General features: G+C 40.5%; 1 protein-coding gene across 2 annotated transcripts; it reads left to right on the top strand.

Annotated features, from left to right (window-relative positions):
• Window positions 1-23,692: 23,692 nt before the first annotated feature.
• Window positions 23,693-92,383, top strand: LOC148040999 (DNAJ heat shock N-terminal domain-containing protein). Of its 2 annotated transcripts, XM_087675485.1 has the most exons (11): window positions 23,693-24,213; window positions 24,595-24,953; window positions 55,456-55,533; window positions 55,635-55,737; window positions 55,842-55,930; window positions 89,374-89,485; window positions 89,675-89,728; window positions 89,982-90,030; window positions 91,090-91,181; window positions 91,572-91,687; window positions 91,797-92,383. In XM_087675485.1, exons 1-11 carry the CDS (start codon window positions 23,821-23,823, stop codon window positions 92,140-92,142), a joined length of 1,791 nt encoding a protein of 596 aa, XP_087531611.1. In that variant the 5' UTR covers window positions 23,693-23,820; the 3' UTR covers window positions 92,143-92,383. The 2 variants fall into 2 exon arrangements, with proteins under 2 accessions (XP_087531611.1, XP_087531621.1); XM_087675495.1 differs by lacking the exon at window positions 23,693-24,213 and having other exon boundaries at window positions 24,589-24,953.
• Window positions 92,384-144,179: the final 51,796 nt, after the last annotated feature.

Below are 144,179 nucleotides of genomic sequence, written 5' to 3'. Positions count from 1 at the left end.
CCACTGCTTCCTGCCTCGTGGATTCAATAGAGGACATCTTAATCTCCTTCTGTGAGATCCATTGCACTAAAGTCGACAACTTGTAAATTGCCCTATGTATTTCTGAAGTAAGGCATCCTGCGATCACGATTGGTAGTACAAACTGCCACAAATGAGAAAGCATTATGAACAATAACTACACTCCAAATAGCAAAATACGCAGGCCACTTACAATCCATTCATAGTATAAACTTGACATATCTTATGCCAATCATGAGATTTTAGCCCTAATAATTAATCATCTTTAGAAAATGCAGACCTGAGAGAACGCATCATATAGGTCGGAGTGTGGATAGACTTGACTATTTGCTTCACAATGCGCTCTTCTTTAGTGGACAAAACCCAAGGAGCACGAGGTAGCTGCACACGACCATCAACACTCGACTGCGGCCAAAGCGCCTCCATCTTGCCTATCTCCTTCAAATCCATTCGTGCTTCTATAGTGTCTCTCTTTCCTGTGATGTGGTCCCATAGCAAGCTGCCCACGTTCTTGAAAATATGCATGGGATCCAACAAGTGGTTAATCTGTAACTCGGTCCAATATGGCAACTCGTAGAAAACTGAGAACCGTTGCATTTCGTTTGGATGTAACTCTGTGTGGACAATTTTTAGCTTGTACCAGCTTTGGGCATTCATACGTGTTGGAGGTCGTCCAAGAAAACCCTCCTTGAGTTCATGACCCTATGGCAAGAAAGCGGCATGTCCTTGATATACCATCTTCTTCATGGTTCGTAACCTTTGGGAGTCTAACTGTGGCCCGTACAACAGACATGCATGATAACCTGAGGTAATCAGACATGTCTCAATACCTCTATCCAGTAAATATAAACTTGAACGAGCTATGATAGATATTACCAACGAGAACGGAAGCTTATTTACCTCAGGACTCTTCGAATCTCAAAAAGTTATGCATCGTCCATATAAGAATGGCTCGAATATTGGCGGACCGTCGACCATCATGCTTGCTCATATCTTGCACGGTGACCCCCTCCTCCCACAAAATCTTAAGCTCATTAACTAATGGAGGAAGATACACATCCATATTTTTTACTTTGTAACGGCCGGGGATGAGTAAGCTAAGGATGAGATGTCATTTCTTCGTAGAAAGCCATGGAGAGATATTGTAGTTGACATGGACTATAGGCCACACACTGTAAGAAGTTGAGCGCAGACCGAATGGGTTCACGCCATCCCTTGTAAGACCGAGCCGAAGATTCCTTGACTCTTGGGCAAAGCTTGGGAAGGTAGAGTCAATGTGGCTCCATGCGCGTGAATCCGCTGATATTCGTTGAACTCCATTTGTGGACCTATTTTGTGCATGCCACATTGTCAAGCTCGCCATGCCGGATGTACGAAACATGTGGTTTATGCGAGGGATAAGAGAAAAGTGTCTAAGAACTTTTTGAGGGATGGTTTTCCCTTGCAAGTCCTGTCGATACCCTGTGAGAATCACACTTTGAACATGTCTCCATAATCTCGTATTCTCCTCGAAACAGTATGCAATCATTGATATATGCATGGATGCTGTTGTAGGCCATGCCAAGCTTTCGTAAAACATGTCATGCATCATCACGAGAGTCAGGCATAGTATTTACAAGTGGTAATATATAATACTTCACTAACCTTTAAAAAATCATAAAACACCTTGAAAAAGATAAATATTTTTAATGATAGTACCGAAAAGAAATCAACAAAGTGTACATACAAGGTACCTGATCAACTCAGTCACACTCCATCGCTCCACCTATATTTTGCTTGCACACTTAGGAGTGCAAGCAATGTCTTCAGACGAGATACCCGGCATCCATCATATAATGATATGGATGCATCCTCTCTAAGCGGATCAGAAATCTCGACATCCATGGGAATCAATGCATCGATCATTGCCTCCATCTCAGGCTCCAAGATTGTAGGTAAGTCTCGAAGGATGTCTGTCTCCTTTGGTATTGATGGTATAGATTGGGTAGTACCTTCCAAGTGGTGGATTGGCTCAAGCACTCCATCCATCGCACACCCATGAACTCTTCTAATTGGCCGCAAAAGGTGCACTCCTCCTTGGAACGAGACGTCACCTCCCTGGATAGAAAATTTGCCAGCCACACCCAATCTTTTTGTATATGGTATTCAATTAGCTTGCGAGTACAATGTATGATTGATATTAACTTTTCTTACCGTTTGCTAAAAATCCAAGGTCGCCTGATCAATGATCTCAGATTGAAACTCGCCGAAGTGTCATACGTGTTCTATAGACAATCGACGTTTTCGTCTAATTACCAGCTTACATTAAGAGCAAGGATATGGGACACGCTGATTAAGATACGCCTCGTGATCTTGAATATCAAGACCATCATTTTCCATTTTGTCTACGTTACGACAAACAATTTGTTTTTGTTATCATTCTTTTTTTCTTTCTTAAATTGTTTGAGAAGGGATTTCTTCTCTTGTAACTCAGTAAAAATTAATGTATGTAAAGTCTCCATGCACCCACCCACAAATTAACGTATGTCGAAGTGTTTCCCGTCTCGTGGTGTTACACCGGACCTCGCCACCACTCTCTCTTTGTTTTTTATCCATTCATTATCTCCTCTCCTTCCATGCCTCTCTTTTTTTCTATTTCTTTATTATGCTGTATGTTATTCCCTCTCTCTCATTCATTCTTCCTTTTTCTCTTCCTCCCCCTCTCTCATTTTCTTTAACAAAACATATCTCTCTCTCTACAACAACAACAACAACAACAACTACTACTACTACTACTACTACTAACAAAAAAAGAAGAAAAAACTACTACTACTACTACTACAACAACAAAACTGAAAACTAGACAACAATAAATAAGAAAATAAAAAAAAACTATTACTATAATAACAACAACAACAATCAAGAAAACCACTACTACTACTACAACCACGACTACGACTATGACCACGACCACGACCATGACCACGATTATGACCACAACCACGACCACGACTACCACTACCACTACCACTACCACTATAATAAACAAGAAAAGAAGAAAAAACAACAACAACAACTACTACTACTACTACTACAATAACAAACAAGAAAATTACTATTACTAGTACTAGTACTAGTACTACAATCACGACTACGACGACTAGAACCACCACAACAACTCTCTCTCTATCACTACCACTACAATAAACAAGAATAGAAGAAAGATCAACAACAATAACTACTACTACTACTACTACTACTACTACAACAAATAAGAAAACCACTACTACTACTATAACCACGACTATGACTACCACTACAATAAACAAGAAAATAAGAAAAAACAATAACAACAACAACTACTACTACTACTATAATAACAACAAACAAGAAAAGAAGAAAAAACTACTACTACTACTACTACAACAAATAAGAAAACTAAACAACAATAAACAAGAAAAGAAAAAAACTACTACTACTACTACTACAAACAAGAAAACTAATATTACTACTACTAGTACTACTACTATAATCACGACTATGACTACCACAACAACAACAAACTATAAGATAAGAAATTAAACAACAACTACTACTATCACTACTACTACCACTACCACTACCACTACCACTACTACGATAACCACAAAAACAACAAACAAGAAAATAAGAAATTAATCTCCAACTACCGCTACCACTACCACTACCACTACCACTACCACTACCACTACCATGACTACCACAACAGCAACAAACAATAAAAAAAGAAAAGAAGAAACAAAACAACAACAACCTCTCCCTCCTTCTCTCTCTCTCACTCCCTCTCCCTCTCCCTCTCCCTCTCCCTCTCTTTCTCTCTTTTCCTATTATATTTAATGTTTTCTCCCCCTCTCTCTCTCTCGTTCTTTATTTCTTTTTCTCTCTTCCTCTCCCTCTCTCATTTCCTCTCCCTCCCTCTCCCTCTCCCTCTCTTTCTCTCTTTTCCCTATTATGTTTAGTGTTTTTTCCCTCTCTCTCTCGTTCATTCTTTCCTTTTCTCTCTTCCTCTCCCTCTCTCATTTCCTCTCCTCCCTCTCCCTCTCCCTCTCTTTCTCCCTTTCCCTATTATGTTAGATGTTTTTTCCTTCTCTCTCTCGTTCCTTCTTTCCTTTTCTCTCTTCCTCTCCCTCTCTCATTTCCTCTCCCTCCCTCTCCCTCTCCCTCTCTTTCTCTCTCATTTCCTCTCCCTCTCTCAATACACATGAATTTTAACAAAAACAAGTAAAAGAGAAAGAGAAAACACAAAAACAAAGCAAGAAGGAACAATGCAATCACCGTAAAGGCTTGAAGATGGATTCGGCGTCTTCTCTTCGTGATGGCAGCTCCTCTTCTGCGCCCTGCGTACACTTCCTCTTCTTCGCGAACGGTGAAAAGCTTTCCTTGTCCCTCCCTCTCTTTCTCTCCCTCTTCCTCTCCCTCTCCCTCTCCCTCTCCCTCTCAAATGCAAGATGTTCGCTCTCCCTTTTGCTCTCTCTTTTGTGTATGCGCAGAAAATAGCGCTCTCAGGTTTTGGCCTGCGTTTTTTTCATCTAAGCACCGTCGCTATTAGCGTCACATTTGCGACACAAATAGCGATGCCGCTATTTTGCATCGAAAAGCGCCATCACTATACCTCCATATCCTTGTAGTGTCTTAGCATTAATAATTCGTTAATAGTTATTTGTTGATTGTTGATGATTTGTTATTATGTTTCACTATTATTAAAGTTATTATTTCATTGATACTTAATAACTAATAACTATTTAGTTCTTTAATTAGTTAATTAATTAATTAATAATTAGTTGATAGGTGATTAGTTGATATTATTTAGTTATTATTATTATTATTAACATTGATAATTAGTTAATAGTTATTTGTTGATGTTGGTGTTGATTTGATTGTTGATGATGTTGATAATTAATTATTATTTGGTTATTTAATTAATTGATAGTTAAAGTTGATGATGATGATTGATTATTAGTTATTAATTGATTAATTAATAATTAATATTAATATTAATTAATATAATATAATAAATTAATGTGATAGTAAATTAAACAAATAAACATAATAGATATTAGTATTGAATTGATTAGTATATTAGTATTAGTATATGAATTTTTATTATTTATTAATATTGATAATTTATCATATTAATTAAATCATAATTAGTGGTTGATTAGTTATTAATTATTAATATGAATCATTGGTTATTGATATAATATTAATTGTTAATAGTTATAATTATTATAATTTTAATATATACATATATATATATATATATATATATCATTAGTGTTAGTATTAGTATTAGTGATAGTAAAGTAATTAATTTAATAATAATAATTAATTGTTATTAAAGCATAGTTATTAATACTTAGTGGTTGATTAGTAATAGTAATTAACATTGATAAGTATTAATAATTAAATCATAGTTATTAATATTTAGTGATTAATTGGTTATTATTAATATATTAATTAAATATTATTTAATGATTATTGATTATGAATTAAATATATAATTAATTATAGAATCATTATTATTAGTTATTAGTTATTTTATTGATAGTTAGTGGATTAGTTGATGATTGATATTAATTGGCATTAGTTAAAGTTAATTAATATTACTTAATTATTATTATTATATAGTTATATGGTTATGTAACTATATAACCATATAATAATGATATAATATAATATAATATATATAATGTAATAGTAGTTAATTAAAATTGATTAATTGACCTATTAGGTGAATAATAAAGATTTGTTGATATTCCTCCACTCTTAATTGTTTTTTTCATATTTTTATGTGCCTATATATAATATTTTTAAATTCATATGCATATATAGTTATAATTGCTTATATTTGTGCTTTTGATTAAGGCTTTGGTTTATGTTGCTCTTTTTGGTGTTTTGGTTACATGTTTGTGAGCAGGCGAGTATTTTTTACAGTCGTTAATCTTTCGGGTGATTTTTTTGCGGTTGTTGCTCAGGTTGGTGGTCTCTCTCCTTCAATATTGGTTTGTGTTATTGGTAGAGAGAGAGAGAGAGAGAGAGAGAGAGAGAGAGAGAGAGAGAGAGAGAGAGAGAGAGAGAGAGAGAGAGAGAGAGAGAGAGAGAGAGAGAGATCCCCAACTTTTGTTTGTGTTAGTGTTGGCCTAGCCTCTCCAACTTTCGTTTGTGTTGGTATTGGTTTTGTAGTGGGTGGGTTAGTTGGTTGGAGAGAGAGAGAGAGAGAGAGAGAGAGAGAGAGAGAGAGAGAGAGAGAGAGAGAGAGAGAGAGAGAGAGAGAGAGAGAGAGAGAGAGAGAGAGAGAGAGAGAGAGAGCGAGCTAATAAGTTGGTTGATGTCAATCGGTTTTGTTAGTGGGTTGGTTGGTTACATAAAGGGAGAGGAAGAGGAAGGGAGAGGGAGAGATAATGAGAAATTATTAATTGATTATTAATCAATTATTAGTTTTGTTGATTGTTGCTTGGTTGTGGACTTTCTTTTGACATAGGTGTGGGGGTAGAGAGAGAGGTGAGATATAGATATTAATTAATTAGTGTTTATATAATATTAATAATTAATATTGATATAATTGGTTTTGAGGTAACATGGGTGAAGATTATTAATCAATCAAATATGGGAGAGAAGGGGAGGGAGCGAGAGAAAAGTTGATTGATTGATTAATCACAGATGCGCACATACTCTCTCTCTATCTATCTATCTTTTAAGTTCGTAGGTTAGTTATTGGTAGGGTGGTAGGTTAGTTTTGTTTGTGTTGCTGATAAGTTATGAAGTAGGTTAGTTTTGTTAGTAGGTTGGTTGGTTAGAGAGAGAGAGAGAGAGAGAGAGAGAGAGAGAGAGAGAGAGAGAGAGAGAGAGAGAGAGAGAGAGAGAGAGAGAGAGAGAGAGGAGAGTACATCTTTGTCTCTCTCTTGCTCTCTAATAGATAAGTCATAGTGTATGAGACATCTCTCTCTCTCTCTCTCTCTCTCTCTCTCTCTCTCTCTCTCTCTCTCTCTCTCTCTCTCTCTCTCTCTCTCTCTCTCTCTCTCTCTCTCTCTCTCTCTCTCTCTCTTTAATAAATATGTCATAGTGTATGAGACACATTTGTGTGTGTGCTTTTGAAGTTGTGGGATTTTAGATTAATGTTGGATTTGTATAGAGAATACCCACCCACACACTTTAAAATATGAGGATCTACATTGGATTGGAATAAACATTTTAAGATATGCGTTTTAAGACATGCAGTGGGAGATATCTTTTACGTTGATTTTTAAACATGGAGTGGAAGATTCTGTAGAAAGTTTAAGATATGTATTATATTGTCAACCCCTAAAGATACGAGAGTGGAGCTAAATTATAATACTATTTATTTATTCATGACTTTCATTATTGAGAGATAGAACTATCCTTTGCCTCACTCATTGCAATTCGTGGGGCTGGCATGCATATAATAATACTTAATAACATTAAAAATCTATTATTGATGTTTTTAAACTTAGGAAGTTGTTTAGTGTGTGAGTTATAGTTTTATTGGTAGAAGTGGGATGTTACATCATCCTAGGGCATGATTTTCTAGGAAAGGATGTTGTATGGTGTGCACCATACAACATTAGGTACACCGATTTAAAAACCAACTCCTTGGTCATTGTAACATTGGGTTCGCCAAAAGATCCATCCTCGAATTTGCTCATTGTAATTCATGAGTGGGTATAACTATAAGGACCTTTGAATTTGTTCACGAGTTGTGAATAAAGACAAATTGCTAAACTTAAGACTGAGAGGGGGATTTCACATCATGATGGATGTATTCATAGGGATGTTGAAATGGATACATCCATTGTGACAAAAACTCTAATCTCTCACTTGGGGAGCCATGGGAATTTGCTTGAAATAATCCAAATGCACCTTGAAGACCCACTTGAGTCCTATGTGTGGGATAAACAAATTGAAACCTCGCTCCAGATGCTACTTGCTATAGCAAATCTTATTGTAATCGCTCATATGGTCTAATGCACGTGTGTTTTAAATTTAATGCATTGGAAGTTAATCTAATGCCATCTAGGATTTTTCACTATTTCTAAATTATAAGATAAGATAAGAATAGTTTATATGCACCTCAATGTTGATGCATGTGTTTTGTGCAACATGGAGGCTTTTGTAGCAAACAAAAATGTGTGCACCAAATGTTGTGCAATGCACTCCCAGCATGCAAATGAATATGCACAAAGTGAAAGAGATTACAAGTAAGAAGGCAGTTCGTTGTGCACTCGCATGCTGGAGGGTGTGAAAGTTCTATTGGTTTCTTGGGAGTCATTTATTGCTTGGATGGGCTTGAGAAGCAAATAAAGGCACTATTTCGATGTCAAAAGGCTTCAATTTCTCTTAGTAAGAGCATTGGTACAGAGGATTGAGAGAATATTGGAGGAGGAATACAAAGGGAACCTTTGTGATGGGGTGAGGATACATGACGATTTGGAAGAAATCAAGGGTTACATAGGGGAGGTATATAACCATGTCCAAAAATATTGGCCATGTACTGGATCCTTGGATGATCATAATGAGGAGATGAAAGATCTTATTGACAATGCACATCATATAGAGGATGGCGTATGTGAGTTAATTGCTCACAAGAATGAGACCTTGGTCACACCAGAGTGTTGGGGTAAAGGCGCCTCCGCCGTGCCGCCCCGTGTATTACTACACTGACAATACCTGCCACTGCACACTGCAGGTGGCGGGCACCCGTCACGTCACTTTTTTCTCTACATTCATTTTTAGTGACTAGTAAATAAAGGAAGGCCCGGTCACACATTGTGACTGTTGGAGTTCCCATTTCTTGTCTCTCTCTTTCTTGCTTTTGCTCTCCCGCCATAGCTCACGTGCAAGCTTCGATCCTTCTCACCTTTCAACTGGTATCAGAGCTTGGCTTCCTCTTGCTCGAGCTCGACTCAATGCTTCTCTACCTTCACATCGACTCCCTTCACGCATTGGATCTCCATCCCGGCAGCCATATCCGATCTCCCCGAGCTCCCGTCACTCCCCGGCTTCCCAAGCACCTTCCCGGCCTATTGAGGCACCTTCAAGGCATTGGTACTGAGGTATTTGATCATTCTTTCAGGGTTTTATTTCAGTCTATAGGTTGCAAACAGCAAGGGCAGCCATGGCTTCAAACCCTTGAAGCTTATTCCCCTCATATTGTGCCTTACACCTATCAAGGCTTAAAGAGGCTTGTCATAGGCCTTTGATAGGCCCTTCTTGAGCCCCCCATTACCCCCTTTTCAGCCCATGTGGAGCAACAGCAAGTTTAGCACCAACATGGCAGATTGCACCATTTTTTTTCAGGCTGTTAGCACTCGTCTACTTCAGCTCCACACTTGGCCATTGCTTCTTGCTCTCTACCTTGATCAAGAGGGCTATTAGACTTCATGTTTGATGTCATTCAAGCTTTGGGCATTGGTCTTGATCATTCGGGGCTGCTTTCTTCAGATTTGGGACTGTCATAAACTGTAATAACAAGCTGAAAACAGGGCAGCAACATTGGCATTAGCATTTGTTGCTTACGCTCCATTCCGGTTGTGCTATTTGATGCCCATATGCGGTCTACTTGATGCCCGAATGTCTTGGGAATGTATGCACATGATTATGCCATGATTTTGGCCTGAAATATTGGCTGATTTGGGAGTGTCATTTACTGTTATACAGTGCTGGAAACAGGGCAGCCACACTTGGCATTGGCATTTGATGCTTATACTCTACTCCGGTTACCTTATTTGATGCCCGTATGCGGTCTACATGATGCCTAATGTCTTAGGAATGTATGCATTCAATTTGCCCATGATTTGGCATTGTTTTTGGGCTGGAAATTGACAGTTTTGGACTGTTTAGAGCTGCTGTACATGAGCGGGCTGAAGCTCATTTGTCACATGTATTGCTTCTCTATCGATACCGGATGTATGCTATGGGTTATGTCATGATGTATTACACTTTGGGGATCGACTTCAAACTCATGATCGTGATTCCGGAATGCTTTTGAGCATCGCATTTGCTCCGTTGTTATTGGTTTGTCATTGGCAGTTTGGTCGACTTAACTGGCATTTGGGCCGCTTATGCCTATTGTCTGTACTTGATGGATAAGCTCTATGCATTACATGCTTTGGTCCGTGGTTGATGCCTCTTAGTTCGTCCATGCTTGATAGATATTTTGGAGCTCCGATTTGGATGTTTTCCGACTCACAGGGATATTGACTTTGGCTTGCTACTGGATGTATTGACTTGACAGAGATCTTGCCATTGGGATTATGTCTTGCTTAGTGGTTGCTACATCAGTTGCTTCATGTATGTCATGCTCTTGGGAAGCGTATGACGCATTGACTTGGTCACTTGTCACTGGTACTTTGTCTTGGGTTGCTTGAGCCCTTAACTCGATTGTACGCCTTTTGTGCCAGTGGGAGCATCTTACATGCTTACTTGACCTTGAGCAGGGATTACATGTTATTGGAGCAATCTATGTCATTGAGCAGTTATAGATGTATTGAGACTTTGGGATTATACTCCGACAATTGGATGTTGCATTGAGTATATGTCTTGGTTCACACGATGCTTATGAGCTAAGTCTCAATTTTGGATCCGCTTTCTTTTGAGCAGACACCTATTTGTGTCAGGTTTTGGCAGTTGGTTCTACATTTTGCCTAGATTGTCTAGGGTGTGCCTCTTACTAGCAGATGCTATTTGACATCTCTCGATGTTATGCTCATGTATTTTCACTGTCATTTGGCTTTTCTTTGTCCTCTTTATGCCGGCTTTGGACCTAGCATTGTTTAGTTGACATTAGATCCAGTTTTGGGACAGTTTGCTCTCATTATTGCAATTCTGAAATTTATTACAGCAAGCATTTATTGGTGGACTGAGCAGTATTTTTTATGCTGAAATATCCTGATTTGGTGTATCGCACCTAGTACTAAGTGGGCAGCATCTTTTGGCACACTTTTCTCGCCATTTGGAGCTCATTTCAGTGGATTTTGGGCATTTTCTACAGTAAAACAGCCAGCAGTTTTACATTGTCTGTGCATTTCCAGCCTGCATTATGGCGTCCTCTTCGACTGATAATGCCATATTTAACATCACAAACTACTCTTATTGGAAGAGTCAAATTTGGCAGGTCTTGATGCAGAAATCTCAAATTAAGCCACTTCGGTTGAGTGGGGAGCAGCCTGAAACTATGGACAATGACGACTGGCTTGAACTTGATGAGCTATGCAAGTCCACGATTGTATTGTCTCTCACTGAACAGGTACATTATAATGTATTTGAGGAAGCACAGAGTGCATGGGATCTATGGAATAAGATCAAGAATCTTTATGATAAGAAAAGTCCGGTGAGTCAGATGTACTGGTTGAAGCAGCTTATGGATCTGCGCATGAAGGATAATGCGACTATGTCTGCTCACTTGAGCCAGTTCCATGCTATACTGAAGAATCTGACTTCACAGGATATCACCTTTGGAGAGGAAGTAACTCCTCTTTTCTTGCTTGGGACTCTGAATGAGTCATGGGATGTATTCCGCACTGCCCTATGTGCCTCTAGTGCTACTCTGAAACTAAATGATGTTGAGAGTGCTCTTCTGCAGGAAGAGGTTAATCACAAAAACTTGGATGCCTCTCTGTTTCACATGCTTTGACAGTTAGAGGCAGGAATGACAGGAATGAACGTGGGAATGGCCGTGACCGTGACTCTCAGAAGGGTCGGTCTAAATCTTGTGGAAAGTCGCGTAGTAAGTCGCGTGGTCGCAACGCTAATGTCACTTGTCATCATTGTGGAAAAAAGGGCCATATCAGACCATAGTGTCATGAGTTGCGCAATGAGAAGCGCAAGGATAAGGGGAAAGAGAAAGTGCAGGAGAAGTCCTCTGATCGCAGCATAGTACCTACGAAGTCCAGCGTCAAGATTGAAGAAATTAATTTCACGCAAACCGAGGATTCCGATGGTAGTGATGAGTTCATACTTGCAGCTAGTTCTTCTGATGCCTCACACTTGACTGAGATACCTAGTATGTATGCACAGTGCTGGTTATTGGATTCAGGTGCGTCCTTCCATGTGACACCTTATCGTGAGTGGTTTCCCTCTTACCGTACTGTATCTGGATCAGTCAAACTTGGAGATGACAGGTCTCTTGATATTGTGGGCTATGGAGATATTCAGTTGTAGTTTTCCACTGGCAGTTCCTTTTTGCTCAGGGACGTACGTCATGTACCTGCGCTTACGCGCAGTCTTATGTCTGCAGGACAGTTGGATGATGCAGGGTTTCATGTCTGTTTTGGGGATTCTGCCTGGAAGATTACCATAGGCAGACTTGTGCTTGCTAGAGGCGCCAAGGCTGGCAGCCTCTATCCTCTTGTTGTATCTGGGTCTTCTGTAGACCATGTTTTGGCAGTGGGTTCTATCCCACATGTATCACTTTGGCATGCCCGTTTGGGGCATATGTCTTTGAAGGGAATGAAAATGTTATCTGGTTTGCAGTATCTTCCGCCTTTGGACTATGCACGTTTTGACTCGTGTGATCATTGTCTTTATGGTAAGCAGAATAGGTCTATGCATAAGAAATCGGGTAGGCCATGCATGAGTGAGCCCTTGGATTTGGTGCATTTAGATGTTTGTGGACCCATGCCGTGTATGTCTATGGGTGGCGTGAAGTACTTTGTTACCTTCATTGATGATTTTTCTAGGAAAGTGTGGGCTTATCCCATAAAGCAAAAGTCCGATGTCTTGGCAGTCTTTCAGCGTTGGCTTGCTCTTGTTGAGAACCAGACTGGGTATAGACTAAAATGCCTTAGGACTGACAATGGGGGAGAATATGTCTCACGTGCTTTTGAGCAGTTTTGTGATGACAGGGGTATTAAGCGTCAGTTGACCGCCTCTTACACCCCCGCCCAGAATGGTTTGGCTGAGCTCATGAACAGGACTATTCAGGAGCGTGTCCACTCTATGCTTAGCCATGCAGGCCTACCACAGAGCTTTTGGGCTGAGGCAGTTAGTATGGCAGTGCATGTCATAAACCGATCGCCTTCTAGTGGATTGGATTTCCAGGTTGCAGAGGAAGTTTGGGCTGGTAGCCACCCTCTTATGCACATCTCCGTGTCTTTGGATGTGAGGCATTCTGCCATGTGCCCAAGGACAAGAGGAGTAAGTTGGATCCAAAGAGCATTAAATGCATCTTTCTTGGTTATGGTGATTCAGGAGAGATGGGCTATCGCCTATGGGATCCGCAGGCGCGAAAAATAGTACGCAACCATGATGTAGTCTTCCATGAAGACAAGATGCACAGGCAGCCTGAGAAAGTGGTTGAGATCCGCATAGTGATCTTTCAGGAGGAGCCTAGAACTCCTGCATAGCCAGTCGGATAGCCTACAGCTGCAGTAGATGCTCATGGTCAGGGTATTGGACAGGCAGCTGGGCAGGTAGCAGAGCCTGCAGTGAGATGGTCTGCTAGAGACAGACGTCCACCTGATAGATTTCAGCCCTCTATGCATTATATTTTGGTTACAGATGCAGGAGAGCCTTTCACTTATGATGAGGCTATGCGCAGGGGTGACAGTCACTCCTGGGAGAGGGCTATGCAGTATGAGATTGACTCCTTGCATAAAAATGAGACTTGGGATTTGGTTGCCTTGCCTAAGGGCAAGAAGGCTTTGCCATGCAAGTGGGTGTGCAAGCTGAAAAGTACCCCTGGACACCCCAAGCCGGCATACAAGGCTAGATTGGTAGCAAAGGGTTTTAAGCAGGAACATGGTGTAGACTTTGATGAGGTCTTTTCTCCTGTGGTTAAGATGACCACCCTGCGCTTGGTCTTGGCTTTGGTTGCTCAGCTTGACTTAGATCTATATTAGATGGATGTCAAGACGGCTTTCTTAAATGGGGACTTGCATGATGAGATCTATATGGAGCAACCTAAGGGCTTTGCAGAACCTGGCAGGGAGCACCTAGTGTGTAAGTTGAAGAAAAGTCTTTATGGCTTGAAGCAGGCACCTAGGGAATGGTATCATAAGTTTGATGCCTTTATGCAGTCACAGGGCTACAGCAGGAGTGCTATGGATCCGTGTCTTTACACGAAGAAAGCCCGTGATGGTTCATTGCTTATTTTGGTACTCTATGTGGATGATATGCTAATAGCAGGGAAAGCTCATGATGAGCTAGATGCTCTTAAATCTCAGCTGAAGAAGAGCTTTGAGATGAAGGATTTGGGACAGGCCTCTCACATACTTGGTATGCGCATTAGACACGACAGGCATCAGGGACTCCTCTACTTGTCACAGAGGGAGTATATTCATAAAGTCCTTGCGCATGCAGGACGTAAAGCCTATTGGTTGTCCATTACCTTCTTATGTGAAGGTATCACAGGCCGATTGTCCGCAGACAAATGAGCAAAGGGCCGAGATGGCCCAGATCCCTTATGCTTCAGCCGTGGGCAGTTTGATGTATGCCATGATAGCCACTCGTCCAGATATTGCCTTTGCAGTTGGTGTTGTGGCACGCTTTATGGCTACACCTGGTAGGAAACATTGAGATGCCGTGAAGGGTATCATGAGGTACCTGAAGGGCACAACAAATATGTGTATTTGCTATGGCAGCCAGGATACAGGGGTCGTGGGGTACACTGACTCCGATTATGCAGGACATGCAGATAGTAGGAAGTCCACTTCTGGCTATGTATTCACCTATGCTGGAGGTGTTGTCTCTTGGATGTCCAGGGTTCAGAAGTGTACGGCTTTGTCTACCACTGAGACCGAGTATGTTGCAGCCACTAAGGCTTGCAAGGAGACCATATGGCTAGGCCGTCTAGTTTTGCTGACCTTGGGATTGATGCTATACCTGCACTGCATTCGGATTCTATGAGTGCCATTCAGTTGGCTAAGAATCCGGTCTTCCATGCGAAGACGAAACACATTGAGGTAGTCTGTTGACCTTGTCAAGATCTCCACTGACGAGAATCCTGCAGATCTGCTCACGAAAAGCCTCACTACTGAGCGCTTTGCCTTCCTCAGGAGATTGATGGGCGTTGGATGAGATGTTGCCTTTCCTCATCCCTTGTACCTATGTACAGTTGTACTGTCTTTTTCTTTTCTTTTCTCTCTCACTGGGGCAGATTCGCCTTTAAGTGGGAGGTTGTTGGGGTAAAGGCGCCTCCGCCGTGTCGCCTCGTGTATTACTACACTGACAGTATTCGCCACTGCACACTGCAGGTGGCGGGCGCCCGTCACGTCACTTTATTCTTTACATTCATTTTTAGTGACTAGTAAATAAAGGAAGGCCCGGTCACACATTGTGACTGTTGGAGTTCCCATTTCTTGTCTCTCTCTTTCTTGCTCTTGCTCTCCCGCCATAGCTCGCGTGCAAGCTTCGATCCTTCTCACCTTTCACAGAGAACATTTCCCTTAATGTGCAACTTACTTCTTTGAAAGTTTGTCTTAATAGGTTTTCTACAATGTTGATCCAGATGAATCACCATGTAGGGTCATCCCGTTACACTGGAGAACATTGACCTTGATGTGCAACTTCGTTCTTTCAAAGTTTATCTTGATAGGTTTTTGGCAATGTTAACTTGGATGAATCCCTACATAAGCACATCCTCAAATCCATGCTTTACTTGATATATATAACCTTTGCAAGACTTCTTAAATGAGTTTATTGTATTTGATTCAATTGATGAAAATCTCCATTTTGAAAAACATTTTCTATCTCTTCCAAAGCATAAAAATTTTGTAAAACCATTTTAATAGTTTATTTTTTCATATTTCGCCTTGGTATTCGTTCACTTTCAAGCCTCGAACACCTTTGAATCTTCAATGCATTTGAGCCTTTGGCAAGACATATATATAAATGTAGGCAAACGAACATCCATTAGCAAGGCCTAGAGAGAGAGAGAGAGAGAGAGAGAGAGAGAGAGAGAGAGAGAGAGAGGGCATGGGAGGGGAGAGGAGGGAGGCTAGGCAATACTTAGCTAGCCTTTGTTGATCGATGTGTGTGCATGTGCTCACACATGGCCATATATGCATTTGGTTATACGTGTTGGGCCTAATGCGTGTGCATTCTTTCACTTTTGAGTCTAGGATACCCTCAAGACTAGCATATCTTCAAGTTTGAGTGATGCTTGTTGGGCCTTTGGCGAGTGTCATGTGCACATGTGGATGAATGGACATCCATTAGAAAGGGGAATCATTAATCGGCCTTTGGCAAGCACTGTGTATGCATCTACTCATGCATGGCTGTTTACGCATGTGTACATACATGACTAGTCTTTTATCTTTGAGTCCAAGACACCTTCGATTTAGGGTTTTCAGTTGCAAATGTGTTTATCGATTGTGTCTTCAATGGCTTTGAGACTTCTCTATTAGGACTCTTATGCTCTTTTGAAAGTTTTGTGTAGTCATAATGGAACAAAGCAAAGCCATGGACGATGTTCTAAACATAGTGCATTTGACTCCATTGAATGCAATTGATTCGGTGGAATTAAAGAGAATAGCCACAACATTGTCTCTTTAACACTTGCCTGCTTGGAGCCATTCGCATGGGTATGGGAGATAGTTGTTCTAATTGTATTTGCGTCAAGGTAATGTATACTTTTTGGGGAGATAGTCATTTGTGTATTTTGTTGCAATCAAAATGTGGAGTTTAATAGAGTGAATAAAGTTAATGTGCAAAAGATGAAAGAACTGGTAAGGCAATGGGGAAGACATGTTACTAAATCTATCAGGACTGCAAGGATTTGAAGAAACATAGAGGCTACTTCAAGTTCTTCAGAGTTTAAATGCTTCGAAACCAAGATGAATGAGTTGGCGGAATTATAGATGAGTTTATCCACACGTGTCGATTATGTACTTGCTATTTACTTTGCAAAGTTGCATGAATAGCTAAAGGTTTATATGGTGTGGTGTGCGAGACAAAGTACACCCAGAGTGTTCTTCAACAAGTCTTGAGTGGTTTGGGTGGTGAAGTAAGGGAACTTTCGGCAATTGTCTATGAGACAAGCAAGTTGATGAATTTGTTGGTGAATGATATATGGGCATTGTTATGGGGGCTTGAGATAACCGCGAGCCTTTCATTTGCTAGAGGGGTTGTCGACTATCGTTCTTGCAATTTCAAACGAATGTTAACGTGATGTGATGCCACTTTCTTGAGGTTTGATCTATACAAATAATTATCATGTCTTGCAATGTGGATATAAATTTATTGATTTTTGCAATGTAATGCATGCGAGAGTAATATTCTCCATTGTATGGTCTAATTGTAATGTTTGAATATTCACTCTCTCTCTCTCTCTCTTCCTCTCTCTCTCTCTCTCTCTCTCCCCAACATTTGGTTCAATTTATAGGGACTTGAATTAGATTAGAATAATAATATGCATTTTTCTCTTTTTTAATGAGAGTTTGTAAACATTGATTACAGTTATAATTTTGTGTATGTATCCATTGCCTCTTTCTTAAGGTTTGATCTATAAAAAGACTTATTATGTATTGCAATCTAGAGAGAAAACTTAATTGATTTTTGCAATGTAATACGTATGAGAGAGAGAGTAATATTCTTTGTACAATACTTGGATATGGATAGCTCTCTCTCTCTCTCTCTCTCTCTCTCTCTCTCTCTCTCATATTTGTTTCAATGTCTAGGGGCTTGCATTGGATTGGAATAATGTGCATTTTTTCTCTTCTTAAGAGTTTGTAAATATTAAATACATTTTTCTTTTTAAGTATATGTTTGTTGGGTAAACATGAGTGTTTGTAAGTTGAATATCCTATTGCAGCATTGAGCCATTTCGACTAAACTCATTGAGTGGAAACTAACTCTCTCTCTCTCTCTCTCTCTCTCTCTCTCTCTCTCTCTCTCTCTCTCTCTCTCTCTCTCTCTCTCTCTCTCTCTCTCTCTCTCTCTCTCTCTCTCTCTCTCTCTCTCTCTCTCTCTTGCAATTGCAATTTTTTTGGGCCTTTTTTTATTTGGGTTTGGGTTAACTTTGATTTTGACCACTAGCATTTTAAAGTGCATCGACATGTGCTTTTTGTAATGTTGTGTGCTTTCTTTTTATGAACTTGCATTTCATGTGAAGAAATGACTCTATTATTGCAATTGTTGAATCTTCATCAAGTCTCCTATAAGTATTGGCATAATTTGTGTGTGTGTGTGTGTGTGTGTGTGTGTGTGTGTGTGTGTGTGTGTGTGTGTGTGTGTGTGTGTGTGTGTGTGTGTGTGTCCATTACATTTATAAAAGTATTTGATGATGAAAAAACCTTTGAGGGTTATTTAGATGTCCATTTTGTACTTGAAGAATTGTGTTTGCATTTGCATGTAGATCATGTGCAGAGAATTTAATGATAAATGATATAAAATTCATGTGCCTTCGTTTGGATCTCTCTCTCTCTCTCTCTCTCTCTCTCTCTCTCTCTCTCTCTCTCTAACTCTTGGTGACACCCATCTATGACATTCAAGGAAGTTATTAGTGTTGGAAATAATTTAAGAATCCTAATGTTTTAGGTATATTGCGCATTCATGTTGAAAAGTGATATGTTTGGGTTTGAGTTATAGGCTTTGGGGGATCGCTTGCTGGTTAGATATAATTTTTTTCATCTGTCTTTGGATTAGATATATAATTTTATAGAATATAAACATATATGATTCTGATTTTGGTTGCTAGCGTTCCTTGCACATAGGAGCATTGTGCTGATTTAAATTGTTGCTGTGTTTTGGATTATGTGATTCTAGATTGATTCTACTTTTTAAGTCTTTTTGAAAATACTAATCCCAATCAAATCTCTCCTTGAAAGAATGCATGGTCTCTCTTAACGCGCAAGCTTTGTGAGAATCCAATCAATATGGGATTTTCACATTGGACAACTAGCAGGGATTATGTATTACGTATTCATAGGCATAGACTCAACTCTACGCGACATAGACAACGACATGTTGCTAGGCTTAGGGCTCAAATGGCAAAACATGACCAGAGGGGGCACAAAGAGATGTGTTCTACTATAGTTGAGTGCTAGAACATTTTGCAGGGAGGGGCTCTAAATCATGGTAGCTTGATTCATGAGGGAGTTCACAGCTTGATGCATAGTATGCAAAATATGCTTTCTCACGTGGGAATTTTAAGTGGAGATGGTGAATCGATTGAGCAACAATTTGCTATGGATTATAATTGTGATATTGGAAATCACCAAGATCTAGGAAATCCTGTGATTAATGAGTCGCATGTCAATAATTCTCTAACCTTTAGCCCTTGAAATTGAGGTTTTTACTCCATTTTACATGCTTTGCCTGCAGTGGATATTCATCCTGCAACTACAATATTGCTATTTCAAGACCCGATTATGCATTCCATGGGGAGTCTTTCTTAGATGTGTGAGTGATGTTTGGCTAAATTGTGAAGATGTGAGGCTCAAGTGCAAGTATCGGTTTTGTTTGGTAAACATTGTTGTCAAAATGGAAAAGTAATGTTACCACCATTGCAACATCCACCACAGCTATTGCATGATTTGTTGCATGGTATGCATCCTCAAAGTAGAGCATTTAAAAATAATATATGGGCATATAATAATGCTCTTGCATTTGTGTCACTTGGTACCAATGTTGATGAGTTTTTATATGTTTTGGAGAATTCTTATACCTTTAGAGTACATGGCTCCATTTATCATTGTATAGGCCCTTTGATTCATAATATGCAACCACAGGAAAGGCCAAGATTTGCACAACTTAATGTTTATGATACTGAGTATGAGTTATCTAATCAGTTGGATGTTATGCGTAATTTGTTGCCAAATTTGCTTGGGGAGCTTCAGTGTATGATGCATCAACACAATGTATATGCACAAGCTTTTAGATCCGTGGGTATGCAATTGCAAAACAATCCCTTCCATGATTTAAGAATGACTATTTTTAGGGTTCAACGAGCTAATAAACAGTACTCAGCTCCAGTGGCAACTGATGTTGTGGCTGTCATGCCAAGACAAGGCGATGAGAATACTCTTGATCATCGAGACATACATGTTTATAGTCGAGGTGGATGATGTATTGCTATTTCAAACTTGCATAGGGCATATATCCCAATGCTATATGTTCTTCTTTTTCCTATGGGCATGTAAAGGTACCTTATAGTGGTGTTAATATTCCAATTAATATACACGGATTGTCTAATAAGAAATGTGCTACTCAGATGCAATTTTATGCATTTCAGCTACAAGTGCGTAAGGACACTGAGGTGTGCATGTTGTGGGGTGGTCGATTGTTGCAACAATTTATTGTTGTGATGCTTGCTGTAGTATAGAGCAATGTAGGTTGTCTTGTCGTCATCAAATTCAATCAATTTTACGCTCGAAATTTTATAAGGGCTTGGCAGATATGATGGGAGTGATGGATGATGGGCCAGTGGAAAATATTGGTGCCTCTGTTGGTAAAAGGGTGGTTTTGCCATCCTCTTTTACTAGTGGGCCAAGGCACATGTATCAATTGTATCAGGATGCCATGGCTATAGTGCGGAGTAAGGGAAAACATGATCTCTTTATAATAATGACATGTAATCCAAAGTGGTTGGAGATAACTAATGCTTTGTTGCATGGACAGACTGCTTATGATTGTCCTGATTTGACTACTCGAGTCTTTCATAAAAAACATACTAATACGATGCATACATTGCTGAAAAGGAATCTATTTGGGAATGTTGCAGGCTATGTTAGTGTGAATGAGTTTCAAAAGCGGGGGCTACCGCATTCTCATACTTTGCTAATTTTGAAGCACCCTTTTAAACCCTCTGAAGCATGCCATTATGATAGATTTGTTTGTGTTGAGTTTCCTGATAAAGCAAAGTTTTTAGCTTTGTTTGAAACTATCTCAAAATGCAATGTCCATGGTCCTTGCGGTGCAATGAATCCCAAGAGCCCTTGCATGAGCAATGGTCAATGTACTAAAAAGTTTCCTTAAAGGTTTGTGAATGTAACAACTGTTGATAGCTCTGGCTATCTTGATTATAGAAGACGAGATGATGGAAAGATGGTCACAATAAAGTGTAATACTATTGATAATTGATGGATTGTTCCATACAATCCTTACTTGAGTAAAAAATACAATGCACATATAAATGTTGAGGTATGCTCAACGGTGGTAGCTATTAAGTATTTATATAAGTATATATACAAGGGACATGATCGTGCAACCATTAAAACTTAGGGTTGAATGGTATGAGTATCCCTGAAGTGGATGAGATCGAGAGTTATTTAGATGCACGATATATTTTTGCTTCATAAACGTGTTGGCAAATATATGACTATGCATTGCACAATGAGAATTGTGCAGTGTTGCACACTGACTATGTTTTTGCTTCATAAACATGTTGCAGGTGCACTTGCTTGATGAGAATTGTGTGGTGTTTCAAGATACATACAATATATCAAATGTTATGTAGAATGAAGATATCATGAAAACTACTCTTATGAAATGGTTTGTGTGCAATCATATTCATCTAGAGGCTCGAGTTATTTGCTATCAAGACTTCCCGGTGTATTGGGTGTGGAATGCTATACTTTGTGCCACACGCATCTGGTGAGCATTATTACTTGCGAATGCTCTTGACAATGTCTCGAGGATGTATGTCTTTTGATGATTTGTGTACTATTGGCAATGTGATGTACAACACTTTTAAGGAAGCATGCATTGCAAAGGACGTGTTAGAGGGTGATAATAAGTGTGTTGTGTGCTTGGAAGAAGCTGCCTCTATACAAATTGGTGCCCAGTTGCATGCTTTGTTTGCTGCAATTTTGGTCTTTTGTGAGCCTGCGCAACTTGATCAGCTTTGGGATAGGTTTATGTCACCAATGGTAGAGGATATTCTGTATAAGTTACAACTAGAGCATGTGCGTATATCTTCTACAGTTCTACAACAAGAGGCATCAAACACGGCTTTATTGCATCTTCAAGATATTTTACGATAACATGGGTGAAGGTTGTCTGACTTTGATGGATTGCTAGAACCTCGTTGAATAGATTCTCAGATGTGTGCTAACCCTCTCTTAGAACATGAATATGCATATGATATACTAGAGTAGTGTAGATTTTGTGTTTCTATGGAGGCAATGTTGAATGATGGACAGAGAGTTGCATATAATGTAGTTATAGATGCTATTGGTGCAAACTCTGGGGATGTTTTTTTTTTGGATGGTCCCCATGGGTCTGGGAAGACATTTCTTTACAAGTGTTTACTTGTTAGGCTACGCAATGATTGGCATATAGCATTAGCAATAACATCATCTGGCATTGCTGCTTTGCTTTTGTAGGGCCGCCATACTACTCACTCGGGGTTTAAAATTCCATTGGATCTATGTAATCAATCCACCTATAATATTCCTATTCAGAGTGATCTTGCTCAACCGTTGAGACAATCGAGCCTTATTTTGTGGGATGAGGCTCCCATGATGCACAAGTTTGCATTTGAAGGAGTTGACAGAACTTTAAGAGAGATTATGAGTTGCGACCATTTTGTGGAAAGGTCACTTTACTTGGAGGTGATTTTAGACAGATCCTGCCCGTTGTAATGAAGGACTCCCATGAAGATATTGTTAATGCGGCACTAGGTTACTCTCATTTATGGTAGTATGTTAAGGTGCTAAGGTTGTCTAGGAATATGCAGATGTCAACCGTTGGTGGTATAATGGATAATCGACTTATTAGTTGGATTCAAGGGATAGGGGATGGAGTGGGTATTATAGAGTATCACTAGGACGAAGAGTAGCGATGGGGCTTTCGCCCAGCCATGCAGTATTGGCGAATGGAAAAATTCCCAGTGATTTCTCAAAGAAAATAAAGTTTCATTTTGGTTAGACCCCACGGGAAGTTTCAAAATTTTTGTAACATTTGGATGTAGATGCATAGGCACAATCAAGGAGTGACACTTTGTGGTTTGTTGATACTTGAATTTGTGGTGCAAAGGTATTGGCACAGTCTCTAGAACAAACTTTGGTTTTGGGCTTTGCTTCACCTGTGTGGGTTATTAATACTGAGAGTTTGTATGTAATGCTTGGATACACTTAAACTTTGTGGTGTGGTTCGTGTATATTTCATTTATGGTTTGTTTCAGCGTAGCAATGTTTTTTCTCATTGTAACATCCAAGGATCATGTAGAGCTACTTCTAACTATTGTGTAGAGTAAGTATGGATACAAGTTTACAAGTTTCAGTGTCATTGTATATATATATGAGTCTAGGTACTCCTAGATGGAAATGCATATATGACCTTTTATACATGAGTGTATGAGAGAGAGAGAGAGAGAGAGAGAGAGTGTGTGTGTGTGTGTGTGTGTGTGCATGTGTGTGTGTGAACATAGAGGGGGGAGGTGTAAAAGGGGTAAGAGATAGAGGGGTTGTGAGTAGAGAAGAGTAAAGCATGTGATGTTTTTATGCTCAAGGGTGGCAAAGCTACTGTGCGACAAGGAAGTGAAGCTACCATGTGATAGGATTAGCATGAGATAGTGAAGCATGTGATATTTTTATGCTCAAGGTTGACAAAGCTAATGTGCGATAGGGAAGTGAAGCTGCTTGGGATAATGCTAGTATTTAATTAATACAGAATCCTATCAAATCAAAACGACATTCAAGTAATCAACAAAGTGCGCAAGGAACACGACTTCATTCAATTAATACAAAAAGCTTTCGACTCTAAAAACTATAGACGACCATAATCGGAATCGTCGGCATTTTGCAGTAGAGGAGCTAGCAACTGCCTACCTAGATGATACAAATCGATCAGAACATATTGCCGATCCAAGTCTTGTGAATAACTAGCATGGGATCGAAGAAGAAATACTCGAGCTTGGAAGAACCCCCCAGCACAAAAGGAGAGAAGAAGCACAGGAAGCGTCGGTACTCTAGCTCTGAGGAAGATGAAGAAGAAGAAAGTGCCGATGATGTGTCATCTTCCAGCAGCAGCAGCAAAGAAGATAGGAGCCGCAAACGACGTAGCAGAGATCATTCACGGAGAGCTCAGCACAAGGAGAAACGCCGCAAGAAGGAAGACAAGAGAGAGAAAAGGAAGGAACACAGAAGAAAACATGGCAGCAGCAGGAAGAAAAGCAAGGAAAGGAAGTATACTGACTCGGAAAATGAGTTGCCCCGTCCCAGCGAAGTTGTGTCCACCATCCTCAGGAAATTCCCAGAAGTAGCACATGACTTAGAAAAGGTAATACTGTCCTCGCTGAATTGTCTGATCGCAGTCATTACTCCAACTGACAATTTACACAGTTTGCTTTGGATTTAGATTATTGGCACATAGTGGTGTGCTTGCTGAGTTTGATGGCATTCATCACATCAACTGATTAAGGTTGTCAATCTGCATAGCTTGCTGAGGATTTGGATGGGATATATAATTTGCACTAGCTCCTGAGTTCTGTTGCAATTTCTTTAGCCATATATGCCGTTTAATTTTCTTATATGTCCCAGCTTTCTATCATTGTTAATATGATTTTTAGTTTGCAAACCCTGACAATCTTAATCGCAACTTTAAGTAGTTACAATAGATTGTGATTAGAATTTTCAGTTTTCACTCTTGCTTTTCATGCAGCTGCTGGAGATGATCGATGATGGGCAGGCTGTGGATATCAGTGGGCTTACAAACAAGCATGTTGCAGCTTACCTGAGAGAATTGTTCCGCTCTCTCCGTTTACATCGAACACCTAATGGGCTTTTTTTACTTCCTGAGAATGCTGCTCAGAAAACAATGGACATTCTCCAACCAACACTAAAGGCTTATTTTTGTGCTCTATCTAACAATGTGACAACTTCAAGTGAACCTCAAGAACAAGTGAGAGACAAGGACTCTATGGATTTCAAACAAGATGACAAGTTGGTAAAAAGAAGTGATGAAAACAGAGAAATCAACATCAGTGAGGAGACTTGTGGCCCTAGTGAGCAAAAGCGAAGGTGAGTGCCCAAGGAGCGATAGACATTGAACAAGGTCATGGTGTACACTCTATTCCATTTGCTTGTGACATACCCTTGTAATCATATGGTGAAAGATCACACACACATACATTTCTTTCTGTGCATGGAAAAATATTGTATTTGGTAAGGCTCAAAATGGCCGAACACTTTCAATTGCAGCCAAGAAAGCTCTAAAGCACTTTTAAAAAGATCATACTAATCTCTTTAAGTGATCAGGCTCTGTAAGAGACAGTGATTGATGCAAAAATCTTCTAAAAGTGGCTACTAGGATGAAAATGAATATTCTTGGATGCCCTTTTTGAACGCTAGATGTTTCACGCACTGTCTTGCACAAACAATGGTAGAAGTCACTGTCTTGTATGAACAATGATAGTAGTCAGTCAAAAACTTGAAGGCTCTTTTTGAACTCAAAATGCTTTATGCACTGTATTGCATGAACAGTGATAGATGTCTCATAGGTGACCGAGAAGTTGTAAGGAAATGCTAAGGCAAACAGAGAAACAGAGAGTGTAGGACATACAGAGTAACACAATTTGATGAAATGGGTGACTGAGAAGTTGTAAGGAAATGCTAGGGCAAACAAATAAATGTAGTGTATGGCATGCACAAAAAACACAATTTGAGGATTGGTCAATGAAAGGAGAGTGTATGGAAATGAAGAGTGATATGTAAGGGGCCTTTGGTCTCCAGGTCTTGAGGACAAGGAATGTGAGCTCATGAGGGAGTTGGAGATGCTGGAAACAGCTCCACAGGTTTGTTGTAACTGAGATAGATCCTACTTGCAGCAGTAGGAGTCCACCAATGTGAACATGACAGCCTGCCAAGGTTCGCAAATCTAGCAGCAGGCCTCCTGGAGTGAAAACACAGGTATAGCAGACCTTTGGAGGGGCAGCAGAAGCAGCAGCACCTCAGGCGGTGATGGGAGCAGCAGGTCATAGGCTACAAGACAGACGGCTATTCGACCTTGAATAGCAGCACACAGTTCCAATTTTGTGGTGTCATGACCAACAACAATTTGAAGGGCAGCAGGTCCTCCTGGTGATGAATAGGCTGATTGCAGCGAGGCCAAGGTGTTGGCCACGGCTGGACATGACAAAACTGCAGCGAGAGGGTGGTGATGTTTGCAAGGTAGGCAAAAGGTGATGATGGTGATGACAAAAATATGGTGCTGGGATGAGGATGAATGCCCATGACTGCCATTTCTTTTTAAGCCTTTTGTCCTACCACATTAGATCGTATTTTTCTTCTTCAAATAAATCTTTTTGGGGCTGCTTTTAGAAGCTAATTTAGGCCAGCACATTATACTAATTTGAGATCTAACTCAAGCCTTAATTTGACTTGCTCAACACCTCCTCTTAGGCCAAAAAAAGTGCCTATGGGAAGAGAAAGCATAATTCTGTCCTCATTTATGGTCACAAAGGTGATGGATATCTTCTGTTTTGGGTAGCCCCAGTAAATGGTTTTTGTTTTGTCTTTTTTGCTGGATTTCTATGGCTCTTTAGTTCCATAAAGGATAGTCAAAGTGCAATGCATCGAGAACAAAGGAATGAAGAGGTAATGCTACGATGTGAATGAAGAGGTTTTGGTTTTCCCACATTCCCTATTTTACAAAACACAATGCCATGCAAGGGGTATTGCAACTAGGGAAACATGCAGGTTGAATAATTCCCTTGTAGGGGAATTGTTCACATACTCAAGCACTCATTTACAATGATGATCAACTTGATACAAACAAAAAGTGATAAAAGGAGATGGTGAAATAACTACAATGATTTGGAAATAACTACAATGACCAAATCATTGTAAACACCAAGAAGGAAAACCACCCCCCCAATCATCAAAACGTGGAAGGAGAAGCTATGGGGCCCCAACCCCTGTCTTGTTGATGCCGAAGGGGAGAGTGGACCGAAATCAATCCAGCGGCAAAGGTGCTCTTGGATTTGTTGATTGATTGGTCTTCTAAGCATGTTAGCATGTTTGTGTAAAGAAAGGCTAGGGCACACAAAAAGAAACACAAAAAGTAAGACAATTGTGAGGCGAATATGGTGGATCCAAGTTGACCACTTTGACAAGGGAAAAGTGTCAGTGTACCTTTGTTAGTCACGTCAGCCTGTCATCTCTTGCTTGTGAGCTCTTGTTAGAGTTTGATAGAGAGGTGCATTTTCTTTATTTGTTAGCTACTTGTGTACATTCTTAGGCCAATTTTTGCTTTCCACAATTTGCCTACACTTGTCAGATATTGTCATTGTCATGTGGGATTTTTTTCGGGGTCTCCCCTAATTTTCAGGCATTTTTCTCTTCAGTGACCAGCATTTATTGCTGGTTGGCCAACATTTTATGAGTCTTCAGTCTTCCATTTGTAGGTGCACACTTCGACGCTCTGACTCTTTTGTGCTTGGTGTTGCCATTGTCATCAGCTTGATTTGGTGCCCTCATTGACGCTTTGGGCTGCATGCAGGGACTGATCAGTCCATCTCCATTGTATCAGCATTCTTCTTCAATCAATGCAATATTCTTCCTTCATCTTTTGCTTCCTTTGTTTCTCTCTCTCTCTCTCTCTCTTTGCTTCTCTCTGTGTTCGTGTTTCTCTTCCGTTGTGCACTCTCACATGGTATCATTGCCTAAGTGAGGACACAGTCTGTAGATTTCTTGTAGAAGAGTAGGTTTTCATCACGAAGGAGCAGCCCATGTTAGAGATCATAGCCTGTTTGGGCAGGCAGGCCTGCACAGTCGGACCAGCAGGCTGCTGCACAGTCGGACTGTGCAGTCGGACTGCCACGTGGCAGTCCGACTGCCTGCAGCCGACTTACTCCAGGCTGCGCCCTATTTCTGGCGCCCCATTTCAGGCAGTTTTTCGGCTATATATTGCCGACGTTTCCAGCAGTCTGTCCATTCTTCTCTGTCGCAGATTATAGACCGGTGCCGTGCAGATTTCTGTCTCTGTTCACAGATTTCAGACAGCAGACAGTGCAGACTGCAGCAGACTTCGAGGTGGACAGCAGGTCGCATCGTCGAGGTGGAGACACGCAGTCCAGCGCACTGCGCCCGTGTATATCTTTGTACTCAGCATTCTTTATACAGCAGATCTTCATTGAACACTGTCTCTTTCTCTCCCTTTTCTCTCTGCGTTCTCTCTCTCTCAGTCCTACGCTTCCGCATCGCTGCACTCTGACATGGTATCAGAGCAGTGTTTGAGGGCTGACTGAGCGCAGAATCAACCTGAAGAGGAGTTTCCATCGCGACACAAATTTGTGTTTTTTGCGTTTAAGGGCAGACAGGAGGGCTGCGCCTTGGAACAAGGCTGAAACGAGTGTGGGCGCACAGGAAAGGAGTACAGGTGGTGGATTTGCTGCTGTTTGACGCGGAGGAAGTTTGAGTTTTCAACCTAAAAGTGCAGGTTTTGCTTTTTCATCGCCTCCGGCGGGTGAAGAAGCTTCGGGACACGGAAGAGCCTTAGCAGGCTGAGTTTACCCAGTCAGAGGGGGCTGCTTTTGCGTTTGAGAAGGCATTGCAGGTGAAGATGTCTACAGAGATGGACTTGGAGTTCCAGGCGATTATGGACCGGAAGGTGCCTGTCCTACCGGCTCTTCCTACAGATCAGAAGCTCGACGGCGACAACTACCGCATTTGGCGCGTTATGATGTTGGCCATCCTTGAGTCCTATGATTTGGCGGAGTTGGTCCAGGAAGATATTGACCGGCCTTCGGTAAGAGATGAGTCCAAACTCTCTTCCGATGCTCGTGCGGAGTTGGCCAGGGCCCAGTCTCATTGGGACAAACTGAATGCCAGGATTCAATCCTTTCTCTTTCTATCATGCACTACAGCCGTGATCGCTCACATCGAGCACTTGACGGTGGCTCGTGAGATATGGCTGGAGCTTGATCAAATGTACAATCGGATGACCCTGATGAAGAGGGTTTCTTTGGAGGTACAGATGCGGACCTTGTCCGTCAATAAGTCTTCTTCGCTAAGGGAACACATTAACAAGCTAAGGCAGCTACAAATGCAGGTTCAGAATGCGGAGAAGCCGATTTCCTCCGAAGACATGGCGATCACACTCTTGTCCCAGTTGCCGCCACGATTCGGTACATTTTACTCTGCCCTTATTGCTTCGGGGCGAGAGTCTACTCTTCGGTGGGAAGAGTTGGTTCCTATGGTCTTGGACCAAGAGGAACAGTTAAAGGGACAGAATGCTTCCAAGACGGAGGCGTTGACAGGTCAAGCCTCTCAGAAGAAGGGGAAGGACCAAAAGAAGAAGAAGGGGGATAACAAGTCCAAGAAGGACAAGGAGAAGGACAAGGACAAAGACTCCACATGTCATATTTGTGGAAAGACTGGCCATTGGAAGAAGGATTGCCCTGACAAAGACTCGAAGGACACCAAGAAGAAGGAAACCAAGGATTCTGGAGCGGTGGCTGCACCCTCATCAGCCGCATTTCTACATTTAGTTGTCATTGAAGACGCTTCACCGAATGCTTCTGATGCTGCGATGGCGGCTCCCCAAGCTCGAGAGTGGATTGTTGACAGTGGTGCCTCACGGCACATGACTCCTTTATCAGATGGTGTTGCCCAGCTGCGACCTTCGCGTGGGCAGGTTCTCATTGGAGACAGCTCTTCAGTTTCTATTGCAGGTCGGGGTAAGATGCAGCTTATTCCGGATGGACGAGGTGGCACCCATACCTCAGAGGTTTTGCATGTACCGGGATTAGGATACCATCTCCTTTCAGTTCATAAGATTTGCTCCCTTGGTCTTCTGGTGGAATTTGACAGTTCTACTGTGCGAGTCCTTGATCGTGAATCGAGGAAGGTTCTATCATCTGGATATGAGGAGAACGGCATTTACAAACTGAAGTCTTCCACTGCCCTCTCTTCTCTTCTTCTCACCTCACAGTCACAGTTTGAGTTATGGCATGCTCGGTTTGGTCACCTGAACTATGACTATCTTCGGAGGGCGTCACGTGGACAGCTTGTTCGAGGGTTGCCGGATATAGTGGTGAGCCAGCAGCCATGTGTCTCTTGCATACGGGGGAAGCAGCATAGAGATGCCATTCCCCACACCGCTTCGCGGCGGTCTACTTCACCGATGGAGTTAGTATCTACGGATCTATGTGGCCCTATGAGAAATGAGTCCCTGCGTGGGAGCTCGTACTTCATGCTGATCGTGGATGACTACAGCAGGATGACATGGGCCTACTTTTTGGCACTAAAGTCAGAAGCTTTCTCGCACTTCAAGGATTGGCTTCTCTTTGAGGAGAACCGATCAGGCCGGAAGTTGAAGACCTTGCGATCCGACAAGGGAGGTGAATTTGTGTCTAATGAATTTGCTCGGTTTTGTGCAGATAGAGGAATTCACCAGGAGTTTGCCAATACCAATACTCCTCAAGAAAATGGTATTCTAGAACGGAAGAACCGTAGTGTGATCGAGATGGCGCGCACCATGATGGAGCACCGACAGTCCCCACAGGTTCTGTGGGCCGAGGCTGTGGCTACTGCAGTCCACATCCTTAATCGATCCCCTACTTCAGCCGTGGAAGGGATGACTCCATTTGAGGCTTATTTTGGGACGAAGCCAGATGTTTCTTACTTTCGGGTCTTTGGGTGTGATGCCTACGTTCACATTCCCAAGGCTCACCGTGATAAATTTGAAGCGGCTTCCCGAAAACAGGTATTTGTTGGCTACAGCTCCCAGTCCCAAGGCTACCGACTGTATGATCCCGTCAAGCGGGATGTATATACTAGCCGTGATGTGCGGTTTGTGGAGGTTCCGGCTTCTTCAACGGGTGAGGAGCACCCCGTTCTTGGAGATCCAGGGGAGAGTTTGGCTCCTTCTACAGTTTCACTGGAGCCTGTGCCTTTTGAGTATGATTCTGTTTCTGACACAGAGTCTATTGTTCCACCGGACCCTTCTGAGGAGTTACCACTGGTGGATATTCCAGAGTCTTCTACTGATGGAGAACGACGAGGGGAGGTTCGGCCTCCTCCTCGCTGGGCCCGTGACACACTCCGTGATTCAGGGATCGAGGGGGTTCCTGAGGAGTGGGGACCGCAGGATGGTCCGCGGCGGTCACGGAGGCACCAGGCGCATTCTTCGGAGCTTGTTTGCTCCAATTATTGTTTGATGTCCCGTGTTATGCAGGATCGAGAGCCCACCTCCGTGAAGGAGGCTTTACAGTCCGCCCCATGGAAGAAAGCTATGGAAGCTGAGTTGGAGGCTATTGAGAGGAATGGCACTTGGTCACTTGTGCCACGCCCCCCGAAGAAGAAGGTGATTGGAGTCAAGTGGGTCTTCAAGACCAAATATCTCAGTGATGGTACTTTGGATAAGCACAAGGCTCGCCTTGTTGCTAAGGGTTTTGCCCAGCGCCCAGGGATTGACTGTCATGACACCTTTGCCCCCACAGCTCGTATGGCAACCATTAGAGCTGTTCTTGCTTTGGCTGGCCATAGGAGATGGCCTGTTTATCAGTTGGATGTGAAGTCGGCCTTCCTGAATGGTGATTTGAAGGAGGAGATCTACGTTGAGCAGCCTCCTGGCTTTGGTTCTTCAGATGGGAAAGTCTACAGGTTGAAGAAGGCCCTGTATGGTCTCAAGCAGGCCCCGCGGGCTTGGAACGAGAAGATTGATTCGTTCCTCCAGACTCAGTTGGGATATCGGCGGTCCAAGGCCGATCCGCAGCTGTATGTTCACACTTCCGAGGATGGTTGTGTGCTGTTTGTATTATATGTTGATGATTTGATTGTCACAGGTGATGATGCACAGCAGGTCCAGGAGACAAAGTCAGCTTTACATCGGACGTTCGAGATGACGGATTTGGGGCTACTCCATTTCTTTTTAGGCCATGAGATTTATCAGTCTCAGAGGGGGATCTTTCTCTCCCAACAGAGATATGTACAGGAGCTCTTGGTGTCTTTTGAGATGGAAGATTGTCGGGCCCTCTCTACTCCTATGGATCCGAACTGGAAGGCCACTTCCCATTCAGCTTCTCCTTTGGCGGATGCGTCCCGCTATCGACAGTTGATAGGGTCCTTGATTTGGCTTCTCAACACTAGGGTTGATCTATGTTTTGCTGTTGGGCTCTTGGCAGGGTTCATGAGTGAACCTAAGACGGTGCATTGGCAGGCTGCTCAGAGGATACTTCGGCATCTGAGGGGGACGTCTGATTTGGGGATTCATTACCCCGCAGGGACAGATGGGTCAGATCTTGTACTTGCAGGTTGGAGCGACTCGGATTGGGCCGGTGATGTGGACCACAGGTGGTCTACAACAGGTTACTGCTTTACTTTGGGTGCAGGTGTTATTTCATGGAGTAGCAAGAAGCAGCCCACGGTAGCCCTTTCGTCTACTGAGGCGGAGTATCGGGCCGCGTCTTCCACCACATGCGAGGTTGTGTGGCTTCGGAGATTGTTGGAGGAGCTTGGGTGCCCCCAGACTCGTCCTACATTGCTGCGATGTGACAATGAGAGTTGCATTGCCTTGGCGAGGAACCCTGTTTTTCATGCTCGGACGAAGCACATTGAGATTCAGTATCATTTCATCCGAGAAAAGCTTCTGGATGAGACCATCACTGTGGAGTATTGCAAGATGGAGGATAATCTTGCGGATTTGTTTACAAAGGCGCTTCCTCAGGCTCTCCTTCGGCAACATTCCAGATCCCTCAGGCTTCTGCCCTGCCCAGGCTCTGAGAGGGGGTGTTAGAGATCATAGCCTGTTTGGGCAGGCAGGCCTGCACAGTCGGACCAGCAGGCTGCTGCACAGTCGGACTGCCACGTGGCAGTCCGACTGCCTGCAGCCGACTTACTCCAGGCTGCGCCCTATTTCTGGCGCCCCATTTCAGGCAGTTTTTCGGCTATATATTGCCGACGTTTCCAACAGTCTGTCCATTCTTCTCTGTCGCAGATTACAGACCGGTGCCGTGCAGATTTCTGTCTCTGTTCACAGATTTCAGACAGTAGACAGTGCAGACTGCAGCAGACTTCGAGGTGGACAGCAGGTCGCATCGTCGAGGTGGAGACACGCAGTCCAGCGCACTGCGCCCGTGTATATCTTTGTATTCAGCATTCTTTATACAGCAGATCTTCATTGTACACTGTCTCTTTCTCTCCCTTTTCTCTCTGCGTTCTCTCTCTCTCAGTCCTACGCTTCCGCACCGCTGCACTCTGACAGCCCAGATTTATTAAATGCAGAGTTTCAGCCTGCATTTGCTGCATTTAGTGCCCGTATAGGTGGTCCAGTGCCCAATTGACCCTTCTAGAGACCAGGCGACATTATCCAGAACTTGAGGACCTTGTTCAGACATTAGGCAGCTCTAGTTTTTTGTGTTTTGAAGCAAACACAAATTTGCATTTTGCCCTTCTAGTGGCAGACGACATCCTTTCTTTGATAAACACAGCTTTTTGGGTGATTTGCAAGATCAAAGACGTCTTACCTATTCACACACTTTGATGACTTAGAGGAGGAGCCTCTTTCCAGACACCCTTTTGAACGGAGACGTGATTATTGCGATTATAGTTGGCGAGAGGAGTTCCTTGTTCGCACCCCCTTCTATTTATCTATTATAGAAGGCTCCGTCCTCAGTGAAGATGCCATTCTTGATACCCTCGGTGCCGGTGCTTGTCTTATCTTCATTACCCAAAGAAGACAAACTCAAGGGTTCCAACTATTCGTTGTGGTTGTGTAAGGTGGAGTGCATACTCGATACCTTTGATCTTTGGGATTTTGTTTTTGATTCCATCCCTCTCCTAAGGAGGATCTAATAGATAGGACTTCTGTGGATCGAGCAGCATTGTGGGATTGGCTCAACTCTCAAGCCCAATCCTTTCTCTTTATGAGTTTGTAGGATTTTGTCCTTGCGTATGTTCGTAGGTTGAAGACAGTGGTGGAATTATGGCAGAAGCTTGCGTCTTTCTATCAGCATAAGACGTTTATCTACAAGATTTCCCTTGAGAAGAAGTTGTGGATGCTTAATCTTGACGACGACTCCTCTTTAAAGGAGCTCATCACGAAGATGGAGGACATGAGGGGTTAGCTTGCCTCTTTTGGTCGGATGATATCCTGCGAAGACATGGCTATGATTTTCTTGATTGAGTTGCCATCTCCTCGGTTCGATGTCTTCTACACTAGCCTTATCACATTGAGGACTTGCAAGACATTCTTATAGGAGCTTTCATTGCTTGTGTTGGAGGATGATGAGTGACTCAGAGAGGTTGGGGCTAGTGGTTCTAGCTTCACCAAGCCATTTACTGCAGGTACAAGTGGAGGGAAGAAGGTGCAAGCCAAGGAAAGGATAAGAAGAAGGAGAAGTGACCCAAGTGCCCACACTGTGGGAAGGGCATTTATCCCAAGGAGAAGTATTGGCAAAAGTATTCCCATTTGAAGCCAAAGGAGAAGGATTTGAAGGATATGAAGGTTGTCCTCGCAACGACAGAGTCTGTCCTTGTGCATGTATTTGCTGAGGAGGATACAACTTTTGCTTTTGCTTCTTCTGCTCAAGAGAAGCATTGGCTCGTTGATAGTGGGGCACTTCTCACATGACCTATAGACAGGATTGGCTTCAGGACTTGAGTGCTAGAGGGGGCACAGTTACCATTGGTGACAACTCTACCGTTCTCGTTGGAGGAGTGGGAACTATTCCTTTATTGCCAGATTGAGAGCCTTCTTTGCTAAAGTTTTTTATGTACCGGATTTAGGTTTTAACCTATTGTCTATTCATGGTCTTACACGGCTTGGTACTCGTGTGATCTTTACAAAGGATGCAATGACAATGGAGGATGAGTCTACAGGTGCCATTCTTTGGACAAGATCGTAGGAGGGTGGGCTTTAGACGGTCACAGCCTTAGCCGCAAGGTCTTCCCACGAGCTTGGACTGCTTTGGCATGCTCGTTATGGTCATCTCAACTTTGATGCTATCGACAGGACTCTCGGATGAAGATGGTGGAGGGACTTTTTGATTTTCCTCCTATTCATACTTTGTACCCTAGCGGTTTCAAGGGCAAGTAGCATAGTGAGCCACATCCCCAGGTTGCCACTAGGAGGGCTTTTAATATGCTTGAGTTGGTTCACACTGATCTTTGCGGAGCTATGAGCACGGCCTCCCTTGGGAAGGCCAAGTATTTGGTGTTGATTATAGATGATGAAACCAGCCTTCCTTCTTGGAATGGGTGGTGATAACCTGATTTAAGAGTTAATTACAGCAATAAATAAATGCACATTAAATGAAATACCCACTTTACCATAACATTCTTGGACAGTAGACACCCTGTTGGCCCCAAAATTGGTGCCCCTTGCGGTATTTCTTTAGCTTTCATTCAATTGGAAGGAGTACAACTTGAGATTCTTCAATCTCCTCTTTCTAACCAATTGCTCTTTCTATCATAAATGACCAGCAAGCCTTTTGGGTCATTTGCCCCTTGATTCACCCAGGACTTCTTTTCCAATTTGACCTTTGGCTTGCCAAATGCTGCCCCAAATCAATTTGGGATGGGCTGGCTCCTGAAATCCCTTGATAATCTTCAATTATCAGCTGTTGATTTCAGTCCCTTGAGCCTTCAATCTTTGGCACGGATCCCAAGGTGGCTGCTAAACCCTAATTTTTGCTGTAAATTAGGGTTTCCTGCTGAGATTACAGATCAGCCCACCAAAAATGGCCGAGATCTCCTCCGAATGGCTGAGAATTGTTGAGAATGGCTGAACATAGGCTGAAGGAGATGAAAGAATGCTGTGTAGAGAGAAAATTCTGAGATTTGTCGCGAAGAACTGATCAAAATCAGCTGCTGCCCTGCTATACCAGCCTCAAACAGATGCACCAACAACAATAGGAGTATCAGAGACTGTGATCTTCAGGAGAAAGTGCATCAACAGCAATTGCCAGCTTCCCAAGGTCAAGAATATGCAATCTCCATCACCAAAATGGTCTCCAATGGCTGGGAAATGGCCCCAAAAGCGCCAGCAATAGTCCAATACCTCTTCCCAATAGCTCCAAAATGAAAAAATGAGATTTCCCTCTCCCTTTAGCCCTATTTAGCATTTACCCCACTTGCATGGGAAAGTTTTGCCAAGTGGCAGGTTTCTTAATCCATTTTCAGCAATTTCCAGCCATTTAATTAATTTTCAAAATTAATTAATTCAGCCCTTAATCCATGGCCATAAAATTGACCTTGCCTATCCAAAAATTAATTGGCTAGGCCATTTGCAATCCAAAGTGGTCCCATGCATTAATTGACCCTTGGACAAGCATTAATCCATTAATTAATGCCTAGTTCCTAGTGTCACCACTGACACTTAATGGCCAATTAATGGTCCTAGGGGCAAACTGATACCAAAATTCACCTAGAATCTAACAAGTGTAACTTGTTACAACTTTTGCCTTTGACATCCATCTTTTTCATAGGGTCCTTCGGCCTTCAACTGTGAAAAAGTAGCTTGCACCTCACATGTGCATCTTTTAATTGCACATTTGATTAATCCTTTAATCAAATGTCAATTAAACGTAAGCAAAGCATCAAAATTTCACGTCCTCGTGACAGATGACTTTAGTCGTTATGTGTGGCCTAATTTTCTGGAGTACAAGAGCGAGGTATACTTTTGTTTTTGTGAGTTTGTAGGGATCATGGCATTCGAGCGGAGTATACCCATCCGAACACACCTTTGGAGAATGGTGTCGTGGAGCGTGCAAATCAGACTATGTTAGAGATGGCCTGATCGATGTTGGAGCATATGAGCCATTCGAGTGGAGTATACCCATCCAAACACACCTTCGGAGAATGGTGTGGTGGAGCTTGTGAATTGGACTATGTTAGAGATGGCCTGATCAATGTTGGAGCATTGGGGTCTTCCTCATACCCTTTGGGGTGAGGCGGTGGCAATTGCAGTTCACATCCGCAACCGTTTCCCGACTTCTACATTATAGGACATGACTCCCTACAAGGCTTTCTTTGGTCGAAAGCCCTCCGTGTCTCACTTCTACATCTTTGGATGTGATGCATTTGTCCATGTGGACGAGAAGAAGAGGAAGACAAAGCTTGACTCAAAGTGTAGGGAGCTCATTTTCGTGGGCTACAGCACTACTACGAAGGGCTATTGACTCTATGACTCGCAGAGACAGAAGCTTGAGGTGAGTAGAGATGTGATCTTCGTTGAGGTTGCGGTCTATGAGGATCGTATTGATGGTTCTCTCACAAGTGATTCTTCATCATTGACTGATACTTCCCTGCCCTTAGTTCCACTTCTTCCTTCCAAGTTACCTCTTAGCATCCCTTCTTTGTCTTCGTTCCCTACTCCTCCACTGCTACTCCGACTTCCCTACCACCTTTGACGGATGTGACTACTACTACTACTTTGTCACATAATTCCATCCCTTCAGCCTCCCCTCCGGAGTCTTCTAGGGTTGATCAGTCATCAGAGGGGGGGCCCGCCTTAGATGAGGAGGATTTACCTTCCCTTTTTCAAGTATAGGTTGGGATTGTGAGTTGATCAATGGATGTCACTCTGTAGAAAGGATTGATTAATCCTCTGGTACCAAGCAGAAGGAGCCCGCTTCAAGCCATAGAGGGCCTTTCACAATCTATAGACATGGTTCTCCTTCCCCTGCACAAGAAAACATGAAGGCTGTGAAACATATCTCCTCCTCAAGGACACCATTCAAGAAGGCAGCCTTTACGTCCATTAGATAAACAAGCCAATGGTGGTGGGCTACAAGATCCAAGATAGCCCGAATAATAGGTATCCAAGCCATAGGTGCAAAAGTCTCAAATTAGTCCAAACTTGCCCTTTGAGCAAAACCTTTGGCCACAAGCCTAGCTTTGTGCTTGTCCAAGAGACTATCTACAAGGTACTTGGTATTATGGACCTACTTCACACCTATTACCTTTCGCTTCCGGGGATGCAGAACCAACTCCCAAGTCTAATTACACTCAATAGAATTGAGCTTCTCTTGAATGGCCTGACACTAAATATCCTGTACAAGAGCCTCCTCAACTAAAGGCTCATTGGCGTAAAGAATGTGTGACATAAGAGCATAGTTCACACAAAGGGGTCTATTCTCCTAGGCCTATAAGTGAGCTAATTTGCAGGGACTTGTAGGAGAAGCAGGAAAGTGGAAACACTTGAATTCTGTGTGAGTTGGCGGTACAAATGAGGTCTCGGTGATAGGTGTGTTTTGCTGATCTTGTATGTGGATGATGTTATCATTATAGGGAACTCTACTTAGAAGGTTAATCGTAGTCCAGAGATTTTGTGACAAGAGTTTGACATGATGGATCTTGGGATCCTACATTTCTTTCTCGGTTTGGAGATCTATGAGATGGCACATGGCATATTTATTTTGCAGCAGAGGTACATTACTGAATTTCTCTCGGAGTTTGATATGGCCGATTGCCACCCTATTTCTTGCCCCATGGACCCAGAGTCCAAGCTTTTGGTAGTTGGAGCTCCCCTTACAGATGCCACTTGTTATAGGTGTCTTGTTGGCTCCCTCTTCTGGCTTATTCACACTCGGATGGATATTCCTTTTGTTGTGGCATTGTTGTCTTTTTTCATGAAGTATGAAGCATATTGAGATTTAGTATGACTATGTTCAAGAGCGGATCGTGGATTCCAATTTAGCACTGGCCTACTGTCCCATGGAGGACAACATAGCCAATCTCTTCATGAAGCCGTTGCCTAAGGCTTCTTTGCTTCATCACATGAGGTTGTTAGGTCTTTAGATGCTCCCAGGATCTGAGAGGGGGTGTTAGCCTACCTATGTTAGTCATGCTAGTCTGTCCTCTTGGTTGTGAGCTCTTGTTGATGAGTGCGAGCGAAAGCAAAGAGAATATGCGCATCGATCATCAAGGTGCAGCAATAGTTGAGTGAATAGTGAGAGAGAAAGTGAGAGTCGATAGATAGGTATATACCAGTGTGTGGTACACTCAAAGAATAAAAGAATGTATTTATACTTAGGGTACGGTACACTTAACCCACAAGGGTGTGTTCACATGTGTAAAGTAATATACACACGGGCGTAGCGTAAGGGCCTTTACACACCCAACACTTGTTAGAGTCTGACGGAGGCATAGGAACTAGACATTGTCATTGTCATTTGGGATTTTTTTTGGGGTCTCGCTATTTTTCTGGCATTTCTCTTTAGTGACTCGCATTTATTGCTGGTCAGCCAGCATTTATGGCCCCTTTAGGATTAGATTGGCCAGTTTTTTGGTGTTTTGGCTATTTATAGCAGCATCCCCCACTTGGCGCGCGCGCGCGCGCACACACACATCAATCTTTAGTCTTCCGTTTGTAGGTGCACACTCCGACTCTCCGACTCTCTGTGCTTGGTGCTGCCATTGTCATTAGCTTGTTCTAGTGCCCTCATTGACGCTTTGGGCTGCCGTGTGCAGGGATTGATCAGTCCATCCCCATTGTATCAACATTCTTCTTCAGTTAGTGCAATATTTTTCCTTCATCTTTTGCTTCCTCTCTCTCTCTTTGTTCGTGTTTCTCTTCCATTGCACTCTCACAAAAAGGGGAAACATGCTTGCATAATGCAAGGAGTTTTTGCCTTGGATGGGTGCTTGCTTTTGCAAGTTTTCCTCCATGCTAAGGGCTCCATTTTACATTAACACAATGCAAATGCATGGGAGATGCAAGGGGTGATACAAAGTGTCACACAACAAAATGAAATACAAGGTGCAATGGTACCACTTGAGCAATGCATTTGTAGGAAACTGTTTACTTGCGCAAGTGCCTTTTACAATTATGATTATCAAGATGCAAACGGATAATGATACAAGTGCATATGAATCAATGAAGGGAAGCAAAATCCTGCAAGCACCAAGAGAAGAAGCTGCCCCCTCTCACCATTGGTAGGTGCAAGGGAAAGCTATGGTGACCACCTTTCTGTTAGAGTGCAGCAAATGTGGAAGCGTATGATTGGACTGAAAGAAAGAAAGGAACTCAGAGAGAAGGGAGAGCAAGAAAGGGACAATAAAACATAGAGATCTGCAATGAACAAATGCTGAATAAGGAGAGTAGATGTGTACAATGGGCGGTCAAATGTATTTGCCGGAGATCCCTCAATCTGCAATCACACAATTTGAATGATGTGTGACCCTTAGACTGAACTGCCTAAATAGGCAAAAAATAGATAATAAAATATGCCTGGTTGGCTAGTAAAAAAACTGGCTGACAGTTTGCAGATCAGGCCGACTGCCAACAAATAATAAAATAATCATAATCTGCTGTATCGTAAATGTTGTCTTGCCACGTGGCACACTGTCCAATTTTCCCACCTTGCCCGGCACTGCCCGAGACCTGCTCAGGATGCTGAGCAAACTGATGGCGACCGCTGCAAAATGTCCGTCTTGCCCAAGAAATGCATAAATCTGCCCTAAATGGACTATACACTGCATGTGCTCATCCAAGGGATAACCAAATCCCTAACACCTCCTCTCAGATCCTGGATGTGGCTCGGGATCTAGAGCGTTGTCGAAGTCTGGCTTGAGGAAGAGCCTTTGTAAACACATTTGCTAAATTATCCTCTGTGTTATAATACACCACATCAATAGTCTCACCCAAGTATTTTCCCGAATGAAAAGGTATTGGATCTCAATGTGCTTTGACCTAGCATGGAATATAGGATTTTGTGCCAAAGCAATGTGGCTCTCATTGTCGCAAAATGAAGTATAGTAGGATCTATCTAAGGACAACCAAGCTCTTCTAACAACCTCCGAAGCCACACTGTCTTAGAAGTGGTAGAAAACACCGTTCTATACTCTGCCTTTGTAGATGATGGGGCAACTGTGTGGAGTAGAAATAGACCGATACCCTTCCATCTCAAAGGTGGCCAAAAGCTCATGCAGATACCACTACTGAGAGAGAAAAATTCCCCTCGGAGTTTGCCAAATCTCATGACCTAGAAAGAAGTGGAGAAGTTCCATATCCATCATCTTGAACATTCATGTAGTGCCTCCTATGTTTTCTCAACCTTTTGGCCATGGTTACTTATCAAAATAAGATTGTCCATATAAAGCAGCACCAAAGCATGCCCTCTAGTTGATGTGTGGGTGTACAACTAGGGATTAGTATTGGAATGCCATTACCCTAACTTACCTTGGAGGAATGAGTCTATCTTCTTGTTCCAAGCATGTGGAGCTTGTTTGAGGCTGTAAAGGGCCTTCTTCAACATGTAAACATTGCCATCTAATGAGGAAAAACTAGGAGGCTGCTCAACATAGATCTCCTCCTTTAAATCACCATTTAAGGAAGGCAGACTTCACATCTAGCTAATAAATTGGCCATCTTCTACAGTTGGCTAAGGCAAAGTAGATCTTCTTTTTCAAATCACCATTAAGGAAGGCAAACTTTACATCTAGTTGATAAATCGGCCATCTCTTATGGTTGGCTAAGGCAAGAATGGCCCTAATGGTAGCCATTTGAGTTGTAGGTGCAAAGGTATCATGGAAATCCACTCTTGGCCACCACTTAAACCCTTACGCAACAAGTCACGCCTTGTGTTTATCGCGGTTGCTGTCATTGTGGTATTCGGTCTTGAAGACCCACTTGACTTCAATCGCCTTCCGATGAACATGCCATCGCACAAGATTCCAAAGGCCATTTCGCTCTATAGCATCCAACTCCTGCTCCATAACCTTTTGCCAATGCTGTGATTGCAAAGCCTCCTTCATGGAGGTGGGCTTCCTATCTCGTATGGCATGAGTCATCAAACAGTATTTAATACAAACAAGCTCGGTGAAATGTGTTTGGTTTCTCCGAGAACGGCGTGGGCCATCTTGTGGCAGCTGCCACTTCTTAGGAGCCCCTGCAATCCCTCTATTATAGAGTGTATCATGTGCTCAATGAGGAGGTCGGTGTATCTCTCATTGCTCTATCTTTGATGAAGTCTTTGGAATATCCATAAGTTGACTCAATTGGTGAATCCTATAGTGAAGCAATCTCCTTCTCAACAGATGGTGGAGCTGTTGAGATATCGAGCTTCACTCTGATATGCCAGGGTGACCGTTGTGCATTTATGTCACCGACTTGTTAGCTGTAGATGCGGTTGGTACACCGCCCATGAATAATAGCTAGATGACAGCTATCCTTATCTACTCTAGTTCGTGGCTCAGTTAGTATGCCACCTTAGTTAGTTGAGTTTGGTTTGAGACCCATATATAGGGTTCTTCTATTTCTATGTACTTGAGTTCTTTTTGGCTTACACAACTAAGAAGAGAAAAACTGTTTTCAGCCTCCACCTTTGTGTGTATTTTCCCATTGTGCAAGCAAGAAAGCTACAAGTGAGACTCCTTCCTTCTCTCCCACAATCTTGACATGGTATCAGAGCCTTGTTCGTAGTAAGGAGCTCAAGAAAGCAAGCCAAGTTCGCGGTGTTTTGGTAAGAGGACCAAAGTTGCTTTCATTTTTCTGTTTGGGAGCAAGTCTTTGCAGGTAGCACAGCCGGAAAGGTCAGGAGTGCATTGTCTCAGATTGAGACGTCCTTCGCGGTATAGTAAGAGGGCAGTATATGCTGCGGGAAAGGGCTTTAGCCCTTGGTATCTCTATTTTTTTGATTTGAGGCCATTTCAGGGCTTGTTTTGGAGACGGAAGTTTTCTGCACGCACTCAGGAAAAGGTTCAGTTTTATGCTGTGCGACCACTATTCTACAGGTCGGTGAAAAGTTACTGTAGAAATTGCATCGTATGCCTGTGCGCAGAGACATTGGGAGTTACAAAATCATCCCTGTTGCCTGTTGATACAAAATCGTCACTAGGAAGTGACTGTGTGGTCAAATACCACTTTCGTCAGTTTTGCAGATTTGCCCTTGTGAGGCTGAAGCTGTGTTCTTTGCAGTGAGAATTTTTTGCAGTGTTCTGTAATGGCGTCTGATTCTCTTTCACAGATTGTCACTGAAAAGCTTGACAAGAACAACTTCCAAGCATGGAAGTTTAGAATGACGAATTTCCTTATGGGAAAAGGATATTGGGAATTCGTTGCAGGAAATGAAGAAGAACTAGTTCTTCCTGATGTTCCCAATCAACAGCAAATACAGGCATTTAAAGCATGGCATGGGAGAGCCAGGAAAGTTATGTACCGGCTGTCTATCAGCATTTCAGACTCTATGATTGTGCATATTCAAGATGCAAGTATGCCAAAGGAGGCATGGGATACTTTGTCAAAAATGTATAGCACAAATACGCAAGCCAGGAAAATGCAGCTCAAGCAAGAGTTGCACAATGTGCAAAGAGAAAATATGAGCATCAACGACTACCACATGAAGGTGAAGAAGATTGCAGATGCACTTGCTTCCATTGGGTCGCCAGTGGAAGATGATGATTTAGTTTCTGTGACCTTGAATGGTCTAGGAAAGGATTATGCACAGTTCCGAACATCCATTTCCGTCCGTGAAAGATTTCCTGATTTTGAGGAGTTGATTACTCTTCTAATTTCTGAGGAGTAGAGAAATGGTGGTGCATCTTCTTCAGGAGGAACTTCAAAAGAAGCTGTCTTCTACTTAAATGCTGGAAGAGGTAGAGGTAGAGGTAGAGGAGGTTGATCTGGAGGCCGTGGTAGAAATCAGAATATGCAGCAAACTCAAGAAAACCAGTCCTATGGAGGAGGACGTGGTAACTCTAGAGGTAGGGGGAGCCAAAGAGGTCGTGGTGGATGGCAAAGAGGCCAAAATGCAAACAGTAATGTTGAATGCTACTACTGTGGTAAAATGGGTCATATGGCTAAAGACTGCTATAAAAAGCAGAATGACAACATGAATGGAAAATTGCAATAAGGGAATTATGCATCTTCTAGTAGACAGAGTGATGACAGAAATGAGCATTTGTTTATGGTGCAACACATGAACAATTCTGTGACAAGTGCAGAAGAAAGCAACGATGTATGGTATGTTGACTCAGGTGCATCAAACCACATGACAGGTCATGCAGAATGGATGGAGGATGCTAGGAAAATGGAAAAACCAGGATTTGTGGAGACTGGTGATGATACTGCACATCCTATTGTGCAGATTGGAAAAATTCCTTTGTCTATGAAGAATGGGAAAAAGAAATACCTGTCTGATGTATTTTATGTCTCGAATATCACCAAGAATCTGGTTTCTGTTGGTCAAATGGTTGAGCAGGGCTTGCAGGTCAGATTTAATCCTCATGGATGCTTTGTTGAGGATATGAAAAATAAAGGTCGCTTGATAGCAAAAGGAAAGAAGAAGGGCAGAATGTTTACGTTGGATGCAGACATGCCTGAATTGAGTGCAGCAATGTTTGCACATGGGACTAGTGTAGTTGCAGATATTGATATCTGGCATAAACGCATTGGTCATGTTAATGTACAACGACTTAAATCAATGCAGGCCCAAAATATTGTTGCAGGATTGCCTAAATTCAAGGTTGCAGAAATGCATAAGGTATGTGAAGCCTGTCAATTTGGAAAACAGGCAAGGAAACCATTTCCTAGACATGTTCAAGAGAGTAAGAAGCCATTGGAATTAATCCACTCTGATGTGTGGACTACTAAAGCTGCATCTCTTGGAGGCTGTCATTATTTTGTCACTTTTATTAATGACTATAGCATAAAAGTTTGGGTGTATTTTATGAAAAAGAAAAGTGAAGTTTTTGGGCATTTCAAAACTCTTAAAGCTATGGTTGAAAAAGAAACAGGCCTGCAAATAAAATGCCTAAGGTCAGATGGAGGGGAAGAGTACCTCTCAAATGAGTTTACAAGGTTCCTGCAGGAGCATGGCATAAAGCAGCAATATTCATGCAGTTATACCCCACAACAAAATGGAATTGCAGAAAGGAAAAACAGGCATATTGGAGAGGTATCTCGTGCCATGCTCAACGAAAAAGACTTGCCAGATTTGTACTGGGCTGAAGCAGTTGTACAACAGTCTACATAATGAACAGGACTCCCACTGCAGCAATACATGGGATGATTCCAGAAGAGAGGTATACTGGTAGGAAACCAGATATTTCTCATTTGAAGATTTTTGGTTGCATTGCCTATGTTCATGTGCCAGATGAGTTGAGATCCAAGTTGGATCCAAAAGCTGAGAAGTGCATCTTTATTGGTTACTCTCTGCAGCAGAAAGGATATAGATGCTATAACCCTTCCACTCGTAAGTTTACAGTGAGCAGAGATGTTTTTGATGAGATGAGTAGCTGGTATAAACCAGTAAATGTGATTGATGATGTAGATGCACAAAATGGTAATGCTGCACAGAATTTACAGCAGCAGTCACAAAATATTAGTGGACCTGGAGCGTCCTCTAGCAGTGGTTCACATTCTTCGCCATGGACAGGCAGATTGAGATCAGGAGAATCTTCTCAAAGCAATGCAGATAGTGGTATTCAGGTATCACGAAAAGGAAAAGAGAAGGTAGATCAGCCCATGTTTGATGTGAATGCAGGTCACTCTTATGTGGATGGTGAATCCAGTGGCTCAGAACAGAGCATTGATGATGAGTTGGGTATTCCTTCTATTGTTACACCTGGAGTAAGGAAGACCAGGGATGTTTTGAGAGTACCTGGGAGTGAACCTACTTTGCGCAGGTCTACCAGAGCTAGGTATCCTGTGGATAGGCTGAAATATGATGGATTTACAGCCATTCACTATGCCTATATGGTCAAAGTGATACAGGAACCAGAACCCACTTCTTTTGAGCAAGCCATGGGAAAAGAAAAATGGGAGAAAGCCATGGATGAATAAATGGATGCCTTGGAAGCAAATGCTACATGGGAATTGGTACCTTTGCGTAAAGGTAAGAATGAAATTGGCTGTAAGTGGGTTTATAAGGTGAAGCACAATGCAGATGGTTCTGTGAACAGATGCAAGGCAAGATTAGTAGTCAAGGGGTATGCACAAACATATGGCATTGATTATGAAGAAACATTCAGTCCGGTTGCAAGGATGGCAACTGTAAGAGCAGTCATTGCTATGGCTGCATCAAAGGAATGGTCTTTACATCAGATGGATGTAAAGAATGTCTTATTGCATGGTGATTTGCAAGAAGAGGTATATATGGAGCAGCCACCAGGTTATGTGCATGCTGTTCATCCTGAGTTTGTTTGCAGGTTGAAGAAAGCATTGTATGGCTTGAAGCAAGCACATAGAGCATGGTCTGACAAGATAGGACAGTATCTTGTTACTATTGGCTTTCAGATTTCCAAATCAGATTTCTCACTTTATATGAGAAAAACAGAGAAAGGTATTATGCTACTTGTCATTTATGTTGATGATTTGATTATGACAAGTCACAGTGATGAAGATATCCTTCATGTGAAAATGCTATTGAAGCAGAAGTTTGAGATGAAGGATTTGGGAGAGCTGCGTTATTTCTTGGGCATTGAGGTGATTAGATCACCAAGTGGGATACAGCTCTTGTAGAGGCAGTATGGATTGGACATGCTGTCCAAATATGGGATGATAGGCTGTAAGCCTATTTCAGTTCCTTTGGAGCAGAATGTGAAGTTGAGCGCAGATGCAGGTGAGCTTGTGGAAGACCCTACTATGTACAGACGCATAGTAGGAAGTTTGATTTATATGACTATTATCAGGCCAGATTTGAGCTATGCTGTTGGATTGGTAAGTCAATTTATGCAGGCTCCAAGGAAAGCGCATTTGGATGCGGCTAGACGCATACTCAGGTATGTGAAGTCCACATTGGAGTATGGACTACTTTATGAGACTAGGGTTCAGATACAGTTGCATGGATACACTGATGCTGATTGGGCTGGTAGTATTTCTGATAGACGATCTACCAGTGGATATGTGTTCTCTTTTGGGAGTGCTGCAGTCACTTGGAGTAGCAAGAAACAGCCTACAGTTACCTTGTCGAGCACAGAGGTTGAGTACAGGGGTGCAGCAATGGCTGCATGTGAGGTAGCTTGGTTGCATAAGCTACTTTATGATATGCATCAGCCTACAGATGGGCCAGTTGTCATTTATTGTGACAACATGAGCAGTATACACTTGGCAAATAACCCAGTCTATTATGCTAGAACAAAGCACATTGAGGTGCATTATCACTATGTGCGGGAGAGGGTTTTACTAGGTCTTATTGATCTAGTTTATGTCAGCACAGAAGATCAGGTAGCTGACATATTTACGAAGGTATTGGGCGTAGACAAGTTGCGCAAGTTCAGAGACCTGCTTGGTGTGCAGGAATTGGGATTGAGTTCGAGGGGGAGTGTTGAGATATCGAGCTCCACTCGTGATATGCCAGGGTGACCGTTGTGCATTTATGTCACCGACTTATTAGCTGTAGATGCGGTTGGTACACCGCCCATGAATAATAGCTAGATGACAGCTATCCTTATCTACTCTAGTTCGTGGCTCAGTTAGTATGCCACCTTAGTTAGTTGAGTTTGGTTTGAGATCCATATATAGGGTTCTTCTATTTCTATGTACTTGAGTTCTTTTTGGCTTACACAACTAAGAAGAGAAAAACTGTTTTCAGCCTCCACCTTTGTGTGTATTCCCCCATTGTGCAAGCAAGAAAGCTACAAGTGAGACTCCTTCATTCTCTCCTACAATCTTGACAGGAGTCTCAAGGGCCATAGGCTCTAAAGGCATTGGCTTAGGTGCCCAAATGTCATCTGGATCTCCAAGTATGGATTGCTCAGCACCCCCCTTTGTAGTTGGAAACTCCACGGACCAAACATCTCGACTCGTATAGACCTCTCGTGAAATAGGATCATAAAGCCTATATCCATATGATTGTGAGCTATATCCCTTGAACACTTGTCTTTTGGAAGCCAGCTCAAACTTCCTCTTTGTTTCTTCGGGATGTGAATGTAGGCATCATATTTGAGCACCTTGAAATAGGACACATTCTCTTTTAGACGGAAGTAAGCTTCAAAAGGTATAATACCAATCATGACCGATGTAGATGACCGATTAAGGATGTGGACAACAGTGGCCATTGTGTCAGCCCATAAACAATATGGTGTTTGCCGATGCTCCATCATACTCCATGCCATCTTGATTACACTTCGATTCTTTTGCTCCAATATGCCATTCTCTTGAGGTATGTTTGTGTTGGCAGCCTTTTGGTGAATGCCACGATTTGCACAAAACCTGGCAAGCTCGTGGGAGACAAACTTGCCTCCTTTGTCAGACTGCAAAGTCTTGAGTTTGCTACCAGACCTGTTCTTGAAGATCAACCAATCCTTGAAATGTGAGAATGCTTCAGACTTCAACTCCAAGAACATACCCATGTCATCTTGTTAAAATCATTAACAATTAGCATAAAATTTAAACTTCCCTTAAGGGGCTCCATCCTCATTGGTCCACATAAGTCCATCAGAAACAAGCTCCAAGGGCTTCTTAGCCCTTTGCGAAGCCTTGCTGGGAATCATATCTCTATGTTGCTTACCATGAATGCAAGACACACATAGCTTGTGTCATGAGGACATGTATTTTTGAAACCTCACTTAACTTATGGATTAATTTTTAATCACATGGTTAAGTAAATGTTGCACATGTGAGGTATGTAGTGGATGAGTTTCACCCAGGCATTGGAACTATACTTTTGCATTAGCTTATGATCAATTTGGCATGAATTTTGCCTCAATTTTTTTAAAATTGTGATAAGTTTCAGTTCAGTTTTTAATCAGTTTGAGAACTGTTTATGGTCACTTTTTGGATTAGTTTTACATTAGTTTTTGCATTGATTGTTGGTCAGTTTTTGCAATGAGTTTGTGATCAGTTTGGAGTCACATTTGCAGCAGTTTGTGATTGGTTCTCAAATGAGCAAGTGATCAGTTTATGATCAGATTATGCTCAGTTTTCAATGGTTTACATCTAGTTCCATGGACAAAAGTGTTTGTTATGATACCATTGATGTTTTAGCCATGGTTTATGCTATACTATGGTTTGCTTTTGCTAGATGAGTTGAGCTCATGAGAAATAGATGTCACATGATAATCTGGCAATGTTTTTGAGATTCTTTGTGAGTCTTATGTTATGTTATGATTGGTTGGTAATTTTCAGCATGTGTTGGGCAGCCATTGGAGGACCTTCTAAGGTAGCCAGGGATAGGAAGAAGACCAATCAACAGCATGTGTTAGCATTTACAGGCTGTTGAGATAAGGTAGTAGCAGTAAATGATTGATTTTCTTCAATTCATTGCATCTACAAGTTGTTGAGACAGGGCAGCAACAGTAAATGACATATTTTCTTTAGTTCTTCGTAAAGAAAGTCTGAATTTTCTATCTCCTCAGCATTCTCTCTCATCTCCTAGTCTTTCTATAGCTTTGCTCCAAAGATTGCAGCATTGAGATCACGAGAGGCTGAGAAATTTCAGATTTCTCTATTGTAAACCCTAATCTGTAGTAGAAATTAGGGTTCAGTAGCAACCTCGGGAAGCGTACTAGAAATTGGAAACTCCAAGACTTGGATTCAATAGGGCTGAAGCTATTTTTAGCCTGTTCAAGTGGAGGGATCAGCAAATAATTGAATTTGGGGTATTTTCCATCTCCATCAAAGCGGGAAAGCCAATTGATTGTCCGAATCAAGGGGCAAAACAGATTAAAGACTTGCTAGTCATTTTGAACAGCAATGGGAGTTGGAATACCGAAAGGGATTGGGAGAATCCCATTGTACATCAACTTCTTCTTCAATTAAGTTAAATAAATACCGAAAGGGGCGCCAATTTTGGTGGCTAACAGGGTGTCCAATGTCCAAGGTTATATGGTAAAGTGTACTTTTTAGTTTTGTGAATTTGTTAATTGCTGTAAATAGTGCTTAATCAGGTAATTTACCACCCTATTCAAGGAGGAAGGCTGGTTACAGCGTTGTGGCTCATCCCAATCTTTGGCAAATCCATGAACAAGTTGATCCACGAGCTGCCTTCCTAAGGTTCTTGTACTTGAGGTGGCCAAACCAAGTGTGCCATAGTTTGGTTTGTGTGCGCGAGGAAGAAAGAAGAAGAGAGGTGAAGGTGGATGAAGTCTTGATCTTGTAGGTTCTATTCTCCACATGACCTACATAAAGAACATGTCTCGAATCTCCATGAAGAACTTGGAAGGAGTCCTTATCGAACTCAACCATAGGGCCAAGTGCACAAATCTTACTTACTAAAAGTAGATGATATTCCAAATTCGGCACATAGAGAACTTTTGATGTGTGGGCATGCCCATCTGAAATGAGCTGTATATCATGTTTGCCTTTGATAGGGATTGAAGAATCGTCACCAATGAGAATTTGCATATGCATTGGATGCATACAAGCAAAACCATATATAGAAGTAGTCATGTGGGGAGACGCGCCATTGTCCACATTCCACTCACGAGGCTGGGGGGCCATCATTGTTATATCAGAGGCCGTCAGTGTTGAATCCTCAATCACCTCCAAATGTAGGAAGGTTGCTGATGAAGGAGCAACCACCGCTTCTGAGTTCTTCATAGATTTCTCCTTCTTGGTGTCCTTCTTGACCTTGTTGGGGCAATCCTTCTTCCAATGACCTGTCTTGCCACAAATGTGACAAGTAGACTTCTTGGCTTTGTTTTGCTTGGTCTTCTCTTCTGTCTTCTTCTTGGTGTTCATTCACCTATCAATGCCTCCAATTGGGAGCATTCTGTCCTTTGAGTTGTTTCTCTCGATCCAATCAATTAGAACAGACTCCTCCCATTTAAGGGTGTTTGTTTTCCTTGAAACAATCAGGGTGGAGTAGAATGCAATAAATTGGGGTAGTAACAACGAGAGAAGAGTTATTGCCATGTCTTGCGAGGTAATTCGCTTTTCTTGCATTCTAGACTTGCATCTACAATTGCGGAAGCTTATTGATATGCTTCCACATGAAAGTGGACTTGGATGGGTTTAACATCTGCATATATACCTCTAGAGATACCAGCTTCATTACGGTCATCCGATTGCAAAATTGATCCAATTCTAGCCATATATCTCGAGCAATAGCTAGATGCTCTATGTGGGCTATCACGGTGAGAGTGCGTGAGAGAAATAGGAACGATCGGATGCTGAAATTTAGCTTGTTTCAATGTGCATGTACCTTTGCCAACTTAGCTTTCTTATTTGAAGAAAGCTTGGATAAATCACGGGCTGTAGGACGGTCTATGGCTGTGGTCATGAGCTATGGCAAATCATAGGGCTCCAAGATGGCAAGCATCATTACCTGCCATATGTGATATTTCTCCCCATCGAGTTTTCGATCTTGAGGAAGGGCTGGTAACACAAGGATCTTATAGTCCATAATAGCCTAGAACTCCATGTCGAGCTCAGAAGACATTGCTATCTAAATTACTTGCACAAAAACAAGGGCAGCCCTCTCAGAGTCCGAGAACACAGCTTGCTAGGGCTTTCTCCGCTTGTCGCAAACCTGCTTCAACCATTGGAGGCGATGAAAACTCAAAATTTGTGGCAATAGGCTGAAAACACTGCTTTTTCTCCTTCATGAACAGCAAAACCTGCAAAAAAAGTTAGCAACTTTGCTCCTTTCCCATGCTTCTTTTCTTGTCTCAGCCTTCTGGCAATGCACAACCCTCTTGCTCCCCTTGGAGCGCTGAAAACACAGCCTTTTGTCGCACTGAAATCTCCCCGTTGGGTTTGCCCACGATCAATCATCCCTTCAATGTTGCTTTGATACCATGTCAGAGTACAACGAATGCGGAAGCGTATGACTGGATTGAAAGAAAGAAAGGAACAGAGAGAGAAGGGAGAGAGAGAGAAAGACAATGGAACATAGAAATTTGCAGTGAATGAAAGTTAGTGGATATGTACAACAGGATGTCGAATGTATTTGCGAGATCTCTCTCAACCTGCAAGCACACAATTTGAATGATGTGTGACCCCTAGGCTGAACTGCCTAAATAGGCAGAAAAAAAAAGCCTGATTGGCCAGTAAAAAACTAGCCGACAGCTGCAAATTAGGCCAATTGTAAATAGATAATAAAATAATCATAATTTGCTGTATTGTAAATGCTGCCTTGCAAGATAGCACATTGCCCAATTTGCTTGCCCTGCGTGGCACTTTCCTAGGAAATGCATAAATCTGCCCTAAATTGACTATACACCACTTGTGTCCATCCGCAGGATGATTGAATCTCTAACACTCTCCCAAACATGCCAATGTCAAAGGGGAAGGTGTAGCTTGGACTGACAAAGGTGTTCGAGGATTGAGAAGTTGACCAGTTTGGTCAAGATGTTGGTGTGGTTGTTTGAAGATGTCACAAACTCAAGGCAGATGGTACGTTACTTCACTTGCTCTTTGGTAGAGTGTTAGTGAATGTCAACATGCTTCGTTTTGTTTTGCTAATGATAGGGTTGCGAGTAAGACTACAAGTGCTATGGCACTCTGGCTATTGCAATGGATAATTGTAGGAGCCCCACATGGAAAGATAGCTGCAAATGAAGTAGTGGGAGCAAGCCTAGTAGAGTGTCTAGGACTCTACAAGATGTAATTAGGTGGAATGATTCCTAGATCTTGCATGGTGTGTTTGTACCAACAAGGTAACAAGTTCTTGGGAGGTGGTGGTGGAGTAGATGACTTTGTAGGTAGTTTGTTAGGCTAAAAAAGATGCATTACATAGTAAATCTTCATTAACTTTTTAAGATAGACCCAAAACTCAAAGATTACCAAAGTTTCAGTGTCCCATAAGCCAAAAGTCTAATTTTGGAAGTAACCACACCTATAAACATGGGGCAATCCTTATTCTTTACATATTGTGTCTTTGTATCATCTAGTTCATGATGATTTGCTATAGACATTGTTGAAACCTATGGTTTCCTTGAAAGTTGACAAAGCATCAATCACAACATTCTTTTTAACCTCAACAAGTACTTTTTGGAGTGGAGCATGGATAAAAAGTTGGTCCATCAGATATGCTTTTCAAACAACTTAGTAAAAAATCAGCCCCAAGCAAGTTTGGTGATCTATCTATACAACAAAGTCACAAAGTATTGATGATCTATTTGTACAACAAAGACAGTCCCAAGCAAGTAATATTTTCAAGTAGAAAGAGTACGGATTACAGCCACCAACTCTTCTCATAAATCTAGAAATGCTTATTTGCATCTTGTAAAACTCTACTCTCATAGGCCTCCACATGATGCCCATCTTGTTAGCATTGTACACCTCTTGGGTGACAAGGCTCATTGCTAGAGGGCATTTCTTTTTTGAAGTAGGTGTATTTAATGCTGGCTGACCTGCTCATTATTATGTATTTATTCAGCCTATTTATTGGCTGTCTCACTCCATAGTTTATCACACATTCATATGAACACTTTGCTTCCTGCTGGAGAGAGGGAGATTGCAACACTGTATTGGTCATTCCTGCCAATGAATAACTTCACCTCACGCTCAACTGCTTGCAAAGCATTCATCACAACACTTTCTATTTGAGCTGAAGCTTGCATCACCTGTTGTTGTTGTTGCACCTGCATAAGCATATTCATATTTTGCACCAACTGTTGCAAAACATCACTGGAGATTGTATTTGAAGGTTCTCCCATATTATCTTTCCTTCTTCTGTGAGACGACCTTTCACGTCGAGTTCACCAATGTCGGAGGGGTCTTTTTCGAACTGTTTCTTTGTACACACTTTTGAGCCTTGGTATATGGATTCTATTTTCCAAGTTCCTTCTCTTTGAGTTCACGCGTTTCAGTTCTTCGTGTTTACAAAGTTCTATGAGCTCTCTCGCTTTGCTTCCACTGCTCCACACCCTTCTGACATGGTATCAGAGGCCAACTGTTTTGGTTATGGTGTTGGTTGTTGTTCTGACTGCTGTTTTAGGTCTGATCAGACTTCCCTACTGCTCTAAAGTTTGTGTTTTGCTGCCATCTGGATTTGGCTGGAATGGGCATCAACTCTTGCAGCTGGGTGGCAGTTTTCAGCAACAGGGCGGCCTGATTTCTCTTTGTTTTCAGTGCTGACCCTGCATTTTTTGTATGCTGCAGCCTGCATTTTCACTTTCTAGCTAGCCATCGATTCTGCTTCAGCTGTGAACCTTTTGATCTTGCGTGCAACTTATTCTCATCTTTTAATGCAAGCGTCAATTCCTTCCTGCCTGAGTTTTCAGCCTCTTTGCATTTTCAGCCTGATTTTAGCGCACTCAAAGAAAGGTTCACACTTGTTGGTGGTTGCGTCTTTGTTCACTGCACTCTTTTCACATCTGTTTCTCTCTCGTCTAAATTGCTATCTCATATTGAATTGGTGAACTCTTGGTGTTGGGTTGTTAATCATAAGTGCCTATTCTCTCTCAAACCCCTTACCTTATCTTCTTTGCATCTCATCTACAATGGCCCCTCCATGCTGCAATACTGATGACAAGCTTAAGGCACAGACTATCGAACTTGGAGTGCGGTGACGAAAGCTTTGTTTATGCAAAAGCAACTCTAGTACATGGTTTTGGGATCTGCCCTGCATCCATGAAAACCATCTCCTCTCCCATGCAATTAGGATGAAGACAGCTATGAGAAAGTAGTCCCTTGATTGGAACAACGACGATGCCAAGGCATGCTCAGCTCTTCTTTGGTGAAGTCTTATCAGAAGTTACCTCCTGCAAGACATCTCCAAAGGTGTGGGAGAAGCTCTACCTTATGTACGTTGCATATGTAGCGCCTCACATATTATGAAGCAATAAGTTTATAAGTGGACATAAACAAGGGGAAGATCCAAGGCAGTGGGACATGATGGTGATACAAGCCACAAAGGGTTGCCTATAAATAGGCTGAAAGTGTGGAAAATGAAAGTAGTACAATGAGGATATTGAATGGTGATATAAGCCATGGAAGGATGCCAATAAATAGGCTGAAGCTCATGAATATGAATGTGAGTAGGCGGGACTGCAGTTGGTTCAAGCTTGCTTGCACCTGTTTTGGGGTGCTACATGGCCCTTCAAGCTATCTCCGCCTATGTTTCTTGCAGGTATCTTTAGCTATATGTGTATGCTTAACATGAATTCTCCAGGCTCACTTGATAGGTAGGTCACATGGAGTGGGTTCCTTGGCTGTGGGAGGTGGTTTGGAGGATCCCATTTTAGTTGCCTTCGGCAATGGCTAGGAGGGGAGTCGGGACAGGGGATCTCTTGTTTTTCTATCCTTTTGGAATGGGTTGTAAACTTTCCATTTCAAGGAAAAAAGAGGTTCTGCGAGCTCAAGGTATGCATTAGAATCGATGATCAGCTTCAGTCTTGTGAGGATTGAAATGAAGGAAAAAGATAAAAAAGAGCCTAGAAATCTATACACATATTATTTAAATAACCAAACAGATTTTATGTAGATGTGAAATAACATACTTATTGCGAATTAAGAGCCCATACACAGCATTCTGAATTCTCTTTCCTTAGTTTATCATTCCCACCCAAGCTAGATCAAATCTAAATTTGTTGTGACTTAGAAGTTGTGACATGAGTAGTGCATATTACCTTTTACATGAAGTTCTTAGAAGAACCAAGCTAGCTTTTAATGTTAGATGGTGTCATATTTGTGCATTATTGGTCAGCGAATGGCTAGAAGGATAACATTATTATGACGGGTTAAATGCAGAGTGATTGGTCCCGCAATGCCATCTGCAGAGACACTAGCAGCTGCAGCCAAGCTTACAGAGGCAAGTATAGCTTTGAGGTTCGTGTGACATTTCCCTTATTCTTTTGCTGCACATTGGAGTTGCTTCTATGGATATTTTCCTTGTTGAAAACTTGAATAACATTGCCAGTTGTTTGCAGAGCAGCAGAGGAGGAGCTTGAACTCGATCCTTTGATTGGGCCCCCACCTCCAGCAGCTGTTGTTGAGGCAGAGTCTGCTAATGATGCTGAACGTTTTGAAGAAGCAAGTTTTTCTATGAGTAGTTTACCCCTTTTCTTTAAAATTTTGTTCCTAGCATACACATCTTATGTGGCCCATTCATTTTTTCTTCTTTCTTGTGTAAGTAGGTGGAGAGGATTTTGGCGCCGGATATTGAAAATGCTTATGAGATTCTTGGTCTGAGGGTTGGTGCAACACCTGAAATGCTCAAGAAACGGTTCACCTTTGCCCTGTGATATTTAGTGACTGGATAAATTAGCTGGTTTCCCACAGAACTGGTGGATTTATGAATTATTTGGTTTTCAGCTGCCAGTTTCTCCTTTAAAATCAGACCCTAAAATGTTGAAATGTGCAGCATAATAGGCACTGCAAACTGGAATGTGATGCTGTTACTCTCATATTTTCGTATGATGCCTAATATTTGACCTTCATCTTACAGGAGTCTAAGGAAGGTAAATCAGTAGGATTATTCTTAACTATCATTTTAGAGACGAGCAGGTGCTGAATTGAATCTGCTGCTGTTCTGAGCTGCTGCCACCCCCCTCCCTGTCAGCCAGGTGTGCCACCTCTTCTTCCCAGCCAGTGCAGCTCCCAACTGCTGTGAGAGATGGGACAGATTGAAGCTCAGCTGAGAGTACACAGTTGACAGTGACTAGAGTGTGAGAGTGAAGACATGACTCCCAATGCAATAATCAAAGAGTAATTTGCAAGTACAAAGTACAACCCTTAAACCTTAGGGTTGTTAATGTGTGTTCACACTTGAAAGGTGTAAAACACGATAAGTGCCCGAATTGTGTAACATAAGCACATAAAATAAAGAAGAATATAACTGGGGGAAAAAACCTCTCATAAGGAGAGTAAAAAGTATCCTAGTGTCCTACTGAGGATCACTGACACTCCTCTGTGAGCGTAGGCGTGAGTCAAACCCAACAAACCCCCTAGAGTGAAGAGTGATCATCATACAAGGATCATCTTCCAAAGGAGATCAAATTTGAAGCATTGCAGAATGCTTCAAATTTGTCATGGGGAAGAGCTTTGGTGAAGATGTTTGCCACATTATTGGTGGTAGGACAATAGGCAAGGCTAATATCTCTTGCATGTAGCCTCTTTCTAACAAAGTGATAGCGGATCTTATGTGTTTCGTGCATGTATGAAACATTGGGTTCCGTGCCATTGCAATGGCACTCTAACTGTCAGTAAACAAAGGAGTAGGCTCCATGATAGATACATCAAGATCAGCCAACAAACATCTTAGCCATACACATTCAACTGTGGTGGTGAAAGTTGCATTGTATTCAAGTTCATAAAATGATGTGGCAACAGTGGATTGTTTCTTGCTAAGCCAAGAGATACAAGATGAGCCAAGAAAGAAACAATTTCCACTCCTAGAGTGACACGAATCAAAATCACCAGCCCAATCTAAATCATTGTAAGCATGTAGTTGCAATGGTCCTTCCTTGTCATAAAGCAATCCAAGAGTCCTAGTCTCTTGCAAGTAACGAAAAACACGCTTAACAGCTTGCCAATGCAATATGCATGGGCTGTGTATATATCTGCTCAAGGCTGAAATTGCAAACTGAATATCTGGCCTTGTGTTGCATAAATAAATGAGGCATCCAATTGTTGGAGCATATGTATAAATGCCAAACAGATCATTGTCATCATGCAAAGATAGCTTGAGTCCATTCTCCATTGGAGTGCTAACTAACTTGCAATCCTGGAAGCGAGATCTCTCAAGGAGTTTACCAATATATCTGGATTGTGACAATCCAATGCCTCTAGTATCATGAATAAATTGAATGCCCAAGTAGTAACGCAAAGGCTCCAAATTTGACATTTCAAAAGTTGGCTGCAAATTTTTCTTGAATGCTGAAATTTGATCAGCATGTGTCCTTGTGAGTAGAACATCCACATAAAGACAAATGACTAGGAGAGATTCCCCTTCTTTGCATACATAAAGAGTAGACTTTGATGGGCTGTTAAGGAACCCTTGGCTAAGTAAAAATGCATTAATTTTTGCATATCAAGCTCATGGAGCTTACTTCAAACCATACAAAGCCTTGATCAGCTTGCATACCAAGTGTTCGGATCCCTCAACTGCAAAACCAATGGGCTGCTGTACATACACTTCTTCTTGAAGTTCCCCATGTAAAAATGTAGTCTTAATATCAAGCTGGTGCACAGTCCAACCATGATGGGCAGCCAAAGCAACCATAGACCAAATGGTAGTCATACGGGATGTAGGAGCAAATGTCTCCTCATAGTCAATGTCTTTCTTTTGTGCGTAGCCTTTAGCCACAAGCTTGGCTTTATACTTGTCAATGGATCCATCTGCATTTCTTTTTAGTTTATAGATCCACTTTGTACCAATGGTTTTCTTTCCAACAGGCAATGTCACTAAATCCCATGTTTGATTCTTTATAATAGAATTGTTGGAAAATGGCAGCCAACTATGGAGAGAGAGAGGAGAGACAATGACAGCAAGAGAGTGAGCTGAAGCAAAAAGAGAAGAAAGTACAACTTATGTTTAGGCCAAGGGTTGACCTAACCAGCCTTCCACCAACTAACTAGAGTTAGGTTCATTTTACTCTAGAGCCTAGTGTCACTACTTGAAGTTTCTAAGACACTAGGTGTACACACCTTACATTGACACTTTAATAAGTGTCCATACCACACAAATTACATTGGGCGTTGCCCATGGAATCGGCAAATTCTAACACCCCCCTGCAGTGCCAATGTGATAAAGTACAAGGATGATCAATCACCAAAGGGTAACAAGTTTAAGGACTTTCGAAAAGCCTCAAACTTCTCGCGTGGTAGTGCCTTGGTGAAAATGTATGCAATATTTTTCTGTGTGGGTACATATATCAAGATGATCTCTCTTACATAGCATCTCTCTCTCTGACATAATGGTAATGCATCTCTAAGTGTTTCGTGCGAGCATGAAACACAGGATTTTATGCTACTGCAATAGCATTCTGACTATTAGAAAGAATGGGTGTAGGACTCTCCAATGGTAAATGTAGATCAACCAACAATCTGCGCAACCATACACAAGCCACTGTTGCTGTGAAGGCTGCCCTGTACTCAGCCTCACAAGACGAGGTAGCCACTATAGGCTATTTCTTGCTTAGCCATGAAATGCATGAATGGCCTAGAAAGAAACAATGTCCACTAGTAGATTGCCTAGTGTTTGCATCACCAGCCCAATCTGAATCACTGTAAGCTTGTAAGTGCAAGTCTCCCCCGCTAGAAATTAATAATGCATGTGATTGAGTACCTTGCAAATATCTGAAGATCCGCTTAACAGCTTGCCAATGTATGGTCCGTGGGCTATGCATATACTTGCTCACCTGAGATATTGCATACTGAATGTCAGGGCGTGTGTTGCAAAGATAAATAAATCAGCCAATAGCCTAGCTGTAAATTGCAACATCAGACATCTCTTCACTATCATGCATAGACAACTTTAAGCCTGGCTCCATAGGAGTGCACATAGGTTTGCAATCTTGCACACTAAACCTATGTAACAGCTTATCCACATAGGTGCAATCTTGCATACTAAACCTATGTAATAGCTTATCCACATATTGTGATTGTGACATGATGATACCATGCTAATTTTGGGTGAATTGAATCCCCAAATAATAGTGTAGGCAGCCTATATTTGACATAGCAAATGAATGTTTTAATTCAGCCTTAAAATCTGCAATTTTTTCTTCTGTAGGTCGAGTGAGCAGCATGTCATCTACAAAGAATGATAATCAGCAAGTCCCCCCCCCCATTCTTAATGTATAGAGTGGGAGTAGTTGGATTATTTTTGAACCCTTTGCTAGCCAAATAAGCATCAATTTTGGAGTACCATGCACGAGGAGCCTATTTGAGACCATAAAGAGCTTTATGCAGCTTGCATACCATGTGCTCTTTCCCTTTAACCACAAACCTTGGAGGTTGTGACACATAAACATCCTCATGCAAATCCCCATTCAAGAATGCTGTCTTAATGTCCAACTGATGTACTTTCCAGGCATAATTTGCAGCCATAGCAATCACACATCTCACCGTACTTATACGGGATGTAGGAGCAAAAGTTTCTTCATAATCTATGCCCTTCTTCTGTGCATAGCCTTTTGCTACCAACCGTACTTTGTACCTGTCAATTGTACCATCAGCCTTGCGTTTGAGTTTAAAAACCCATTTTGTGTCAATGGAATCCACAAGATCCCATGTAGAGTTAGTGGCAATAGAGTCTAACTCATCCTGCATGGCCTGCATCCAATGTACATCTTGCTGAGCTTCGTCCAAGGAAGTAGGCTTATCATCGTCCAATAGTGAGCTCATAAAGACATGCTCATCACAATCATCTACTTCCGTAAAATCAATCAAATGTGCCCCCCTTGCATCATTTGCTGCATTTCTGGCAGCCCTTCTAGTGCATTGAGGTATAGGAGCATCCATTTTACTCTCCTGGAGAGTTTGTAACAGCCATCTTGGGACTGTTTTGGCTGCATTTACAGCAGCCCTTTCATGCTGTATTGCTTCTTCCACTACATGTGGCAAATCATCATCGATACGTTGGTGTTCGAGAGCATATGGTGTAGCAACAACTTGCTGTATTAAGTCTGTCCTGCCATTTACAGCAGTCACAGACTCCAAAGTAAGTGGCAAAAGACCCTCAAAGACATCACCAATATCATGGGTGGCTAGCATTTGAAACTGATCATGTGAGAATGCATCATTTTCAGCAAATAGGACATCCCTACTGACAAAGACTTTCTTCGTGCGTGGGTCATACAAGCGATAGCCCTTGCTCTCCAAACTATAGCCAACAAATATGCATTTTACAACCTTGTCATCAAGCTTCCCATGAAGCTCTTTTGGAACATGTGCATAGGCTATGCAACCAAATACCCAAAAGTGGTCTACTTTGGGTTTCTTGCCATGCCAAGCTTCGAACGGTGTGATCGTCTTCAGTGCCTTAGTGGGTGCACGATTCAACACATGATTTGCACACTGAAGGCCTTCTAGCCAAAATTTATGAGGTAGCCCCTTGCTTTTTAGCATACAACGAGTCATCTCCATAAGAGTCCGATTCTTCCTTTCAGCAACACCATTTTGCTGAGGAGTTATTCTAACAGTGGCTTGATGCGTAATGCCATGATCAAGCAAATATGTCTCAAAAGCACGAGACATGTACTCTTCCCCTTTATCTGTGCGAAGTGTATGCACTTTTAAGTCAGTTTCAGTTTCAGCTTCAAGCTTTGCAACAAGATGTTTGAAATGCATGAACACATTGGATTTTACATTTAGCCCATACACCCATGTATACTGAGTGTGGTCATCAATAAATGTAACAAAGTACTAATGATCTCCAAGTGCACGTGTTCTCATGGGACCACAAACATCAGAGTGAATAAGCTGCATTTTTTGGATAGTATGCACTGCACCATCCTTTTTGAAGGCAAACCTATGCATGTTGCCCAAAATACATCCCTCACATGCATGAGGAGGTGGAGTCTCCACTGGAGGCAATGCATTTACCATATGACACCTCTGAAGGGTTATCAAACTTCCAAAGCTCATGTGTCCATAGCGGGCATGCCATAGCTTCGCATTTTGCATAGCGGACGAAAGAGTAGTGACTGCTAAAGCATCATGAGACTGTCTGTCATATGTATCCAACAAAAATAGACCCTTATGTAGGGTGTCGGACAGCCTAAGTGCATAATCCATCTCTGTGTCTCTAACAATGCATTTGTCATCCTCAAAGATGACCTAAAAGCCATGCTTATTAAAAGCAGAGATAGACAACAAGTTCTTTGTAGTGCCAGGTACAAACAAGACATCTAGAAGCATGAAATCACAACCATCTGTAACAGTAATAGTGACTGTCCCAATGCCACATATATCATAACTGCTGCTGTTCGCACATGTAACACGCTTCCTAGTAGGGGCTGAATGCAAAGAGGTAAACAAACACTTCCTGGAAGTGATGTGCTTTGATGCCCCACTGTCAAAATACCATGTTTGCTGCATTTTAGCAGCATTAAATGCTGAATTAGCCATTGAAGAATCATAACTGCATGTGAGAAATGTATAGTCCTCCTCTACAAAGTTGGTTGAAGTATCATCATCATTAGATTTGCTGGATGATGTTTCTTGGATAGCCAAACCAGAGTTTTTTTTCTTCTCTTTGGCGAATCTCTTTCTGCATTCATCGATATAGTGATCGAGCTTCTTGCAATAATGGCATTTCCCCTTCTTTTTAGTCTTTTCTGTGTCTTGGACAACCTTATTTGATGGCTGTCCAACTTCATCCTTTTGCTGATTTTTTACATTTTGCTTGACTTTTTCTTTGCCTTTGAACTTGGAAAGCATAGCCACATCACCTGAACGCAATGCCACATTCTTCCAAGACTATTCTTCCAACTTCACAAATGTAAGGGGCTGTTGCCCCCCCCCGTCAAAGATAACATCAAAGAGGTGTGGAAACCAAGATATGACTCTGGAAGAGAGTTCAGTGTGATGTTTACCAATTCAGCATCCTGAATGACCTCATCAACATTGAGTAGCTGCTCATGAGAATTCTGTATGTGAGTAAGGTGCTCTGTCATGCTATCATGTTCATCCATGGTCACATTGGCCAACTCTCTGCGGAGATAGGATATCCTTGTCTCATTGCGTGCCGCAAACATACGATCAAGTACATCCCATGTTGATTTTGAGGTCTTACAAGACCGAATGTGTGGAATAATTGCCCTTTTCACACTGACAAGGCAATCAAATAAAGTGCCTGTGCATCTTTTGAGTCCCATTTCCTTTGATCCTCAGTAGGAGGGAGAGGAGGGTCAGTAGCAGTAGCAGTACCAATGCCACCACAAGCAGCACCGGCAACTTGTCCTCAAGCGTTACGCTAAGGTGTTTGAGGTACAAGACCCCTTGGTCGCTGCAAATCACCTGTAACATAGTCCCACAAGTCCTTCGCCACAAGAAGGTTACGGACCATAAAACTCCACAGTGGGTAGTTTGAGCCATTAAGTTTGTCCTCCTGAGTGAGGACACCGAGGATGTTACTTTGATCATTATTCCCCTGATGTGCCGCTGTCAATGATAGACAAAAATCTGCAGCCAAATACTTCAATGCTGAAGTATAGAGTGTACTCCTCAGAGTACCAAAATCCCCCATGTGATTAAGAAACAAGTACCAAACTGTCACTCAAATGCCAAAGTGTGCACAATGCCACCCAAATCAGCACTCAGTCAGTAAATTACAGCACTATACTGCTGTACCACACCAGCCTCGAAATGTGTGCCACAAAAGTACAAAATTCAGCAACTTAATGCTGATTCTTACCAAAATTTATGGAAATTTTTCAAAATTCTCTGCCCAATCTGATTGTAACAGCAATTAAATGCTATTGTACTGCTTGTTGCTTGCCTTGGAATGCGTGTCGGGCAAAAGCCCCAAATTTCTTGAGCCAATGTGGAAAAAATTGCACAACGTCTATGAGTTTGGTAACAATTTGGGCAAAGGGCCTCCAATCGGGCAAAACCCCCAAATTTTTGGTGGGAATGTTCAAGAAATTGAGAAATTTCTTCGAATTGGTTGTCAATTCGAACTCCGGGAGCAAAAATTAGCAAAAGCTCCAAATTTTTGGGCAACACGAGCTGAGATTCGAGAAGAGATGGCTGAAATAGATTGGAAATTCCAGAAATTTGGAGAAAACCCCAAATCTGAAAATTAGGATTTCTGCACTTTTTAGGGTTTGCAGAAATTGGCGGGCAGGATTGAGAAAATGGCAGGTAGAGCTGAGAAAATGGTGTGCAGAGCTGAAAACAGCAGCTCCTCGGGCTGTGTGTGGGACTGCACGTTGGACTGCGTGCAGGGCTGCACGCAGGCTGAAAACAGCAGATCTGGAGCAGATGACTGAGCTGGACAGATCTGGAGCAAATGGACAGATTTGGAGCTGATGGCTGAACTGGATAGATCTGGAGTAGACAAGAGACGGCTCAGCTACAGCTCCTCCTCCGCTTCAGCAGCACCTCACAGCAGCTGAAAACTCTTCCTCGAGTTGAGAACCAAGCTAGCAGCAGTAGGACCTTGGGCGCGGGATGGCACCGGCTGACGGTGGCTGAATGGAATCTGCGCGTACGAGCTGCTTTGATACCAAATGTTGGAAAATGGCAGCCAGCTATGGAGAGAGAGAGGAGAGATAATGATAGCAAGAGAGTGAGCTAAAGCAAAAAGAAAAGAGTGTACTTGCTAGAATGAAAGATAGAGTGAAAGTACAACTTATGTTTTTGTCAAGGGTTGACCTAACTAGCCTTCCACCAACTAACTAGAGTAGGTTCATTTTACTCTAGAGCCTAGTGTCACTACTTTAAGTTTCTAAGACACTAGGTGTACACACCTTACATTGACACTTTAATAAGTGTCTACACCACACAAATTACATTGGGCGCTGCCCATAGAATCGGCAAATTCTGACAAGAATCAAATTCAACTTGCATTTCTGCCATCCAATGCACACTTTGTTGTGCATCCTCAAAACATTCAGGCTTCTCATCATCAAGTGTATGTGCTGCCATAACAAACTCAATTGTATTAACATGATCATGCATATTAACTTGTCTTCTAGTACGACCAGCAATAGGAGCATCCAAATGACTATCTTTCATAGTGTGCAAGTACTATCTAGGCATTTGCCTAGCTTTTTGATTGTGTAGAAGCTCCTGTTGAATCTCAAATTTTGGCATCTTGTTGAATATTCAGATCAGTCATAGGCTGAATTTTTGCATTGCTCAATGGAAGAGTTGGCTGAACATTATGTTCATTTACCGAAGCTCCAGTTGTATCACCAAAGGAAATGGGCAGCAACACTTCAAACACATCATTGGCAGCTTGATATGTATCAAAACCAACAAGGGATAATTCTGATTTTTCATCAAAAACCATATTCCTATTGACAAATACTTTCTTCGAAACAAGATCATACAGTCTATATCCTTTGCTCTTACTGCTGTACCCTACAAAAATGCATTTAACAACCTTGTTGTGCAACTTCTTTTGTAGTACTTTGGGAATATGAGCATACGCAAGATACCCAAAAGTACGAAAATGGTCAATTGAAGGTTTTTGACTGTTCCAAGCCTCAAAAGATGTAACATTCTTTAATGCCTTGGTAGGGCACTTGTTTAAAAAATGGCAAGCACACATAACTGCTTCCATCCAAAAACTATGTTGCAAACTCTTAGCTTTCAGCATACATCTACATTTGTCATCATCGAATGTGACCCGCATATCACACTTTGCTAAAGAAGAAATGGACAACATATTCTTCTTTATGCGTGGCACATATAATGTATCTTGTAAATAGAGAGCAGAGCCATCAATGCTTGTCAAAACAATCTCCCCAATGCCTCTAACAGGGTAAGATGCATTGTTGGCACACTGCATAGACTTGCCAATAGGAGCTGCAATAACAGAGGAAAACAAATCCTTGCGGGGTGTAATGTGTCGAGAAGCACCATTGTCAAAGAACCAAGTGCTAGTATCCTTAGTAGAGCTAAGTGCTCTATCAGCTTTAGAAGAGTCGTAACTGCAAGTGTAGAAATAGTAGTCATGGTCTACAACAAAAGACGTGGACTTGGGAGCAATAGAACCAGCCTGACACTTCTTCTCCCTAGCCAGTGCAGCTCCAATTCTAGTTGGAGTTTCAGGTTGCAGTTGAATCTCAAGTTCTAGTTGGATCCCCGATACCAATAGACAGCACTTGTTATGAGGTCGTGAAATTTCAACTTATTTCTCTTGGGACAAAAAAGGTGTGCTCATGTGAGATTAAGTTGGAATGTTAGTCATGGCGACATACAAAATTAGCTTGGGCAGTGGGGGACATTGGTAGAAGTTGTGGAGGACAAGGGCCGGTGTGGTACCTAGGACAGATCTTGGTTAGAGACATTAAATAGCCCCATTCTTCGAAATGACTTTTGGTCTCATGGGGTTTAGAGAATTAAATCATCTAATGTCTTGGACTAAGATTTGTGAAAGTGTTAACACTTCTAGGTTCATAGAAGTTGGAGCTTCAAATTTGAGGCTAGGTAGTGGCCAATACTTGGACATGGCTAAGTGTTTTTCAATATTCTAAATAAGTAATAGTTTGAAACTCATTTTTAGGGGTTTGGTTCTGCAGATTGCATGGGCACTGAGCAGGTATGCCAGTTGTTGGCAGGCTGCCATGAATAGAGCCAAGCAAGGCTACGGAAGGCCATTTTGGGCTGTTCTGGGTAGTTGGACATTAGAGGAGAGACCATTGACAGCAGGTGACAGCAGTTTGGGACAAATTGACAGCAGGAAGACCACTTTGAGTAGCAGACAACATGATCTGGAACAGTTTGTTGGGCAGGAGGCGACTTGATTTTGAGCCTTCTTTTGGGCTGATGACAGCTGCTGCACCATGTTTTCTGCTTGGGAAGACTGATTTTTCTCTCTTCTATTGTTTTTCTCTTCCTCCATGCTAGTGTTTCAGTGGTGAATATGGCCTAGGTGGGAAGAAATTGTGTGTTAGATGAGATGAGATGAGATATGAGAGAGTTGGAGCCCACAATTGACCTACAAGACTAATCAGATAATTCATAACATTCCACTTCGGATATGAGATGAGATTGTGCGTTAGATGAGATGAGATGAGATACGAGAGAGTTGGAGATGAGATATGAGAGAGTTGGAGCCCAAAATTGACTTGCAAGACTAATTAGATAATTCATAACATTCCACTTCGAATATCGGTGCCATGAAGGTGCATAAAATGAAAGAAAGAAAATAAACATACTTAGATGGGATAAACTCTGAGCTCTTATGATTCATAAGAGCTCGTTTTTTAAATGGATAGCTCAATAGACAAGAGGTGGAGTAGAGAGAGAGAATGAGAGTTGACACACAAAGAAGCATGCAAGAATACCTTCACTAAAAAGAATCACAAGAATGAAAGTATGAAACCAACCTTCCTCCTCGGAGAAGGTGGTAACGACTTGATAATCTTGGACAATGGACAACATCTTGGCCCCAAAACTAGCACCGTTTGCGGTATTTCTTTAGCTTTTATTGCAAATGGATGGAGTAAAACTTAGATTCTTTGATCTCCTCCAATAATCCAAGTGCCTCTTGTTGTCAAAACTGACCAATAACTTCAAATTGATTCGCCCCTTAGTTTGCTTGGGATTGACTTTCACCTTACTCTTTGAAAGAGAAAAATTAAGCCCCAAATCTGATATTGCTGGCTGGCCTCTTTAATCTAACTGAAATTCTTTAATTTTAGTTACTGGAATTTAATCCTAGGCCCTCAAATTTGAGCACACATCTTGAGGTGGCTGTCAAACCCTAATTTTTACTGTAAATTAGAGTTTATAGTAGAGATTTTCCAATTTCTCCACCTTTAATGACTCAAATCTTTGGATTTTGTTGAGATAACTTAAGGATGGTTGGTGGATGAGAGAGAATGCTGTAGAGAGAGAAATTTCCTAGTTTTATCTTGAGAAAGACTGAAAAACTGATGGTGCTGTGCTCAAGCAAACATGGAAGCTGTCATGAATCTTCTTCTCTTCCTTGCTGTTTGGCTCTTGTTCTTTACTCTTTGGCTCTCCTTTCCTCTTGTCCTCTTTTTACTCTTATTTCCTTGCCTCATTGTCTTTATGAAGTGATAGATAGACACGAGTAGTGATGTCGAGCTCGAATTGCAGAAAACATGCAAAAAACGCAGGAAAGCACAGGTTTGAAAAGAAAGCCACAACTTTTTTTAAATTTTTCTATACCTACGTGGCGCGTCTTACGCTTAGGACTAGTAGAAATGTTGATGCCCCTCTCCTCTATGCTATCACTTGCACTAGAAGGACCTTGGGCTGTTGTCACGTGCAATAGGTTTATAGCCTTAAACTGAAAATGTTGCAGTAACTGTTCGATGTACTTGGACTACCTCAAAACAACACCCCCTCAATAGTATCAGATTGGATACCAAAATAGTAGTGCAAGCGGCCAAGATTTGTCATAGCATATGCTTGCTGTAAATCAGCCTTAAACAATGAAATTTTTCGCTCATTACTCCCAGTCAAGAGCATAACATCAACACAAGATTAGAATGAGGAGATCATACCCATCTTGTCTAATGTAAAGGGTGCTCTTAGTCAGGGTGTTTTGAAAGTCTAGTCCAATCAAGTAAGAACGAATCTTCTTGTACCATGCTGGTGGTGCCTGCTTCAACCTACAGAAGGCTTTTCATACCCTCCTTTATTAACCCTAGTGGCTAGATGACATAGACTTCCTTATTTAAGTCACCATTGTAAGAAAGTAGTCTTAATGTCAAGCTGATGTATATTCTCGCTATGATGTGCAGCCAAAGCAATGATTGTTATGGATGGCTGTCATACGTGACATGGTTGCAAAGGTCTCATCATAATGAATGCCTTGACTCTGAGCATAACCCTTTGCCACAAGTCTAGCATTGTAGCTAGATCAATGCTACTGTCTACATGACTTTTAAGCTTAAAGACCTGCTTAGTGTTGATGGCACACTTGCCTTTAGGCAAGTCACATAACTCTTGAGTGTTGTTCTCATCAATGCTTTGCAACTCTCATTGCATAGCATCTAGCCAATGCGTATCCTCCAAAGCTTCCTTAACACAAAGAGGCTCTTCAACGCAAGCAGTGGCCAATAAGCACAGTTTGTAAAGTTTTTGATCCCTGATGAGAAGCTACTCTAGTATGTCCAAGAAGAGGGGCAGCTTGTTTGCTGTCACGTAAGGTATCCAACAGCCATCCAAGCATTGTCTTTCCTTGCTGAATAGCAGTCCTCTTTGCGATCTTTGCATCATCATTATTTGCTGCCTCAATGGAGGGAAAATCAGGCTGACTGAATTTGCTGCAATGGTGCATGAGATTGAGTGGGTGTATGCTCAACAATATTTGGCAATGATTTGATTAATGGCATAAGTGAATCAAACGTATCTTTGGGGCCAACAATTGTTTGATTTTTGCAATCAGGCAAAGATACTTCTGAATTTTCAGCAAGGACAACTTTTCTACTGACAAGCACTTTGCCTATAACTGGTTGATACAACTGATAGCCTTTGCTCTCAATATTATACCCAATAAAAATGTATTTACTTGCTTTGTCCTGCAACTTGTGTCCCTTTTGAGACAAAACACGAGTGTAGGCAAGACATCCAAAAGTACATGTGTGCAACCATTCATGAGAATACATTTGACTTAGCCTTCAAGCCAATTACCCAAGTGTGATGTGTGTAGTTGTCAATGTAGATAACGAAGTAGATGCATCCACTAAGAGAGGGAATGCACATAGGACCACATAGAACACTGTACACAAGCTGCAATTTCCATATGACACCCACACTCCCATTCTTGGAAAAGTTAAATCTATGCATTTTGCCAAGTAAACACTTCTCGTATATGTGCTTATGAGAGACACACATTGTTGAGCTAAAGAATGCATTATAAATTGATTAGCTCATTAAAACAACCCCAAAACATGGTTTTTATCAAAATTGTCATTAAATGACCGCTTTGCTAGAAAGTATATGTGTCCCATAAACCAAACCCTAATTTGGCAAGATGCACTCATCTATAAATAGATAGACTGCCTACTACTCAACCAGATTCCTTGTTTTGTAGGTTACCCAAGGTCTTTCTGTTAGCAATCATGTTTGTCATGCACTCTCATTGGCTGCCTATAAGCCTCAGTCTGAGTCCAGATGGGGACATTAGGAGCTCTTACATGTCTGCCATGTGCTATGATAGAAGAGGCAGCTCATTCTAGAGTTTGCATCAGTTTAGGAGCGATTATTAGTCAGTTTCCAATCATTTTGCAATTCGTGCCACATTGTCAGTATTCCAGACTGCTGCCTAAGGATTTTTGGCATTATTAGCTGCAGTTGACTTGATTATTTGGCACTCTTTGATGTTGGATGGCTAGATTTGGGAACATATATTTTTTGTGTTCTACTGCTCCATACGACACAGGTGGACCATGTATAGTCCTCCTATTGTGGAGATATAGTTGATTTCCACTGTTCGGGACCATCTACAACAAAACACGGATTTTTGTAGGTGTTTGTAGGTGTTGAAGATGTCTTATCACCGATTCAATGGCTTTGATGACTTTGATGAGGAGATCTCTCAATCACTCCTTTGACATGCAGTGTGATCATTGTGAAGATCGAAGGTCCTAGCCTTGATGGCACCATCAATACATGTGCTTGTTCTTCCTTCTCTTCCCAAAGAAGACCGTTTGGACAAATCAAATTATTTGCTTTGGTCCTATAAGGTGGAATGTATTCTTGACACTTTTGATCTTTGGGAGTTGGTACCCACTCTATTCCCACCGATGGGGGATCCCAAAGTGGGATGGACAATGGATCATGCGGCCCTATTGGATCCGCCCAATTTTAGAGCATGATCTTTGCTCTTTATGAGCTTACAGGATTGTATTCTAGTGCATGTCATGAGGACATGTATTTTTAAAACCTCACTTAATATGTGGATTAATTTTTAATCACATGATTAAGTAAATGTTGCACATGTGAGGTGCAACTGGGATTAGAGTAAATTTACAAGCCTGGGACCTGAGAAAATCACGGGATGTCAAAGGCAAAAGTTGCTATAAGTTATGTTGCATAGGTACTTAGTGGTATTTGGTATCAATTGTTGGCCTAGGTCATTCATTTGGCCATGAGTGTCATTTGGTGACATTAGAGATGTGGCGTTTAATGGTACCTAATGCCGATCTAATGGTCAAAGATGACACAGAGAGACTCGGGAGTGGAAGATGCCTAGCTAATTTAATTATTGGCCAGTCAAATTAATTTTTTAGGGCACCGAAATAATTATTAGATTACTTTTCAGTAAATTAAAGACTGAAAATTAATATTTAATGATAGATAATGTTGGAAAAACCATTTAGGAAGGCTGCCACTTGGCAAACTTGCCCATACAGACTGGTAAAAGGTTAAAGAAGAGGAAAAACGAGATCATTCTTGCTATAGCAAATGTGGGAGAGCTGTGAGCAGCCATGGCCAGCCTATTTTCAGCCATTGTAGCCAGTCACGAGTGAGTTTTGAGGAGGCGATTGCAGATTCGGACCCTCCGTAGTTGGGCAATTGCATCCAGGTACAAGGTGACAGCTGATTTGGATGTCTCAGTTGTAGACGACAACATTTAATGCTGTTTGGCAAGGCAACAACTGCATTTGACTAATTTACAGTCATTCTTCGCGACAAAACTTTGAATTTTCTCTCTCTACAACTTTATCTCTTATCTCCCAGCCATTTCACAGTCTTGCTCCAAAATCTTAGCATTTGGACCCTTGGAGGCTGAGAAATTGCAAATTTTTTTGCTATAAACCCTAATTTACAGGCAGAAATTAGGGTTTAGCAACAGCCTCCGGAAGCGTGCTAGAAATTGGATGCTCCAAGACTTGGATTTTTCAGGGCTGAAGGTGAATTTCAGCTAAATTCAGGCGGAGGACTAGCCAGCCATTGAATTTGGGGCGTTTTCATCGTCCATGAAGTTGGTGAAGGCCAATTAAGTGCCCGAATCAGGGACAAATCAGATTGAAGACTTGTTGGTCACTTTGGACAGTAAGGGGAGTTTGGATTGTGAAGGGGATCGGGAGAATCCCATTGTAAATCAACTTCTTCTTCAATAAAGCTAAAGAAATACCGAAAGGGGCGCCAATTGTGGGGCCAATCGGCTGTGCATTGTCCAAGATCACTAGGTAAATTTGCATTTTCAGATTTACATTTATTGTTTGCGGCTGTAATTAAGTTGTAATTAGGGATTTACCACCCATCCACAGAAGGAAGACTGGTTTCATGGTTTCATTGCCAGGATACCATCAAATCCTTTGAATTGGTGGGCCCGTGGTACTTGATTGCAACTTGGGACTATTGCATTATTGCTGAAATTGTTCTCAGCAGTGAATTGCAGCAAGCATGTCTTCACATGGTGATATAGGATCAAGTGGAGAGGATGCATCACTCCTTGGTCAATCACGTGGTGAAGGGGGAAATGCAATGACTGATGCTGGGCATCGTTCTCAGTATGGACAGCATGCTGAAAATGTGGGAAATGACCTAAATGTTGGCATTTCAATGCATAAAGAGGTTGATGACCAGCAAGGGGCTGAAGAATTTGATGATAGATTCAAGGATCGAATGCGTACAATAGCAAATCTTTTTGTTGAATTGGCAAAGGATCCCCAGTTTACTCGATTCTTGAATGCCCCAAAGAAGGACAACAAAGGCAAAGAGAAGAAGACACCTTCTACAGCTTCGGGACAGCCACAAGAACTGAAGGAAATGCCTAAGTCTTTTTTAGAAGAGCCCAAAATGCTTGATGAGCACAAACAGTTGGTCCGTGGGGTAGCAAGTGCAAATGCATGGCCAACTTGGTAGTGCCAATCCATGGGAATATGGGCAGCAAGGCAATAATGCACATGCAAGCATGGGACAACAAGGATACTTTGGTGGTGGTATCAATTTTCATGCTATGGTTGGACAGGCACTACATACAGGAATGTATGGCACAAATCCCTATGGTATGCAGCAGTCAATGCATGGCTTACAACACCCAATGTATCCAGGTAATGCAAGTGGAATGCCTAATCTCATGTATGGCAGCATAGGCATGATGCCTAGGGCACAAAGCGGGCCATATGGATATGTATTGGCACCCTCAGGGATTGTTGGAGCACAAGGATTTGGTGTTGGTCATGTAGGTGCTTCAGATAGTGCTGGTTTTTATGCAAATACAGCCAGTGCACCCTTTTTGCAGCAGCCCATTTATGATAACTTGACTCCCATAGGTCTGCTGAAGGACTATGATGAAGGTGGAAAAAGCGTGAAGTTTGAGGCTTTTAGTGGTGCGTAAGATAGGTTGAAAGCACTTGTTTTTTTTCAGCAATTTGATGCAGCCTATTCTAGAGGCAACTTCATAGAGGCATCTAAGATATGCAAGGCAGCCACATTTTTGAAGGGAAATGCATTGTAATGGTCGTCTACACTTCTTATTCAAGGGAAGTCACCTACCACTTGGGTCCAGGTCAAGCAAATGTTTGCTTCAAATTGGTTGACAAGTACCTTTGGTAGATGGTGGTAAGAAAGCACCACCTATTTTGCACACAAAAGATAAGATCTTTGAAGCTAATCGCTATGTGGAAAGCATGGATGCAGCTTATGAAAAGGTTAAGTATGCGCTTCAAAGATTACAGGATAAGCAAAAGAGAGCAGTTGCTCATCATAGGTGTGCTTTGCACTTTGTAGAGGGCGATTATGTATTGCTGCGATTTGAAAAGGCACGGCTGAAAAAGATGACGAGCAAAGAGTGATTGTATCCAAAGCTGTTTATGAGATACTATGGGCCATTTCAAGTGTTGGAGAGGATTAGTGATGCATGCATGCTATAGGCTGAAATTGCCTCTACACTGGCGGATACACAATGTCTTTCATGTGAGCTTGCTTAGACCTTTTCATGGAGATGTGCTAGAGGATGTATCTGCTGAAATTTAGCCGGAGGTTGAAGAGCTCGATGAAATACTAGTATCAGAGCAGATTTTGTCACACAAAGAGAGGAAGATCAGGGGTAAGGGTTCCAGAAGGTACTTGGTGAAGTTTCAGAATTATTCACCAATGGATGCCAAATGGATGGAGGAGGATGACTTGGTAGACCATCCTCAGTTGTTGCAGCTTTACCTTGATGCTTTCCGGTTAGAGCCGACTTTAGTTTGGGCTCAATTAGGTTTAGCATAGCAGAGGTCCAGAGTATTACCTGATGCTTGTGAGGGAGCTAGCACCTTCGTTCCTTAGTAATGGACACCTCTAGAAGTAGTGGAACTCGAATGTATTCAATATACATTTAGAGTACTGTAGTTGAACAGTATGTTTGCCAGGAGATCACTATTCTGTGTACTAGTTACTATGTTTGGTATGCAGATCGGTATGGATTTCACTGCAGCCCTGAAACTGTACATTTGCATACATTGGTTATGCTTGGTGTAGCATCAGTTAATGATCATCAGGGGCTGATTATCAAATGTTGGTTTTCAGTGTATGATCATTAATATTTAGTGGTATTCAGCTGGTTTTGTGGACAACAACATGTCTTATGATGCCATTGATGTTTCAGCCATGGTTTATGTTTGGTTTTCGCTATACTATGGTTTGGTTTTGCCAGATGAATTGAGCTCATGAGAAATGGACATGTCACATGATAATCTGGCAATGTTTTTGAGATTCTTTGTGAGTCTTATATTATGTTATGTTGGCTGGCAATTTTCAGCGTATGTTGGGCATATGAAATGGTTGAACAACAATGCGCAATGTTGTGTTGACTATGATGCCCTATGGAAATTCCAGTGTAGAATATTGCTTTTGATGCATTTGGTAGTGCAATCGAGGACGATTGCAAGGATTTCAAAGGGGAGGGCTGTCATGAGGACATGTATTTTTGAAACCTCACTTAACATGTGGATTAATTTTTAATCACATGATTAAGTAAATGTTGTACACGTGAGGTGCAACTGAAGTTAGAGTAAATTTACGAGTTCGGGACTGGAGAAAATCACGTGATGTCAAAGAAAAAAGTTGCTGTAAGTTATGTTGCACAGGTACTTGGTGGTATCTGGTGTCAATTGTTGGTCTAGGTCATTCATTTGGCCATAAGTGTCAGTTGGTGACACTAGAGATGTGGTATTTAATGGTACCTAATGCCGATCTAATGGTCAAAGATGGTATAAAGAGACTCGGGAGTTGAAGATTTTTTTTTTTGGCAAGTAAAATGTGGTTGATTATATTACTAAAAAATACTGATTACAACGGCTTGACAGACTAGCTGGAGCTGATGCGAAGTCACAAATAGATCATGTATTCAAGCCTCTCAAGGCGGTCTGGGGTGGATGGGGGCAATAAACCATTGAGGGGGGATATATCGCCATCGAGGGCTGCCTGCCTGCATAATGAAGAACAGGTCCTGGCCTCCCCAGGTGAGCAGGGAGTGAAAATGGAGCTTTTGACGAGCTCGAGACTTGCCTTGCACATGGTCCCGTGGGCCGCGGAGGGAGTGGATGATAGAGGTCCAAAGTCGCCTGTACTGAAAGGCTCTCCCTGCCAAAAACCTCCTAGCAGCACGCCTTCCAGATGGGCCATCCAGTAAGACTCCCTACGATTTCCCATACCTCAGAGCGGTCTGCTGTGGGCTCAAGTACCTGGCAGCTGGGTAAAGCCTCGTAGCCGATCACTACGCAAGACCCAACCTCAATGAAGAAAATCGTGTCCTGTATCCTAGCCTCATACAAAAGGTGACGGACGTGGCTGACTGCCTGCCAAAAGAAAGCTCTCCACGAGATACATCCAAGGCTGGGTGCCAGACCACAGAGAATGCGGCATGCTCCTCTCCACACAAGCTGTGCCGCCTCGCATGACCAAAGGGAGTTCTTTGGAGTTTCCAGAAGCTGTTGTGTGCAACATTTACACCCTTCATCTTGCTGCATCCAGGCTAGCCAACTCCCCACCGCCAAACCTCCACGTGCCAAAAGCCATAAGAAATACGATACCCTCCTCCAATTGTTCCATAGGCGGCCCTAGAAAGTCCAACGAAGGGCATCTGTGATGCTGTGCTCCGCCCAGTATTTGCTACGCGAAGGTGTCATCCATGTACTCCTGCATCAATACATGTCTGCCAATCCTGGTTGTAAACTCTAAGAACCTCGGTGGCTTCTTAGCGATTGCAGTGGTTGGCCATAGCCACTCTCCAGGGTTCCACTCTAGCTCATCAAGTGGCCTGCTCTCCCATATCCAGTGGCGTCACTCTCGGAACTCCTCCCAGAATACATAAGGGTCCAGACGCCAGGTCTTCCCTTGAAGACCAACCACACGAATCCTCCTCCATGGAAGGACAAAGATCTCCTCATCCTGTTGCCCTCTGTCCAGGACCAAACGCCCCCCCCTCTTGCACGGTGAAGAAAGTCCCGTGGGGGGCACCGCCTACTCTATCTGTCACCTGTAGGGAGATACATGTTGGTGAAAATCTAGCGGCCCATACCTCGCCAGGCTCTACTGGCTCTTGTATTGAGGGGTCAAGCCACTCCTGAGGTATCACTGCGTCAATCTCCCTTCTCCTCAGCTCAACTCCTCTTTGACAATCTGATGCCTGTTGTAACACCTCCTAGTCCACCATCCTGTACACCTCTTGCCATGTCCTGATGGTACGAGCAAGGCCGACCTCCCAACCAGCCCATTGGATGTGGGGACGCTTGCCAATCTGACCTGGGGGTTCCAGATCATCGGTTGCAGTCTATCTCCTCCTGGCAACCTGGGGGGCTTTGAATTAGGGCCTTGCAGAGGCCCTGCACACACGAAGTAGGCTACGGAGGAAGGAATATTTGGGGGCCATGATCTAGGCCGTCGTGACGATCCATCTCAAGGACGGCGGCCTCTAGTCGGCACCAAGCCTTGGTCTGCACTCATGGAGATCCTCTTGTAGTAGGACCTTCAAAGTCTGCTTGGAACTGTCTGACCCGGCCTAGAGAAAATTCTGCACTAGGCGGGCGAAGTTGAACTACAGAAAATGAGGAAAGGCACCAACATGAGGCGATGTACCAAGCTGTCGCTAGGAGGACTTGGTTGACCACTAAGGCTCGACCCGCTTAGAAAGGCGGGCAACACTCTAGTAGGTCAGCTTCCGCCTCCTGATAGAGTTGAGGGTTGGAAGAAACTGTTGGGTAGGAGCTCATCGTCCTCTATATAAAGTGCGGTATCATTTGTATACTTTGAATCTAACAGCTTCGTCTCCTCTCTCACTGGAAGTCGAAGGCCACGTAGCCCGCTCGCACGTGGCCAGAGGAAGTAAGACATCACCTCTGCAAAGAGTAGGAACTGATACGGGGCCAAAGGACAGCCCTGTTGGACCGATCTCTCCAGCCGAAACTCCTCCCCCTCTTGCTACCTACGAGAATCCTGTTGGTAGCCGATCTGTAAAGTGCAAAGACCTCGCGGATCCATGCCTGGGGGAAGCCCAACCTCACCATGGTGCCCTCCAAGAAGTCCTAGTCAACCTTATCATAGGCTTTCTCGAAGTCCAGGAGAAGTACAACCAATCCTTGACCATTGTGCTGGGCCCACTCAGTCGCCTCAAAGAAGGTGAAGACATTGTCTAGGATGCTCCTATCTTGGACAAAACGTGTTTGTGTGTCATGAATGATGTCTGGAAGCACGGGGCAGAGTCGCCTACTGATCATCTTGTCCAGTGCCTTATAGGCCACTGACAAGAGGGTGATCGGTCTTCATTGGGATAGCTCCAACCGGTCTCCCCCTTTGGGGAGGAGACTCACAAGACCTGCTGATAGACTCCCTAGCATCTGTCTTGAGCTAAAAATCTCTTGAAAGTGGACGCTGACGCTTTTACACGGGTCCAGAGATGACAGAGAGGGAGACGGCAGGGGGAGACGTAGTCAGCCCCTCAGACACAGCCACGGCAACAGGGAGCAAGAGGGAGAGCGTCGGCCCCTTGGCAGAGCACCCCACAGCCCCCCCCTGCTCGTCCCACTTAGCAGGACCACAGGCCTCCACATCCACATCCACTATCCATGGAGGCGTCATAGGCTATCTCACCCGAGATCCCATAGCCCCGAACATCCCCTGCCCCCGTACCCATCATCAAAACCACACACCCCCCCCCCCCCCCCCCCCCCCCCCCCCACCCCCCACACCCACCTCGTATCTCAGATCACCCCACCATCCCTCGATCTTCCTCCTCCCTACCATCTTCCCTGCCGATCAGCCCCCTTGATCCCCACCCAGTACAGGTGACCCCCCGCCTATCCCCCCCCTTCCTGCAGGAGATAAGGAGCCCCATATGCTGACATCCTCCACTCACCAGCAACCTAGCCCCCCCCTCCCCACACAGCCACCATCTCATTTGTCCCTGCCTCCTGTCACACTTCTCGAGACATGCGCAACTACTACCATAGGAGTTCTTTCGTAGTGGTTCGTGGTCCTACTTGAGAGTTGTGGAGCGTGAAGAGTTCCCACTACCTTTGGAGGTGGGGATCTTTGTGATACGCAAGTCAAGGAGCAGCAAGGTCCATCTACTAGCACCACTGGATGTTCCCAACTATGCTTTCTTCCTTCAGACCTCTCACACAAGAGACTAGACGATGACACAGAGCATACACCAAGCTGTAATTAATAAAACTGTGTCACACTTGATCAAATTGTCCAGTCTGCTGAAATTCCCACAGATTTCAGTGAATAGCACGCTGTCCAATGCATAAACAGTGCTCAACAACACAAAAAATGCAAAAACCCCAAAATTTATGTGTCCAAAATGCACAATTTCAGTCAATTTTAGAGTGAATATTCAGTACATATGCCAATGTTTGCCAAACATACAAAAGGCCCAAAATTTTTGACCCGAATTCCAAGAAATTTCTGCAATGTGTGCCCAAAAGCACTTCCAGGAGCAGAAATGTACCTTCTTGCCAAAAGTCTCCTTGCTGTAGCTCTGATCTCCGAATAAAATAATAAAACTTACATGTTACATCTGAAACGCGAGCCGAGCCAAGTGAAGGCCGAAACAGACCAGACTGGTGGTGGTGGTCTGGTGGAGCTGTGTGGTAGCTGGAGGACCTGGCGGAGCTCAGGCGGAGGCTGGAGCTGGATCGGCGGGTCAAGGTGGACACAGCAGTGGCGCTGCTTGATAGGGAGGCAGCGTAGGTGGTGGACAGGCGTTGGTGCAGGCGGGCGAGTCTGCAGAGTGGTGAGCATAGGCGTTGGCAGCGTTGGACAGACCAGGGGTGGTGGCACTGGTGGGCTTGTGGCAGGTGGCGCAGGCTGGACCAGGGAGCATGCTCAATGAGGTGGTGGTACTGCTAGCGGCAGCTGCTGAGCTGCTGGTCAGCAGGGTGGCTGGCTTGCTAGCTGGTTGGGAGCTCCGAGAGGTTGAGCTGGATCGTGTTGAGCTCTGATGCCAAATGTTAAGAATGGAGATGACAGCTCCAAGCTGGAAACAGAGTTGATAGTAGAGAGAGTGAGAGTGAGAGTGTAGACACAGCTTGACACGCGATGCAATTCCCAAGTGTGGAAGTGAAAGTACAAAAGTACAACCCTTAGACCTTAGGGTTGAGTAAGTGCCTTAAGGTGCGTTTACACCTGAAAGTGTGAAAAGTACGGTAAATGACCGAACTATGTAACATAAACACACAAATAGATAATAATATGACTGGGGGAAAAAACCTCTCTTATGGAGAGTAAAAAGTGTGCCATTGTCCTGCTGCGGATCACCGACACTCCTTTGTGAGCATAGGTGTGAGTCAAACCCAACAATATCCATATGATGGAGGAGCCTTCTTTAGTGGTTTGACTCGCCTTCAGCGAGTCCTTGGTTCATTGACAGTGATGCCTCGAGTCATATAACTCCACGAGGAGATATGTTGCAGGATCTTCGTCCATTTGAGGATTTAGTCGCTGTTGGTGACATTCGTTCGGTGCCTATTAGTGGTTTTGACACTTTGTCGCTATTGCTTAGGGATCATTTGCCAAAGCGCAACTATTCTTTGTCTTAGATTCCTTCACAAGGTGCATCTTAGTTGGGGCACTCCACTGGTAGGACTCATCACCTCTTAGTTAAGGAAAGACTATCCACTTTGGACACAACTAAAAATTCTAACTCTTCACAATCAAGCCTAGTTGCAGGTTCGTACAATCCATTTTTGTGCGAGTTTGATTACATCTACACTTCTCCTTGAGTTATGTAGGGACCAATTATAAGTCGCCTAGGAGACCCAGTGTGGTATTAGTATGGATTAGAAAAAAAACTCTTATGTTCAGAGATGTTCCACGAGGGAATCCTTCATCCTCTATTTCATATGAGCATGAGTTTTGTGCTTCCCATTCACCTTCACATTTCTCGCCCTTCCCTCCCACTTTGACTTTACATTTAGATTTACCTACATTCAATTTAGATCCTTACTTTAGATCTACAGTAGGTTATTTGGTCTTGGCTCATGTCATCTTTGATGCACATTTTGGTTTTAGGGCATCACTAGATACTCAAAAGTGTACAAGTGGTATTCTTGATCTTAGCCACTTAGACACATGAAACCTCTTCTTGTGCTCAGACCCAATACCACCTTCTAGATCTTAAACATAGACCACATTCTGATACCAATAACTCAATCTTCTTCTTTCAAGGAAAAAGGGTGTGGTAAAGTCCAAACTTTCACAAAGACCCTCTTGGCATTACTTGCCTAAAACGAACAGGTTTTGTACATTTTGCTAGAAACTTGGCCATGTAGATGACAATTGTTGCTCAAAAGCCAAGGGTATTAGATCTATATTCAAAATCACCCTATCCATAGCTAAGGGTATTCTACCCATATCAAAGCTGACTCCAATACCAATTTTGAAACCAACCTCACCCCTTTTGGTAGTGGTAGTGCCACTCCATGGTGGTTGAGAGAGGGTCTTCCCCAAGGAAGTAGGGCAATTTCTCCACCTTAGTAGCTATGTTCGTTAGTGGTACCTTATAACATCTTTGACTAGTTCGGTCATTATCCCTTAGGCTAGTTTTTTAGGCATCCCATCTTGTTGTATGCATATTCTCATCATGTAGCATTACTCTTTGCATCTCATTGTGCATAGCACACTTCAGCGGATCCTGAGCTATTTCCACTAGCGGTTCCTTTATAGCCATACCCTCATTACCACTTTGTACTTCATCACTAACACCCATGGATGGTTGGTTGAACAGATCTTGAGCTATTTCCACCGGTGGTTCCTTTACTGCCATATCTTCATTACCACATTGTACTTCGTCATTGACACCCACAAGCAGTTTTTGTACTGCCGTAACTTCATAATCACTTGGTACTTCATCATCAATATCCATGGGTGGTTGGGATGGCTTGTTTGCTTTGTGATGTGTTAGATCCAACCATCCCTTTTTTCCTATGGGCATAGTTACTTCCCAAAAAATAAGAAAAGTTTAGAGTGATTTCATCGCTTTTGTAGATCCTAATAAGCCACAGGGTAGTTGATGAGTACCATTGTCCGATGCCTTGGCCTCTCTAGAGTGACCTTTTGGTCTCTCAAGATAAGATAATCATCGCCTCTATATTCTTGGTGCGCCACTAGGCTTGCTATCACAAAAGGATGTGAAATTTTTGAGATGCTTTAATCTTGCTAGTAACATTTGATTAATTTAATAATCAAATGTGCAAGTTTGTAAGACACATGTGATGCACGTGGCAAACAACTATTTCATAATAATAGGCTAAGGACCTCGAGGAGGTAGTGGATGCCAAAGGCAAAAGGTGTGACAAGTTATACTAGCTAGGTTTTGGTTGTTAGTTGGTGTCAATTTTAACCCTAGGATAGTTAGTTGACCATTAATTGTGAGTGGTGACACTAGGGATTAGGCATTAATTAATTATTAATGCCAGTATAGGGGTCAATGAGGGTTGGGGACCACTTGAGGTTGCAAATGGCCTAGCCAATTAAATTGTGGATGGGAAATTTTAATTTTGGGTAGGGTCAGAAGGGTTGAAATTAATTAATTACTTGACTGGAAATTGTTGGAAAATGGGATTAGAAGGCTGCCACTTGGCAAAAATACCCATGCAATGGGGGAGAAGGCTGTTTGGGGCTAGTGGAGAGCTGTTCACTGCATTCAGCCTGGAAGAGAGAGAAAGGGCAGCTGCTGGTCAGTTTTTGGGCAGGAAAACCACCATTTGCTGTAGGCAACATCAGTCAAGGGCCTTCAAGAGGCAGGAGACAGCAGGGAAGCATTCATTTGGGGTTGGCCATAGCTTATGCAAGCTTGTGACTGCATTTATGAGGCTCTAGACGGCAGGCGACTGCATTTGATGCAGGGTAGTGTAGGCAGCAATCAGATTTGAGACATTTTCCATGTGGAAAATCAAGAAATTCTCTCACCTTCTCCAGCTTATTCTTTGAGGATAGCATTCCTTAGCCAATTGAAGGTGTTGTCAGTCAGATTTGATGGATAGTAGTGAGAATTCTGCTGTAGACCCTAATTTTTTGTAGAAATTAGGTTTAGCAGTCACCTTGGGACTTGTGCCATCGGTCAAAGGCATTGTAATTGAAATCGACACTTGAAATTCAAGGGATTATGAGGGATTTCAGACTCTAGCCCATCCCATGTGATTTGGGGCATCATTTGGCCAGTTTGTGGTTCCATTTGTATCATTCTTGGGTGAAAATCAAGGGGTAATTGGCCCAAATTGTTTGCTGATCAGTTGTATAGTAGGGGGTTTTGGATCAGCGGAGGAGATTGTGAAATCTCAGATTGTACTCACAAGGACATTGGTTTTGGGGTTAATAGGGTGTTCAATGTCCAAGATTGTTATGGTAAGATGTGCATTTTAGTTCACGTTTAATTGTTAATTGTTGTAATTAAGTACCTGATGAAGTGATCTCTCTTGGAGGGCTGTGTGTTTCAGTGTAGGGCTAATGTGTGTTGGAGAGCGCGGGTAGCGGAAGCGTGAAGATTTGCAGCAGGGGAAAACGTGCAGGTGAGTGAGAGTGAGAGTGACAAGCTGATTTAGGTGTACCAACAACGTGTTGGTACACAAATAATAAAATGTATTTATACTTAGGGCCCGTAAGGGTGCATTCACATGTACAACATAACAATACACGTGTAAAATACACGGAGGTGAATAAAGGACCTTTACATCCCAACAACCTCCCACTTAAAGGACCGGAGTGAACCTTTAACCAACTCCCACTAGTCGTATGCAATGCTCATGCTGAGCCTTGCCTAGACTTTTAGTGAGAACATCTGCAGGGTTATCCTGTGTTTTGATCTTGGTCAATGTGATTAGACCATCCTCCAGAATCTGTCTGATAAAGTGATATCGCACATCAATATGCTTTGTGCGTGAATGATACATGGCATTTTTAGCCAGATACACAACACTCTGGCTATCACATCCCAACACTGGAGTACTTATAGACATGCCGAGATCCTCTGCAAGTCTGCTCAACCATATAGCTTCCTTAGAAGCTTCAGTAGCTGATATGTATTCAGCTTCAGTAGTACTCAGTGCTACGATGTTCTACAACCTGAAGCACCAAGAGACGGCCCCTTCAACAACTGTAAAGACATACCCACTAGTGGACCTGCGAGTGTCTAAGTCACGTGCCATGTCTGCATCACAATAACCCTGCAGATTAAGTGCACCCTGCCCATAGCAAATACATTTTCTTTGTGTACCCTTTAGATATCTAAGAATACACTTGATAGCCTCCCAATGTGGTTTGCCAGGATTTGACATAAACGTGCTGACAACTCCCACTGCATGAGCAATGTCTGGACGAGTAGCCACCATAGCATACATAAGAGAGCCACAAGCTGATGCATAAGGGACTCCCTTCATAGCATTGGCTTCCATGTCATCTTTTGGGCTGTTGGCTTTACTAAGCTTAAGGTATGGAGGTAAGGGTACTCTGAGAGGCTTAGCTTCAGCCATGTTAAATCTGTCGAGTACCTTTTCAATGTACTTTTCTTGAGATAAGAACAACAATTTCTGCGTTCTATCCCTACGAATCCTCATGCCCAATATATGCTTTGCATTCCCCAAATCTTCATGGAAAAAGCTGATTTCAGCTGATCTTTGAGAGCATCCAAGCTAGTCTTTCTCTTCCCAGCTAGCAACATATCATCCACATACAAAACAAGTGTGATAGGGCTGCCATCTGTATCCTTTTTCATATACAAACAATGATCTGCATGGCTGCGTGTAAACCCATGAGAGAGCATAAAAGTGTCAAACTTTTTGTACCACTGCCGTGGTGCTTGTTTCAGCCCATATAAGCTGCGTTTTAGTTTACACACCAACTGCTCTTTTCCAGGAACAACAAAACCCTCGGGCTGTTTCATGTAGATCTCCTCATCAATGTCACCATGCAGAAAAGCTGTTTTCACATCCATTTGGTACAGCTCTAAATCCAATACAGCGGTGAGAGCAAAAAGCACACGTAGTGTGGTCATCTTCACGACAGGTGAGAAGACCTCCTGGAAGTCAATCCCTTTCTTTTGTGCATACCCTTTGGCAACCAATCTTGCCTTGTACTTGGGTTTCCCATCAACTGTCTTTACTTTGTAAACCCATTTGTTTGGAAGAGGCTTTCTTCCTTTGGGCAACGACACAAGATCCCAAGTATCATTAGCATACAGAGATTTAATCTCTTCCTGCATAGCTAGCTCCCACTTATTGCTGAATTTGCATGACTTCGCCTCTTTATATGTCAGAGGCTCACCCTCATCAGTAAGCATCACATAATGCAAAGAGGGGTCATACCTATGTGGCTGCCTTCTTAGGCGTGTAGACCTGCGTACCCAATGATCTACATATTCAGGAATCGGATCTACATTTGGAGGCATGTTATTTTCAGTCTGCATCCGAGAGCTCCTCTATGACAACACTGGAGGCCACATTGGCCTTTTCCTTGCCTTTGCGTGCCTCAGATGCATCTGTCTTTTCCTCTTTCTTCTTTTTGTCTCCTGCATTCTTCTTTCTCTCTCGTTCCTTCTTGTAATACCTGCAATCAAGCTTCTTGTGGCCCTTCCGACCACACTGATAGCATGTAACATCACTCTTTTCTTTTCCTTTGCTCTTGCTCCTGCTTCTTTGTCCAGCATTTGCATTTTTCTTTTCAGCCTTGCCTCTAACATTATAAGCTGAGTTGCTGCCTTCTCCACTAGACTTACGTCTAATTTCTTCATTCAAGATTGAACCCCTTACACCATCATGTGAGATTGGGGTTATTACTGAGAGAAACAACCAAAGTCTCCCAAGAGTCAGGCAATGTCATGATCAAAAAGATCGCCCTCAACTTATCATCAAAATCCAAATTAGCATCCTTGAGCTGATTTAAAGTACCAGTAAAAGCACTCAAGTGCTCAGCTGCAGACTTGAACTCATCCAGCTGCATATTCACCAACTTGCGCATTAAATGCACCTGATTAACAGGTGTGGTGATCTCATAGGTAGTTTTCAACTTCTCCCATACTGCATGACCAATATCTAAACCCTTAATGTTTGTCAAAATGCCATCAGTGACACCCATCTTTATATAAGCCACAGCCTTTTTATTGACTTTGGTCCAATTTGCCTCAGACATTTGTGCGGGTTTATCCTTCTGCAAAGCATCCTCACAATCCTTTAAGAACAATATGCCCTGTATACGATCTTTCCAAAGATCAAAACCGTGACCATCAAATCGTTTGATTTCCATCAAACTCTTAATGTCAGAACTGGAAGAAGTTGCAGCCATTTTTATCACAAACACAAGTGTAAGTGCACTATTCTGCAAGAGCACAAGCTGAACCAGCAAATACACTGATGTTCTTGCCCAATCAGCAATAATCCTTTGCTGTTTTTACATAAACCAGCCGCCTGATGAAAAACGATCTGTCTTGCTGCCGTCTGATAAAAAACGACCTGTCCCTGCCTGCCAGGTCAAAAACGAACTGTCGCCTGACTGAATCTGCTGTCGCTTGTCAAAAACGACATGTCTTGCTTCCGCCAGGTCAAAAAACGACCTGTCCCTGCCTGCCAGGTCAAAAACGACCTGTCACCTGACTGAATCTGCTGTCGCCTGTCAAAAACGACCTGTCCTGCTGCCGCCAGGTCAAAAAACGACCTGTCCCTGCCTACCAGGTTAAAAATGACCTGCCGATTTCGCGCGAGCGAAACACTGGAGATGTCTCATCCGGACTCCGAGGAGCGCGAGCACCTTAGTCGAAGCTATGATACCAGTTGTTGGAAAGCACGGGTAGCGGAAGCGTGAAGATTTGCAGCAGGGGAAAACGTGCAGGTGAGTGAGAGTGAGAGTGACGAGCTGATTTAGGTGTACCAACAACATGTTGGTACACAAAGAATAAAATGTATTAATACTTAGGGCCCGTAAGGGTGCATTCACATGTACAACATAACAATACACGTGTAAAATATACGGAGGTGAATAAAGGACCTTTACATCCCAACAATGTGCAGGTTTGCATTGGTCCTTCTTGGGCTGGAGACATGGGATACATACCATTTCTTTTGTGGTTTCATCTTTTGAGGAGATTTGCTCTTCTACGAGCATAGAGACTTCCCCTCCCGAGGTGGGTTGTGCAACATTTCTCTTCATGCTATCATGACAATGACTTTTACATTTTTTCCAGTCAGGGTGCTTCATCCTTATCTTCATCTATCATCATGATTCTTGGCACTACACGAAGATTGACATTAGGCTCCTCTTTCTCCTTCGGCCTCAACATCCAGGATTGAGAGAGGAATCCTACCCTTTCTTGGTATTCTATCAAATTCGGCACTTGTTTTTGATATCGGCCTCCCTTTCTTGTTGTACCTCCCCTTTGCATTGCATAATCATGATCATAATCTTTGTACAAAAGGATGCTTGGGCAAGTAAACATTTTGCTTATGAGGGATAGTCTCCCTTTCCTATTGTACCTTCCCTTTGCATTACATGATCATCATCATCTTTGTACACGAGCTCTAGTTAATAATTTCTCACGAGAGACACTATCCAAGTGGCACATTCTACATGGGCATTCTCATCATGTAATACACTACTCTCTGCATCTCATTGTGCAAAGTACCCGTGGATGGATCTTGAGTAGTCTATATTGGTAGTTCTTTACCACCTTACCACCGCTTCACTATACTTCATTACCCTTTCCCTTGTCATGGATACCCTTGAAAAGAGTGGTTGGGTTAGCTTATTTGTTTTGTGGTGTGTTGGATCTAACTATCTCTTTTTCTTCTCCCCATGGGGCACAATTACTTGATATGCCACAAACCATTTCTTCTTTTAAAAAAAATAAGAAGAGAAAGTTCAATGTGGTTCTTTCTGTCTTTGTAGGTCCTAGTAGGCCTTGGTCTCTTTGGGCTTGATCACTTGGACTCCTTTGATAAGATAACCATCGCCTTTGTAGTATTGGTAGGCGACTGGGCTGCGGATATGCACCCTTTGTCGGTTGCCCTAGCTGCTTTGGGGTTGGATGCCTTGGGGTGCAAATGTACTTGAGCTTTTCTTATAGTCTATTTTTTGGTTCAATTTTGGGTCCGAGAGGGGGTGTTGATTCCAATGTCCTCCATGAGCAAGTCCAAACAATGACTTGCACATGGAGTCCACACAATCGTAGGGAACTTGGACTCAAGCAGACGGCCCATGCGCCGACAATTCGATGCATTGTCGGTAACAACTTGCACCACATTTGAGGGGCCCACCTACAACCACAATTTACAAATTACAAGTAAGTATACTTATTACTTAATACTAACAATATTGGAAATTGGAGGTTAGAGAGAGAAAGAGTCAAAGAGAGTTGAAACTTGAGCCTTGCGGCTCAGGGGGAAAGAGAAAATCGAGATAGATCATAGATACTAGAGAGAAATTAATTATTAGAATAGGGAGATAGATAGTTATGCATATGCCATTATCCATAAATCAAATTTCAATTATGAATCATGATATTATCATAATGAAAGAAAATGAAACAAATTTAACAGGCAAATTGCAATGTATACCTCAATGATAGCTTGTCAAATGTGGCGGTAGATGAATGCGGCCGTCGTTTTTCTCCCCCTTTTGCCGGTATCTATGGCCCACAAAAAGTAAGTGCCGAGTGGAAATGAGACGAGTATATTGATGATGCCACGTTTCTTACGATCACTCCATCCGTCGGTGAGAATGGAGCAACCATATTTTATCCATGCGGCCCGAATAGGATCAAGGGCTCTATCAATCCTCTCCTTCTCTTTATCAATCTTTTTCGTCCTCATGTCATTGCATTTAACACCGGTCTATCCTTCACATGGACCCACATTGGCAATGGCTTTTACCATCTTCTTCCATTGCTCTTGCTTTAGGACATTGAATGCAAGATTATACTCAATCACCGTGCGTGCAATTTCAATGTCAACAAGTCGTTGCCTTTCTCTAAGAAAGGCAATTGATCCACGCACACGACTGGGAGCTTGAGAGAGAGAGGATTCTCTCCGGCACCGCATGAGCCTCCACTTTTTGTCTTTTACCGGAGCCGGATGTGGATGTGGAGCCCCAACCACCAATGGTAGAGGCCTCTCCCACATCAGTCGAAGATACGCCCACATTGGATGTTTCCTCGTTAGTAGGCATAGCAGTTGGTGCCGATAAGCCACTTTCTCCTCCTTTTGTGGATCCCCCTCTCATCTTAGCGAGAATCTCCTCTGCAATGTTTTGAGGGATCTCCTTGCATGGAGCAACTTGCCCCCACGTCTTGGAAAGATGTTGGAGAAGCCGAGTTGCACCACTTGTTTAACGCTTCCCGCAATACTTGCATGTCCAATGGTGGGAGTTGGACTTCTTTGTGTCCCTCTCCACATGGATTGCATGCAAATTGAAGGCCTCGTGCTTCTCACGAGTCATGGTGCTGATGATGGATAAAGAGGCCCGAGAGAGAGAGAGAGAGAGAGAGAGAGAGAGAGAGAGAGAGAGAGACACACACACTTGAGTCTTGACTCTTGTAACTTGAAAGTTGAGTCCTGAAAGTTGAAAGGGAGGGAGACTCGAGAGGCCGAGGGTCGGGGCAAAGTTGAAAGAGCAAGAGTCAGAGAGAGGGGATGGGAGATGAGAATGGCAAATGCTTTGATAGGGTGCGGGATAGAGGGGATGGGAGATGAGATTTGAGAATGGCAAATGCTTCGATAGGGTGCGGGAAAGAGGGGATGGGAAGTGAGATTTGAGAATGGCAAATCACAAGTCCATTTAAGAATCAAGATCCAAGAGAGGAAGATGAGAATGGTAAGTGCTTGCTGAATTGGTGTGGAAGCATGGAGGAGAGGAGCACCTTTTGTAGATGAGAGAAGGGTCAAAGTTCAAACAGTCAAAGAGGGGTCAACGGTCAAAGAGAGGGCTGCCAGCTAGAAGGAATCCAAAGAGGGCTGGGGAGGGGAGTGCATGGCTGGAAAAGGGGGTGGGATGAGGTATCCAAGGCTTCCCACCCCCCAAAAAGTGCTATGCAGGCAGGCGGAGTAAAAGCGGGGGCATAGGAAATGCGTGACGTGCGGGACGCAGGACGCGCAGGCGATGTGGCCTAAACAGGTGCAAAAAAACGTACGAATTCGTATGGATACGTACCGTACGGTACTGTACGAATCGCACCGTACGAATCTGTCCGTATGACGTACGGAGGCAACCATGGTGAAACTTGGGGCTTCAAACATTTTCTGCGAGTTTACTTTGTTTTTGGTTCTCTATGTCAATATTGAGTAACTTAAACTTAACACTGCAAACGTGTACTTAGTTTTTCGGCTCTCTTTGTCAATATTGAGTAACTTGAATTTGTTAAACCATGGTAACATCAGCAAATAAGGTGTGTTTTTGGTTTGATTGTAGAACTATCTGCTGCTTGAACTGATAACTTTCAAAATTCAATGGCTATACAGCTGTGTTGCAGCTGTCTGATTAACGGTTTCCCATGTTACTCAATACATATTTTGGTCAGGTCGACCATAATTTTATGGTTCTAATATCTTGCTGGCATGTTACATGCATGCCTGTATTTGGACTGCATTCATGCAGGTATTGGAAATTGTCTTTATTGGTGCATCCAGACAAGTGCTCCCATCCTCATGCGCACCAGGCTTTCACAGTACTCAATCAAGCATTTAAAGATCTTCAAGACCCTAGTAAAGTAAGCAATATGTGTTTCAAAATTGTGATGAATGTTTAGAAAGTGGGCAGAGCTAAACAATAATCGTCAATGGAAACCAAAACAAAACTATCCTAGATGGAAAGCAAGTTTCATCAGAGTACATGAGATGGATTATTGATAACAGCCTAAGTTCACCTACCTTTCTGACACCTGGTCTCTTATTTGCAGCGATCGATAATTGACAATCAAATTGAGGAGAAAGAGACAAGAAGAGAGTTTGAGGTACTGTAGTATTTGACATGCTGCCTTTTTTTGATTGCAGGTTAAGTCATTAACTGTTTTTTGTGCTTGTGTTGAAAGTGCATTAGTATTGTTTTCACAACATGCTAGGGGATAACTCAGGAGAGTCAGCTTTGATAGAAAAATGTTTTTGATGCATGAGATGAATGCTTATTTTTGCATTCATGTCATTATGCATGCTTAGAGTATGTTTCATATGATTTAAGTTACTTGATGAGAAAATGTAATATTCCAGGCTGAACTGAAGGCTAAGAGGGAGGCAGCACAATGGCGCAAGCTCAGAGGTATGCCTGTTTAAATTACCCTCTTTTTGAAAAATTTTGGTGTTGACTTTGGAATTTTTATGAACATTCTCATAGAACTTCTAGAGCTGATGATCATCGTGAAGTGCTAGCTTTTTTGGCTTACAATCATTTAAGTTAAGGTAAGCTCGTGATCAAGGGTGTAGTTTCTGTGCCCTGATGATCATCATGAACTGCTAGCTTTTTTGGCTTACAATCATTTAAGTCCAAGGGAAGCTCATGATCAAGGGTTGAGTGTGTAGTTTCTGTGCCCTGTGGACCATAGTTGCTTTTGCAGGGAGCTATCTAGGTGTTTCAAAATGATCGAGAGTAAAATTATTTGTTTCTGTGACTATGTAAGCTACATTTATCGATCACCTCCCTTCCGTGCAGTGTCTTTTTATGGTCTAGCTATGTGGGTCTTCTACATGCTTTTGCAATGAGCTTGGGTTGTGGGTAGAAGATGAGCTTTTGAATTATTGGCCTTGACAGCTAGGATGTCCTTGCCAAACTCACCTGCTTGCAGGTCATTTGTGTCTTGTCAATTTGTTTCCTGTTACACGTCAGGAGGCAGTATTTACTATTTGTGTCATGAGGTATTGTCTACCTTAAATGGCATATGTTGGCAGGCATTGTCTACCTTAAATGGCATATGTTTACTCAGAGGGGGCTAATGGATGGGGTGTTGGGGATAGTGCTTGTATGAAAGCATAATTTATTCTCTGGAGTCCTCTTCAAAGTGGGACTTGCGTGTGGTTCAGTTGGACATGTGGTTATTTAATATTATATGGTACAGCAGCTTTATTGTTGATATGGACATCTATGTTCTTCCCTCGTCAAAGAGTTGCCAGCATGAGTTTTATGCTTTCTTTATGCAGAATATACAAACGCAGAGAAATAGCACAACCATTTAGCTATGCACTGCAGTCCGTTGTTTAGAAATGCCTTTTTTGCTATCACCACACCTTTTTCTGTTCTCTTTGCTGTATATGCTTTGTTATTGCAAGTATGTGCCTAACAGATTACTTGACATGTGAAGCTTGTTTTGCTTGTTATTTACAGGAGAAGCATTGCCGGGAGATGATGCATTATTGGATCCCCCAAAAGCACCTACTCGAGATGAATGGATGACTCAGCTTCCTCCTGAAAGACGGGTAAGTGTTGTAGCTCTGTGATTCTTAAATCCAAGTAAATAGTTTCTGGAGTCCTTTCTTGTCTTCTTTGCTCTAGATTTTCAGGTAAGGTCCAAGTTAGTTTGTAACATGGCATGAATATTGCTACTGATTCATGCGTAGGGGAGCAGGAAAGAACCAGTTGTTTCAATGTATGATTTCTGGGGGTAAATATTCCTCAGCATAGGAAATACTTGTATCATATGAAAGGTTTGCTATCCACAAGTCTTGAATTTGCAACATTGCAGAGTCCTTATAGGTAGAAAGCTTGAGGACAAACAGACTGCACTAATTTCTTGACAGCAAGTTTAGCTGAGGTAAACTTTCTTTGTTTTCTGACATAATGCCCATATTGGAACTGCAATCTGGCAGGCAGGTCCACCCTCCATGCATTCCACCTTTTTCAGTAAGTCTGAGAAGAGTGGCAGAGGTGATACAAGCATTTGGACTGACACTCCTCTAGAAAAGGCTCAAAAAGCGAAGACACAGTGAGGCTCCAGGACCCTTGTTTATGTTGTTTAAAACTCTTACTAAAACATCCAATCTCTGTGGGAGGTAAAATGCCAGCCTATTTATTGTTGATACGCTTTGTATCAGGTACTTGGAGGCATACAAGCAAGCTGTGTTGCATGGTGGAGATGTTGAGTCTCCCATCGAAAGGGATTCCAATTCGCAAGCTCCTGAATTGATGGATCGGTTCAATAACACTAAACGCTCAACATCGCTTCTAGAAAAACATCAGCTCCAGCATTCAAAGAAACCAAACAAGGACCTGAAGAAGGAGGAACCTCCTGAATGGGTAGGCAATCATCCATGGAAGCCATGGGATCGGGAAAAAGACTTGAGTGCTGGTAGGCAAAGTGTTAAGCTCGATAAGGATAACATGGCTCAAGGTCTGTCTAATAGGTTCTCTTCTTCACACACACATCGCAGTTTCCTCTGAGAATCAGTGAAGTGTGAGTACACATGGTTGAAGTTGATCCCAGGATTCAATCCCTGCTAAGGCCTGTAGAGAAAAAAGATTGTTCTCTAAGGGGTTCATCAGGCTACAGAAGTTCCCTTAAAGGCAGTAAAAGGCCGTAGGGCAATGAAGACTGGCCAGCACATGTACAAAGTACACATATTTAGTCTGACATTGTAAGATACTTAATATGTCAGATTAGTTTTTCAAGCTCATTATTCTATGCTGGTGGTGTGTTCAAATTCAATGTCTTTGCCCTAGGGGCAGCATCTTGCTCAAGCTTTCATGTCTGTCTTTGTGTTTTGCAAGACTCTGGGAAAGTATATATAACAAGGGTTGCCATTATAAGGCTACAGAGAGCTTGTTTTTCTACTCAAGGAGCTGAAAATTTTCTGGTTTTATTAATGTCTTAGGTGGCTTTTAGCAAGATGCCAGTATAACATTTTCTGCTGAATCTTGATGGTGGTCTTACTTTTTGAGGGTGTCATTGAGATTTTTGAAGTTCAATTATGAGATCATGTTGGATTTAGGGTTGCAGGAATGCACACATAAAGTGTGGAAAGAAAAAGCTTGAGAGCACACAGCACAATGTATTGAGCAGTATCAAAGTAAAGGATTTATAAAGCTTACACCCTAGAGTGAGTAGGCATATATACAAGGTAGGGGGAAAAAGGTATCCTAGAGAGGAAAAAGTGCCATGGTAGCCTTAAGTGTGTTCATGTACTTTACGACCATATGGTAACAAATCTCTCTTGGAAGTGATGTAATAAACAAGAGCTAGCACTCATGTATACGATGAATCTACAAAGGGGAGTGAGCCCAAAGCTTAGGGAGATGCTTTGAACTAATAATGAAGCAAAGCTTGTGAAAAGATTTGTAATGTTGTTGTATGTTTGCACATAGACTAAGTTGATCACCCTTGTAAAGCCTCCTGTCGACGTAATAATGATACACCTCAATGTGCTTAGTATAAGCATGGAATGCAGGGTTCCATACAATTGCAAATATGCTCTGACTATCAATGAAGATGGTGATGATAAATGATTCCTTGATAAGACAATGTATTTGAGTTAGACACTTAACTATAGTTGTGGAAGAGGCCTTGTACTCAGCTTCACAACTTGAAGTGGCCATAGTAGGTTTGTTTCTTACTCAACCACAATATGCTTGAGTTTCTAAGCATGAAGCGAAAATGACTTGTGGATACACTACTGTCATAACAACCAAGCCAATCAAAATTTCAAGAAACGCACAAATTTGGTGATTATAATCTCTCCTTGGAATAAAACAATGCAAGGTGTTGAGTATGTGTTGAGTATGGTTTAAATAACGAAAGATATGCTTCATTGATTACCAATTATTAGTGTTGGGCTATACATGCTCATTTGTGAGATTGCAAATTAAATATCAAGTCTCATAATGCATCTATAAATTAAGCATTCAAATTGCTTAGATAAAGATATCAAACCAGTCTTTGATATCATGAAGACAATTTTAAATTTATCAGCATAGGAGCAGCAATAAGCTTGTAGTTCTCAAGTTTATATATTTGCAATAATCTCTCCATATACTTTGTTAGGCACAAAGCAAAATCCCCATCACAATACTTGAATTGAATGTGCAAATAATAATGTAATGGGTCCAAATCTAACATCTCAAAAGCCAAATTCAACTCATCCTTAAAATCAATGATATGTATATTATTAGAATCAATAATCAATATATCATGGACATAAACCACAATGATTGGAGGTATGCCACTCTTGTGTTTGATATATAAGGTGCTTTTCATTAGACTATTTTGAAAACCATGTGCAATCAAGTATGTATGTATTTTCTCATACGTACAATATCTTTTTAAATTTGCATACTTGTTTTTTTGGCCCTTTCGAACAAAGGCATGAGGTTGAAAACATATACTTCCTCATGTAAATCACCATTTAGAAATGCAATTTTGATGTCTACGTGATGTATATTTCAATCATTATGAGTTATGTATTACGAATCATTATCATATGACAAGTGGGAGCAAGGGTCTCACTAAAGTCAATGTTCTATCGTTGAGCATAAGCCTTTGCCACAAGTCTAGCCTTACAACAATAACACTCCCATCTGGTTTATGTTTTAACTTATAAATCCACTTAATAACAATGGCCTTTTGGTAAGGAGATAAGTCGCATAAGGATCAAGTGTCAATTTTTACAATATTAAATGATATATTTAGATTACATAGCAAACATTCAAATTTTTGAATTTTTTAACCTCTTCAAACAAAATATACTCATCCTTATCATTATAATGAAAACCACCATTTTATAACAATTTGTTGTAAAAGATACAATATGAGAGCCAGAAATGAGTACGACTAAAATGTGCATCCAATTTACTTTTTACATTAGCCATTTCATGATAATATTGGATTCATTAAAAACTTGCATGGGTTCAATCATTGTCTCAAATAGTGTTGTCACATTTGATTGTCCACTATTGAAAATAGCAAATAAGGTGTATATACCTGTCTCCTTACTACATAAATGTCTTGCACAAAGAAAACATCACAAGTAATCAATATATACTTCGTTTATGGATGATATAACTTATAACGTTTACTTTTTGTACTAGAATAAATAAGGATATATTTAAGAGCTTTGTCATCCAATTTTTTGTATTATTGCATTGGTACTAATAAATAAGCCAAGCAACAAAAAATACGGGAGTAAGCAATACATAGCTTTTTGCTATGTTAAGCTTCATATGGAGGAGTAATAAATTATAATGCTTTGGTGGGACATCTGTTTAGTATATAAGTTGTATATAAAACAACCTTAAGTTAGAAACTATGTGAAAAAACTTGATTTTTGATCATGCATGTGTTACCTCCATAAGAGATCTATTCTCTTTCTCAGTTGAATATTTTACTATGGCGTATACAATGTTGTAGATTAGTGTTTTGCCCCACATTCAACCAAAAATGCATTAAACTATTTAGATATATTTCCCTATCTCTCCTTCCCTTCTCCCCCTCATTAGAATGGAGAGTGTCCAGTTCAAATCTTGACAAATTGTTAGCCATTCATACAAATAGTTTGAAGCACAAAAACACTTTAAACTTAGCTTTCAAGGGATACATCTATGCATGCTTGGAGTAATCATTAATAAAATTCATGAAATATAGGTAATTGCCAAAAGATGATGTTTGCATTCGGACCACAAACATTACTATGTACACGCAACAATCTACAAATAATTCTCATTAAATCATGTTTTGGAAAGAAAGCATGTTATATTTTACTAAATAGGCAACCCACACAAATGTGTTTTACAAGTGTCTTAAGAGTAGGCAATGGAGACACCATATCAGATTTCTATAGGGACAACAAACTAGCAAAACAGATGACCAAAACATGCATATCAAAGTTTTCATTTAAAATATATCGTGAATTTGCAATTGCATATGTTATATCCTTCACATATTTACTATAATTATTAAGCTTATACAACCCATGATATATTGAACTAGATACAATAATTGTACCACTACAAGAGAAATTATGAACTACACATTGGTCATCTACAAATTTGATAATCAAGCAATGCTGACAAGTGTAGAAACTGATAGTAAATTCTTTTAAATCTTTAGTACATACAAAACATTTGTTAGCATAAAAGTACTGCCATTAGCAATAGTTGACACAATTTTGCTAACTTCCTTAAGAGGATAAGACAAATAATTGGCACATGTGATAGAATTGCCATTAGGGGTTAACTCAAGAGAAGTGAGTAGAGTGAATTGAGAAGGAATATGCATAGTAGTATCATTATCAAAGTACTACACATTGGATCCACAAAAGATAAGTAAAAATAATGTAAATTGCATTGTGCACACTAAATGTTTACTTTGTATCTTGCACAACATTCATAGATTCTGAATTAGAAGAAAGGCATATGCAACAACAATACTAGCCTATTTCTTCTTAGCCTATTTTATAACCAATTTAGGAGAGTCCTTAATGTCATGATCCCTTGCCTTACAATACCTATAATAGATTATACTATCGTTTTTCTTAATAACAGAGGTGTAGCATTCCTCACACAATGTAAATATACATCTGATTGTTGAACGAATGACCTAGGACCCATAACACAGAGTGAAAGATATGAGGATAGTCACATTAGTATGAGAGCTTATGAGATGAGAATAATTTTTCACTAACGTGTTTGGGCTCCTTTGATTGTCTTCTTCTGGTTAGTGGTGCTCTATTGTGCTTTCCATTTTCCACAAATGAAGTTGCCATCTTGCCAAATGTACATAGGGAGATGGATGACAAAGTGATATTAGTGGTGATGAGGTATGTTGAGGCTCAATTTTGGATGTTATAATAATCTATCCAGAGGTTTATTTCTAGCACCTAAGGGTTTTCTTTATAGCCTTATTTTGTTGGGACTACCACCCGAAGCATAGGACAAAGTATTTTTGCTATACACAACTATATGCTCTCCTTTTAAGTGACATCTCATACTTACTAGTCACCTCATGGTTGGAGTGTATAAACCTCAATACAATAAAATTGGTTATTTTTTCATACAATAAATGGTAAGTTATTTATTGGTGGTAATAGTTTGTCTCTTTCTTGAATTGCTACTCATTCTTTTATTTTTATGTTATAGTGAACAATGAAGCTTGGCTCTATTTAACATGCCTTTATTTGCTTTCTTTGTCTAAACAATACTTATAAATTTCTCCTTACTAGTAGTAGAAAGGTAGCACTTTCTCTATTTTTATAAATAGCTACAAAACTTGATCTATAACAACCTATGTAATGGATCTATTTTGCCAAGATTGTCATTCTTATAGAAAAATACAAATCAACTCATCAAATGACAAACCATTGGGATTCTTTCATTATCAAAGATAAAGTAGAGGTAAAAATTTGGCAAGGATCAAGAAGATCATTGATGACAATTTGCATGTGAATTGCTGACAAAATCTCATCTACCTCAATTGATTGCTCCTTAAGTCGTTTGATATTTTTCTAAGGGGGTTCATTATAGATAAACCCTTCCTATCAAGTGTAATCAATGCCTAATTTAAAAACCCCTTATTTTTAAATTTATAATGAATAAAACACACATTTTCCTATTCCATTTCTGAAGAATTCCATTGCATGATATCTTATTGTATGTATAACATTCTCTAGAGAAGATATTTGAAAAATTTCATTTTGTTGAATTTGTGTGATAAACTCACATATTTATGAGTGACCCTCCTCCCCCTCTCTTGGTCTTTGTCAAAAAACTATCCATAGAGTCACCTTGATCTAGATTTCCACTCTAATTTCTTATATACGTAAGCGATATAGACCTCATTTTTTGTGCATGATTGAATGTGTGGAATGACAGCATATTAAACACATAACACAATTAAGATATGAGCCGTTATAGCTTTGTTATCCTAACTAATCTGCTCAAGAGTAGGTGGTGGTACCCTAGTATTCATTGGAGTAGAACTAAAATCTACAACATCCTCAATGGCACTTGTTTTTGTTGCAATTGCATCTTCCAAAACCACATCAAGATGTACTTCAATTCCTTGCACAATGTTCTAGAGCTCTTTTGTAACCAATATATGATGCATGGTATGAGACTAGAACCTAATAGTTGGTTTCATCCAACTTGTCCTCAATATCCAATATATAGAAAACATCATTGTTACGAGTCATGGCCATGTAGAGGAAAATCCACACAAAATCAATATGTGTTATGTGGCACAACACAAAGTAAATTGTAAAAGCTCATATCACTAGAAACTAGACTGTAAAAGCCCTTACCTACAAAAATGACAATTAGTAAAACTTTTGCACAAAAGGACAAAACAACCTACATAGTTCTAGTAATAGTGTAAATGGAGCACGCATAACAAACCCTAACAAAAAATACAATGATGTTGAGTCCTATGGATATGCCCGTAGTATTAGTTGATTTGTGAATGCTTGTTGAAGCTCATTCCAATTGGAGGACATGAAGTAGACGGTATTGATGATTGTGCCCAAGAGGTCAAAGCCCACTTTAAAGAGTTATAAGAATGCATATAAATATTGGAGAAGAAAAATCTTAAGGATACAAGACTTTGTATTCCTAGAACAAAATATGCATATACATAAGGTTAGTGGAAAAAAATCTCCTAGAGAGGGAAACAAATGCCTTGATAATCTTAGGTATGTTCACACACATCACTATCATAATATGGACATTGTTGGGATCAAATGAGTTCTACGATAGCTTAGACAAGTTAAAGTTATGATAGGCACTATGCCACCATTGCACTTAGTTCTAAGCTTGTTGGGTTTGGGCATATCAAACTAACAACTTTGGCCTAGTTCTCAAGAATTGAATAGCATAGTAAGTCGGAGGATTCATCCATTGGCTTGACAATCAAACAATAAGGTGGGGTTAAACATGGGTGTAATATGAGGTAATAAGATGGAGGAGTTGCTCATTGGTTGGTCTACTAGCACAATGTCTAGGTAAATATGGGTGCCCTTAAGAACATCTTATTTGCCTCTACATGGATGCGATTGGGGAATTGATAGTCAAGATGGCAAAAGATCTATACTATCCAAGTTTTGTGCCTAATTCTAGTTGTCACAAGGCACCACACTTAGACTAACCTTGAGCATGAGTGGTGTCCCATTCATACATATGTTGTTCTTAAGTTGGATACATAATGTTGTCCTTATATTTGTACTTTCATTTTAATGCCTTGAATAACATTTTTCTCCATATAAGATGTGGTTCTTGTCTCAATCATCGAGTGTGAGACTTAGATCAATATAAACAATAAGGGCTCTATCGAATAGAATCAAGAAGGCATTAAGTACACATACACATAGTCGGTGAATCTTTTAAAATTTGCGTGTATTTTATGGAAAGGATAATACTCTAGAGTATGTTTTCTCCACCTTCTCTTCAAACTACACAAATTTGGATGATTGGATTTTTGAAATGGTGCTAAAACATAGTTTAAGGGTCATTGAAACTTGTCTAAAATGACATTGGGATATGAAATAATACTTAATTTTCTACTCTTCATAGAGTTCATTATTCTATGAATACCTCAGGGGGGTTTTATCACTAGAACTTTCTTCTCACCCCTAATTATTTTGTTGGCATTGAGAAAATTGAAGTGGTTGCTTTGGTTTTGCTTCATGATATTAGATCTAGACCACACTCCCTTTTGCATTTCAATCTTTTGAAAGAGATAGTTTGTTGGCTATGAGGGTATTGTAGTTTGAACTTGTGTTATGTCTCAATAGAAGGTGCCCAAGTTTGGCGACAGGTTGTTGATTATGAGGGTATTGTAGTTTTAACTTGTATTCCACCAAGTTTATGATTGAGTTGATATAGTTGCATTCAATACTTTCACATAATTTTGAGATGATGTAAATCATTGAATGATTTTTTAGCAAAGCTACTATTCATGGAATTGCATAAATTAGGTGCATCATTTTAACCTAATGAGGCAATGGCAAATTGCCTCACTAGAGTTGCCTTTTTTTCATTAGCAAGTTCTCTTTAGTTGTGAGAAAGAGAAATGGTGTGTTTTTAACACAACAACAGACTAGGATAAAAGGGCGTCATAGAATGACTAACAATTTGTGGATGGATCTCATTGTATACAAGAATATTTTAAGATGCGAGATTGTAAAGGTAGTCCTAATGGAAAAGATTATATGGGAAACAAATTTGAGTTTGAGTTGTGATTAATTGAAGCTAGAATCAGTCATCGAAAAAAACATGACTTAAAAATTTGTGTGTGTAATTGAATTTACTTTTCCCCTTCCAAAATGGGAAATTGGACCAATGATAAAACAATTATTTGAACCCTTGTCTGTGCTCATTTAGAGTGGTTGCGTTCTCTCTTTAATACTAGCAAACCACTTACAAAGTCTTATAAATGCTTTGTAGTTATACCATATTTGGGCTTCACTAGTGCCAATAATGTGTTTTATTACTAGCAATTGTTTAACAATTGGCCCTTTTGCCCTACACACGTCTTATAGGACAAAAGCCACATTTATGGCAATTTGGATCCTCTCAAAAGATTCATTTTCTCCTAAGAAGAAATTAGTTCATAGAAGGTTATCAATCCAAGAGAGTAAGCTAAAAGCATATATTTGCACTGACATCCTTAAGACCATGCTTCCAAAAGTAGGAAACCTTGTGTTTTTTATCAAAGTCATATCAAACAAATTTTACTCTAGTTGAAAAACTTTCATGAAAAATACTTTTATATAACACTTTTTTATTAAGAGAATCACAATTTGGTAAAAACTATCAATATCTCAATGACTCCAAAGAGCATTATTGAGTGTTGATTTGATTGATTTTGATACACTTTTGAACAACTAATTTTGGTAGATAGACTAATTTTATTTGAAAATTGTTCCAAGCCTTTGATTCTACCACATCTAAGAATGTTGTTGAAGTTCCATTCAATTTTGGTATCATATGCATATACTCATCTCTATAGAATCATACATATAGGACTTAAGCCATATAAGTGACTTGCAATCACTTTTGTGGTAAATGATAAGAGTAGTGTTAGGGTTCTTAATCTTGACTCTAAGTTTCATGGCTCGGAAGCTTGATTTACATCATTGTGAATATAACTAAAGATTAATAGTGATAGTAAGATGGTTATGATAAATGTTTGGATGGTAAGATGGTTAATGACAAAAGTTTAGATGATATTTTTTTAAAGGAAATCTACTTGTATATTTTGTTATTTCATTTGTTGAGAGAACTTGCCTACCTTGGAATGTGTTAATTGCAAGAAGAGGAAAGAGGTCTATATATTTTGAACAAAAACATAATTTTTGTCATAGCTTATGCTATTATTTTGATGAGAGCCATGGGCTCCTACCCATATATGTGATAATAACCCAATGATACTTTGATGTTGTCACACGTACTGGTCAATTTCCAATCATAGGGTGAGGTTTACAAGCAAAAATAGAAGTCATGATTACCTAGAAAGGCCATAAAAGGGGCAAAATGTCCAAGCCGGATGGGAAAACATTAACCCTAAATTTTATGTAATTTAATGGATGAGAAAGAATAGAATAAGCTATTCATGTGTGTGCAAAATATGTGGTCTTGCTTTTGCATCTTAACACACAAAGAGAGAGAGAGAGAGAGAGAGAGAGAGAGAGAGAGAGAGATGGCAAGTGAAGCTCGTTCCATTTTTCTTAGAGCTATCAACTAATATTCTCCTATGCCTTCTCTGGTGCACACTACAAGGATATAGGAGAATAGTGATGGCCATATCCGATGCAAATTAGCGACGTCACTATTTGCAACAAATAGCAACGATACTCAGGCGAAAAAAGCGGGCCGAAACTCGAGCGTGGCATTTTGTGCAAAAGAGAGAAAGAGAGAGTGAACTGCATCGTGCGTTTGAGAGGGAAAGGGAGAGAAAGAGGGAGAAGGAGAGCTTTTCATTGCCGCCGCCGCCATTTGTGAAGAAGAGGAGGAAGTGCACAAAGGGCGAAGAGGAGCCACCGTCACGAAGAGGAGCCGCCGAATCCATCCTTGGGCCTTTGCCGTGAGTGCATTGCTCCCTCTTGGTTTGTTTTTGTTTTTTCTCATTTTCTTTTGCTTGTTTTTGTTAAAAATGATGTTACCTGAGAGAGAAAGAGAGAAAATGAGAGAGGGAGAGGAAGAGAGAAAAAGAAAGAAGGAATGAGAGAGAGTGAGAGGGAATAAACATGAAACATAATAAAGAAAGAGAGAAAGAGAGAGAGAGGGAGGGAGAGAGGAGAATGAATGGATAAAAAACAAAGAGAGGGTAAGATCTTGTTTTTTAATTTCATCTGTTCTTGTTTGTTGTAGTAGTTGTTTAATTTCTTCTTTTCTTGTTTGTAGTGGTAGTGATAGTAGTAGTAGTGGTAGTAGTGGTAATTGTAGTAGTTCTTTAATTTCTTTTTTTCTTGTTTGTTGTAGTAGTAGTAGTAGTAGTAGTAGTAGTAGTAGTAGTAGTAGTAGTAGTAGTAGTAGTAGTAGTAGTAGTAGTAGTAGTAGTAGTAGTAGTAGTAGTAGTAGTAGTAGTAGTAGTAGTAGTAGTAGTAGTAGTAGTAGTAGTAGTAGTAGTAGTAGTAGTAGTAGTAGTAGTAGTAGTAGTAGTAGTAGTAGTAGTAGTAGTAGTAGTAGTAGTAGTAGTAGTAGTAGTAGTAGTAGTAGTAGTAGAAGAGAGAGAGAGAGAGAGAGAGAGAGAGAAAGAGATGTTTTGTTAAAGGTGCACCTTGGGTGTGTTCGACACTTTGGGAAGGTGAATAGACATAGTAGTAGTAGTAGTAGAGAGAGAGAGAGAGAGAGAGAGAGAGAGAGAGAGGTGGTGGTAGTACTAGTAGGAGAGAGAGATATATATATATATAGTTCATTAGGGGAGTTTTGAGGTCTCGAAAATGCCTTTTAGGATGTGGAGAGAGAGTGCTCTAGACCAATAAGAGCAAAGCCTCCGTAACGGAACTTCTATTTAAAAAAAAATAAAAAATCATTTTATAAAAATATATAAATATGATAATATTACGAATTTGTATTTTTATTATGTATTTTTAGTCTCTTATATTCGTGATTATGACATCTTTTGCATTAATGGCATAGAGTCTCGGTTACTTTTATTTAATGATGTTTCTAGATTAATGATAATGACTAATGTAATCGAAATTCAAATTGGTGAAAAGCATCGCTCAGTTTTTTCCCTTCTTTCTTTTATTCCTCTATTGTTTTTCCCTCTGTTATGGTAGCCTAGTCCTCTCTCTCTCTCTCTCTCTCTCTCTCTCTCTCTCTCTCTCTCTCTGTGTGCATGTATCTCTCTCTTCTACCATGGATACAGAAATTCGACCTTCAACAAGGCGTCCAAGCTCTCAAATCACATCCATATCAGTGTTTAACTCATTCCAAATTGATGGAAGATGGATTCCTACTATCATTAGCAAAGGTAGTTGGATCACCATGCAACAAGCAAAACGTGGAAAAAGGCAAAGACATGAGAGCTCGTTTATCTCTGCTTGGAAGGGCAGAATCCGAGATTTTAAGCTTGGAGCAAATAAGAATAGCATCAAAGAGGTACTAGTGCAACATGTGTTCATGCATAGAGAGGTGTGTTTGAAACCTGGATCTTCAAAGCTTCCAATGCATAGACCAAATTGTAAGAATTCGATTCTTAAAGTTTTTCCTTTCTTAAACATGGTTTAGGTTTTTCCATTATAATATTTGTTTGTCTTGTAGATGTCTATCCCTCTAATCTTGAGGAATGGCAACCAGTGGAATCTATTATTGATGTTATTGATGTTATATATGGTTCAATTGGAGAAGAAATGTATAGAGGCAGAAAGAAGACAGAGCTTGCAGAGAATGAAATATTCTTTTATGACCATTCTTATGTTATTCCTATACGGCGTTGCCAATGGGGATTAATAAAACTCCTCCCTTTGCCAGATTTTTCAAGCTTTGAGTGGCCTTTGCCAAGTCCAGCTACTAGTGAGGGCTATAGATGTAAGATATTTTCTGAGATCCAGAAAGCACTAAAATCTAATATCTCAAGTAGGCTAAGTAAAGTTACTTTATTTATGCCTATTAATATATTTATTGATTTCTTCTCTAATATGGAGATAAGAATAACAAAAACCATGCTTTCAGTGAAGAGACTAACATATGATCATATCATACAATTTGTTGATGAAGGATGGGATACAAGGACAGAAGGAAAAATTATATGTAAGATAGATCAAGACTCTGTAGCTTGTAAATATATGATTGCTACTCAAAATTTTATCCTTAGCTTTTACTATAGTCGATGGCATTTTGTTGGTAGTAGTCTAGTTGCTTTAGACCAGAATCTTAATGATTTAAGCAAGGATCCTATAGTGGATCTTGATATTTGGTTCAACGAGGATATTATTGCAATCTTAAAGATCAGAAAATCATGTACGCTACATCAAGTGAGGATGGATTTACAAAATGAAGACATTGAACTACCATGCTCCTTTGTATTCCAACTTGACAAGAAACGAGTAAGTTTTCACATCATATTATATCTACTTAGATGTATATCAAGATCTCACTATCTACCTAGCTAACATTTGTAATTTATTTTTTGCAGATATCGAAAAGGAGAGAAAATAATATACACTGCAATGACATTCAAGAAAAGATATATTTACTATCAATATAAAATATATGTACAAATTTTGTAGCAGATGTCTATCTGCCATCTCTATGAGATATACAAGGGCTGAAGGGCAAATTTCTATATATGAAGGCTTACAAGGCGATATGGCAAAGCTATTTCTTTTTTGGAGAACTATCATTTCTAGGAGTCCTTTTGCCTTTCTTTGATGTCTTGGGTATAGAAGGTGTTGAAGCTGTGGATTTGCCTTCCGTGGTTATAGGCACCGCATCTCCTTCGTGGTGCAAATTCCCACCAATCTTTGTTGTTGGTTGTATACAATTGACCATTATATACTTCAAGAGCTTTGCTCTGATGTACCAAACATGCTTAGATGTATAGCAATCCTTCGAAAACTGTCACATATTTATAGAAAAAAGAGTTTTAGTTCATTATTGTTCTTACAATAGACTATATTTTTATCATCAATGGACTATTTGCAATTAATATCTATCTTAAAGTTTAGCATCTTTCATATTACCTTTACATGTTTATCATCATCAAGATAAACAAAGTTAACCATTCTTCTAGCATTTGCAATCACCCTCCAGCACAAGAATGGCTATCATCCTGATGGGGACACTGCAACCACCAACACAAAGTAAAACTATAAAGAGGACGAATGGTAGTTCATAGAATAAACTCATGTTTCAATTATTTTAATGAATAACTTACCGCAACTTGTCTATATTGCATTGTTGCAAGCAAATCAGATGGCATAGGGGGTCTTTTCTCTAGCTCTTCAATTAATCTTTTGGCACCTCTGTATATAAAATATGTTAAAATTTAGAGTACTTACAAAAAAAAGAATTGAAATATCAAGGAGCCCTTGGATAATATAACTTACAATTTAGCATTTCCATGGCTTCCTTTCATAGAGTTGATTAAAAAGCATTGCTTATCCACAAGGTCTATTGCAATCAAGCTCCAATGAGAACTAAAAGCGATCATATCTCAACAAATTAGTAGGATAAAATCTCAAAAACTCTAATAGAATATTGAATCACTTACTTTTCATTATATGGAATTATAAGGAGCTCCAAAGTATCGAAGTTAATCAAATTGAGCCAGTGCTCAATAAAACTTGTATCAAGCTCATTCCTCATAAAGAATGAGATAGATGGATCAAGAACCTCAATTTATTGTTGTATATCCAAAGGAAACTCATGCATTATACACCTAGAAAAGGCATAGAAATAGTGAGTATAAACAAGAAAAATCTTATTGTTTAAAAAAATCAAAAAGTATAAGTAATTATGGATGGACATACCTTAGGCCAACAAGAATAATACTGTCATTTACTTCTCTTCTTTTATCCTTAAGAATCTGAACACATGCAGCATCAAAGGGGATAACCTCAGTTCTTTTGCCTAAGTCACCAGGTAAGAAACAAAACACATTGAATCCTTTTGGATTAGCTGCTTCAAGAAGGGTAGCTAGCTCATTTTCAAACGACTCTAGTTGCTCTGTTTCCCTTTCTTCAACCCTTTGCCTCCTATACTCTCTCCATTTATCTGCTTGTTCCTCTTTAGCTTTCTCCTCTTTTTCATGTTGCCTTGTATCCTTCTCATGGGTGACATCCTCAACCCTGAGACCAGAATCATCTTTATTTGTCCTAGTAGCTGGGGGCACATTAAGGATATTAAATGTCTTCATATCAGTGAGGGGAATTGGCTCAAGGACCTTTGAAAATCTATATCTTAGCCTCCTAAGAATTACCATGTCCTTGTCCATGAGTGTGAGCCTATGAGCATGAGCAGCACAAATGTAGGCATCTTGAAAAAACTCAACTAAAAAATCCTCTGTGGCTTCTTGTATACAATTAAGAGCTGTTCTTGTCCATCTGAAACTATCCAAACTATATCTGTCACAAATTTTCCTGACAAGCCTCTGAAAAGACAACTTTGGAATTGCATTGTCAAGAGCATTTACTGACTTCCTAATCTCCCTTAGGCACCTGACATTTTGAGAAAACTTTCTCCTTGGCTTTGACTTTCTAGAGAGCTTCTGAGGCTTTGAAGACTGATGAATCTTTGATGCTAAATCCCTAGGATCAATCTTCTCTTTTCTTGCTGTTGCCTTAGTCCTAGCCATCTGCCAAAAAAAGACATGTTACTTATTCTCCAGCATGTCCAGCGAAACGCGAGTCCCAGACAAGAGGTATCCATGCTGCATGGCATTTTCGTGTTTCAGCTGAATTTTTCTCAAGGTGTCTAGTGAAACGCGAGTGTCAAGCAAGGCGCCTCCTTGCAGCTGCTTCTTTTTGTGTTTCACCGGACTTGTTGTCCATTGTGTCCAGTGAAATGCGAATTTAAGCCAGGAGACCTGCTTGAAGCACCTTATTTTTGCGTTTCACTGGACAACTCATGAATAGCATAAAAATCGACAAAACCAAGAAAAAAGAGCTTTGATCTAAGGAAAGCTTTTAAGATTACATAAAATATCCACAGAATTAGGGAAGAAGTTTGAAAATTTTATTAAATCTCCACAACATTAAGGAATGCTCCCACTGTGGAAAAAATTCTTTTGTAGTGGTCATAAGCTCATAATAACATAAAGGATTAAGGAAAAGTATCAAAAGAATGCATTGAATGGAGCCTGTTATTGAAAAGCAAGATGCAGAAACCATACCTTCTTTTTAGCTTGTTCTTCACAATCTTAGCCTAAAGACGACAATATGCTCGAAGGTTTCCTTTGTTGGGGAAGCAGTGAAATGCTTGGAGATTGGAAGGAACACCAAAGGTAAAGGTGGAGTAGCGATGAAATGCGATGAAAGGCGAAGGCGGTGAATTTGCATGGACTCAACGTTCTTGGCAAAGTGTTAATAACACACGTGTGACGTACTCTCGCTTACCGGATTTTTTTTTACTTGGAAAAGGGTTATGTAACACACCTGTGACGTATTTTTGGAAAAAGAGAGTGCGCACGTCTTCTGAGGAGTTTGATACGTTGTGTTAAGTGAGTGTACACGTATTTTTCCATTATTACACAAACTTTTTCGTTGGAACTATCACTACATGCTTAAGGGTCAATATAAAAGCATTTCAAAGCCATTTCTCCGACATTGTCTTCTTTTCTGCCGAAATTTCGTCTCGACTTTCCTGCAAGGTCCTTGCTTCCTGTGTGGAGAGTAGTTCAACAATCTTTGATAGGTAACAATTTTTTTTTATTACAAGTATTTTAACAAAATAAATTTGATTAATATAGAAAGAATTTTTTATAACACTTGAATAATTACAGATTTTGTATCTTTTGAAAGCAGCATAGCTTTTCCAAAAATGATTTTATCATCAATTTCTGTGTTTCCATAGAATTAATTTATAGTTCATGTTTCTCTCCTTGATTTGCATCTTTTGACCAGTGAAACGCGAAACAATGCCCCTGTTAGTGATATTTTGCTAAGTATCGCATTTCACGGGCGAGATATTGGAATAAATTTTGTCTTCAAGGTAGTGTCTGGTGAAACGCGATTTCTTCACATGCATTTGCCTTGGACACTTGAATTTTCGCGTTTCATCGGTCAACTTAAAAAATTTCTCATTTTTTGATTTTTTTTTCTTGGAAAATCAATTTTGGGGCCTCTTTCCATGGTTCCATCTTGTTTTATTGGATATTGATTCTATTCTACTTTTTTTTCGGGGATAAATATTTTCCTGGTCAAGATGACAAAGAGGAAGCTATCTCTGGAAGGAATGGATGAGGAGAAAATAATTGAGACATCTGATGATAGGCTCTTTGATTTCTTACACACCACTGGAAATTCTTCCAAGTTTGGCTATATCAGGAAAATTTTCAATGTTCCTTTTGATTTGAAGGAGTTATTGGAGGATCTTGAAGATAAACTTAAGGAGTACAGATGTTTTTATGATAGACATGTGCAAGGTTTGGAAGTCAATGGATTTGTTCATTATAGTGATGTCATGGGAGCCACCAATACATCTAGGTCAACTTTGCTAGGTAGGTTCAACCTCATTGAAGAGGAATTCAGAAAGAAAGAAACATGTTGCCCTTTCCACATGTACCAACACCAATGCCTTCTGATCCACAAGGACGTTGGATTTATTGTGTATCTTCAGTACATGGAAAATTCTTCTCCAGATATAGACCAACAGAGAAAGCTAGAGGATATTGCAAGTATGGATAAGGAGGTCGAAGAGGAGGAGGAGATGTTCCAAGAAGATGTTGAGAATCAACTTGTCCAAGGTTTTGATGTAGGTTTATTCAAGAGTGACAATATCACAATGGTGGAAGAAAAGGAGATCGAGCCAAGTGCACAGGTTGATGAAGAAGGTCCTCTTGCCTGTGTTCCAACATTTCCCACTTATCTTATCAACAAGAAGAGATATGTGTTGCTAAATGATATTCAACATCTTTTTGATCTTAGAGAAGATTATTGCTTAGCAATCCTTGCAGGTTGGGGCAAAAATGACATGAATTTTATAGGTTATGAACAAGAACCACTAGCAAGTCTTGATGTTGAGGGAGAGAATTTCCAAGATAGCTCTATAGCCTTACATACATGTATTAATCAGATCATAGAATACGGAAAGGGGAGGCTACCTACAGAAGAAGAGTTCTTGCAGGTCCAGAAGAAGCTTCATATTGATGATGTAGGGTATGAAGAGAGATTGAAGTCTCCATCAGTTAAGAATCCCAAGAGTTCAATAAATCTTTATGATGATAGTCTTCTTGAAGAAGACGAACACCCTAAGGTATGAAATATAATTCGAAGTTACCTATTGAGTTTATGTTAGACTTTATTATGCATTATAGATAAATATCTTATATCTTGTACTGTTGTGGTTTGTTCTATAGATTGAGATTGAAGATCTGGACAACTTTCTTGGAAGGGCCAAGGGCTCTAGGCCAATGAAGCTTGGAAAAAATCAAAGCCTTGGCCATTATATTGGAAACTTAAACAATCAAATAATTGTAATATATCATAGTAGATTGTCAAGCTCTCCAAGTCTACCAATGATGGCTTTGAGAGCTATCTCAAAGGTAATTGGATCTCAAGTTTTCAGCAGAGGTTTGGACAAGATCATTTTGGTGGAGAAGGAAGAAGCCATAAGAGTTTTTGGCTTCATGCCTGGATACAGTGGATCTAGAGCTGGATATTTTGGAGTTCTTGGCTCCTATTTGCTCTCTTATGTAGGAGATAGTAAGAATTTGAAGCTTCTTCCAGGCTATCGGAAACAAGAGTTTTTGAAATACAGAGGTCTTATTGAGTGGGATGAAACAAAAGATTCCTCTAGAGGCCCTGTCGAGCTACCTGAAACCAAGGACTCCTCTGAAGGCCCTGTTGAGGTGCCTAAAACTAAGGACTCTTCTGCAACACAATCAGACTAGAAGATGCCGAAGATTAAGGGTTTCTTGAAACCCATCTTTTCCCAACTCTTTGTTTGGTTTGTAACCATTCTGTAAATCTTTGCTTTGCGCAAGAATTTAAATATCTATCTTTTCTTCTTTGGGTAACAATTTGTATAGTCCTTGCTAAAGATGATGTATTGTTTGATGTGGTTATATCTTTAAGCTTGAATTTATGCCAAATTTATCGATAGAACCATTGAAAGACCTCTAATAAACTGTTGGCTTTGTGTCTTCCACCTCCATGTCTTGTGTGTCTGAAATATTTTGTTCTTGCTTGATAATGTGATTTTTCCATACCTTGGGTTGACCAGATAGATAGAGATCCATATTGTTTAATAAAGTATGGAGCATGGTTGTATAGAATATGTTGCATAGTCAACAAATAAAGAAAGTTATTAAAAAACATTATATGAGTTCGACAATGAAGAAACAAACATATACAAACTTCTTACCATATAGTGAGTAAAGTGTTGATCACCCAAGCTTCTGTCATCGCCTTTTTGAAAAGGTTCAATTGGTTTTTAAAGTCTTTGAGATCATCATCATTCCATTCAGTCTTATCACAATAAAAAAACACTTTGTCTAGTGTTTCCCAAACTTTAGCTTTTCTATTTCGAGCTTGTCCATTATCAGTGTGATCCTTAACTGCATTATGTAGGGATTTCCACTGATTAAATTTAATAGTTGAGCCACCATTTCTCGAGTTTATCTTGCCAAGTCTCCCATGAAAGCCTAGAAACCTTCTAGCCTTCACTCCACCAATAGATGGTTTTTTTGGGACACAATTACCATCCTTAGACTTTTGAAGATCTGGTTCAATAACAACATTGCCACCATGCAAACCAATTGCAGAGAGAACTTTTTCAACCTTTGTTATAGCATCTGTTCTAGTTGATAATGGCTTCAACTTCCATGCAAATCCTATATAGAGATGAACAAGCTTTTCAATTATCCTGCAAAGTGCATGAAGTGTACAAATATGGGCATTCGCTAAAGGAATGTCCAAGACTGGTTTAAATTGTGGATCCTTATTGTACCTAGAGGGAGCTCTATTACAATTGCTTGAGTTTAACTTTGCAGCTAGTGACATGCAGTATAAGCAAGGAGATCTTGAGTTAGCTCCCTTTGATACATTATACATACATTTGAGTGTCTTTAGGTCACCAGCTATGTGTCACTCAATCCTGTAGTTCCCAAATCCTTCAACAAATAGCTCTTCTCCTGCTTGTTGCCTTTGAATAACATTAGGTATTGATGTTTGATGAAAAACCCAATATAGTATATCAAAATTCTCAGTATCTACCTTAAATGCTCCTAGCCACCAAATGTTATATTCAGATTGAACACTAAATGATGTTGAGTGATTGCAATGACATGACGAAAGTGCTCTATTCATCAAGGTGATAGAGATTCTCTCCAATTTTTTACATTTCAGAATCTCACTTTCATCAAGTTTAATCACAAATCTAGCCACTCCCTGTGCCTCTGCTCTACTGACAAATCATAAAATTTGATCATTAAGCATTGTAGAGTGGGCAAGTCAAGGAAAATATTGTTAAATTCATTGAATGTAACCTCCTTTTTCTTGCCCTTGAAGCTAGCCTTGATATGAAAAGGCTCACCTAGAATCTCCATCACTTTGTTATTAACTCTCTGTTTGATAGTCCTAACCACAAATGGTTTCGGAAATATGCAATTGTGTACCTGTCCTTGCTTCATATTTGATTGTAAAAGCTGGAAAAGTTGCATATAAGCATCTCGACTGATACCAATACTATCCAGTGTCTTCTGTACTAACTCAGAATCCAAAGAATGATCCTTTACAAATGACTCCAAGCATTGTTTCTTTGCCTTTTTAAATTTCTTATTCTCCAAAATATCCTTTGAAACTACTGAAGGAAGAAGATGATAATAAAACTGAGCTGCTTTTAAAGAATCTCTTTCACTTGCATTTGGTTGTAGAAGAGATCTAAGCAAAATTAACATCACAAATCAATGAAAGTAGTTTAAATAAAGCCATATTTAAGATTTTTCAAGTGAAAAAAAATATACCTTGCTGCTTGGATTCTTTTACCACAGCCTCCTCCTCCTCGTTTGAGATTCTCAATATTTTTAAGAGCTCTTTGTCGATTTCGAAGGCCTAATAAAGTTTGCTTTTGTTGATAAGCTTTGATACGCTTTTCCAATGAATGAATTTTTTGTTGACAATCCTCTAGCTTCTGCAACAACTCCATATTGTGTTTCATCAAAAGATGATTCTCTAGTCCAAGGATATCCTTTTCTGCAACAAGATTAAGTGTATAACCTAAAAATCCATTGTAGCCATCACCAATAAACCTCATTAATGAGACGAGCTATTATAGAAAGGAGAAGTGCTATTTCTGCTAGGATCTTTGGGATATAGCTTTCCATCTAACCAAATATCAATATTCTTCTTTCCTTCAAACCTCAGTATATGTTTCATAGACTCTGTAACCGTGATAGATTTTGTTCTCTTTCTTATTGGTTCATACTCACTGTCCAACTCAATATGAAGATGATAGAGAGGTCTTTTATGAGAGCTACAGAGATCATTAGATGATTGATCCATAGCTGAGTTATAGAGATCATTGGGTGATTGATCCATAGCTAAGGATATGATTAGAAGCAAGAACGAAAACAAAGAAGAGACTAATAAGGAGGAGAAAAAAAGAAGAGAGAAACGATGGAGAAACGATGGAGGGAGGAAATCGAGTATCCACCAAAATTCAAATTGAATATTACTTTTCACTTTAATGAGGATAGGTAAGATCTTCATTATGACAACCTTGCCAACTTTATGGCGACCTAGATTTCTAGGTTTGATGTGACCACGAGAATATCACGACAATGACTTATTAACGAATTTTGATATTTTAACTTACCAAAATATAAACCTTTTAAAAATTCTATAAAATGATTTTATTTCGTAAATTATTTTCTCTCTCTAGGATCTCTTACAGGGCATTTTCGAGACCTCAAAACTCCCCTAATGAAGGGTGTACCTTAGGTGTGTTTGACGCTTCGGAAAGGCATGGAAGGCTTGTGTATCTAGGCCCAATAAAGTGAAATAGAGATTGGACTTGGAGGTGAACGGACGGTTTTATTGACATGCTTTGCGCTACCACCTCCTATGCTCTACATATCGAGTTGCACACAAAGGAAAAAAGGTGGCGAGGTTCGGTGCAATACCACGGGATGGGAAACACTCTGACATAGGGTAGCTACTCACTCATCCCCATGCATAGCATATTAGACTTTACATACGGTAGGCCCATCCGTAGGTGGGTGGAGACTTTACATACGTTAATTTTGTTGAGTTACAAGAGAAGAAATCCCTTCTCAAACAATTTAAGAAAGAAAAAAAGAATGATAACAAAAATAAATTGTTTGTTATAACATAGACCAAATGGAAAATGATGAAGGTCGTTATTTTCAAGATCACGAGGCGTATCTTAATCAGCGTGTCCCATGTCCTTGCTCTCAATATAAGCTGGCAATTAGACGAAAACATCAATTTTCTATAGAATACGTACACCGCTTCGACGAGTTTCAATCAGAGATCATTGATCAGGCAATCTCAAATTTTCAGCAAACAGTAAGAAAAGTGTATATCAATCATGCATTGTATTCGCAAACTAATTGAATATCATATACAAAAACATTGAATGTGGCCATAAAATTTATTACAGGGAGGTGACGTCTCATCCCAAGGAGGAGTGCACCCTTTGCGGCCAGTTAGAAGAGTTCGTGGGCATGCGATGAATAGAGTGCCTGAGCCAATCGGCCACTTGGAAGGTACTACCCAATCTATACCATCAATACTAGAGAAGACATGCAGCCTTCCAGACTTTCCTACAATCTTGGAGCCTGAGATGGAGGCAATGATCGATGCATTGATGCCCATGGATGTTGAGACATCTGATCTGCTTAGAGAGGAAGCATCTATACCATTATATGATGGGTGCCAAGTATCTCGCCTAAAGACATTGCTTGCACTCCTAAGTGTGCAAGCAAAATACGGGTGGAGAGATGTAAGTGTGACCGAGTTGATCAGGTACCTTCTATGTACACTTCGTTGATTTCTTTTCGGCACTATCATTAAAAAAAATTGTGCTTTTTCAAGGTGTTTTACGATTTTTTTTCAGGTTACTAAAGCATCATATATTACCACTTACAAATACCATGCCTGAGTCGCATGATGATGCGCGACATGTTTTACAAAAGGCTTGGCATTGAATACAATAGCATCCATGCATGTATCAATGATTACGTACTGTTTCGAGGAGAATACGAGACTATGGAGACATGTCCAAATTGTGGTGCTCACAAGTATTGACAGGAGTTACAAGGGCAAACCATCCCTCAAAAAGTTCTTAGACACTTTCTGCTTATCCCCTGTATACATCACATGTTTCGTACGTCCGGCATGGCGAGCTTGACAACATGGCATGCACAGAATAGATCCACAGATGGAGTCCAATGAATATTAGCGGATTCACGTGCATGGAGCCAAATTGACTTTATCTTTCTAGGCTTTGCCTGAGAGCCAAGGAATCTTCAGCTTGATCTTGCTATGGATGGCGTGAACCCATTCGGTCTGTGCTCAACTTCTTACAGTATGTGGCATGTAGTCCTTGTTAACTACAACATCTCTCCATGGCTTTCTACGAAGAAAGGACACCTCATCCTTAGCTTGCTCATTCTTAGCCGCTACAAAGTCAAGAATATGAATGTGTATCGTCGTCCATTAGTCGATGAGCTTAAGATTTTGTGAGAGGAGGGGGTTGCCGTGGAAGATATGAGCAAGTGCGATGGTCGATGGTTCGCCAATATTTGAGCCATTCTCATGTGGACCATGCATGACTTTCCGGGATTCGGGGAGTGCTCAGATAAGTAGGCTTCTGTTCTCGTTGGTAATATCTATCATAGCTTATTCAAGTTTGTATTCATTGGATAGAGGTTTTGGGACATGTTTGGTTACCTCAGGTTATCATACATGTCCATTGTGTGGGCCACAGTTAGACTCTTGAAGGTCACAAACCATGAAGAAGATGGTATATCAAGGACACACAACTTTCTTACTAGAGGGTCATGAATTGAGGGAAGGTTTTCTTGGATGACCTCTAGCATGAATGAACGCCCAATGCTGGTACGAATGAAAATAGTCCACACGGAGTCACATCCAAACGAAATGCGACAGTTCTCAATTTTTTACAAGTTTCCATAGTGGACCCACTTACAAATCAAGGATCCCATGCATATTTTCAAGAATGTGACCAGCTTACCATGGGACCACATCACAAGAAAGAGAGACACTGCAAGGAAAAGAATGGATTTGAAGGCGGTAGGCAAGATGGAGGCGCTTTGGCCGCTATCAAGTACTGATGGTTGCTTGCAGCTACCTCACGCTCCTTAGGTTTTGTCCACTTAAGAAGAGCGCATTGTGAAGCAAATTATCAAGTCTATCCGCACTCCGATGGGTATGATGCATTCTCTCAGGTCTGCATTTTCTAAAGATGACTAATTATCAGGGCTAAAATCCCATGATTGACATAAGATATAACAAGTTTGTACTATGAATTGATTGTAAGTGACATGCATATTTTGCTATTTGTAGTTTAGTTGTTGTTCATAATGCTTCTTCATTTGTGGTAGTTTGTCCTATTGATCGTGATCACAGGATGCCTTACTCAAAAAATACGTGGGCGATTTACAGGTTGTCAAATTTAGTGCAATGAATCTCACAGAAGAAGATCAAGACATTCTCTATTGAATCCGCAAGGCGGGGAGCAGTGGAGACGATCTGTCTATTTGAGAAATACCTGCACACCAATATGCTCACGATACAAACCCATATTTTGGTGCATCTTGTAGATGAAGTGGAGATTGCTGGACCTGTCCATATGCGATGGATGTTCTTCTTGGAGCGCTTCATGAAAACCCTGAAAGGTTTTGTGCGACAATGAGCTTAGCCAGAAGGTAGCATGTCTGAAGGTTGGTTGGTGTCTGAAGCATTAGTGCATATTTCACAGTGGCTACCAACGGTGAATTCAGACAACAACATGCTATAGTCGTTGAAGGATGATGATAGACTGACCGGAGATGTGGTGGTTCGAAATGGGGTAGAAAAAAAAATGGATGCTGCAATGGAGGAGAAAGTGAATCATTTTTGTATATTGCACCATGCCTCCATGGAGACGTGGCTCTCTAGGTAAAAGCAAGCTAGGAAAGATCGAGAAGAAGCGCAATCTGAATTTCAACATAGTACGCGCCATTGACCGATTCGATATCTCGAGGGCATGGAGGAGATGCCACTGTTTATGCCAACGCGATGGTTGCATGGAGCTTTGACCGCAACGTCTCGCGAAGGGGCAGAGGTCTCAATTGAGGAGTGGAAATTCTCGAGGAGATGTAATCCAAAGGTGACGGCATGTTTAGGGTTTGTCGTATCTAGATTTTATATGCGACAATTAATTGATTGTTTCAATGTACATTACAAAATATATAGTGCAGCGTGGTCATGTGGATGGCATTTTCGCATGGAGCGTATTGACAAATGTGCTCCACAATAGATTGTGGTATCATGGTAAAGTTCGAGCAAGAGTGCCAACGACGAGCAACAGATCCAAATACTGTTATAGATGAGATAGAGTATTTTGGGAACTTGCAAAGTATTATCACGATGGATTACGGTAGCTTCTCCATGATCCTATTCGATGTGCAGTGGTTCAAATTGGTACTTGAAGGAGTTGGGGCAATAGTTCGACGAGGTCCATCTAGATTTCTTGAAATAGATTCCGAAAAAAGATGGACAGATTTGTGCGACACATTTGTATTGCTGGCCCATTGTGAACATGTGCATGAACTCATGTTTTTTAAAATTTTATTATGACATGGTACATGTCACAAAAGTTAAATCTCTCTTGTACGTGATTTTGAACATGTAATTTTCTATCCAAACCCTCAACAACCTTGATGGTGGTATGTTGTACCTTCAGCTCCCCAAAGTGCGAGAGTATATGATCAAAACAATGTTCCTAGTATAAATGAGGACAATATGCAAATAGAGGGGTATTGCAAGGGGTGGAGGCCGTTGAAAGCTTGGAGCATGTAGACGAGCCAGAATCGGATAACAATGATGGAAATACAAGAGTCCAAGTTCGATTATTTGAGAACGAGGTGGACTCATTCTTTTGTGGTGAGAAAGAAGTATTTTATTCTCCTACCACAACAATCTCATGGGGGCTCATCACAATCATCATTTGCATGGCATTACCTTTCTAATAACTAAACTTCACACTCTCAATTTATGTGTTGATCATGCATTATAAATATTGTTATTTACCCCCTAGTATTTAAATACTTGTTTCTCAAATTGTGTGTTGATCATGCAATGTAAACATTTTTATTCACTTCTTTTATATTTCAAGGATTTTTAATATTTTTTGTTGATCATGGAGAGTAAGGCTGATTATTACATGCACATATGTAGGGAATGGATGCTTAGCACTATAAGAAAGAAGATTACAATGAGAAAGGTGTGGTTGTTGAGTAATGTGGCTCAATGAATACTATCCACCCAAATATAATCTAGGAGCCACCTAAGAACTTGAAGGCCTAAACTTCAAGTGGCATAGGAACACTCTAGCCAAGGCTAATTAGACACAGACTATTTAAAAAAATATATATTATAATCTAGATAGTTGTTTCTAGTATATCAATGGATGGGTGTGCCCCTAGATTATAAGGGGCCTACTTGAATAAGTGTTGGTAATGGTTTGCACTTGAATGGATGTTAAAGCCATTAAGTTCATTTGGATGGGATTCTTATTGTTTATTTGTTTTATAATGAAAATAAAATGTTCATATTATCAAGAAAGGAGTAGTGATTATTATTATTTGTTGACTCAAAAAGTTGTTTTGCTTTGTTTATGCCATGTATGTGGAAATAAAAATCAACCATTGTGCATAGTATATCTCAAAGGATATATACATTTTAAATGCATACCTACCTATTCACCATTGTCTTATTTGAGATTATGTTACACGATTGATGGTTAGCCTATTGATTGTGGCATGTTACTTGACTTGATTATATAAGCATGACTATGTAAACGTAATGTAGGAACTTACATTGATTTACTATGCACACTTAATTTTCTAGTTACAGCTTAATTTCTATCTAGTAAATTTAAAAACATAGTTTCAATCATAAAATCCCTAGTTGTTAACTAGCAAAAATCATGCAATTACTCGATATGGGTCTTTTTACTATCTAGATTAGTGTCTAAAGTTCCTTGTATACCTTAGTATTTTTTAAACCTCGAGTAGGGTTAATTATAGTAGGTGACTTGGGCAATGTGTCCTTGAAATCAACCTCAATTAGGCTTGATTATAGGTGACATACACAATCTATTTTTTAACTCTAACCTAATTTGCGTTAATAAAAGTAAATGCAACAAGCTTACGTATGTGAACAAAATTAGTGTCTAAAGTTCCTTGTATACCTTAGTATTTTTAACCTCAATTAGGCTTGATTATAGTATGTCACATGGGCAATGTGTCCTTGACATCAACCTCAATTAGGCTTGATTATAGTTGTCATGCACAATCTATTTTCTAACTCTAACCTAATTTGGGTTAATCAAAGTAAGTGCAACAAGCTTATATATGGGAGCAAAATGAAAAAGTTTAGCCTTACCAACATGGAATGCCACATCTTTCTATAATTTTAATATGTTTCTTTGGAGACTAGTTATGTTGAAGCTTTTTAGGAGTAGATGTAGTATGTTGATCCTTGTTTTAGGACATATACCTTATGAGAAAGAGGACCATTTTCATCTCTTCTTACAATGCACATGCATTAGAAAGGTGTGGAAGAATATGCACAAATGGCACACTACAATTGGTTCCTAATTTCCATAAGTTTTGAGCTAGGTCACATAGTGCTCAACATTAAATTATTGATCAATATAGTCACCTTTATAGGGCTTGGTGCATCACCAATTAATCTTTAGAGAATTAAGGAGAATAATTTTCTTAAATTTTGCAAAAAATAATAAGAAGCAATGTTGTATTATTGAATGACTACTAAATTTAAACATATTTTGTTTGGGGACCATTTTTGACAAACTATTTGGAATTTCCATGAAGTATATGTTCTTGATATGTCTATTTGTAATTTCTAAGTCCGAAATGTAAGGAACAGAGTTTCCTAGTTGTGTAGCCTAAAATTCCCTGCTATGTTATATGGAAAATATGATTCCCTAGTTATATGACCTACAAATCTATAGTTTAAGCTATGGGGAATATAATTTTCTAGCTATATAACCTATTAATCCCTAGTTTAAGATGTGGGGAATAACATTCCCTAGTTATATGTAAGGAATTTATACATACATGGCTAGGATTCCCTAGCATGAGATGCAGGGAAAGTAATTTCCTAGTTATACATAGGGAAACTCTATATACATACCTAGGAAAATTTAGAGAATTTCCTACATTCCAAGAGTTTTCCTATGCCGGAATTGTTCAAAAGCTCATTGTGATAGAGAACCGCTTCAACTTCTATAGGCTACTTCAATGTAGTTTGAGAAAATGCCAACATGAAGAGGATGGATTGGCAAGAAATGGAGGCACAATGACTAAAGTTTGAGAAGCATCTCATATCAACCTTGTGGGAGGGGAATGACATATCAAACACACCACTATAGTGTGCACATATCCCAACCATGGCACAAAGAATGAAGAGGAGGTTGAGAACATGCCCCATTTTTGATCACATGTTTTTGTAGCAATAATTTGATACAATCCCCTTCCCCCCTTTCTGTAGTCTACAAAGATTTGTGTAGAGATTAAACCTCATGTCCTCCCCCACCTTCCTTTTTGTACTCTATTGCAATTCCTCGATCCACATCCATTGTTCTACCTTCCTCTTCTTATGTATTTAGCTTTACCTATAGATCTAGGTACATATCAAATTAAGCAATGTTTCTCTACACTTCAAGAAGCTATCCAAATAAACAATTCTTCTCCCATACTAAGGAATGTCTCTAGCAACCAATTTGTGTGTTTTTTTAAGAACACAATGAGAATATACAAAAAGTAATGGGAAACACAAAGTAGCATACTTCTAAGTGAGCATTTAGCTCACCTTAGTAATTTGATGATGCTAGTTTGGCTTTGTTCTTCCTTAAGATCTCCCCAATTTCCTGCAATATTGCAAGAGGTGTAGTCGTTATACATATCCCTATTCTTGCATAGTTGCAATAGGAAAAGAATAGGGATGGAAAGGAACACCCTATGTGGTCACAGTAGGAGGAAAAACATTTGGTAAACATTTCATTCTATCTAACCTCATGCAATCCAATACCTTGCTTTCAAAGAGGTAGTTGTGGTGCCTGAGGATGAGGAAGTAGAGAGAGTTGTTGTTGGTATTATCATGTGTCAACAAGAAGCACTAAGGAGGTGCTTTGGGTCAAAGAGTAAATTTAAATATACCATGGCTTCCCTTTGTAGACCGCAAAGACTATCATAAGTTGTAGGTCCATCTATGCCAGTGCATTACCCTCCTACTATTTAGGATAATCTATAATAAATTTTCCTCAAAATCAATCAGTAGAGGGAAAATTTAAAACTTCCTAACTAAAGAATTTCAAGCTCAAGAGAGATCACCTCTCTTGCAAACATGCTATCAATGTTGAATTCCAACCTTGAACTTGTAGCAAGCTTCATAGGCATAAACTACACAATTCATGAAAAGTTCAAGACAACCAAGAGTTTCCAAGAAAAGAAATAGATGTTTGCTGACTTATATTTTTTATTCTCACAAAGTTGTGCCTTGCCTCTACTTGTCTTTATGTGTTTACATAAACTGAACACAATTGACGATCTCATCTATCATGATAGATTTTCTAGTTCCTTGTCCATTTTCCTAGCATGATCTCGCATTGATATAGCCCAGTCCTACAAATACTTCATTCTTTCATTTATGTTCTTTTTCTAAACGCGCATGCGACATGTTTGAAACACGAGAAGATGGATCCATGAGATAGTCATAAAACATAATCATTGATATATTGTTTTGAACTCAATGCATAGGACCATAAAACATCGATAAGAAACTTTAAAGCTACAAGTATTATGCTTACCTCTCAACTACGCAATGATTGTTTGTTGCATGATCTTTCTTTCTTTATGATGGATATAATCAGGCATTGGTGGTCCAGGAAGCCTTGAGCACTCTTTCACTGACTTAGGTATACATTGACCAAAGAACTATTGCTTTGCTCTGCATTTGGCTTGGATTCATCCTTTGGAACCATACCCTTGCATAACCTTGTCTCTCAGCTGATCCCCTCAGTCCCTGCACCATTTGAACACAATAGAGAGAAAAAATTGTGCTCGAGTAACAAGCACCAGATAGCCTTATTTCCTTTGCAATGGATTGTGCTACACTTATGGAGAATGTAATTACCTTCAAGTGATCATGTATTTCCATGCATTCGATTACCAAGCACAGAGAGAGGCGCATCATATCTACATGGTTGTCTGATCCATCACCCCTCGCCCCTTCCTTCTTCCCTGGTACGCAATACACTGGATTCGAAAGAATGAATATTGCAAGGAATGGTGGTCGAGATCGTTCATAGTCTTGGTGTAAAATATAAGTGTGTGACACGTCATTTAGTGGTATCGCCCAAACAATGTTCTTATTTTGAAAAGATTTTCCTTTTTTAGAAGAGAAATTCAATCCCCTTTGGGCAATAGAATGATCTCAATGGCCTTTGCCTATGGAAAGTTTAAAAAAAGGAAGGAAGGAAGGAAGAAATGGCAAATGAGAGAAAGGGAATGGGGAGGAGGAGTAAGAAGAAGAAGAAGAAGAAAAGATCAAGAATATGCATGCACACTTACATCCATGGCACATGCATATATTGCCAAAACTACCATAACTCAGATTATTGATGTACATGTCATCACTATACTAGTCATAGTATATGCTTTTGCTACAAAAAGCTACTAGTCTATTACACTCGTCAAGTTGATACTTCTAAGTAACCATGACATCAAAGCACCAAGATACCATAATAGATTAGCAAGGTAAGGAGTTATGTCCTCATGCTGAATTTCATAGTTAGTATGTAGGCAATACTAACTCGCATTTATGGCCATATGAGATGCATCAATCAATGGGCATGGACTTGCTGCCATACTTAGCAACCCTGATAAAATATGCATTCATGCCAAACAATAATACATCAAACTCATACGCCCAAACTAGTTAATATAGTCAGAACTGGGTATTCCTATTCAGTGCCATATCTAAAATGCCCCTAGCTCTAAGGCGGAAATATGCTCATTTGGATTAGTGTATTAACGAGAGATATTCTAGCCTATATTTCAAGCTCGAGGATCTGCGTATAAATCATCCCCATGTGTTATCTCTTTGAAATAGTAGAAGTAAAGTAGTAAAGCATAGCAAGGATCTTAAATCACTTACCTACCCACTCAAGCCTGTGCCGATTGACACCTGCTGAAAGAGGTCAATGCTTTTCATGGAAATGTGATATAAGTCACAATGATAGAAGAATTACATGTCAATCCTATGTTGATTGACACCTAAAAGAGGTCAATGCTTTTCATGGAAATGTGATATAAGTCACAAAGGTAGAATTCCATGTAGAAAGCATCCAACATTGACCCTTACAAGATAAGCAAGCTGGCTTCTTTTATGAAAATTCTTGTAAGAGTATGTGCAACTAACTATACATAGACTTTCTAATGGTATGGAATCAAAGAGATATTAGATGTGAGAATGATAAAGGTGTGTGCTTAGAGGTGGGAAGGTTTCTACACCTTTGTTTAGTATTTCCATCGACTTGGGAATTGAGTTCTTTCAATCCAAGTGTGATGTAACATATATGCGTATATAGAAAGTTTAAAATCAAATGTTAATACTTGTGTGTAAGGGTGAACATGCAAAGGTGTATGAGCATCTATAGCATACGGGCATGTGTGTGTGTGTGTGTGCGCACACGTAAATATGTGTGTGTCCATGAGCTAAGGTTGGAACATCAAGAGGTATATATAGAAGAATAGTAGAATACCTAATATATGGGTACACTCAAGGGGAGATATCATCCCTAAATATGTATAATTACATAGAATTTCTAATCATCAAACACTCAGTTGTTAACATACTTGATTATATATATTAAGCAATGGTGATTGTCTCAAGACTAGGGATAAAATGTAGAAGGTATATATTACTTGAATATGGTCTTACTTTCTTCACAATATTACTAGAAGCACATTCAAGAAATATGCCCCTAGCTCTAAGGCGGAAATATACTCATTTGGATTAGTGTATCTAGCCTATATTTCAAGCTCAAGGATCTGTGTTTAAATCATCCCCATGTGTTATCTCTTTGAAATAGTAGATGTAAAGTAGTAAATCATATCAAGGATCTTAAATCACTTACCTACCCACTCAAGCCTATGCCGATTGACAACTGCTGAAAGAGGTCAATGCTTTTCATGGAAATGTGATATAAGTCACAATGATAGAAGAATTACATGTCAAGACTATGTTGATTGACACCTAAAAGAGGTCAATGCTTTTCATGGAAATGTGATATAAGTCACAAAGGTAGAATTCCATGTAGAAAGCATCCAACATTGACCCTTACAAGATAAGCAAAAGCTGGCTTCTTTTATGAAAATTCTTGTAAGAGTATGTGCAACTAACTATACATAGACTTTCTAATGGTATGGAATCAAAGAGATATTAGATGTGAGAATGATAAAGGTGTGTACTTAGAGGTGGGAAGGTTTCTACACCTTTGTTTAGTATTTTCATTGACTTGGGAATTGAGTTCTTCCAATCCAAGTGTGATGTAACATATATGCGTATATAGAAAGTTTAAAATCAAATGTTAATACCTATGTGTAAGGGTGAACATGCAAAGGTGTATGAGCATCTATAGCATACGGGCATGTGTGTGTGTGTGCACGCGCGCACGTGCATGCACGTAAATATGTGTGTGTCCATGAGCTAAGGTTGGAACATCAAGAGGTATATATAGAAGAATAGTAGAGTACCTAATATATGGGTACACTCAAGGGGAGATCTCATCCCTAAATATGTATAATTACATAGAATTTCTAATCATCAAACACTTAGTCATTAACATACTTGATTATATATATTAAGCAATAGTGATTGTCTCAAGGCTAGGGATAAAATGTAGAAGGCATATATTACTTGAATATGATCTTACTTTCTTCACAATATTACTAGAAGCACATTCAAGCAATATGCACCTATCCACTTTATCTTTCAATTTGCTTGTCACCATTATTGTGTATGTAACCACTTTGAGTTATGCCATTAAAGAACTCTCTATATACATATTTGTATGTGTGTTCCCCCCCCCCCCCCCCCCCCCCCCCCCCCCCCCTCCTTTTGAGCTTATACCCCACCCCACCCTTTTTTTAAGCTTAAGGAGGGAAATTAATGGGGGGCCACCCCTAATGTATACACTCCTTTCTTTTCACAATATAGGGGAAAGGTTTCTGATTATCACTAACTAGTGTACACCTTATCCTTGAAGTATAACTACTTTTAATGAAAGGTCCTGCTCTTCTCAATGTACCATCAAACCATCCTTGATGGACTTGAATTTGCTACAATGATGTTCATATATATTTGAAAGGATTGTGAATATCACAAGAACAAAGGGCAAAAGGACTATGGAGGAAACACAGTTCCTCCACCATTGAGGAAAAGATGGAAAATACATCTAATTCAAGCAAATCATCATGTTTATACTATAGACAAAGTGTGTTTATGTTCGTTGACACAACACTCTTGGGCTCAACTTCGACTAGCACTGAGAGATGCTTGTGGAAAACATTAGCATATCCCAGTCATTAGCACTGAGAGATGCTTGTGGAAAACATTAGCATATCAGGAAATGGAGAGAGTTCTTGGCACCTTGCTAAAACTAGCAACCATTCATTGAAGGGGAGGTATTATTTGTGCTCAAGTCTATGAAGAGGGGAAGTCCCTAAGCATTTATGGGTTTTAGGTAGAGCTCTGTCTTGCTTTGCAACTTTCAAGATGTATGCTTCAAAGATCTGACTAGCTCAAGTTATTGGACCATGAGTACCTCAAACCTTTTTATTCTAAGAATTGTGTATATGTATGTATGAATACAAGAGTACGTGTAATGCTAAGTAATGTGTGTGTGTGGAGGGGCGTGTGTGAGTCATGTGTATGAGTATGTAAAAAAGGAGCAAGGATAAGTAGTATGTAACATGTGTCTATGTATGTACTATGTGTATGAGTACATATGTACATGTGGCGAATGTTTCTATATATATCCCATAACTTATAAATACTGTGGCGAATTTAATATATTTCTTTCAATATTTGTTTCGCATGAATGGTGAAAGAGTCTTCAAAATCTTAATATACCTTAGAAATGTCGGTGAATAAAAAAGTTTGGAGTTATAACTCAACCTACTCGGGTTTCGAAAAAAAAATCCGAAAAAATAAAAGTATAGCCATTTGGCGACATATAGCCACTAAAATCATCTATGATGCCAGTGATTCTATAGCTAAACTATACCCATGTAGTCCATTCTTGATTATGGCACATTCATTTTGTGCCACCTCTTCTTTCCTTAACAGGTTCACTTTTAGTGACCTCATGTACATACATTGTGGTACTTCATATTAGTCTTTTATCATGTTGTAGACTTAGTTCTTTTTGTGAGGAAGAAAAAGAAAGAAGAAGAGTATTTCAACCCTATCTCTTTGTGTGATCAAGTCTCCATTACTCTTTGTATGTGTGCAGTTGGTCTCTTCATCTCTCTTCCCTCTTGTCTGTTTTCATGCTTAAGTTTTGCTATGGTTTGGCCTACATCATTATGGGGTCCCACAAGTTGCTCCATCATCAAATCCCTTTAATGCTTAAACTAGTTGTTAGACAGGGCTTGTCCTTTAAGGGGACATAATGATGCCATGAGGCATATTCCATGGTGGATTCCGTGAGGTTTTACGGTGGATTCTGTAAAATTATATTTATTTTCCAGGGCTCGTACACAAGGTGGATTCCTTGTGCGAAAAGTTGATGGGGACGCCTGTCCTTTTCGATCATCACGTTAATTTAATGTGCAAGTGGGTGATTCCATAGTGGGTTATTGAGGGGAAAGGTAAAAATGAAGCCTCTAATCAGGACATGCATATCCTAGTCATTAGCACTCCAGATGAAGCCTCTAATCAGGACTTCTATTTTATTACACTTGATTGAGGGGAAAGGTAAAAATGAAGCAACAAAAATAGTGTATGATGATAGAATACTTTGTGCTATGACTAGATTAGCCCCCAGGTTTGATCCTACCATGCCTAAAATTTGACCTATAACCTTGAGAAAAGCCATTCAAACTATTGGGCCATAGTGCCACATGTGCTCATGGGGCAACCTAAGTATCATATGATTGTACCATGATTTATCCATTTAAGGCCTAAAGCCATGCACCATGCAGCTAGCTCCTCCCATCCCAGATGGGACATCTCAATTTTCTTGGGGCTTACCTTTGATCTCGAAGCAACCAAAAAATCTTCATAAATAGCAAGAAGATCTTCAACATTTTGTTCCTCTACCTCTAGGATGTTAATGTTGTTGCTAGTGAACATCTGTATCAAAAAGCAATTCATACAAGTTTGTGATGATAGCTCAAGATAATTTCACTAAGATGACAGCTCATAAATACCCTATAAGTGGCTCATAAGTGGTCTCCAATTTATGATGATGTCTTTTTGTCCAAGCTACTCATCACTCAAAGAACCTTTGATCATAGAATTATTTTGTTGTATTATATATCATTCATTAACATAGCCACTAAGCACATGAATAAACACCTTTACAACTAATGATAAAAGAAAATATCATGTATTAATCTATTACATAGGGTTCATTAACTTACATGGTCCATGTGTCACTTTGTCCTTGACAAATTAAACCAAATGTAGTGCTACACAATCTTAATGATGGGACTTTGGACACCCTCTTATTCATTCAAGATGTTCAACTATGAAGTAGGATGGCCATCTCTCGGCTAGGCTCACCTTCACAAATACCAAGATCTACTTGTAGTGAGCTTGTATTGCCTTTCTTCAAGCATGAGGTTACTCTTGCAAAGCTCCACATCCATAAATGCACTCATTTCATTCTCAACCCTCTATGGCCTTTACATTCAAGGAAGAAGCATGAGTGTAGGCCAGAGAGAGTGCTCAAGAGAAAGAAGAAGGAGACTTTACACACACATCCACACCTCTCTCTCTCCCTCTCTCTCTCTCTCTCTCTCTCTCTCTCTCTCTCTCTCTCTCTCTCTCTCTCTCTCTCTCTCTCTCTCTCTCTCTCTCTCTCTCTCTCTCTCTCTCTCTCTCTCTCTCTCTCTCTCTCTCTCTCTATGTCTCACAAATGAAAAGAAATAAGGAAATAACTCAATTTGCACGCACATGAATACCCTATTCTATTCTTTCTCACCCTTTAAATACATGAAGGTTAGAGTTAGGGTTTTCCCATCCCCATTGTGCATCCTGCCCCTTTTTTGGTCCTTCCAACTTTTTATGGCTCTCTTTACATGCAATCAAAGCTTAGTCGATATGAAAAATAAACTGAACATGGGGTAGTAGCTACTAAATACATTTTGCATGAGAAGTACCTCGACCCTCATAAAAATAATGGCAGAAAAGTATTACAAGAATTATTGCTTTTCTAAAATTTCTAAGCCTTTTTCTTTATCTTCTTCTTATAGTTAACATTATATTTGGATGGATTTTCCCACACATGGTGGAGATATATTATGAGAGAAAATCAATTCATAGAATCATGGGATGCATTCAAAGAATTCATGGTTGAAGTCTTTGTTCCACCGGTTGAGAAAAAAAGGCTTACATGTAAATTATATGATTGGAGCAAAGAGGACTCACCATGCATGAGTACACCAACCAATTTCCCAATTTAGCCATGTATATGGAAAGTGTAAGCGATGATGCCAAGCTTCACAAATATGTTTATGGGTTAGAGCTAAACTTTTTAGTTGTTGTGATAGTACAATCTCCTATCCTCTTTTTAAATCCATTAACTAGAAGAGATATGTTATGAAGTACAAGAGCGACCCTATCACTCAGCAAGGTTTTGGACATCAAATATTTACTATAAAACAAGGCCAAATTGGGGGTTCTTTTGAATGATATACTTCTCAAGAAACAACTAATCCAAGGATCCCCACATATCCTACTTAAATGCAACTAGACAAGGAGTGAATTTTAGACCTTTAAATGGTACCAAAACAAAAAGTGAGCATGTTGAATTCAAACCTTTAAATGGTAGCAAAATAGAGAGTAAGCATGTTGAATTTAGATCAAGACATTTTCTACACAAGGCAATGCCAAGTTTATTTCCATGGAACTTTTCAAAGAAAGGAAATATAAATGGCTATGCTTCAAATGTGGAGAAAAGTATACATCGGATCATGATCTAAGTGCATTTATAAGAAGACAAAGGTCAATAGAGTTAGAAACCTAATGGGGGGGAGGTGACACCTCCCCTTCATGGGAGGTCACCCATTCCATATAGTGTTCATGCAAGTGTGCACTTACCTTAAAGATATCCACAAATTGCACTATCCATCTAACCCTCAAAACCTTAAGGTAATGGATGACCTATGGTCTATCCAATTATGGAAATCTTTCTCCATTTGGACTAGGATTCAAACCTAGTCTTAAAAAATTATCGCTACATCAATAATGAACTAGTTTCTTTAGCAACCATGGATTATATTTACAACATGCCCCCCCCCCCCTCCCGGCCACAAACATTGGTTAAGGTCCGTATTTTTTTATGTTGGAGGCTCGCTGACACTCTTTCACGACCGCTGACAATCCATCCAACTCCAAATCATATCTCTTTCCACTCCCACATCATCGTTTGACCAAAAACGTCCATCTCAGCCCATCCCCCCTATCTTTTACATTTATCCATAAGAACAATCCACAAAAGGAGAGAGGAGATAGGAGAGATGAGAGAGGAGAGAGAAATATTGAAATCAGATCTTCTTATATAATGCATGATGTTCAGCCACGGTGATCAACCGAGGGGTGCTCCCTATGTGTGTGCTATTGTGGTGCATAACACCAACATGTTTAGGGACTCCCTCTGAGGAGTGGGAAAAGAAGCATTTATTGGATTACAAAATCAGACGAATACAAAGTTCTAAGATGCTCCCGGCTGCAAGGCCGTGTGGGGTGGTTTTAGGTGAGTAGTAGAGGCTCGACTAGTGCCTTAGAGCCAGTGTGTCAGGCCCATTTTAGGTCCCAACATTTATCAACAAGCAAGCCATGTACCAACTTAAATACTTTCTTTTTTATTTACCTAATCCAATAAATATTCAAATAGCCACATCCAATCGAGATGAGAAAGTCAACAAATTTTAAGTTTATTCAAATATGTCTCTTTAATTGCATGAAGCTTATAGGTAAGATTACTATCCATATGGGACTTATTGAAATAGTGTCGAGATGTCATTGGTTAAAGCAATTAGGTAAGATTATAAGGACTTTTCTCAATCTTACATGGATTTTTCTTGGAAAGAAACTCTTATACATCTTGATGGAATACAAAAGGAGGTAAGTATTCATCTTGTCGCCTCTAAGTAATTGAAGAAAGAGTTTAAGTAACAATCTCCATTGTTTATACTCCAAGTCAACAAGAAAAGCCTAGATTTGTCTATTAGCTCAAAAAATGATATGGGCTTAGGATTTGTTGGTCATGCCTTTTGGGTTAAGCAATGTCTCCCACCACATTTCAAAGTCTTATGTGACATTACAATATTTTTCAAGCTCGTATTGGTTTTCTTGGATGATATTCTCATTTATAGCAAGTCTAAGGAAGAGCATCTCATCCACATATGGAAAGTATTCAATATCCTACGAGAGAACCAACCATTTGCCAAAGAAAGCAAGTCCCTTTTATGCAAGCAAAAGTGGAATAAATTTGGAACCTGTTATTAAAAATCAAGACTAATCAAAAGAAGGTAAAGGGTATGAAGGAGCAGCCTACACTAACCAAATCTACTTTAGTTAAATATTTTATTGGGTTGTCTTCATTCAATCTTGATTGTTCATTAAGCATTATGCTAAAATTAAAGCATTGCTTATGAAAAAAGCACTATTTTGGGATAATACTTGAGACATATAGTAAGTGGAAAAGAAATGAAGCCTAATACAAATAAGGTCAAGTGTATCAAGGGATGGCCTACACAAGAAAAATCTAATTCGCTTAAATATTTTCTTGGATTATTTTCATTCAATCAATGGTTCATTAAGCACTATGTCAAAATCATAGTACCACCCATAGATAGGCTAAAGATAGAAGCATTCTTTTGGGATATTATTGTAGATAAGAGCTAGTAAGTGTTTCAATGAGCTTAAGGAGCTATTTACTTCATGCCCCATATCTGTAGTATGCCTATCAAATGCTCCCTTGATAGCATGAATTTGGTAGCCCATTAAGAGACAAACCTAGACAATGCCATCCAAAACTCCCTTAGAATATCACTAAATTTTTTGCTTAGGATTAGTTGAGTGCACCTCTCAAGGGAAGGTTAGCTCCATTCCTATGAGGATTGACCTCAAAATAAGGTCCTAGAATAACACTAAGATCACCTAATAGTTCATTCAGCGTCAAGGAAGTTTTCATGTGCAAATGAGCCTGAGTTGAAGCAGACATGTATCACACTTAGTTCAAAGAGGGGTGAGCCATCCTTCCACCTCAATTCGGAGCTGTTGGTAATACCCAACCTCCTGTGTTTAGACGCTCCGAGCTTGTAGCAACTGGAAAGGGTCTTCTTTTTTGCGATTTCCTCTTGCGGGCCTTTTCGAACTTCCTCTCTCTTGGTTTATGGCTTCTGTCGCACTCCTTTGTACCCAAGGCGATAGGGCAGAAGAAGAGCTTCTTGCTATGGTCATGCTTCTATCAGCCTTTTTGCATTGCATTGTAGAGAAAGGTAAATTTCCTTTGCTTTCAAGGCAGCAGTCCTCCTTGGATCTAAAAGCATTGCTGGACGGACACGCAACTCCATTTTTTTGATGTCTCTCAGAAACTCTCAGGCATATCCACAAAACCTGGTCTGCTTGCTTCCATTTTCCTCATACCCTTATTGAACATCTTGCCCAGGATCTTGGACTTCTTTGTGAAAGAGACTCTATGATTTGCTTGGTTTTGGGAGTACAGGATCTCTATGCGTACACCACTAATACTACCCTGGAGAAGCTGTCACTTGGTGGCAGCAAGCAGTTTCTGAAAGCCATGGCTGCTCAAGATCCACCTACTCAATTTGTTGACGAATCGCTTATAAGGGTACACAAGATATGCGTTTTAAGTAAGATCATTTTTTAAAGATTTATATTACCGTGCTTTGCTTGATTTATATTGATTATACTAACATCAATTTTTGTATGTGCAGGTGACCTTTGTGGATATTTGGATCCTCGGGTAATTTGCTCATTAATATATATGTGCATCACGTGGGTTCAAAATAATGTATTTTTAAAATACCATTTTTATGCATTTTTTACATACAAAAGGATGTAATATAAGGGGATTATTTACAGATTGAATAGAAAAGGATCATGTTTTATTCATGAAAAATTCACAGATAAGGATATTTATAAATAGGCCTTGAACGCATGTGATGTAGAGAATATACATATAGTAACTTCCTGGAGTTTGGATCCGCACGATGAGTCGAGGAATGAGTGACAAGGAGCTACAAGACATCTTCACATGTATGTCTCCAGATTAGATGGCTTGATTCAGATATATGGCGGACCAGAAGTTGTCTCGGACACCATCATGCCATTTTGTTACATCTATTCAGTGCGCTCTAATGCTTCAGTTTCTAGTAGATGAGGTCGACGCTCCAGACTTGGGCTGGATGGAGGGAGTGGTTCTGGGGGATGCTGTGAAGACGTGGATACAGTGAGCCCATGGTCGGCTTGGGATACAAGTGCTACTCCTCGCTCTTGTGCATGCTCGAGAGAGCGTGACTCAGGTGGTTGTTGTGGAGGCACCGATTAGTGTCTCCATCTCGTCGTTCTACTGGAGTTGCGTCACCTATGAAATTTATCACACCTGTGGGGATGTCTACTCCAGTCACTCCAGCTTTTGCTCAGCCGTTTGCAGGTGGCATCCCTATGGGTGCACTCCGTGAGATACTACCCCCGTAGGTACACCAGATGTACAGGGATCTCTTGGATATGCCCGAGAGCGTGGTCACAGGTGGGAGAGGACACATCTTAGGCATACCCCAGAGGGGTATGGATACCTTATAGATGATAGGACATGAGCCATCATCATGAATGATAAGGGGAGGAGGGTGATGGCTTGTATGAGCGAGTTGTGCCAACAAATTTTTCGGCACAACATCTTGGATCATTGGAAGAACGCACCAAAGGGGAGCAAGGACTACATAGTAGCATCCTTGCCTGAGGAGTTTTCGGTACCCACCACAATAGATAGGTTTTTCACAGGCTAGATGATAGAGTGCACGCATACATACATGTCACACAGATGATTAGATGCACACAAGGCACTTAAAAGTGGGACCTCAAAGCTCGAGTGGCTAGATGCAAATGACTGGCGCTGACTCAAGGAGGAGGCTACAGATTCTCCAGGACGTTGGAGACATCAGCACAAGGCGGCGAGGGAACGACTGGAGGCAAGAGTGGTTCATCATCTTGGGAGTAGCGACCACAGGACTTATCTGGAGGACTTTGTAAGTTTTTTTTTTTGTTTTGCTTGCTTTTTTTTTACAATATTCCTTGTACTGACAATCGTGTTTCTAACACTTGTATTTTGTTTTCTTCGCAGTACTCCATTACAAACTGCGATCCCACCGGCCTAGAGACTTGATATGCAGAGAGACACGATCTCACTGCATTGATTGACCGATTGTATGGACGCGGGGGCCAAGTAAGTCACTCATATTTCTTATCCGTAGTTTCTAATTTTAATTAAAATGCATTATTGTATGGTGGACTGATGTGTAGGCAGGACGAGCTTTCGGATGGCATTTATCTATAGCTCGCCCTTGGATCCGTGGAGTGCACATCCTCTTCTTTTTTGGTCATGTGATTTATATAGGCATTTTGTATGCACTATGTTATTATCATCCTTTGTATCTTGCCATGATTGTACCGTCGCTTTCATTACGTGATCTTGTATTTATTTTATGTATTAGTCTTATGGATTTAAGTACACTTTGCTTTCATTTTGACGAGCATTGTACACTTTACTGTAACTCTTTTGTATGGCCCAAACAAAGCACATAGTGCTATTTGTGGTAGGGCAACAAAATTTTTTTCCCCCTGTAACTATCGCTATTAATGTCACAAATTTACGACAGGTGTCGCTATTAGCATCGCAGTTAGTATTGCAAATCGTCGCTATATGCATCGCTATAGGGGCGCAAATAGCGATGATGATAGCGATTGTTCTATGGCGTTGCTAATACCGACGTTTTTTGCGATGACGGGGGCAAAATTTTTAATGAACATTTTCATCGCTTTGAACTTCGGTATGAGGCCTAAACTTCTAGTGGCATGTGGAGTAAGAAGAGAGGAAAAGAGAAGGGGTGCACACTTAAATCATGGAGTTTATAGTTATGCAATATGGAGCTTACTACTACAAGTAAATGGTCGAGTTTATGAATCATGTGAGTAGCTAGGTAAGAGCTAGCCTAAGTACTTTGTAGATTGAAACTCCTGAAATAATAGGAGTCTGTCCATCGGTCCATGATGCTGAGCTCATGTAGTGCATTTTGATTCAATTTCCCGGAGTAGGATACATTGGTCTTAAAGCCATTTACTTGCAACTCTACCTTACAAAATAGGAGAGGTGTATATGTGCCAACTTTGAAATGTGTGCAAATAGTTAGATTATGATTTTTTCACGTGGTTGAATATCATTGTTGTATGAGGAGATGAAATCATTAAGACATAGATAATCCATTCCAATTATTTCTTTTTTATTTTTATTCTAAGCACTTATTACCAAACAAAACAAGAGAAGTGACAATAAGAAAAGAAAGGAGAGCATGCATTATGTGTAACTCGATATTACAATGCTTCATGAGAGTTCCATGAATAATCCATCTTTGGAGAAGTGGGGAAGAATATACCATCACATGGTGATGCCACACCATGAGATAACAATGAGAGAGAGCTCTAGGTTCCTTCCATGTGGATGAACCTTAGGTGCATGAGGCATATTATTCATAATATGAACTAAGGTTGGAAAAGACAAGAAAGCACTGAGCAACATCATCATTCACCGTTTGCTTGTGTTCTTATTTTATGCTATTGAAGCATTGTACTTTTGCTGCAACAAAACATCGCCTGCATTACCAGCATCTTCATCGTCATCATCATCACTGCCGCGATCGTCATCGATGATCGACACCTTCTTTCGCCGTATTGTTGTAAACAACCGCTCTAAGGTAGCTGGGCGTCATCATTCTCATCGTCTTCATATCACCCCCTCGGAATTATCACGCCGCCTAGTATAGAATATGACACGTTGCCCTATGTGCTTCCTGCAATCTAATACGCCACCCATCAGCCAACACGTCGCCTTGTGCTGTGCTTGCAATGGACTGTCACGTCCCCCAGCATCATCATCACCCATCATCATCTACTACACGGCTGTTATCATAAAGGTCATCGTCAGCATCACCAACATCATCACAATCGTCTCTAACATCTCCCGCGTGCTGGTTGTCATCATGGTCTTCAAGCTGTTTGTCGCCTCGGACCGCTCGGCTTGCTGATCATCATCATCGACATGGGGCTGTTTGTTGTCCTCTTCATCATCATCACCTGCTGCGCTTGAAGCAATCACCATGCTATAGCTAGGTTGAGTCGTTGCCTCAGCACATGCATGATGCCAGGCCCACGGGCCTAAGTTAGCTGGCTACTTGATCCGCCTGTGGGGAGTAATAACCTGTCACAGTTGTGTACCTTGCCAGCCGCCACACCAATTCTGGCGAACGTGCGTACCAGACCCCAATCACGAAAATCACGCCGACCATGGCAAGGATCTCTACCAAATCTTTCATATCTCCAAAATTACCACTTCCTATCCACAAATTGACATTTAATGGCACATTCACACCACTATAGTCATCCACAGTTGCCTTATCCACCACCCTCCACATCCCTCACCTTGGCAAAAGCATTGCGCACCACCACGCTAAAAATTTCAATGTGCATACTTGTGCAAAAGGGTGCACCCATGTGTACTTGGGTGTTTCTTGGTTCCCTCTTTCTCCCACGCCCACCCTATGGAAAGGGAGGTGGAGGGGAGCAAGAAGAAGTGATGCCCGTGGTACACTTGGCACAACCCTACAATCCTCTCACGACCATTTACACATGTAAATCCCCACATACATGATCATTGATAGCATGTGAAAGTAAGCACTTGTGTGTCCCTATGTGCACCCACATGCATTAAGGTGCATCCATGTACACTTGTGTGCACCTACGTGCATGGGAAGCTCATACCCATCTTAGTGTGCAATAGTTTGTAGTGTCGTTGTGTATATTAGGCTTTGCATACCACCCATGTGCACTAGTGCACATATACTAATGCACTATTGCACAATGCACTATACACACGTGCACTAGTGCACCACATTTGTGCATTGCATTGCCTCAGTACACCCATTGAAAACTGCTCCTAGTGCACTAGCTTGACTAAGTCACACCCTTAGAGTCATGCATTACATTTGCATTATAATCAATCATTAGGGTTATGCTATGCCTTCCCTAGTGCACATGCGCTAGTGCATCACTTTCCTCAAGCACCACACTACATTCAACCTTGTGCACCATTGTGTACAAGCCACCCATAGCCTCAACCCTTAGGACTCTTCACACATGCACACACACACCAAACTAGTGCACTAGTGCACTAGCCTAGCATATCAAGTGCATGTGTGTACACCAATATACATGCAACCAGTGCACACTTGCACTAAGGGCTGATTCACACTATAGGCACCCATTGCACATACATGCACACTGAAACTGCGCACTGAAACACTCACCCTACATCATAGTGCATTGCACATATATGCATCAGTGTACCTTGTATATTTCGTGTATCCAATAGCACACCACCCACTAGCTAGGCCACACCCTTACATTCCAACTTGAACCTTTGCAGTCCATCGCCCACTTCACACATAAACACCTCATGATCATCCACCTTATTGTATCTTAATACACACTCACACTAGTGCACTATCCTTGCACCTGCGTTGCACTATAGATAGAGCACACCACTTTATAGTAACATAACCCTAGTGTACTTATTTATACAAATGGAGTGTAGACAAATTGTGGTAAGCTTTTTATCAAATACATCAAGATACTTGATTTCATAAGCTACCACAAATAAGTTGTTTAGTTTTGCTTTGTGTTATTGTTTATAGATTATCATCAAGATGATAGTCATTCTTATGGTTGGAGGGTGATTGTAAGTACTAGAAGATTGGTCAAGTTTATTATCTTAATGATGACAAATGTATCAATGTAATGTAGAAGATATTTAATTTTAAGATATTATTTTCACTCAAAAGAGAGTGCATTGCGAAATAGCACTGAATTAACATTTATTTCTTTTAAATGTGTGATAGTTTTCTAAAGATTATTACAATAGTGAGCATGTTTGGTATATACAAGCAAAGATTTTCAAGTACATACTTGTCAACTGCACACAATAAGAACAAGGAGTCAAGGAGGCCACATATAAGGAGGGGCTAGAGGAGGAGATAGAGACTATGGAAGTAGAGAAGGAGATGCCCTCAACATCTAAGGCAACCAAAGCATCAAAGAAGGGCAAAAGAACTTCTAAAAATGATATTTCTCACAAAAATAAATAGCCTTTGTGTATTGTCTTGTACAACCTCACATATATAGATCATGAAGAAAGAAAATACAAATTTGTTGCAATATTTGAGCTTGTATTTCTATTGAAAGTAAAGAGACATTTTCTTCAATATTCTTGCACTATATTTTTCTCTCTCTTCTCTTTGATATCTATAAAAAAATTAGCATAGATATTTACCATTTAAGAAGTGGAATCAAATATATATATATATATATATATATATATATATATATATAGTGTATGACTTGATGTACAAACTTACTCATTTGTGGTTAAGTTGGAATGCAAATGAATATGGCAATTCGATATCTTCATTCTGTAAATCCAACCTCACTTGATGTAGTGTACATGATTTTCTAACCTTCAGTATTGTAATAATATCCTCATTGAGCCAAATATCAATGTCCACTATAGGATCTATGCTAAAATTGTCAAGATTTTGATCCAAAGCAACTAGACTTCTACCAACATAATGCCATCTATTGTAACAAAAGCTAAGGATGAAATTTTGAGTAGTAAGCATATATTTGCAAGCAATAGAGTCTTGATCTATCTTACAAGTTATCTTGCCTTCTATCCTTGTATCCCTCATCAACAAATTGTAGGATATGATCGTATGCCAACCTCTTGATGTGACTGATAGCATGGCCTTTGATCTTCGTATCTCAGCATTGGAAAAGAAATCAATAAATACATTAATAGGCATAAACAAAGTAATCTTGTTTAGCCTACTTGAGATATTAGGTTTCAATATTTTCTATATCTTAAAAAAGATTTACAGCTATAGCTCTCACTAGTGGCTGTGGACTTTAGTGAAGCAAATATAACAATAAGAATAAGTCCTAACATGGCTTGGAATAACATAATCTTGAATAGTCTTCAAGTTGAGTCTCACCATCCTATTACATGTATCCCTCTGCACTTGCTTGCCAAAATCTCTATATCATCTTTGGGATCCATATGTGTGGAAAGTGATCCGTAGCCATGATGTTGTGTTCCATGAGGACAAAATGCATATATAGCCTGAGAAAGTTGTTGAGACACACATGGTTATCTTTTGAGATGAGCCCCCTAATTCTACACAACCAGCTAAATAGCTTGCATCAGCAGTCAATCTTCATAGCCAAGATGTTAAACAGGATATTGGACAGGCAGCACAACCTGCATTGAGACATTCTACTAGAGGTAGACGACCTCCTAACCGTTATGAGCCCTCCATAAATTATGTCGTGATTTGGGGGGGGGGGGGGGGAGGGAGGTGTAACATGGTGCCTTGTAAACTTGTAGGAAAGTAGGGAGCATGGATAGTCAACGTGGTAGTTAATGGCTAGCCAATCAATTGGAGTGTACTTCTTGATAAGCAATACTGAGATGTATAAAGAAAGGAAGAAATAATAAAGAGGGGGATTCATTCTCCACTTTAGAAAATTGGTCGCCACAATACTAAGAAAGTAAAAATGTATTTACAAAATTATTTGATGCTACTAGTTCATACCACCATAGATAGCGGAGCTATTCCTGTGGGCGACAGTCACTCCTACGAGAGGGCTATGCAGTTTGAGATTGACTCGTTGCATAAGAATCCTAGGGGATTTGGTTTCCTTGCCTAGTGGTAAGAGGGCTTTGCCTTGCAAGTGGGTGTACAAGTTGAAAAGTACCCCCAGACACCCCAAGCCGGCATACAAGGCCAGATTGGTAGCAAAGGATTTTGAACCGAAGCATGGTGTTGACTTTGATGAGGTCTTCTCTCATGTGGTTAAGATGACCACCCAATGCTTAGTCCTGGCTTTAGCTACACAGCTTGACTTGGACTTGTATCAATTGGATGTCAAGACGGATATACATGGAGCAACCTAAGGGCTTTGCAAAGCCTGGCAGGAAACATCTAGTGTGCAGATTGACGAAGAGTCTTTATGGCTTGAAGTAGGCACCTAGGAAATGGTACCACAAATTTGATACATTCATGTAGTCACAGGGCTATAGTTGTAGTGCTATGGATCCATGCTTGTACACGAAGAAATATCGTGATGGTTCATTACTAATTTTGGTACTCTATGTGAATGACATGATTTTAGCAAGGAAAGCTCGTGATGAGCTAGATGCTCTTAAGGCTTAACTCAAAAAGAGCTTTGAGATGAAAGATCCGGGACACGCTTCTCATATACTTGGTATGTGCATTACAAGTGATTGGTTTCAGTAGCAAGGACTACTCTATCAGTCACAGAAGGAGTATATCCATAAAGTCTTTGAGCGCTTCCATATGCAGGATGCAAAGCCTATTGGCTGTCCATTTCCTTTGAAGGTATCACAAGTTGATTGTCCCACAAATAGTTTGTCCACAAATAGATGAGCAAAGGGCCGAGATGGCCAAAATTCCTTATGCATCCGTAGTGGGCAATCTTATGTATACCATGATAGCCACCTGTCCAAATATTACATTTGCAGTTCATGTTGTGGCACGTTATATAGCTATACCTAGCAAGAGGCATTGTGATGTCGTAAAGGGTATCATGAGGTACCAGAAGGGTACTGCTGATATGTGCATATGTTATGGTAGCCAAGATATAGGAGTCATGGGATGATACACTAACTCTAACTATGAATGACATGCAGTTAGTAGAAAGTCCACTTCTGGCTATGTGTTCACTTTTGTTGGAGGTGTGTTTCATGGATGTCCAGGGTGCATAAATGCACAACCCTTTCTACTATGGAGACCAAGTATGTTGCAACCACTGAGTCTTGCAAGGAGGCCATTTGGTTGGGTTGTTTGGTTGTTGACCTTGGTATTGTAGATGCTATCCCTACATTGCATTTGGATTCTACGAGTGCTATCTAGCTAGCCAAGAATACTATCTTTCCATGCAAAAATGAAACACATTGAGGTGAGGTATCACTTCATTCGTGAGGTCATTGAGGATAGGTCTATTGACCTTGTCAAGATCTCAACTGACTAGATTATATTATAGTGATAGATGTTAGTGAGCCTCTTACCTATGATGAGGCTATGTGTAAAGGTGATAGTCACTCTTGGGAGAGAGTCATACAATCAGAGTATGACTCACTGCAAAAAAATCATATGTGGGATTTGGTTCCTTTATTTAGTAAAAAATGTTCTTTGCCATTCAAATGGATGTATAAGTTGAAAAGTACCCCTGAACATTCCAAGCCAACCTATAAGGCCGGATTGGTTACTAAGGATTTTAAGCAAGAGCATGGTATTGACTTCGATGATATCTTCTCTCTTGTTGTCAAGATGACAACCCTATGCTTATTATTGACTTTAATTACACATTTAGATCTAGGCCTCTATTAGATAGATGTCAAGATGGCTTTCTTATATGGAAACTTGCACGATGATATTTATATATAATAGCCTAATAGCTTTGAGGAAAAAGGCAAGAAAAACCTAGTATGCAAGTTGAGAAAGAGCCTTTATGGCCTTAAGTAGGCATTAAATTGTACCACAAGTTTGATGCTTTCATACATTCACAAGGATATACCCATAGTGATATGGATTCATATTTATACATGAAGAAGACATGTGATGGCAACCTTATGATTTTGGTACTTATGTGGATAATATACTAATTGTTGGAAGTACTTATGATGAGTTGGATGCCTTGAAAGGTTAGCTTAAGAATAGCTTTGAGATGGACATGGAATAGACCTCGCATATTATTGGGATGTATATCATGCAAGATCACTCTAAGGGGCTTCTTTACTTATCATAGAAGGAGTACATCTAGAAGGTCCTTTAGTGGTTTCATATGCAAGATTTTAAGCCTATTGGCCAATTCTCCACAATCTAATGAGCATAAGGCTGATGGCAAAGACCTTATGCATTTGCAATGGTGAGCAGTTTCATATATGCCATGATGGCTACTCATCCTCACGTAGAATTCGCAATGGGAGGTATAACACTCTATATGGCTATACTTGGCAGGTGGCATTGGGATGTTATGAAGGGTATCATGTGATATCCTAAGGACACTACAGATATACACATATGTTATGGTGGCCAACATATAAGAGTTGTGGGGTATACTCAATTTGATTATGCAAGACATGCAAACAACATGAAGTCCACCTTTAATTGTCTTCCCCTTTGATGGAGGCACTATTTCTTGGATGACCAGGGTGTAAAAATGCATGCCCTATCTACTACAAAGGCAAAGTAAGTTATAGCCACTAAGGCTTACAAGGAGGCTCTCTGATTAAGCCATATAGTCATAGATCTTAGTATATTGATGTGGTCCCTGCACTACATTCGAATTCTATGAGTGCCATTTAGTTGGCCAAGGATCCGATCTTCCATACGAAGAAAAAGCACATTGAGATGTGCTATTAATTCATTAGGAAGGTGGTAGCTGACAAGTTTGTTGAGCCTATCAAGATCTTGATTGACAAGAATCCTACAAATCTGCTCACTAAAAGTCACTTAGCAAAACGTTTTTTCTTCCTTAGGAAGATAATTGGTATAGGATGAGATGATGTCTGTTCCTCATTCTCTTGTAGTTTATGTAAATTTGTACTCTCTCACTTTTTTGTTGTTATCTCCTCATTAGGGGCACATTCGCCTTTACGTGGGAGGGTAAAGACGTCTCTACCTAACCGCCCGTGTATTCATTACACTGACAATATCCTCACACCTATACATTGCATGTAGCAAGCGCCCACCACTGTCACTTCATTCTTTATTCCTTTAGTGACATTTGAAGTAAGGGGAGGTTGGTTACACATTGTCACTATTTAAGTTTCCACATACGATGTCTCTCTCTCTTGCTCTCTTGCTCTATCTTCCATAGCTCTTACTTACGTTTGTGTGCTTCCACTCAAGCTCTAATTTCAAAGGGTTGTCTTGTTGAATACTATAAAAGTAAGCATAAGTTAAATGCGAAAGGGAGTAGAATTGGTCACATGTTCAGTTTAGATGTTGGAGTTGCTGTTGTAAATGCTATTATGCATGCTAAAGGCAAAGGTGTGGTTGTTGCAAATCTGAAAAGGCTTAAATGAATTTATTTGAAGGTTTGATTATAGGCGTATCTACATTTAGAGTTGCAAAACTACATAAAATATGTGAAGCATGTTAGTTTGGGAAGTAGGCAATGCAAACATTTTTGCATGATAAATATGTAAGCAAGAATATACTTGATGTTGTGTATACAAATATTTGGGGGCCCACATAGAATGTCTCATTTGGTGGCAGTAAGTAATTTTCTATCTTTATTGATGATTGCTTTAGAAAACAGTAGGTATATTTCATGAACAAAAATAGCGAAGTGTTTGAGCACTTCAAAACTTTCAAGGCTATTGTTGAGATAGAGATATACTTGAAAGTTAAGTGTTGATGGAGGAGAAGAATATCTCTTTAATGAGTTTAGCAAATTTTAAAGGTCTCATGGGATAAAAGAATGGTTTATATGTAGGTATACCCCACAAGAAAATGAGGTTGCATAAAGAAAAAATAGATGTATTGTAGAATTTGCACGGATATTGATGGGATTGAAAAGAATATGTCCATGTATTTTTTATATGAGACTATTCATACTATAGTCTATAATATAAACAAACCCAACACAACTGAAGTTAATGATATGACCCCTGAAGTATCTTTTATTGGCAAGAAACTTAATGTATCACACTTGAAAGTGTTTTTCTTTATTGCATATGATCATATGCTTGATGGATTGAGGAAGAAATTGGATCTAAAGACTGAAAAATGTAGTTTCATTGGATATTCTACAAAGCAAAAAGGATATCATTGTTATAACCTTGTCAATAGTGAGCTTCAAGTGAGCACGGATGTTACTTTTGGTGAGATGAGTAGTTGGGATGCATCTAGTGGTGGAGATGCATTGGTGATGTTGAGGATCATGATAGTCATGTGCAGAAAAAAAAAGCGAAAGTCACAAATCCTTAGTGGGCCATAGACATCATCTAATAATAGGTCTACAGTCAAAGGGAGACTAAGGACTAGCCCCATATCTTTAAGTACATCTAATAGTGTTGAAAGTAATGGCAAAGAGAAGAGGACATTGTTAGATGATAATGTTGCATCTATTAGTCATTCAATTCTTAATGGAGACTCTAATGGGTTAGAGAGTTTGGATAATGAGCTTAGTATTCCTTCAGTGTGAGTATGCCATATGTACAAAGAGCATATGGTAATATAATGTAAAGGTGTAGAGAAGGGTGAGATACCCTATTAGAGTATTTAATTTTGAGGGTTATGCAACTTGTCATTATTCTTATATGGTAAAGGTAGTGAGGATGTTGAGCCTACTTGTTTTGAGGAGGCTTTTAGTCATGCTTAGTGGGATGCAACAATGGATGAGGAGATGGATCCATTATAGCCCAAGAAGACTTGGAATCTAGTACTATTGCCCAAAGGGTAAGAAATCTATTGGTTGTAAGTGGGTCTATAAAATAAAGCATAATGTAGATGGTTCTATTAATAGATATAAGGCCAACAAGCTAGTTGTGAAAGGCTCTGGAGTTTACAATAGATAGATGTGAAGAATGCCTTCCTTACATGGTGATTTGCAAAAAGAGGTGTATATGAGAAGCTAATAGATTATGAGAATTCAGAGCATCCCACAAATGTATAAATGTCAAAAAAGGTGCTTTATGGCTTGAAGCAAGCTCTTATAGCATGGTCTGACAAGATCAAAGAGTATCTTGTCAACATTGGCTTTGATGTTTCTAATGCAAATCATTCACTTTATGTGAAGAAGGGTGATACAAGTTTGGTCATCAATTTTGATCTAATATGACCATCACAAGGCCAAACTTGAGTTATGTTGTTGGCTTTGTGAGTCAGTTTATGTAGGTACTTAGAAAGCCTCATTTAGATGCAATTAGGTACATATTGAGGCATGTGAAGTCCACCTCTTTCATTATGGACTTTTTTATGAGACAAGTAAGGATGTACAAGTGTTTCTATATGTAGATATAGATTGAGAAGGGAACATCTTTGATAGAAGATATATCGATGGATTTATGTTTTCTCTTGGTAGTGTAGCAGTTACTTGAAGCGAAAAAAGCAACCAACAATTGCTTTATCAAGTACAAAGGCCGAGTATAGAGGTGTTGCTATGGCAACATGTGAGATGGTATGGCTACAAAAGTTATTAGTTATCTTGAATGTGTAGGAACATGGTCCAATTGTCATACATTGCAACAATATGAGTAGTATATAGTTGGATATGTCAGCACATAGAATTAGGTAGCTAACATTTTCACAAAGGCATTAGGTGTAGAGAAGCTTTGAGGATTTCAAAGCTTACTGGGAGTTATAGAGATGCAATTGAGCTTGAGGGGTAGTGTTAAGATGGCAAGCTTAACATATGTAGATATTGATGATGGACCACCTAGTT

This window comes from Lygodium microphyllum, chromosome 1 (assembly GCF_053477565.2).
Source record: "Lygodium microphyllum isolate KBCC chromosome 1, Lygodium_microphyllum_v1.1.10, whole genome shotgun sequence".
In the NCBI taxonomy this organism is placed as follows: Eukaryota; Viridiplantae; Streptophyta; class Polypodiopsida; order Schizaeales; family Lygodiaceae; genus Lygodium; species Lygodium microphyllum.
Note: the sequence above shows the minus strand (reverse complement) of the source record. Positions and strands in the feature narration are given on the sequence as shown.

What these genes read in the sequence shown, in the direction of transcription:
- LOC148040999 (XM_087675485.1), top strand. Translation starts at nt 23,821, where the DNA reads ATGGGATCGAAGAAGAAATACTCGAGCTTGGAAGAACCCCCCAGCACA. An exon ending in GAGGCAAGTATAGCTTTGAG is followed by an intron (nt 55,534 to 55,634) that starts GTTCGTGTGACA and finishes AGTTGTTTGCAG; the next exon opens with AGCAGCAGAGGAGGAGCTTG. An exon ending in CCTGAAATGCTCAAGAAACG is followed by an intron (nt 55,931 to 89,373) that starts GTTCACCTTTGC and finishes GCATTCATGCAG; the next exon opens with GTATTGGAAATTGTCTTTAT.